This window comes from Pleurodeles waltl, chromosome 9, assembly GCF_031143425.1.
Source record: "Pleurodeles waltl isolate 20211129_DDA chromosome 9, aPleWal1.hap1.20221129, whole genome shotgun sequence".
NCBI classification, from domain to species: domain Eukaryota; kingdom Metazoa; phylum Chordata; class Amphibia; order Caudata; family Salamandridae; genus Pleurodeles; species Pleurodeles waltl.
The window spans coordinates 311,744,700-311,888,878 of NC_090448.1; the positions used below are offsets into that span (position 1 = coordinate 311,744,700).

At 43.9% G+C, this 144,179-nt stretch overlaps 3 protein-coding genes across 4 annotated transcripts in view; 2 read left to right on the forward strand and 1 right to left on the reverse strand.

Moving 5' to 3' along the window:
* Positions 1 to 3,683: 3,683 nt before the first annotated feature.
* On the forward strand, positions 3,684 to 55,158 carry NAA80 (N-alpha-acetyltransferase 80, NatH catalytic subunit). Its single transcript, XM_069206811.1, has 2 exons — positions 3,684 to 3,783; positions 53,274 to 55,158. Exon 2 carries the CDS (start codon positions 53,281 to 53,283, stop codon positions 54,349 to 54,351), a length of 1,071 nt encoding a protein of 356 aa, XP_069062912.1. The 5' UTR covers positions 3,684 to 3,783; positions 53,274 to 53,280; the 3' UTR covers positions 54,352 to 55,158.
* HYAL3 (hyaluronidase 3) lies at positions 4,231 to 102,154 on the forward strand. 2 transcript variants are annotated; one of them, XM_069206810.1, is made up of 4 exons: positions 4,231 to 4,343; positions 79,487 to 80,485; positions 86,884 to 86,973; positions 100,543 to 102,154. In XM_069206810.1, the coding sequence occupies exons 2-4, from the start codon at positions 79,562 to 79,564 to the stop codon at positions 100,867 to 100,869; spliced, it is 1,341 nt and encodes a 446-aa protein (XP_069062911.1). In that variant the 5' UTR covers positions 4,231 to 4,343; positions 79,487 to 79,561; the 3' UTR covers positions 100,870 to 102,154. The 2 variants fall into 2 exon arrangements, with proteins under 2 accessions (XP_069062911.1, XP_069062910.1); XM_069206809.1 differs by lacking the exon at positions 4,231 to 4,343 and adding an exon at positions 10,654 to 10,696.
* A 39,105-nt stretch (positions 102,155 to 141,259) lies between these two features.
* The window catches only part of LOC138259225 (uncharacterized), a 24,545-nt gene continuing 21,625 nt past the window's right edge, over positions 141,260 to 144,179 (reverse strand). The window contains exon 2 of the mRNA XM_069206812.1: positions 141,260 to 142,483. Coding sequence (XP_069062913.1) covers positions 141,723 to 142,483 — 761 coding nt within the window. The 3' untranslated portion in view covers positions 141,260 to 141,722. The remainder of the gene's footprint in view (positions 142,484 to 144,179) is intronic.

Consider the following 144,179-nt stretch of genomic DNA (forward strand, 5'->3'; position numbering starts at 1 on the left):
CGTGCGTTGTTGGAGGGCATCTGGGATAACAAGGCGACTGCCTCGTAGAAGGCAGTCCTCCGACGATACCGCCAGCTCATGTCGAACACGGAATAATGCCTGTAGCGCCACACCTGCATCCTCAGTTCTTCGTGCCAAGTTTTGTTTCAACATATGCCACTTCCCATCCTGAACACATGACATGGCCAACTGTAACACTTCATCCCGTTGAGTTGCTTCCTGAATTTCTTTCAGCGACATCGGCAGTGGTTTGGACCTTTCTACCACTAGTCGCACGTACTCCTCAACGTTCTCTGCTTCCTCCTTTTCTGCATCTGAGGCCGGTCTTGCATGACGTGACAAATAGTCAGCCGGGTTTTGGGTTCCCGGCCGATAGACCACCGAGAATTGATACTCTTGAAGTTGTAATATCCACTTCTCTATTCGTGGGGGTGGTTGAGACGCTGTTTTGTTAAACAAAGGGATCAGAGGTTTATGATCAGTGTAGACAAGGAATGGATGGCCATATAGGTATAAGTGGTAGTGGCGGCATCCCCAACTTACGGCTAATGCCTCTTTCTCTATATGAGAGTATCTTTGTTCCGTCACCGTCAGAGCTCTGCTGGCATAGGCCACTGGGGCCCACTCACCATCTTTGCCTCTTTGGGATAACACAGCCCCCAGACCGACGGGGCTGGCATCTACTGATAGTTCAGTGTCTCTTGCCGGGTCAAAGTACATTAACGTTGTTTCTGAGGACAGTGCCTGCTTTGTCACCTGAAACGCTGCCTCATGTGTTTGAGTCCATTCCCAGGGGGTGTTTGTCTTCGTAAGCTCTCTTAGTGGGGCTGTGAGTGAAGCTAGGTTCTTCATGAACCTTCCGCAGTAAGTCGCCATTCCCAAAAAACTTCGGACTGCGGTGACAGATGTGGGAGCAGGCGCAGCCTTTATGTCCGCTACTTTCTCAGGGTCAGGTCGGACACCGTGTTCTGAAAAATGGTACCCAAAGAATGCAATGTCCTGTCTTAGAAACTCACACTTTTCTCGATGTAGGGTCAGCCCACTCACTTGTAGTCGTTGAAACACCGCCCGGAGTCTTTTTAGATGTATTTCTATTGTGGGGGCATGTACTAAAATGTCATCACTAACATTGATTACTCCTTCCAGCCCGGCTAGTATCCCTCGTATGGTATCCTGGAATACTTCCGCCGCACTGGCAATTCCAAAACTTAGGCGTTTGTACCGCCTCAGCCCCACATGTGTTGAGAATGTTGTTATTGCCCGAGATTCCGGGGCTAACATGATCTGATGATATCCGGCCCTCAAATCCATTTTTGAGAACCATTTTGATCCACTGACCTCTGTCACGATGTCATCGACTGTGGGGGTGAGATGGCGTTCTCTCCTAATGGCCACATTGGGTAGGCGCATGTCCACGCATATGCGCACCTCTCCTGGCTGTTTCGGTTTTGTGGTGACTACGATGGGAGAGACCCATGGTGTGGGCCCCTCCACCTTTTCGATAATACCTGCGTCTTCCAATTTCTTGAGTTCAGCCTCCACTTGCGGCCTGAGATGAAACGCTATCCTTCGGTGTTTTAGGGCCACTGGCTCTATCGATTTGTCGATGTGCAGTTTCACTTGCCTTCCTTTCAGGCACCCAATCCCTCTGAACAGACCACTATATTCTTCCTGAAGGTTATCCAGCGCTCCTAGATGTATGCTGAATGCAAAGGTTACCAATTGTAATTCTTCCGCTGTGCGGCAGCTGAGTAGCATCCCCGCTCCTATCTTGGCAACATACACCTTGGCTTGGATCGTGTGTTCTTCATGACTGATGTTTGTTGTAAATACCCCTGCCAGCGGAAGCGGCGTGGTGGATCCAAAAGCAAATACTTGCACAGCTGTGCGGCGAAGTAGGGGAGTTGGTTGCAACTGTCTAAACACCGATTGTGCTAGGATGTTGATTGAGGCCCCTGTGTCAATTAGCGCTGTCACTTGGTGGCCCGCTATTTTCACTTTGCATTTCGGGGCTCTTTTTCTTGTGCGGCTGCCAGGTTCTGTGGCGTGTATTACGTATACTGTCCCCTCCGGTTCATCATCATCATCCATGTCTGGAATTACGTCTGATTGTTGAATGGTTTTCGCTGCATGATTCCCTCTTTGTCTCTCTACCTTCGGTTTTGTCGCAGAACGACATACTTTCGCGAAGTGATTTGTTTTTTGACAGTTTGAGCATTGTTTTCCTAATGCCGGACATCTTCCTTGATGTGGGAACGTCCCCCCACACATGTAGCATTGCCGTGGGTTGGTCGCCAACCTTGGTTTGTCTTTCCGTTTTGTGGTGGATCCCGAGTTGATACTGTTCACTGGCTCTGTTTTAATCCCTTGCATGAGCGCTGACTCCATGTGTGCTGCTCTCACTTTGGAAAGTTCTTTTGATCTGCCCATTGTTAACATGTCAGCCATTGCCATGCCAGGTACTTGCAGAATGTGTTCCCTTAGTTTTGTGGAGTAACATCCTTGGATGAATTGGGCTCTGATTTCATCCTCCGGATCTTGTAATGTGCATGTGCTGGCTAATTCCCGTAGTCTGGCATAATAGGTGTCTACTGACTCCTCCGCTTGTTGTTTGGCCTGGCGGAGAAGGAATCGTTCATAGTCTGGGTTTGCCATGGGTTCAAAATAGGCTGTGATTGCCCTTTTTAGAGTTCGGTAGTTGAACGGGGGTCCCTCCTCCACTACTGTTTTGCTAATTCTATGTATCATGGCTCCCCCCATGTGCAGGAGCATCGGTCTCTGCCTGTCTATTTTGCAGCAATGGCGCTGGACCCAGTTTTCCAGGCGCTCCACCCACGACTTCCACTTAGCTGCCTGAGCTGATGGAGGCCCTTCCACTACGAACAGCTCTAATGCTGGGAATGTGGCCATTGTACTGGTGAAATTATTATTTTTTTTTTTTTGTGTCCTTTATAGAGGCTCCTCAGTTAGTAGTGTGTGCTCTTATACAATGTCCTCGGGCCTGCCCTCCTTTTGGGATCCCTCCTTTTGAACAACCACGCCCCCTTCTCTCACCGTGTATGATGCCGCCTCGTGGTGCTGTTTATTTGCTTTGTGGGCTTGTCGGAGTGCGGGCGCCACGTGGTTTCATTTGTTCCGCCTCCGCTCTTCGTGCCGCTTCGTGACTGTGCTGGGGTTATTTATTATTTTTTTTTCTGCCGCTCCCGGCGCTCGTCCCCTGAAGAGTCTCCCGACCTGCCCGGCCGCCGCGCTCCGTCGCTTCTCCCCCGTCGCTCCGTGCACACGGAGGGAAGAGCGGTGAGTGATCCCACCTCGTCGCCAATTTGTTATGTGCCCTGTAAACAGTGCACGTTTACTTTGTACCACCGGCCTGGGACACCAGCGGTGCGATTGGGAGCAGCGTTCGCGCAGCAAATAATTCACCCGTACACCGTGCTCATAGTTTCAACCTGCCGGCGCCAAACTGCCCGGCTCTCTTTATTTCCTCTGAGCCCTGACGTCAGGACCCTACCATTTGATCCACCAACAGAGGGTCCCTGCTCTCATCACCATATCGGTGCGAGTCACCCCTCGTCAGGGCTCCTGGTACACTCCAGGGCCGGACATAACATGCCTGACCAGCAAAAGCCTGTGATGTGCCCTCCGGTCCAGCAGGAGGAGCCCCAGTTCTGATGCTCTGAATGAGCCTAGTTCACCTGCTAAAGAGCTGAGGCACCACGGGCGCAGCCCAGAGAACTAAATATAAACAGAGTCGGCCGCTGAGCGGATCGCAATACCAGCCATGTAAGTATATTTATTTAAGGGAATTAAAATCTCCTCCCTCCATAACCAGCGATGTCATGGCTCAAAACGCTACTGGGGCACTGCTCCTTGGTCCGTGCTTTTTCCTCCTCCGTCTCGTTAACCTCGCTTTTAATATTGACGCCCTTCCAGTCTAATAATCCTTGCTAGAGTTTCTTATTCCTAAAAATAGACCGCGTTTGCGCGAAGGAACACTTCTTACATGGAGGAGCTTACTAACGCCCCACTCACGGCCTCTCTTCCCCAACAAAATGAATACGACTTACAATGTCAGCTGCTGAAAGTTTGAAGTAAAAAAAAAAAGTATTTCTTCGACTTTATTCAGCGAGCAGAGCACCGCAAGCTATTGCGTAATAACCGGTAAGGCGTGGCGTACCCTACGTCATCTTCGTGCGACGCCTGACAACACAGGCTGTCAGCTATGAGAATACCACGTCCATTATGTTTCCGATCCCCCGATTTTGGAATTGGGAAAAAAATACTCCGGGGACCCTACATTGGGGGACAAGATGTGGCAGAAGAAAGGGGGTGGAGTTTGAGACGTAGGTCCTGACAAATCAACGTGTGCTTTTACTTAAAAAAAATGTGATGCAAAGACTTTGGCAACAGGCATTTGCAATGCAACGCGTCTCGCATTTCTCTGAGTTAGAGCTGTTAGCAGTAAAACTCCCAACCGGACTTTTCTTGCCTCATTAAATGGAGAAGAAAACAAACGAGCGTGATCGTGCTGCTAAATAAGAGAAAAAGTAGTATGTTTTCAGTACTTGATCGCGGAGGGGTAACCACCGGAAAAGGCATGACATATGCATGCCTTCCACTAATGAAAGCAAGCGGGGCTTGCTCCGAGCCCCTTTCAAACTACAACAGCGCCTCGCAAGCGATACGCAGGCTCGACCCTAACAAAGACAAACCTGACAGTAAATCTGTTCTATGATTGATTTTCAAGAGACTGAATTTTCAAATAACTTACATGGTTAAGACACCTGCTGCAGATATCATTGTGTGACCAGCATTTTGAGGGGATTAGAATAGCCACAAAATAACTCTAGAGGTTGATAGAGTTTTACGAGAGTCCTGTTTTATCCAAACACAGTTTTGCATTATAAAGGTACATAGAGGATTAATGCGCCTGCTGCAGAGCACATCTTGTAAAATAAAAAAGGTGCCATTCACATCAATATTTTCATAATTAGTCATCAGGCACATATATCTTGCATTCGTACAGTGGAAGCATACCTTTTAAATAGGGAGTTGAACAAAGTTAAAAACCTGCCTCTAAATCATGTTATCAATTCATATTTACTGTGCATCCTTATTTTCTTCCACTGCTTTGGCATCTAGGTGTTAGACTCCACATAGTTCCCATCCAGTATTATGCCCAAGGAAAAGGAGGGCGGATAGTCCTTTAAATAGGCATTTGTTTTTGCCCCAGCAGGAAGTGTGAATAAAAAAGCCCCCTGCATGTTGCAGTTGTGAACGGAATGCTGAAAAACATGTGGGCTCTATTGAAATGTGACCTGGTGTCAGAAGATGACACCTGATCAAATTTAGCAGAAATAGCTGTCAGAACCGGGAGCTGGTGCCTTCCTCCTAATTTCCAGCACTGGATACCATCAACAGCGTTGGAATGCCCATACTACGTTGCAGATGGCTTACCTCTCGGCAACACAATGTTGTAAACATTGTAGAGCAAGGAGTGTAATATTCTGTTTACACATTGTGCTACAGTGTTAGCAGTACATAGGGCTATTGATGACATAAATTTAGCTTCATGAAATTTCCTTTAAAAGAAGCAAATAATTTTGGTAATTGTAGTGTTATGTAGGCTCAATGGAACCAACTAACATGAAGATAATTAAAAGAAACCTATACTTGGGAAATGAGTGACAAGGAGTCAACTGGTAGTTCAGCAGAGTGACTCAAAACAACTAAATGTAAAGTGAGCAAACTCGATCCCTAACTTTTCTTCAAGCTATCAAGCACTGCGAACCAAGACAATATCAGAGCTGCATTCTTGTCAATCATACACTACCCCAGAATGCTTCCCACTGCACAGTGCTTCCAAAAAGTTGTACAGACCTCCCTCACACGTCATACACATACTATCCTATATAGACTAACTACAAGCAACTCTCTTCAATCTACATACCTGTGTTTATTTTAGGTCAGTGTGTGACTAGTTAGGCCAGTTAAATTTTTTACTTATAGTTGTGAAACTTGTGGTCTTATTTAACCCATAAGAAAGCCAGGACTATAAGTCTCACGATTCTAAGGAAAAAAGGACACTGAACTGCCTAGTCACGCATGGACCTTGGAAATTTGGTAGCTATGCAGCTTCAGACTCTGAAGGGTGCCCTGGAACCTGATAACTGTCAGAGCGCTCCATGACTTCACCAGGGGTTTGAAGTCCTATGTAAATAATGCAACCAGAGCCCTCAGAAAAGGTTTTTGTGGTTAACAAGTATGAAGGAAATCGACATATGGAAGATATGTATAAAATCTCCCTCCTTGCGGTACAGTAGACACTCCAGTGGAGTATAGGTTTACCTTTCTGATAATGCTGTTTGGCGCCTTGTCAGGGGTGTAAAGCACTGCATACAAATGCAAATAGGGACAGTGCCTATAAAGTACGGCAGAAAGTATCCATTGAAAGAAACAGTGCAACAATAAATTTCTTTGGGTATGCGTATAAATCAATGTAGGACCATCTTGTAAGTATCTGCTTCAACAAGTCCAAACACTGAGGACAAATAATTGGTTGCCATATCTGGGTATTGTTGTTGGCGGGGGTTGTTGGAGGTCAGCGTCATTTCAGTTTGTCTAGTGTTACCTACTGACTTCCAGTCACAGAGGCACAACTTTTCCAGTCCTAGAATTATCTTTTGCAGATTATTTTTTCATACATGATAGTTCACTTGCTGAGGAAGTGTGGTCCCTTTGCTAAGTTGTTTTTTGCAACAAGGAATTCATTTTCCACCCCTTTCATTTTGGCAGCCACTACCGAGCCACAAACACAACGTGATGGCATTTCCTTACACAGGCTTTGCAAAATCTACTCTCCCACTCAATATGGCAAGTCATATTTTATCAGGTCGAGCTATTTTTAGGACCTACTCGCTCTTTGTGGCAGCTGACAAAAACTGTTGTTCTGTTCAGTCAGAACATGAAGGAGCAACACTAGAAGCATTTAAATCTTGTTATCTTGACACATTTGCTCTGTTTTCAGAAACAGAGGTCAAAAATCAGTTTGTCTTCTTACAATTAATTTTCCTTCTGACTGCAGAGTTCCTGGATTTTGTAAGATGAACTGTCTGACCTGGTCTACAAAGAGTGTGAAATCAAAGGCTGTAGGTTGTCAGATTTTTCCTAATACAACATTTAAATAACTAAGTCAAGTGTACAAACATTGCAAAAATGCATTTTTTGTACTTCTGTGCAATGAAAACAATATTTTAATTGGATGAAAACAAAGCACAATACTTTACCTGGTAATGTGCAAAGGGTAAATATGTTTTCTGAAACCCAATTTTTACAGAATATTCTTAATACACTATATAGTTCAGAGATGTGAAATTCTTTTGTCCGATGCCCTGGACACATTGTTCAGGGTCAGGGGCAACATGTTTTCATGTTTATTTTGTTCTTGGGACAAGTAGGTCCAACCCCCTTGCAACACACACCCTTTGTCAGTTTACAAAGAAGGGAACTGTCTGAAGTTGAGGTAATATGTGTGCCCATATGGTAATGCTGTTCAAACTTCTATGTAGTGTTCATTAAAGCAAAGCCTTCATTATTAGGGTGAGAGCTGTAAGTGAACATTTTAAGGTCACACTGCCCTACTGAAAGTGGTTCCGTACAAAAACAAATTGTACACACGTTTGAAAAGTTTAACAATATGGGGCTTATTATAATGGTCCCAGAATGCTCTCTTATTAGATGCATATGTGTGCAGAATATTGTAAGCAAGAGTGATGATTATTTGCTTTCAAAATAAAATGTTCAGAAAAAAATGCAAGTAGGGAAAAAATGTTTTGTTCAAACATTTTTAGGTGGTATTTCTTTGAAGTGTCATTTAGTAAAATGTGTTGATATACGCAAAGCAAGCCGGGTAGTGGTGGCAAGTAAGATGCACTTCCCAAATGTGGTATCAGTATAAATGTAGCATACTAGGTAGAAAGCTGTGGCTTTTCAAACGTGTTTACAATTTTTTTTTGGTGGGGAACCACTGTCAGTAGTGCAGTGTGTCCTTAAAATGTTTATTTACAGCTCTCACGCTTTACTCCAAGAAAATATTTGTGAACTGTATCTTAGCACGAGCAGATATGCATGTGTAGATTTGCTCATGTGAAAATCTATTGAGCGTTTACAAGTCCAACCACTCTTTTTCCCCAACCCCGGAAGAACTTCTACTTCTGCTATTGTGAGGAGTAAATTTCAAACCTTTCTAACTATGGGAAAGATTAGGGAAGAGCTGATGAAAAACATGCAAGTTAGTAGGTTTGCAAACTCAAAGGCATTCCAATCCTGGAATCTTTGCTTACTGCTTCCTGGAGCCCCAGAATGTATATCTGCGGAAAGGTGGCAAAATAAGGAAATAGCTATAGTAGGGATTGAAATTACAAGTGTTGAAACCCTGCTATAGTAGTAGCCGTGGCATTATCAGAGAGGCAATTATCGTTGCCGCACTATATAGCACCAAAGAGACAAGTATATTTTGTTTACAGGACAAATAGATTTAAGAAGCAACCCGTCCAATGGAAAATTAGATATTGTATTATATTCCACACCCCTGATATTTTTATCTGCAAAGCAGCAAGTTAGTTCTTAGAAATGTACTCTCTGTAAAGTAGTAGGTCGAGTAGATTATTCAGGTTACTTGACCTGAAGGGCTAATAACATATAATGAATTTTCAAGGCCTGTTACAACAGCCAGCACTTTTTGTTGTAGGATTTCTAGTGGCCGGGGTTGTATGTGGTGCAGATGTTTCTTGCGGTACATCATATAAATTGCACATTTCAAGCCACCAGAACCAGGAAGGAACAAAAAAAGCAGTTGAACTTGTAATTCAAGCCCTACATTGTACCAGAAAAAAGAGAGGGTTTCTGCCTCTGTATTGCTACACGAAAGTTGGAGAGTGATTCCTCCCAAAATCAAATTTGGAAAAATAAATAAATAAAATGGGGCCCAGCACTGCATGTTTCTATCAGGGTAAGCCAGCATACTTAGGAACGTTAATCTTCTGCAACAGCAAGCCGGGCCTATGTAATATAAGCCTACCTGACAATCTTCTTTCATTCATGAATGTATCAACCTGGAGACTGGTTGCCCAATATAAGGGTACAGCATATGGTCTAAATGTATATTGACCTCTTAATCTATTGGTCTATCAGTTATTGTGGCAAGAATTTGAAATTGGTGTAACCATGTTTGAATTTAAATGTGACTCCTCAGACCCGGTATATCTGTAGTACCTGCCAAAAGCCCTGATGTAATGTCTTTGCATGTGGATGTGAGCAACAGAAGACTATGCCACCTTACTACTGCAAAGCAATAAATGGTGCTGAATTTGTGAAAAAAATAACAAACAAAAGGAGTTTTTTTTTTTATTTGAACCCGCCCCATCACTTCTGAAAGCTGAGGTTACTGAATACCAACGCTGCTATATCTTGATTCCACTTCATGCATCTTTCCTCCACCACCCTACACTACCTGTCATTTCATTGCACTTTTGTATTTTTTTTAAATCTCTCTTTTCTCCTTTTTACTGTTTCCCCATATTAGTTTTCTCTCTACCCTGTACAAGTTTGGCTTTCCTTTCTCTTAGTTTGGGTCAAAGTCTCATGGTGATAAATAAGTTCAGGTCCCCAAAAATGAGAATTGTGCCCACCTCTTGCAAACACCAGCACACATTGCTTTCTCACTGGTCATTACTGGGGCTATGAAGTCATTCATTGTGAGACGGATATGTAATGTAAGCCCCAGGTGGTATCCTGATTTTCCTTTATGTTGAAGAATAGCAACATAACTGGGGTCTCTGAGTGTGGGCATCAAGATGATCCTTATCAGCAGTGCTTAATTTGTCGAAGAATAGCCGCTGGGGATCAGCATGTTGCTCAGAAGCCCCAAGTCAACACTGATGATTATCAGGGTGCCTATACTTAAGACCACCTCATGGCTGTTGAATCCACCGTCAGACCATAACCTGCTTCTTTATCTCACTCTTGGAGATTTGTTTACTTCCCTGCTTTCTCTATTTGTCAATGTTTTTCTTTGACTTGCTCTTTCTATTCTCCTTTCTGTGTTCTTTCGTCTCTTGCTCTGGATCAAAGTCTGTTAAATTAAAATAAGTGCTGGCCCCTTCGAATAAGTGCAGGTGGGTCTCACAAGCAATCGCCGGCTCCGTGGACACAAGCCGCATAAGCGGAAACGTCCATAAATGGGAACTAAAGATTTATGAGAGGAGCCTGTGTCTCTAGCTCATCAGTAGGACTTTTTTTAGATAGGATCCTGGTTGTTAAAGTGGGAAGATTGCAAGAGGCTTCTCGTGTGGAGTTCAGGTAAAAAAGTGGGAAGAAGTTTCTTTCTGACTTGACCCTTGGCATTTGTTGCTGAATTTGAATTATCTTGCTAGCTCACTCTTCCCATTAGCTTCTGTAGGCACACGCCTTGCCATGGAGTCTTATGGCTTTGAGGGGGACTGCGGACCTCCTTGGTCTGGAAAATAAAACGGTGCATAGACTTTAGAGATTTTTCGAGGTTGTGCAGTCTGGGCTGCGACAAGAAGGACGTTGGTGAACTTCCTCTTCCAGCAATACTTAAGCTTCAGCTCAGTGTTAGACTCTTGCATTCTGGCTGCGGGCAGCTCAGTGAGGACCTGAGAGAGAGAGGCGCGAGGTATGTCACAACCCTTTATCGACCAAATAACTGTCATTTCGGCGACTTCCTTCTGCTCTCAGGCCTGCAATGCTCTCCTACTGTTAATAGTTGTGCTTGTGTCGGTGAATGTCTGATATATTCTTTGGTCCTTAATAACACAAAGAAGTTCGTGGTAATTTCAGTTTTTTGGCACGGCCCCTGAATGTGCTTAATGCCACCCTGCTCCCTTGGTTCACCTTGTGATGGGGGTGCCTTTGTCAAGTGTTTTAACTTGTAATCAGATAAGTGCACTGGTGTAAAGTTTTCCCTGTGAGCCCACCAATGGGGCTAATAAATCCTCCGCTTGTAGAATGCCAAGCATGCATAGTGTTGATTCCACAGCAAAACTCGTTCGTAGCCCTCACTTCCTGTGGTTTTTTTTTTCAAATTCTTGCAGGTTCATATTTATTATTTCTTTCTTCCATTGCACTGTTTCCTATGTGTTTGCCCCTTCTTTCCACCTTTTCTGCCTTTTGCTGCCTTGCCTCTTATGAAAATCTGATGAGGAAATATAGTTCCCCCTCGCCAAAAATGAGTGCCAATGCGCATCATGTGCAGCCACCGGCGTACACGAAGCACTGTCTTTGTTTTACCCACTCTCACTGAAAATTGAACCAAAAGCTCACCAGATGTTGGGGCATTAAATAATTATTCTTGTGTCATGCTGAATCCGCATTACTTAGAAAGTGCTGTGCACAGACTTGGTTTTGCACGAGCATTTCCCATTGTGCGGCAGTATATGCACTCCATGGTCCGGACACTGCCCCTGTGGGGGTGAAGCCCCCTGAATTTTGCAAGGTTTGACGCCCCCTGATTTTCCCAGGGTTGACGTCTACTACAAATGTAAATACAACTGAGAACATACATGGATGTGGGCAATACAAATTTGAACTTTCTAGTTGTTGGTTGTACCTTAGTCAGAGTGTCAAGTGATTGTCTCTTTTCTACAGGAAATGTCCCCATATTTTGTTAAAACAAGAAAGTAAATTTAATGAATGCAATCATGTGCGAAATAGTGCACAAGAAAGTTCTCAGTTAAGTAAGACTTTTTATAACACACGTTCAGCTGTCACTTTGACATTTCAGTGCCCTAAAGGTCCTGGAGGTCCGGTAAGTCTTACAGCTATTTTGAAAGTTACACCATAGTCTGTGCGAGTTATGTGTGTGATATTGGTAGTGTATTTGTGCTTCTGCAATAGGTGTTTGAATAATATATCACTGAATTTCAGAGTTAAATGGATGTGGCTGGAAATCTTATAAAGGGTTTAGTTGATACCTGAGTTAATTGGCTGGTACTTTGCCTCACATGTAGTTTTAGGAGCATGTTAAAAGAAGTTAGTAGCTGCGTTGTCGATCTAAGATATGGATATGCAGACACATCTGGGCTGCAACTGTTGAAATTAAGACGTCATTTAAGCATGGTCTGTTGATTGCTTTGTTTGTGAAGCATCAGATAGGGTTCATGTTGCGAGCACGTTGATACTGACGCTTCTAGCGTATTTGAGTTGTGTTAAATGTGTGTAGAGTGTTCTGCCTAACACGTTGTGCTGTGATTTGTGTGTATGTTTTTCAATGGTTAGTGCAGTTGTGGTCACGTTGATACACACACCAAAGGCATATCAGTGCAGTGTTGTGTATCTGCACAGGACCAGGGGGATTTGTTCTGCCTACTATCCTGCGTTGCATTATTTCTTGCATGTTTTTTTCAGTGAAAGGTGCTTTCTGAGTGCTTTGATATCCAGTTATATGGAGTATCAGAACTTGGATTGACGTTTGTTCTGCCTAACATGCCTAATAGGAAGTTACGTTGGGGTTGAGGCCCAATGTGAAGCTGTTTGGGGTTGAATGCTTTTGGGGGCATCAAGATCTGCTTTAATGGATGCATATGAAGTGTCCTGTTAAAAGGGCGTGTTGGTTCCTGGACCATTGGGCAAGTAATGTATGCCTTACTGTCATGGGTGAAAAGAGCACAACAGACATTTTTTATAGTAAACGTTGAGTTCGTAAGAGGGAACTTTACAGTCCTTTACAATGAGAAATGGGCTGATCAGATGACTTTGATGTCCCTGCACACACTCCGATATGGTTCTGTCAAGTCTCTGCAATCTCTTTGTCATGAGCTTTCAGATTGGAGCGTGTGGTCAATACGAAGCGCAGGTCGTGTGGGACGTTCTGCTTGTCTCTTTGTGGTGGAGGGATGACTAGGAGGCTTCATGGACCTGGTAAACTAATTGCCCGAGACCCCGTTGACCTGGTAGTTTGTGGGGTGCTGATTTGAGCGTGTATAATTCTTGGCAATGAACTCATCTACAGCATAACCTTAGTGAGTCAGAACTACACGTTAATTTGGAGTGGATTAGTGGCACAAATTCTTATTCCTTATGCTACATACCCATTTTACATTCTTTGTTCTCGTATGTTACTGAAAAGTTATTTATTGAAAAGCATCCCTAAACAATTATTTTTACTTTTCTAATTCCTAAAAACTAACAGTGACCTCAAAATCCCAGGTTTGAATCACTCCAAAGCAACAGTTCTCCTGCCTAATTTCCCTTTCTACTGCAGAAGTTTAATCCAACCTGTCAAACACCAAGCCATCAATATAGGTTTTGACCTGCATACAAAACAAGTTGTAGTTTAATGCCTGGCGTGGCTTGGTGAGTAAGACTGGGGGAGGGGAGGCATGGGGAGAGGTGAGTTTCAGATTTTCCAACAATCAGGCTGGCATACAATGTCAAAATACATTATACGATAAGCAGATGCATGAGAGAGGCTTATGGGGCAGTGGAAAGGTATGAGTACCAAGTGAGAGAAAACATAATATTTTGTAAAATAACTAACACTTTTTATGACTTTCAAATCAGATAGAGGGAAAGTGTGTGCGGTTTTTTGTCTGTGTATATGTAATAATTTCTTGTGAAATCCGAGAGACCTCCACCATAACCGAATGAAAGCCCCTGCACCCAACTATTTATCAGAAAATACATTTATTAGGGGGGTGAAACCTCCCAAACACCCTCCTTGAACCCCCCCTTGTTTAGGACTCCAGCTTTTAGGTGAGGATCTGGACGCATGTACAGCAGATGAAACTATAATGGTTTCACAATGCAAGATGTTATTCCACCGACAGTAGGTTTATAAATGGCCATTCATACATGTGTGGAGTTAAGAACATTTTGCATTGCCCAAGTAAAAACTCAAACTACAGGCCATATCGTTGAATTCAGGTGAGGTTCTATTAACAAGGACAAAAGCCAATATTATATTTCCAATATATTACCTGGGTGATAGTGTCTGCGGAGGCAGTGACAAGCCGACTGTTAGAGATACGTTTTTAGGTCTGGCATCCAAGACTTTTTGATTTGACCAAAATGACCCTTATAATATACTTCAAGGGCCTTTGACCCTGACCCCTTCTTCTATTTGTCAGTTATTGGATCATTCACATTTTTCCATCCACTTCAGAATATAGCATGGGGCAGTGGGTCAGCCAACTTCACCCTTTGGGTAACTTCACTATAAAGTATGGTACTTTCCCCATTTAGAAGGAGCACATCCATACCCAAAGTGGTTGTCTTTAATGCTAGGGACTAAAAGGCCAGTATGTGGTTTTTGATAACAAAGGATATGTTTGATTTTCCCATTTTCTTTCTGTGGTTCACCAGTTTTTTGTGCTTCATTTGAACTTCGAGCAGCAGAGGAAGTAGCATACAGTGCATGCCTAACATGGCGGTAACTATCTGCCAAGATCCATAGTTTTATATTTGATTTGGACATTGTTTTTCAAGCTGAGAAGCGGAATAATACCAGAGGCAGAAATTAATGAAACTTACGGGCATGGACATGTTATTTACTGTAGGGAATTATACTGCAGTCATGTGTCTGTAAATCCTCACTGCGTTAGCATAACTGGGGGAAGGGGACAGAGAGGGGTGTCACATCTTTAACAAGCATAAGCCAATAGGTTTCGCCCAAACAAGAGCTATTGGTTTTGCCAATGTCTTTTAGCCATATTGTACAGCAGTGTGGAGTGGACTAGAGTGGAGTGAAAAAGCATGGCATAGAGTTGTGTGAAGTGGTGTACAGTAAAGTGAAGTAGAGTGGCTTGAAATGGTGTAGATGAAGAGGGGTGACATAGAGTAGAGTGGTGTACAGTGGAGTGATGTGGCATAGAGTTGAGTGATGTAAAGTGGACTGGTGTACAGTAGAGTGCAGTGGAATAGAGTGAATTGGCATAGAGTGGAGTAGGGGTAGAATAGAGTGGAATGGCATAGTGGAGTGGCTTTGTGTAGAGTGGAGCAGAGCAGCTTGGAGTGGGGTACAGTAGAGTGGTGTAGACTAGATGGCATAATAGAGTAGAGTGGTATTGTGAGGAATGGGGTAGAGGGGCCTAGAGTGGCACTGTGAAGTGGCGTAGCTTAGGGTGAAGTGGCATGGAGCGGTATAGAGTGGCGTGGAGTGGGGTATAATAGAGTGGACTGGCATTAAGTGTAGTAGCATTCAATACAGTGGCGTAAAGTGGTGCAGAGTTGAGTGCAGTTGCATAGTGTAAAGTACAGTGGTGTAGAATAGAGTGGCGTAGAGTGCAGTGGCAAAAAGTAAAGTGCAAAGTAGAGTAGAGTGGCATGGAGTGCAGTGGCATAGAGTGCAGTGGCATACAGTAGAGTGGAGTGGCATAGAGTGCTGTATAGTAAAATGGTGTAGAGTGGAGAGGCATAGTCTAAGGTGGCGTAGAATGGAGTGGCATGGAGTGGTGTAGGTTCAAGTGGCATGGGGTACAGTGGTATGGGGTTGAGTAGAGCAGTGTAGAGTGGCTTGGAGTGGGATGTAGGAGAGTAGAGTGGTATTATGTGGGGTAGGGTGGCACAGTGTGGAGTGGCATAGAGTTTGGTGGACTGGCGTAAAGTAGAACTGGTGTAGAGTGTAGTGGCATAGAATGCAGTGCAGTAGAGTGGTGTAGAGCAGAGTGGATTGAGTGTAGTGGCATAGAGTGGTGTTCAGTGACGTAGAGTGGCCTAGAGTAGAGAGCAATGGTGGAGGGTGAAGTGGTGTACAGTAGAGTGGAGTGGCATAGAGTGGATTGTCTTATAGTGGAGTGGACTGGCGTAGAGTGGTTTGGCAAGAGTAGAGTGGCATGGAGGGTGGTGCTATAGAACATAGTGGAGTACAGTGGAGTAGAGTAGAGTGGCTTAGAGTGCAGTTGAATAGAGTGGCACAGAGTGTAATGGCAAAGAGGAGAGTGGTGTACACTAGAGTGGTGTGGAGTGCAGAAGAGAAGAGTGGTGTAAAGTGGCACAGAGTGCAGTGGTGCAGAATAGATTGAAGTAGAGTGCAGTGCCAAGGATTGGTGCAGAGTAGAGTGCAGTGGCTTAGAGATGTGCAGAGCAGAGTGCAGTGGCGTGGAGTGGTGCATAGTAGAGTATCCTAGGTTGCGATGGCATAGAGTGGTGGCGATGAGAGTGCGGCGGCATAGAGTAGAGGGGATGCAGAGTAGATTAGGGTGGCATAGAGTGCAGTGGTGTAGAGTGGTAGAGAGAGCAGTGATGCAAAGCAGAGTTGTGCAGAGTAGAGTACAGTGACAAGGAGTAGAGTGGTGCAAAATAGGGTGTTGTCTACTGCAGTGATGTAGAGTTCAGTGGCCTAGAGTAGAGTGCTGTGGTGTAGAGTAGACTGTGTTGTGGGGTGCAGTGACAGAGTGGTGCACTGTGCAGTAGAGTGGTGTAGAATGCAGTGGTGCAGGGAAGAGCAGAGTGGCATAGAGTGAAGTGGCGTAGCGTGTTGCAGAGTAGAGTGCTGTTTTGTAGAGTCTAGTGCTGCAGAGAAGAGGAGAGTGGTGTAGAACAGAGTGGCATAGAGTGATGTTGCATTGAGTAGAATGCCATAGAGTGCAGTGGCGTATATTGCAGACGTGCACAGTAGAGTAATATAGAGTGCAGTGGCATGCAGTAGAATGGTGTAGAATAGAGTGCAGTGGTGTAGGGGAGAGTGGTGCAGAGTAGAGTGGCATAGAATGCACTAGTGATGAGTTGTGCAGAGTAGAGTGCAGTCGCTTACAGTGGTGCAAAGTAGAGTGCAGTGGCATAGAGTGGTGCACAATAGAGTGCAGTGGCATAGAGTAGAGGGATGCAGAGTAGGTTAGAGTGGCTTAGAGTTCAGTGGTGTAAACCAGTGGTTCCCAACCTGTGGTGCGGGGACCCCTGGGGGGCCGCGAAACCTTTTCAGGGGGTCCACGACTGCTAAGAAAATTACAAAATATTAACAAATATTGACAAATTAGGTCCCCAGCTTCCAGCAATGACTCAGGCGGGGTCCCCGGATTCCAATGATGATTGAGTGGGGGTCCCTGGGTTCCATTAATGTTAAAGTGGGGGTCCACAGAAATCAAAAGGTTGGGAACCACTGGTGTAAACTAAAGTGTGCAGAGTGCAGTGGTGCAGAGTAGAGTAGCAGAGAGTGCAGTTGCAGAATAGAGTGGTATAAAGTGCAGTTGCATAGAGTGCAGTGGAGCAGAGTGGCACAAAGTGCAGTGGCGCAGGGCAGGGTACAGTGCAGTTTCGTAGAGTGGTGTGGTGCAGAGAAGATATGAAACGTATAGTGCAGAGGTGTAGAGTAGAATGGTGTGGAATGTAGAGTCGTAGAGTGGTGCAGAGTAGAGTGCAGTTTTGTAGAGTGCAGTGGTGCACAGTAGAGTACAGTGATGTACAGTACAGATTAGGGGGTGGGAGAGAAAAGAAGCAACATGGAAGGGGGACCGGTGGGAGGGAATGCAAACTACATGGATAGGGATATGGGGGAAAGACTGAAAGCATGAGCACACATACGGAGTGCTTGAACACAAAGAAAAACGTAGTTCCAAAAAAGGGAGCAGAGGATGGACAGAAGTACTTGGTCCCTTATTCAGGGGAGGGCCAAACACAAGAAGAGGACAGAATGCCTGCATGACAAACGGGTGCAAAGGAAATTAGAGTGATGCTGACACTAACAAATGGTAAGCTATGGGCGGGCTGTAAGCTTACTGTATGTAATCATGTTTTGCAGTGCCAATGCAAGCAGTGTCTAGTCGAAACCTAAAAGTGGTGGCGACTACTTGACCTTTTTAGTTGTACATTGTACTTCTACTAGAAGCACTGTGCAGCGTTGGAAAGCAATTTCCGTGGCCCCGGAGTCACATTTTTAGGCAGCACAGGTGTCTGGCTGTAAAAATCGAACTGTCAGCCTACCAACAATTTACAGGGGGCTTAAAGCCTGCCCACTGCTTCCAATTAATTGGCTTTGTGGCACTATAATTTGTTTGCTTGCTTATTGATGGGTTGCCGCATTCTTCATGTGTTCGTCCCTCCGATCGGTACTTGTGTCTTTCCAATGTTCAATTTTAGAAAAGTACTTTTTACTTTTTTTGCTTAAGCACTTTACTAGAGAGTGCATGTGTTTTCCAGTTGTCTCCCTTATGTGCTTGCCTCACACAGTCCATGTTCTCCGAATTCCCTGCGCTTTCTTCCCACACGCTGTGTGTTCTCTAGCATTCACGTGCTTCCATCCCTCGGTGCTCCGTGTTGCCCGTGTTATTCCACACTGTGTTGTTCTACATGCCTTCCAGCTGATCTGTAAAAGCGCAGCAGCAGGGATATTTTTTATAGTGACTTGATGGAGAGCAGACTTTGAGAGTAATCTCCTGTATCTCACACATTATAGCAGATGTTTTGTGCTTTGAAAGCTGTTCTGAGTTCGGTTTTTGAGTTCCCGACGTTCCAGTCTATGGAAACGCTGCCCGGGTCCCTCTGCAAGAAGCCCTACCGCAAGGATTGTGCACCTCTTCAGGCAAGCTGGGGTCCGGGTTCGGTCCTTACCGATGCTTCCTCTTCTGCGTCACCTCCCTCCCACCTTCTGCCCTGAGGGCTTCGATGCTTTAACTGGTTTAAATCTTTATAGCAATAATTCATTAGTCAAATACACTATCTTCACGCATAATTGGGAGAAACCCCTCGCTACTTGTGAGGATAATTATGAAGCAGATTCTCTATTAAACCTTGGCTTTATTCGTGAGGGGAGTTCTCTATTCCTACACTGCTGGCACATCGGCGAGCACACTTAACTGGCTTCCCTCTGATTGAGATCTGTGAAATATTTGGGCAGCATCCAGTGATTCTACACTTTTCTGACGGGAGCAGCTACATGGTTTCTACTTCGACAGACTTACAGGTATTGAACTGGTTCATGACTTTCAATTTCAGATCTGCATGTAGATGCTTTGTTGGTTTATTTAACTTTCCCTGGGACAAGAGGCCACACCTGTAGCCCCAACACAGCCCATTCCTCCTGGTCCTGTGCAGTGCATTTAACTCCCTGTGACATAAACATGTATTTTGCAACTCACGACCCCGATCATCAGTTAATGAGGTCCACCCAGCCTCGTGTTCTCATATTAGGTAAACTGGTCTACAAGTAGAACTAAATACTGTAACCTCCCAGGGTAGCATGCAGCATCTAGCTCTGGTGGCTATACACCCCTCCATCAGGCTATGGAAAGAGTAAAATCCAGCTCGGCCTTTGGAAATCATGTTCTGCCACAGACATTGGTGTGGTGGAGTTTCTTTTGGACAAAGCCTTTTAACTCCAACTTTTTCTTTTAGGCTAAATCTCCCACCAGGCTCACATCCATGTTGTCCACATGCCAGACAGGACAGCGGACAAGAACAAACACTGTTCCCTGTTGTACTCCTCTGCAGTTAGTACTTACAGGTGCTGACACTGTCGGTACCATTTAAAGTCATGACCTTCAATTCAGCTACTTCCCACCCTCCAGTGTAATGTCACTGAGGGCAGTGGGTGTCTTATCTTTAGAGCTGTGCAACCCTCACAGCTGATAAGATGTGCTACCTCTGCAACTGCAAGGATGTTCCCTTTACTGTGAAATTGTGTAAGGCAGTGTTATCTGCAACTCCTGCTTCTTATCAAAGAACTTCCCCAAATGCTCATGGTTGTGTTGAAACTTGGGTCACGTATTCAAGGGGTTCAGGAGGAAGTGGGGGTAGTTGATGCTCAGTCAGAATTTCGTACCGTCTCGTAAGGGAATCTGCCAGCCCGGCCACATGAGTGCAGACTTTTATTGGTGAAACATAAGTTATCATAGCTTAATTTGGCTTCCATGTGTTCTTATTGCCTTTTAGTATACTTAGCTCTCATTGACAAGCCCTCCCTCTAGAGGTAAGGACATATGGTATTGCCTCGCTGGCACTACCATAGTTAATACCATGAAACACTACACAGTCACAGAACAGTACACGCTAAAGATATTCAGCACAGCTTAGAAGTTCCTCTGTCCCAGCAGAACACACCAGACCTATGATGTAACGATAAATGATGCGGCCTCCATGCTGAATGTCTTTGGCCCCCGAGACTCCCGTTTCTCACATACTTTACTCAGCTTTATGTTGAGTGGGGTCCCTTCTGGGCTGCAGGGACCTAAACTATATCCCTCCGTAATCTGCCTCACCCAGTGACCCTCAAGCTCACAACACAGGAACAATATTGTGTGATTGCTATAGCTACCTTAGTCACCACAGCAGTATACGTCTTAAAACCATTGAAAGCAATTTACCGAAATATACTGCAACTTCACGCGCACGACATTGCACCAAAGTTAAATAATTGGGTAGCAATACTAATTTGCGAAGACAGGGCAATGAACAAGCTTACCCTATTGAAAATAAATAAACGGCAAAGCTCTTCGCCACAGTCATCCATTCACATAGTACACTCAGATTTCAGTGCCGGCTCAGTTACATTAAAAAAAAAAAATCTGATACAGTGCGTACATGGCCGAGAGGACCTTAGGGACAGATGTACGTACCTTCAGAATAATGATTTTGAAGTAGCAATGTTTTCTGAATCGCTATTTGATAATCTGTATTCTAAAGGTATGAATTGTGATTTCCAGTGGGTCGCAAATCGACCTACATCATGAATATTAATGAGGTAAGTAAAGAAAAAGGAATAAAACACAACGTCAGTCTAGGGTTAGTAAGTAAACTATTGGTGTACTTGTTGATTGGGTATAATATGAGAGAATCTTTTACTCCCAGCGACAAAGCGCACCATTGCATGAAGGCTGCCTTCAGAGTTTTAAGGTGCAGTTTCTCTATGCCTGTTGTAAGGGGTGGGGGTGGGGGGGAATGTCTGGTCCCATACAGGAGTCTGAATTGGAATTCAGTCCTTTTTGCCAGGGCATTTATGTGGGATTGGACATTTGGGGCCTGATTCACAAAGCCACTTTTGGTAAACTTAAATTTATGGCCAAATATAGCACCATTTACTACTGATGCCATGAGAACGTACAATGCAACAGTGGGCAATTAGGCAGTAGTACATCTAACTGTAGGGGTGAGGGTGGAAGTTTGAAGGTGTGTTTTGCTTTGAAACTTGTTAGCTTTGAGTACTCACAAACTACTCTTCGACCCCTTACCTACAGGAAAACGTTTAGCTACTTTCTCCAGCAAACCTATTCGCCCAGGTTGGGAAAACTGGTGGCTTAGAGGAAGGAGGCCGTCCACAAGGAAAATAATTTCCTGGTGGAGTAAAAAAGAAATTTAGAAATAAATTTGCATTTATATATCTGTCAACCTTTCCCTTTTCAGAGTTATACCATGCATACGAGTACATCTAGGGGTTAAATGTACACTTTTTTGTTTATTTTTTTACGAATCAGTCCCTTAAACTTTTGTTAAGTGTAGTGCCTAAATATGTTGTGCTTTCAGTGATTAAATATGTTGTGCTTTAAGTGATTAAGGAGTTACAGTCAAGAATATTACACAAGTCTATCCAGAATTGATTAGGGACGTTGGAATGAATATGAGTGAATGTATTCTGTTTTAGAGGATCATGCTTCAGGTGATGTACAGATATCTAGTCTTGAATGGTTTCAAGGGTCTTAGGTAGGTGTGAAATATTGTCAGGTGAGAAAGCAAAGAGTTGTCAGTGTATTGATGCTACACAATGCATGAATTCTCAAGAATGTCTCAAGGGGCGTTTTTTCCAGCACCCTGAAAGATTTTCTCTTTTTATGCTGTCTCTTAGCACCACTGTGCAGACGGATTGATTATCAACAATTTCTTTTTTAGTGGATCTAAGTCATCTTACAGTTAATCAATTCACTTCTCATAGTTAGTTAAAATGGAGTTACCATTCACACCTGTGGAGACTGGGGAAGACAGTTTAAAGAGTTCAGTGTTTATATTTTTAATATGAAACTAGGATGACGATTGTTGAAACAGCTAGAAAAAGGACCATTGAAATGGTCAGACCAATTAATGGGAATAGGGTCTACAACAGTCAGAAGATTTTTTATGCTAATAGATTAGGGATAGAGCTCCTTTTGTTTCTCCTGTAAGCAATGTACAGTGAAGCAGTAAGTTTTTCTGGTGCTCTGAATTCAGGGTTGTGTACTTGTAATTTAATGGGGTGTCGCATAAGCCACAGAGTTATTATAATTACACAGTTGCAGGTTTGGGATCTCAACGAGGACATTTATATCAGAGAGATAATTTGATTTATGAAATGTTTAGTTATTTCTTCTATAGATGTCAGCATATCTTCCGATGGGTGATAAATTACATTTAATCTGGAGAGTTTGTGGATTTGATTTCCGGGAGCAGCTATTGAAAGTAAGAGTAGGTGTCATTAAGTTCGATCTTACTTTGTATTGAGCTCCGGTGTGTTAGTAGGACCACCATGTTAGTATGACTACCAGCGATGTCTTCAGAATGACATTGACTAATGGAATAACATGCAGATATTAGAAGATCAGTGCTATTCTGTGAGGAATCATCAAGCCATGTTTTGGCCAAAATTAAGAGCTAGAGTCCGAAATTTCCAATCCGGTTATAATGCAGATGTGCTGTCTTGTGAGACGCAACAAGTAAATGATTTAATAATTCTATTGAAGGGCCTTATTAGGTAGCAGGATGGCTCAGGGAGCAGAATACTCGCCACTGGTATGGGCATTCGCCTGTCGGTCACAAGTGCAAATGCCAGTAAGGCCAACGCAGCCTCACATCCTTCCGAAGCTAGTAGAGTGAGTACCATAATTTGGACAACAGTAATGTCTGTGTTTACAGCACTTAGGAAAGGCAGATGTGTGGTACAAAGCATTATATAAAAACAAATTGTTTTATTGTTTATTATTTAGTGATGTGGAACTTGGACAAGGTTATTGTGCACTACCGCACTACCTTCTTCAATGGGCTTAGAATGGGCTTTGGTCTGTGTCATGGGGCAGTGGCTATTGGCGAAGAGGAGAGAGGATGGTAAGGAAAACAATTAAGGGAGGATGTTAGTGAGTCATAGCTATAATGTGATGCAAGTTTGCCCTTGGTGGAAAGGTCAGAGGTCCATGTATTGGGATGATGCGTTCAGTTGTTTCTAGGAGCAGTCTGTATATTTTTTAGCTCTATGGAATATAATCCAGTGATGTCAGAAGGTTGATGAGACATGATTTGTTAAATTATATATTAATTCAACACTGTATAAAAGATGGCCATTAAAGTGTTAATATCTTCAGGTGGGCAACAGGATTACCACACATTTTCCAATGAATCCGGACTACTGTGCTGGTTTTAATGAGGCTTCCAGCGTGGTAACAGAGGTGTCTCCAGAAGTATGTGTGCGATAAATGGTGTTGGTGTGAATCAGTTCTTCTATAGCTCATCAGCACTTCTTTATTTTCTGTTTCCAAAATGATTCTGACACCTCGGAATTTGGGTGTAAACGTACGATGCCCATCTACAGTCACCTGTACTGATCTCTTCTAGTTTTCTTGGTTCATTACAAAGTGAATGCAAAATAAAGTTAGAAAAGTTCATTAAAATCTTAAATTTAGTCCATCAGTTCTACCCTACCAAGAAGTACATTGTAGAAATAGAGCCCCAGTGTCCTCACATTTGTAAACGACTACTCACATGATACTCTAAATGCTGTATTTATTTCTTTTTAAATAACAGTTCTTGTAAGAGATGCATATGTTGTGTTTAAAATAACAAACATTAAAGTAATAATCTGGAGGAAGCCGATCGGAAGCGAGAAACCCAAATACGAACTTCTTAAAATAGTTTATTCCTACTGTTTTTTACATTCTAAGTATGTATATATCAATAATTCTATAATGCATATCTAGCTTTGACGCAATGGAGGGATGAAAAGGCAGACAAGGGTCCAAGTGGTACATTTCAAATTCAGGTTATTTACAAGAGATACCTAGCATAGGTGTGTTTGTTTGCAAGTTGCGCGAGGGGATTGTATAATGCTTGTAAAGAGGAGTTTTTAGTTTCTTTCTAAATTACATTAGGTTTGGATTGGTTACGATGTGATGGGAATATATTGTTTTAGATCTTTGGTGTGTAGATGTAGAAAACCTGCCTTTTCTGCCTTCTGCTGTTTTTGTTTTCCTCATGCTTTTTCTCCAGTCAGGAGATCTTGTGGCTCCTGGTTAGGCAGCTGTGATGGATAGTTTCTCGGGTAAGATTTATACTACTGGTCTTGGAGATGATACAGGCCTGCGGTTGGAGCTAGTGTAGTTTCTTAAAGTTGGAGAGATCTTGTTGAACTTTAAGTCCTTGATGAGGCGTACTGTGGTATTAAAGGAGTACCTTCTTTGATCTTGATTGCCTTGAAGTGTAGTTGCTTCGACTAGTATCTTTGTTGATTTCATTTCCCCCTGCAGACAAAACTAGGTGCCTGATTTAGAACTCGTCAGACGGGTTACCCCATCACAATGGTGACGGATATCCCATACGCCGAAATCTAAATTCCATAGGCTATAATGGGATTTATATTTCTGCGAACTCAAGTGGTAATGCTCTTTATCCTACACTCAGTTTGCGCCAGTGGCTAGAGGCAATTCAGTTCGCGGTGTGTACTGTACAACAGTTTTTACTGCAGTCCGTGGTCCTTCCACAGCTTGTGTCCACTCCTTTTTGCTCAAAGAAATGATGAAAAATACAGTTCTAAGTAGAAAGATTGTTTGCTGTGGAGCTTACCGTCACCCATAAACAGTTATGTTAAAATAAAGCAGTGTCCAGAGAGTCACATGAAACAAAGTGAGCATTGCATACCACTGCCTACATGCTGGATATCAGGGCTGTCCCCCTTATGGCTCATGAGTTACTCCTGGTGACTCTCTAAGAATAATACAGCAAGGCTATCTGTGTAGCCAACTGTTCCTTGCTGTGGACACATCTAGGAAAGGTTCAGCTTTTGGTCTGAGAGTCCTTTGACCGTGGACTCTTCTTAAGTGCTGCAAGCAGAGTTCGGGTTTGGACAAGGTCACTTGTGGAAATTGAGCTCATTTTAGCTGGAGTTTGGGTCTTACTGGTATCTTTTGCTCAAGTTGATATTTTTCCTCTCTCTTCCTCTGCTCATTTTAAAGAAGTGATAGGGTGTACACACAAAGTATACTGCCGACATATCAGTTCACTGAGAATCTTGGTACCAGAATTATTTTTAAGACGTCTGCAGCCTTGAACGGTGCAGATGTGCAAATATTTGGAATTATCCAAGTGCTCCATTTGTATTCCTGGAGACCTGCAATAGTCGTACTGTTAAAGAGTTTTGTGAATCCACAAGTGGAAAAGTGTTTTCGAAGGGGATAACCCCCTCGCTGTACATTTGCCTAGTTTTGGGAGTGCGCTTTTCCCATGGTCACTGTGTGAACCGATTTACTCCTGCCCGTCACAGCAGTACATTTTAGACTGTTTCCAGGGTTTTCAAGTGCGAGGGGAGAAGTTTTTGATTACACAGAACTTTCATGAATTTGAGGGTAAATAGTATACTATAAGTACATCACTTTAATAGTGCAAATTCATGTTTTGTGAATTTCAACTGTAGATTACATCTCATTAATCAAACCGTGTGTGCGTTTATGTTCAGCCTACACTCAAATAACTTTGTGAATTAGGCTAGTGGTCGTTGTCGTAGCAGGGTAAAAACATGTATGAAACGAGCACAGGCAAAGCTGAGAGTTCAGGATTTGACTGACAGCCTTTGGGCTGTGTCAGTGCCTGTTTTGTTTTTGTTGCGGATTTTGCAAAACGTTATTATTGGGGAAGCTGAATAGCCTTTGTAAATTGAAAGAAAAAATGCCTAAAAACTCTCCAGGTTTTCACTTATTTTAGTTTGTTATGTCTCTCTAATGTGTTTTGTTTTCTTTTGTATATTTAAACGTAAATAGTACTTATCCGTCAGCTAAATAAGTCTTCAGCTTTCTAAAAAGAAAACTCATCCCATTTGAGCATGTGTGATTAATATGTGTGGGTCCTTGGTTTAAAGTATTTTAAAATATGTGGTTGTCTTATGTCAACCATCCTATTATTCATTTTACTCCACAATTTTCTACATTTCGAAAATACTCTTCTCCAGTCATATTAATTGTCTAAATTGTTCCATGAGGTACTTTAGGGAGCATTTGCTCTTGAAAGTAGATGCAGTAAGAAAAAATACAACGATGCCTTTTTCATTATTCATCACAGTTGGTTAGTTGACAAATATTTTAAATCGAAATATTGAGCCACGGTGTAACTTGAAACACTACTGATTATCACGTTTTCAGTGCATATACCTTCCACTGCTGGGCTAATAGGTTTTAGGGCTTCTCGGGGCAGGCGTGTCTGAATGAATAACTAAATTATGGAATGCTCTGTGGTGAAGGGATGTTAGTATGTACACTAAGTACATCGAACTAGAAAATTGTTGCAAAGGAATGGTTGGGTGATGCATGGTCGAACATGCAGATTAAGTTCGGCATCACTTAATGGAGCTTTGAGTAGATAGGATATATAGGTGATATCGGGTATGTGTAAGCTCTGAGTAGAAGGAAGGCTGATAAATGTAGGGATACGTGGATGGTTAGTAGATGGAAAGCGTGGATAAATAAACAGATGTATGTATACACAAGTAGATAGATCTGTGTGGCAACCACTTTCGAGGAGGGACAGGACATAAGTTATTTTTCTCAGAGGGTGATAAGAAGTTTCTTTTCCTGCCAACTAAGCGCTAATCCCTGCCACAATCTAACCTAGGTTGCACACTCCTGTTGAAACATCTTGTGGCCACTTCTAGCATCTAATGCTGAGGCAAAAAGCTGATTACAGTAGAGAAAATGGGAAGTGCTGGTATAAGGCCTGATGCCTATACATGACCCAAACTTAAAACCTTGTATCTACGCCAGAAGCTCGGTGTAAACCATGTCTTATATTTTAGAGAAACTATTTTTCGACCGCTTACGTTAGCTCTAAGTAAATTCACTCAGGCCCCAACCTATTCCCACCTGATATGGACAATCAAAATCAATGTTTACACTAGTATTTCCTTCTGATTTACCGTAATATTTTGATATGTGCACTTTTCCTCTTCATATTAATTTTAGCAGATGAAACACATGTGCTTTTTACATTCATCATTTAATATGCTCCTTGAGCGAGGGAGAGTTCCAACTGCTTTGTGGTGCTCGTGGATTCCCCGTCACTGCAGCCAAGTCACAGTCTGGGCTCTTTAGATGCTTTTTACCGCAAACTTTCACAGCAGTATAGAAATATCGTATTGGCCAAATGAGTTGCCACAGCTGTGTTCATGTGAGTGTCTGAAGTGTAGTTGTTTTCACATTAGGGATAAAAGGCCCATTTTATGGGGAGAGCTAAGTAAAAGAAATATTAAAAGCAAGCAATACACACAACAGAAGAACAAGCATTGGCAAAGCAAGGAGGTTTTGACTTGCATTATGAATCCTGGTAAATTACAAAAAAAAAACAATGCCTGCTGCAGAGAAAGAAATATTTGTTTAGGTAAACAGTGCAATATTTAGATACAAAATTTAATGTGTGAGGGTTTGGTGCACCTCTGGGATGTAAAATTGTCCTTCATGCATTAGAATGTAAGCACTCAGAAGGGTCTTTAAAGTCAAAAAGTATGGACCTACGTGGAAGATAATGTGGAGTGTGGGCGTGACAAGATTTTAGACCTTTTTTGAGTGTCCTCGAAAGAAAAGTTCTGGGTGATTTGCAGGCCTGTGCAACCATTTAGTCCACAATAACCCATTGGGAATTTTAAACATGGGAGTACATTTTTTATGTTGATAAAATGAGCAGTTTTGTGCACAAATGATAGGTGCTATTGTTACCGTACTAAATAAACGTAACTTATTTTATTGACCTCATCAAGATGGAGCTTGCCGCACTGGGATTCATTAATGCTGTTTTAAGTTATTGGCTGAAATGGTTTCTCTAGGCCCTCCTGGAAAACCTTTGTGTAGTACAGAGGCCAGAAGGAAGTAATTCTAGTTTTTTTTTCCAGGCGTCATGCTGACTCTTGAAACTACCTGACTAAGAGGTTGCCATAGCCCTTAATCACATATTGAACTGCAGCACATAGACACCAGCTGTCCCATGAACTTTGCAAATGAACCACAGTTATCTACAAATCTCAAATTACTGAAAATTCATAAGGTCTGGGTTTGCCTGAATTAGTTTGTAGAGGCCCAGCGATCCCAGTCTCACATATTTGGTTCCCTTTCAAATGTTATCTTTATTAAGCCTGGAGAGTGCCTGAAACCACTTGAGAGTGCCCACGGTAGGCCGGGGGACAAGCCTTTCTTCAAGCCTCATCCACACCCCTAAAAGATAGATGACAAGGGTAGATCTAGTAGTTTTGCAGAGTAAATTCAAGCCCAGTACAAAAACACAACAGCAACCCACAGTGCCTTATTCGACATTACCATGACAGAGTTCTTGATATCGAGATGCTTGATATGTTCATGAACTTCACTTTTTCGGTCGAGCGTAAGCGTTTGACCTCGTGTATACCTTTAGTATACTTCTTATGGCTTAAAGAGATTTAGTTTGTTGGTCGCAGTGGCCTTTAAAAATTCTTGCTTACTAGTGGTCAGTTCTGGCTTTTTCTCCCTCCTTTTTTTGTTTCAAAGCAGTGACCAACTACTGTATTATTCCACTTTGGTTTCTCTATCCTTGCTGTGACGGACTATTTTTTTAACTTCTTTGGTGCTCCCCTTTCACTGTTGGTGTTTTAGGCTGGTAGCTGCCTGCGTTTATTGCAGCATTCTCTTCCTCCCATATCCTCCCATGTCGCTGACATTTGTTATATTTCAATGCTGTCCTCGTTTACCTCTGCCTCCTAAAATAAGCTTATTTTACACCCGGTCATTTAGCTCACTGCTCACGAAAACCACAATATGCCCTTTCTGGTAGAATGTAGCTAAACCTAGAAGCAATGATTTAAAACTTGCTTAGCTTCATATCGCATCTTGAGCCTCTCTCTCCAGGGCCCCTCCCTGATAGCTCTCATGACATCACACACAGGACATTGCTTATCTCCTTTATTGGGGCCATAATCTTCTCAGGCTGCTCTGCTCGTTGAATGCGAGGAAAGAATGCCTGCAAGACTTTCCATTCTATTAAAATAAAAATAAAATACTTATTTTTTCCATTTTCAGTTCAGACGTTTACATAATGCGAGGTATTGCAGTCATCTTCACGTCCCTCCACGAGGGCTTGTGATTTCTGATGTCAGTAGCTGCCAGTGACCACCAAAACATGTCAGGAAAAGACGATCTATTATGAGATAGGGTTGACCAATTTATGTGGCAGGAAAAGTCCAGTTCTGAATTTACAATCTCAATAGTTCTAACTCAAGAAAATGTGAGACCTAGTGCATTGCAAATGCTTGTTTTATGAAAGGTATTTCAGGTCAAAGTTCTCACTGCTTTCTTGTGTTGTAGGCCGGGTTTTTGCTTGGGTTTTATTTTTTAGTTATCATTGGTATTTTTATCCTGAGCACTTCCACTCAATGACTGCAAAGATGTAAACTTTGATAACTGTAATTGTAAATTGTATTAATATAGCTCTTACTATCCCTGACGAGATGTTGATTTGGTGCAGAATTTCTGTGTAGCAGTCTTCCTGGCTTTTGCACTAAACTCTTGAGCACGCTGCATCTTGTTTTCACAGCAAGCTGTCACTACTGGCTGGGGGTTTCTCAAGAGTAGAGTTTCTTGTGTTACTCGTGCACTAAAGATAAATGCGTTACTTTTCACAAGGGCAGGCAGTTTCTACTATGGGCGTTAGAGGAAAATGTGTTTCTACCCATCTTTCAGCAAAGTAAAATTTTGCACAGGAAGATGAGTGTGAAAAGGAACCAAAAGGCATGAAGTTAGAGGTGTCGTTCTGCTGCACTCTAACCCTGTTCTTTGAAGCTAGGATGATTGTTACAACCAAAGGCTATGAGGCTATGTTCCAATGTGTTATGAGCTTGTAGGTATATTTTGTGAGACCTGATGTCAATGTAATGATGAGTCTGGAGGTCCTCCCTAGAGCACCCCACATTTTATGCATGATGGTAGCATTGTGGGGCATGTCATCAACTGCAGGTCAAATTCCGCTGCATGGAGTTTTGGTATCAAGGAACCGCCACCCAGATTGTGCGAAGAGATGTGCATCCTGGGACACATCGAATGGGTTCGAATGTGATGTGGTCCAGTAGATAGTTTTGGTTATCATTGTTGAGTTCCAGTAAATAGTGGCCTGACTGGTGGGTAAGCCCATCAATGATTTTTCCAGTGCAGTTAAAGGAAATGTGTCATGTGAAAACTTCAAGTCTATAAAGGTCTGGTTCTAGCTAGACGTAGCTAACTAGGTCAGGAAGCATGTAAACGTGGCTTGGAAGGCTGCCACATCCATTACGGTTGAGTACATTACTGAAATATACTGCAAAACTGCCAAGTCTTGTTAAAATCTGTTTTTATTCAGATAGTACCTACGAGCCTGGTAAAATACTTTTATGCCGCCTTGGAACTTGACATTTCCTGGAAGCTTTCGAGCTTATTTCGGGTTGGGCTCACACAAGACCTGCTGCACGAATCTGATAAGTGAGTTGAAACCAGTTAAAACTGAATTACCCCTTAGTAAACTGCTGCCCTCATGGATGCCAAGTACTTTTGCGACATGGTTTTGGAGACTAGTATGTGCAATGAGATCTGTTTTCCATAAGATGCCAAGTCCAATTAGATACAGCATGATGACTTAAAGCTTTGAAGTAAGGCTCAAGTGAAAGAGACCTGCGCTACCGGTTCATCCGTGCTTTGAAATCTAGTCCTAAGTAAAATGTTTACTGGAAGGCTGCACCGAGGGCAGGTTCCATTGAGATGTAACTTTTGAGTCGGCTACATTTATTGATGTCACGTTCCAGCAAGAAACATCCTGCTAATTGACACGTCCATTGAGAGGCTGCATTAAGATAGGAGGAGTGGTTGACTGGTAAGCGAGTTTGTTAATGTTATTAACATCTGACCACCGAATGGTTGCTCCTTTATATTAGGGAGTAAATTCATATAACAGGCATCATATTTAAATAAATGTCCCAAGTAGCCATTCAAGAAAAGGCTAATTTCGGAGAAACTAGGGAGTGCATATTGTGTACATTTTGCATAGGTCTCTGCAGCACGTTCTTGCATCACAAGTTTTTTTTTATCTAGCCAAAAAGTCTCGAGAACATAAATCACTAAAGATGGAAGTTATACCATCTGCTTTGTGCTCCAGCCGACCACCACAGAAGCCCCAAGTTGCTGTTCCAACATGTTTGGGTCTTTAAGAGGATTTCTGTTTGAAGTCAGGAACCTTTTTATTTGTGACTCCCACCACTTCGCTTCAAAGTTTAAGATTATCCCCGGTGTTGTATAAAATATTGGAGGTACCCCTCGCTTGGTACAGTAATGTTCTGGGGGAAAACATACAAGCATACAAAATGTTTTTTGAAACCTTGTGACTTGAGCACAGTACAACTGACATCTCACAGAGTAATAATAGGAAAGTCACCTTACAAGCAATGGAAATAGAGACAAGGGATTTGAGGACATTGTGATGCAAAGAGTACTTATGCAGGTATTTAACAGTAAAGTGAGCACAGCAATACAAGATGGTGGAGCAGTACTAAACATGAGCAGACGAGCAAGATCTGGACCTTATGTTTTAAGTCACATGATTTGCCAATGCAGATATCTTGGTGCTGAAGCAGCGTGTAACCGGTGATTAAGCCCAGGAACACAAGAACTGCGGCACTGCAGCATTAGTCAATAATATGGGCACACCTGTAGTGCTGTATAGAGTTGTGGAAGCTAAACCTCACGAGAGTCTTTGGCAGAGAAAAATAATCCTGCAGAGGCCTACCAATATGGTGGTTTTTATTTTGGTGCCACAAACCCTTAAATAGAGAAGAGGATTGCTTACATATAACCTATGGAAAAGAATGGGTAAGTGTTGGAATCCTATAACTCAAAAGTATAAGTTGTGTTAAAGAGGCAAGTGTTTTTTGGTTGAAAAGAGGATCTAAGATAGTGAGCCACTGTCTGAGACAGATAAGTCATTCATGGGTAATAGGACTAACTTTATTTACAGAAAGGTGTGACCAGTACCCAACAGGACTACAGCCATGAAAACCATATTCATGGTTTTGGTTAACCCAAGCACTTCCTTCATTTGTCTTCACTGACTTTGTCACAGGGGCAAAGCATAGACACATACATAAAATCACCTATAATCTTAGAACCTATAGTATTTGGATTAACCCCTTCGCTGCCACACCTTTTCCCCCTCCTGTGCTGAGCCTTTTTTTGGCTATTTGGAGCAGTTCGCGCTTAGGCCCTAATAACTTTTTGTTCACATAAGCTACCCACGCCAAATTTGCGTCCTTTTTTTCCAACATCCTAGGGATTCTAGAGGTACCCAGACTTTGTGGGTTCTCCAGAAGGAGGCCAAGAAATGAGCCAAAATACATTGAAAATTTCGTTTTTTTCAAAAAAATGGGAAAAAGGGGCTGCAGAAGAAGGCTTGTGGTTTTTTCCCTGAAAAGGGCATCAACAAAGGGTTTGCGGTGCTAAAATCACCAGCTTCCCAGCTTTCAGGAACAGGCAGACTTGAATCAGAAAACCCAATTTTTCAACACAATTTTGGCATTTTACTGGGACATACCCCCTTTTTACGATTTTTTGTGCTTTCAGCCTCCTTCCAGTCAGTGACAGAAATGGGCATGAAACCAATGCTGGATCCCAGAAACCGCAACATTTCTGAAAATTAGACAAAATTCTGAATTCAGCAAGGGGTAATTTGTGTAGATCCTACAAGGGTTTCCTACAGAAAATAACAACTGAAAAAGAAAAATATTGAAATTGAGGTGAAAAAAACATCAATTGTTCTCTACGTTTTACTCTGTAACTTTTTCCTGCAATGTCAGATTATCGAAAGCAATATACCGTTACGTCTGCTGGACTCTTCTGGTTGCGGGGATATATAGGGCTTGTAGGTTCATCAAGAACTCTAGGTACCCAGAGCCAATAAATGACCTGCACCCTGCAGTGGGTTTTCATTCTATGCCGGGTATACAGCAATTAATTTGCTGAAATATAAAGAGTAAAAAATAGCTATCAAGAAAACCTTTGTATTTCCAAAATGGGCACAAGATAAGGTGTTGAGAAGCAGTGGTTATTTGCACATCTCTGAATTCCGGGGTGCCCATACTAGCATGTGAATTACAGGGCATTTCTCAAATAGATGTCTTTTTTACACACTATCTTACATTTGGAAGGGAAAAATGTAGAGAAAGACAAGGGGCAATAACACTTGTTTTGCTATTCTATGTTCCCCCAAGTCTCCCGATAAAAATGATACCTCACTTGTGTGGGTAGGCCTAGCGCCCGCGACAGGATATGCCCTAAAACACAACGTGGACACATCACAGAAAACAGAGCTGTTTTTAGCAAAGTGCCTACCTGTAGATTTTGGCCTGTAGCTCAGCCGCCACCTAGGGAAACCTACCAAACCTGTGAATTTCTGAAAACTAGAGACCTAGGGGAATCCAAGATGGGGTGACTTGTTTGGCTCGGACCAGGTTCTGTTACCCAGAATCCTTTGCAAACCTCAAAATTTGGCTAAAAAAACACATGTTCCTCACATTTCTGTGGCAGAAAGTTCTGGAATCTGAGAGGAGCCACAAATTTCCTTCCACCCAGCGTTCCCCCACGTCTCCTGATAAAAATGATACCTCACTTGTGTGGGTAGGCCTAGCGCCCTCGACAGGAAACGCCCCAAAGCGCAACGTGGACACATCCAAATTTTTGAAGGAAAACAGAGGTGTTTTTTGCAAAGTGCCTACCTGTAGATTTTGGCCTGTAGCTCAGCTGCCACCTAGGGAAACCTACTAAACCTGTGCATTTCTGACAACTAAAGACCTAGGGGAATCCAAAATGGGGTGACTTGTGTGGCTCGGACCAGGTTCTGTTACCCAGAATCCTTTGCAAACCTCAAAATTTGGCTAAAAAAACACATGTTCCTCACATTTCTGTGGCAGAAAGTTCTGGAATCTGAGAGGAGCCACAAATGTCCTTCCACCCAGCGTTCCCCCACGTCTCCCGATAAAAATGATACCTCACTTGTGTGGGTAGGCCTAGCGCCCGCGACAGGAAACGCCCCAAAGCGCAACATGGACACATCCAAATTTTTGAAGGAAAACAGAGGTGTTTTTTGCAAAGTGCCTACCTGTAGATTTTGGCCTGTAGCTCAGCCGCCACCTAGGGAAACCTACCAAACCTGTGCATTTCTGAAAACTAGAGACCTAGGGGAATCCAAGATGGGGTGACTTGTGTGGCTCGGACCAGGTTCTGTTACCCAGAATCCTTTGCAAACCTCAAAATTTGGCTAAAAAAACACATGTTCCTCACATTTCTGTGGCAGAAAGTTCTGGAATCTGAGAGGAGCCACAAATTTCCTTCCACCCAGCGTTCCCCCACGTCTCCCGATAAAAATGATACCTCACTTGTGTGGGTAGGCCTAGCGCCCTCGACAGGAAACACCCCAAAGCGCAACGTGTACACATCCAAATTTTTGAAGGAAAACAGAGGTGTTTTTTGCAAAGTGCCTACCTGTAGATTTTGGCCTGTAGCTCAGCCGCCACCTAGGGAAACCTACCAAAACTGTGCATTTCTGAAAACTAGAGACCTAGGGGAATCCAAGATGGGGTGACTTGTGTGGCTCGGACCAGGTTCTCTTACCCAGAATCCTTTGCAAACCTCAACATTTGGCTAAAAAAACACATGTTCCTCACATTTCTGTGGCAGAAAGTTCTGGAATCTGAGAGGAGCCACAAATTTCCTTCCACCCAGCGTTCCCCCACGTCTCCCGATAAAAATGATACCTCACTTGTGTGGGTAGGCCTAGCGCCCGCGACAGGAAACGCCCCAAAGCGCAACGTGGACACATCCAAATTTTTGAAGGAAAACAGAGGTGTTTTTTGCAAAGTGCCTACCTGTAGATTTTGGCCTGTAGCTCAGCCGCCACCTAGGGAAACCTACCAAACATGTGAATTTCTGAAAACTAGAGACCTAGGGGAATCCAAGATGGGGTGACTTGTGTGGCTCGGACCAGGTTCTGTTACCCAGAATCCTTTGCAAACCTCAAAATTTGGCTAAAAAAACACATGTTCCTCACATTTCTGTGGCAGAAAGTTCTGGAATCTGAGAGGAGCCACAAATTTCCTTCCACCCAGCATTCCCCCACGTCTCCCGATAAAAATGATACCTCACTTGTGCGGGTAGGCTTAGCGCCCGCGACAGGAGACGCCCCAAAACACAACGTGGACACATCACATTTTTTCATTGAAAACAGTGCCTACCTGTAGATTGTGGCCCCTAGCTCAGCCAGCACCTAGGGAAACCTACCAAACCTGTGCATTTTTGAAAACTAGAGACCTAGGGGAATCCAAGATGGGGTGACTTGCGGGGCTCTGACCAGGTTCTGTTACCCAGAATCCTTTGCAAACCTCAAATTTTGGCTAAAAAAAACGCATTTTCCACACATTTCGGTGACAGAAAGTTCTGGAATCTGAGTGGAGCCACAAATTTCCTTCCACCCAGCGTTCCCCCAAGTCTCCCGATAAAAATGATACCTCACTTGTGTGGGTGGGCCAGGTGCCTGCAACAGAATAAGGCCCAAAACTCGTAGAGATAGAGGGGATAACACAGCGAGTTTATAAGGACATATTCTTTTATACATCTTTAGACTGACTCTGCTTTGGGGACCCACATAAGTGACGTGTCATTTTACTTGGGAGACTGAGGGGAACACTGGGGAGTAGGAATTTTGTGCTGGAGTGGTGATCCTACGAGGAAAAGTCAGGAAAATATGCTTTTTCAAGCAAATTTTGAGGTTTACAGAGGAGTCTGGGTAAGAAAATGTTGGGGGATCCACGCAAGCCACACCTCCCTGGACTCCTTGGGGTGTCTAGTTTTAAAAAATGTCTGGGTTTGGTAGGTTTCCCTAGATGAAGGCCGCACACAGGACCAAAAACATAGGTGCCCTCTCCCCCCCAAACACAGGTAGTTTTGTAATATATCGTCTTGATGTGCCCACATACGTCCGTGATGTGCCAAACACTAAAATTTTGAAAAGAAACACACTTAGATTATGTGAAAAAGACCCCTCACCCACCAACCAAGTTGGTGGCATGCTTCATCATCGGGGTCCCACCTGAGGCACCTAGCGTGTCACAGGTGTGCTGCGACGCCTGATTACAGCGGAGAAGGTTTTGTCATTTTTACCACACATACTGGTTGGATTTGGCACGAGGGTGAGTGATGGTTCAGTGGATCAAATTTTACTAACAAGAGCTTTCACAAAAATGAAATGCACTGTTAGTAACTGAAAGGCAAAAAACTGAACCAATGAGACACAGCTCGTGAGCTGTAAAGCCGCGACAAGGCACCAACCGCTTTACAGTCCATTCACACAACTTTCATACATGACACACACAAGGCCATTCACACCGCCAGCCACGGGCCCAGCACATTACAACACTCACATCGACAGACAGCGCCACTCAAGGGCCCATCACTTACATACGCCCACATGCCTGATACAACAATCACACCAGCTGATGGGAGTGTGTGGACTGGTGTTTGGCTGGCAGTGTGTTGCAGTAGCCAACAGCAAGTCAATATGTACACTCTGAGCCAAGCCCCACTCCACACACAATGGCATATTTTTTTTTTTTTTTAAACAGAGGAACCCCTAACTAAGTAGAAAGAATTACAAAACTACGAACACAAAAGCTCTAACTAAGAACATGACAGAAATGCTAACCATGAAACTAAACACATGAAAATACAAAACAGACATGAGTTTACACTCATGGTTGTTCCCAGAAATTCTTCTGGGTGTGTTAATTCTTAAAACAACCACCGACACACAGCCCAGGCTTTGAAGGACAATCTGGGCAGTACATTCGAGTCTCCCTCCGGATACCTCTTCGAAAACACACTCTACATTTCTTAGCTGGAAAGTCTTTTTTGGGTGTGGGAGGAATGTGCTCAGCAAAGTGGCGATCTTTCAATCTAGCCACATCCTCCACCACTGCTTCTCTAGGAACTCTGGCCTGTTCAACCACAATAAGGCTCTGTATCACTGACTCCTGAAATTTCACAAATGTCATCTTTGACTCTGGAGACCTATCCCTAAACACAATAAAAGCATTGAAGGTTGCTAAGTGGAAGAGGTGAAGTGCTAACTTCTTATACCAAACGTAAGACTTACGAATAGCAGTATAAGGTTCCAACCTCTGGTCAACTCTATCTACACCTCCCATGTGCTTATTATAATCTAAAATGCACACAGGTTTGCGCACTTCAGCAACCTGGCCCCAAACAGTCACAGGGGAAGTACTCTCATCATGGATGGTACTTAGCATGTAGACATCCCTCTTGTCTGAAAATTTCAAAGCTAGCAGCTCCTCGTTCCGCAAGGCACAGCACTGTCCCCTCTCAAGTTTTTTACAGACAAGCTCCCTTGGATAGCCTTTCCGGTTAGAACGGATTGTGCCACAAGCAACTGTGTCCACTCTAAACAATTCCTTGAACAACTGCACACCAGTGTAGAAGTTATCTACATACAAATGGTGACCTTTGTTGAACAGTCGTCTACCAAGATCCCACACAATTTTCTCAGTAACTCCAAAAGTGGGAGGACAACCAGGGGGGTCAATATTGGAATCCCTACCAGTGTACACACGGAAACTATACACATATCCTGTCCTACTTTCAGACAGCATATACAATTTAATTCCATATCGTGCCCTTTTGCTAGGAATGTACTGCCTAAAAACCAAACGACCCTTGAAGAGGACCAAAGACTCGCCAACACTTAACTCTTTGCCTGGAACATAGACCTCCGAAAACCGATCTACAAAATGATCAAGGACAGGCCTAATCTTAAAAAGACGGTCAGAATCTGGGTGGTCTTGTGGCAAGGCTAATGCATTGTCAACAAAATGCAGCATCCTAAGAAGAAGCAAATACCGATTACGACTCATGGTCGCTGGAAATATAGCTGTTGCCATCAAGGGACTAGTAGACCAATAAGAAGCCAGTGACGGCTTCCTTATCAACCCCATCAAAAAAGTCAAACCCAAAAACTTTTTTATCTCCTCAAAATTTGTGGGAATCCACTGGGCAGCTCTAGAGTGTGGCCTAAGTCTAGCAGCGTTGTCCCTCAAATGCTGCTCCGCATACAAATTAGTCTGCTCAACAATCTCTTCCAAAAACATATCATCCATGAATAACTCAAAGAAATTGATAGGCAAAAAGTTCTCTGTATTGGCGTTACACCCCGGGAGACCAGTAAAGGCAGGCAACTCTGGCTGCTCCATGTTTGGGGCAACCCAGACATCAGGTCTTATAACGGGAAACCTTTCAGCCCCAGGTTGCTGCACTATTGGCACATCAATGTCCTCCTCTAAAACAGGCCCTTCATCTGCACTGAGTGTGGCTTCATCATCAGAAGATTCCCCTCCAACAGAAACATCACTGCCAGAATCTCTGACTTCCTCCTCTGCCTCAGATGCAGAGTCCGTCTCATAGTCATGATCAGACTGTGACTCAAAAAGCATACCAACCACCAGCTGAGCGGTCATCCTGCGGCTAGCCATGATCTCTCCTGCTAAAATTAACTGGACAAATTCACCACCAACAACCAGCACTGTGTAAGACAAGTAACAAAGTGTAGCTTTGTTAGTAAGAGTTATAAACTCAAAAACTATTCTGCTCACTTGCCTGAAAAAGGTTGATTCACCAGCAACTACACAGCAACCACCAATGATATCCCACTAAAAATAAAGAAAGAAAGGCAAATTAGAAATAAGACAAAACAAATATCATTGTGCACAAACCTAAGGACAATTTCACACACAATCCTGCATTTAGTACACCCCCTACAAACATGTCATTCATGCATGGCAACAATACTCCTTTGGAGGAAATAGTTTTTACTTACCTAAAACATGCAACTGTGCAAACTGCAGGTCAACCACCGCCAAAACCGCAAGGAGCCACAGCAAATAAAGCAAAAGCTTTGAACTAGAACAAAAAGGAGGAAAACATTTTTTATCACAAATGCAAAGACTTCTTCAGTTGACAAACACCCCACCATCAAACATTTAGAAATTGGTGCATAAGTGGATTCTGCCATAGGGGCAGATGGGCCTACTAAAAAAATAGGCCTGTCTGCCCCAAGGAAGCCAGAAAATACCTTTAGTAGTGTGTCCCCATGGAGAGCGACCCTTGCCAAAGGGGACAGCCCTCAAACAAAAAAACACAAAAAAACACACACAACACTATCCCTGGTGCCTAAGTGGCTTCTGCCCCCCTTGGGGGCAGGTGGGCCTAAGAAAATAGGCCCATCTGCCCCCAGGGGGTGCAGAAATGGCCAACAGGTCAATGCCCCCATTGGGGGGGCGTCCCGTGACCAAGGGGACGCCCCCTCACAAAAATAAACAAATACTAAAAATCCCTGGCGTTCTAGTGGTTTCTGCCATCAACCTAAAAATAATAGGCTGATCTGTCTCCAAGGGGTGCAGAAATGGCCTGGGTACATGTGCCCCCAAAGTGGGGGGCGACCCTTGCCCAAGGCCCCCCCCATCCACTAACACACACACACACTATCCCTGGTGTCTAAGTGGCTTCTGCCCCCCTTGGGGGCAGGTGGGCCTACAAAAATAGGCCCATCTGCCCCCAGGGGGTGCAGAAATGGCCAACAGGTCAATGCCCCCCTTGGGGGGGCGCCCTGTGACCAAGGGGACGCCCCCCCCCCCAAAAAAAAAAAATATATAAAAAATCCCTGGCGTTCTAGTGGTTTCTGCCCCCCTTGGGGGCATATCAGCCTAAAAATAATAGGCTGATCTGTCTCCAAGTGGTGCAGAAATGGCCTGGGTATATGTGCCCCCAAAGTGGGGGATGACCCTTGCCCAAGGCCCCCCCCCTATCCACTAACACACACACACACACACACACTATCCCTGGTGTCTAAGTGGCTTCTGCCCCCCTTGGGGGCAGGTGGTCCTAAAAAAATAGGCCCATCTGCCCCCAGGGGGTGCAGAAATGGCCAACAGGTCAATGCCCCCCTTGGGGGGGCGCCCCGTGACCAAGGGGACGCCCCCCCACAAAAATAAACAAATAAAAAAAATCCCTGGCGTTCTAGTGGTTTCTGCCCCCTTTGGGGGCAGATCAGCCTAAAAATAATAGGCTGATCTGTCTCCAAGTGGTGCAGAAATGGCCTGGGTACATGTGCCCCCAAAGTGGGGGGCGACCCTTGCCCAAGGCCCCCCCCCATCCACTAACACACACACACACACACACTATCCCTGGTGTCTAAGTGGCTTCTGCCCCCCTTGGGGGCAGGTGGGCCTAACAAAATAGGCCCATCTGCCCCCAGGGGGTGCAGAAATGGCCAACAGGTCAATGCCCCCCTTGGGGGGGCGCCCCGTGACCAAGGGGACGCCCCCCCACAAAAATAAACAAATACAAAAAATCCCTGGCGTTCTAGTGGTTTCTGCCCCCCTTGGGAGCAGATCAGCCTAAAAATAATAGGCTGATCTGTCTCCAAGGGGTGCAGAAATGGCCCTAAAAGACATGCCCCCCAAAGGGGAGCGACCCTTGCCCAAGGGGGCGCCCCCCCCATCCACTACACACACAATCCCTGGTGCCTAAGTGGCTTCTGCCCCCCTTGGGGGCAGATGGACCTAAAAAAAAATAGGCCGATCTGCCCCCAAGGGGGGCAGAAAAGGCCAACAGTTCTCTGCCCCCTTGGGGGGGACGCCCCTTGCCCAAGGGGGCACCCCCCCCACATAAATACACATAAAAATAAAAAGCCCTGGTGATCTAGTGTTTTCTGCCCCCCTTGGGGGCAGATCTGGCTAAAAAGTAGGCCAATCTGCCCCCAAGGTGGGCAGAAATGACCGTAAATGATTGCCCCCTAAAGGGGAGCGACCCTTGCTCAAGGGGCCGCTCCCGCGTGCCAGACAGAGTACATAAATACAGACAAATAAAATCTCTGGTGTCTAGTGGGCATTCCTGCTGCCCGATCGCAATGCGATCGGGCAGCAGGAATGCTCAAAGAGACACCGGGGGAAAGGAAAAGCCTTTCCTTTCCCCCGGTGCCTCTTTAGCCGAAACCCCCCACCCACCGGGAAGAGGAACTCACTTCTTCTCTCAACGCCGCACAGGAAGCAAATGGTTTCCTGTGTGGCGATATCCCCATAATGAAGTCAGCGCGCGATCCCGCGCTGACGTCATTATGGGGGGGTGGGGGGTGGAAGGGGAAGGGCTTCCCCTTCCATCCCTGACTTTGGGGGGTGGGGGGAAGCACACAGAGGGAGCGAGAGCGCTCCCTCTGGGCTGTGTGCCGAGGACGTAGTGGTTACGTCCTCGGCACAGCAGCACTGTGCCGAAGGACGTAACCACTACGTCCTCGGCACAGAAGGGGTTAAAAAGAATTACTAACGCTGGTCTGTTTACCAACACATGTACAGCCACAGCAAAAGAACTGCGTGCCTTATTTACAGTTTGGCGGAGGGAATGGTCTGTCACAATTATTGCTGACATCTTGGCTGCCGTATTATAATTGCCTTAGGCTATTGTTGGGGGCCACTGGAATTATGCTGCAAGGTAGGACCAAATTATACAGCATTGTTTACTGAATTATGTGGCAAGAAAATGCAAATTATGCATTATAATGTGGCACTTTTTATGATAATATTTCATTATTTTGTCATTTTTAGGGTCAAGCCTCCAATACCGTGCACTAGCGCATGCATATCGCTAGCAAGACACTGTTGTAGTTAGAAAAGGGCTTGGGGCCCACCTGTGGCTTACCATTTGTTGGCTTGCATGGCACTCTTTACAGCCTTATAAATCGTCACTGGAAGCACATCATCATTTCCGTTCTCATCCATGGAGTAGGGACCAAGCACTGATTAATTCAACTTAATCAGTGCCGTCCGCTGCTCCTGATGTGATTGAGGTCTATTTTCTTCTTTTAACTTCTAGTACCCTGCAAACTGAAGACCACATGACTAGCAAAAACGTGCCAAGGAGGACAAACAAAATTGCGAAGTGGTATCTTCTACAGTTAACTTTTTATTTTATTTTGCCAAATCTTCTTTTCTCACTTTGCACTCATGTTTTGTTTTTGCTCATGGGCGCTGTCCTAAAAAAATGTCTTGTTCTAAATATTGGAATGCAACATTGTTTCTTTCTTGTATGTAATTTTAAAAATGATAGTTTAACATATAATCATGCAGTACGCCCCAATCCGCCCTACTCCAATCCAGCTCCCCCAACTCCAATCCAAACCACTCACCCCAATCCATTTCTGTCCACCACACTCCAGTCTGCCCCACTCCAATAAAAAAAAACGTCCCCACTCCAATACAGCAATCCAAAACAGTCTGCCCCTCTCCAATCCAGAAAAATCAGCCCCAATCCAATCTAAAACAATCTTCCCCACTTCAACGTGTCCCACAATCTGCCCCACCCCAATCTACCCCACTCCAGTACAAAACAATCTGCACCAATTCAACCCTAAACCATGTGCCCGCTTCATTGTGCCCCACCCCAATTCAAAACAATTTGCCCACTCCAAAACAATCTGCCCCACTCCAGTCTGGCACACTTCCCTCTGATCGGCCCCACTCTAGTCTAATCTGCCACACGCCAGTCCAGTCAACCACACTCAAGTCCAATCTGCCACACTTCAGTCCAATTGGCCACACTCTACTGTAATCCGCTACACTACACTCCAGTGCAATCCACACCACTCCACACCACACCTCCACACCCCAGAGGTGTTCAACTCCAGACCGGAGGACCGCAAATTCGTAATTTGGCGGTCTTCACCACTGACCTGTGGGTGGTAAGACTTGTGATCTTAAAACCGCCAGACTCGTAGTGAGGGCCATAGTTTTGGCTTGATTTGGGGTAGACTGAAGTGGGGCAGATTGTTTTGGATTAGAGGGGGGCAGACTGTAGAGTGGTGGAGTGTGGTGAGGTGAACTGAACTGGAGTGGAGCGGAGTAGGGCGGATTGGATTGGAGTGGAGTGGGGCAGACTGTTTTGGATTGGAGTAGGCAGAATGTTTTGAATTGGAGTGGGGCAGATTGAAGTGGGGCAGATTTTTTGTATTGGAGTAGGGCAGATTGTTTTGGACTGGACTGGGGTGGAGCTGATTGTTGTGGATAGGTGTGGGGCAGATTGGAGTGGGTACACTGCTTTGGATTGGAGTGGACCGACTGTTTTGGATTAGAGTGGGACAGATTCTTTTGAATTGGAGTGAGGCTAACTGATTTGTCTTGGAGTGGGGCACATTGGAGTGGGATGGATTGCTTTGGATTGCAGTGGCAGATTGTTTTGGACTGGAGTGGGACCGGTTGGAGTGGATCTAATTGCTTTGGTTTGTACTGGGACAGATTGGAGCAGAGCAGATTGTTTTGGATTGTAGTGGAGCAAATTATTCGGGCTGGATTGTGGCAGACTGGAGTGGGGCACATTGTTTTGGATTGGAGTGAGGAAGATGGTTATGGTTTGAAGTGGGGAAGACTGTTTTGAAATGGAGTAGGGCAGAATGTTTTGAATTGGAGTGGGGCAGAGGGTTTTAGATTGGAGTGTGGCCGACTGGAGTAGGGTGGATTGAGGTGGAGTGGATTGGAGTGGGGTGGACTGGGGTTAGGTGGATTGGACTGGAGTGGGGCAAACTGGGGCAGACTGTTTTGGATTGGGGCAGGTTGGAGTGGGGCTAATTGTTTTGGATTGGAGTGGGCATAATGTTTTGGATTTGAGTGGAGAAGAATGTTTTGGTTTGTACTGGGACATACTGGAGTGGGGCAGATTGTTTTGTATTGCAGTGGGGAAGATTGGTTTGGATTGTAGTGGGGCAGACTGGAATGGGGCATATTGTTTTAGATTGGAGTTTTCAGACTGTTTTCGATTGGAGTGGGGCAGCTTGTTTTGGACTGGAGTGGGGCAGATTGTTTTGGACTGGAGTGGGGCAGATTGTTCTGGAATAGGGAGGGGCAGACTGGAGTGAGGTGGATTGTGGTAAGGTAAACTGAATGGATGTGGGGTGGATTTGAGTGGGGCAGATTAGACTGGAGTGGGGGGACTAGAATGGGGCAGACAGTTTTGTATTGGATTAGGCAGATTGTTTTGGACTGGAGTGGGAGGGATCGTTTTGGGTTGGAGTGGGGCTGACTGTTTTGGATTGGAGTGGGGCAAATTATTTTGGATTGGGGTGGGGAAAAGTGTTGCGGACTGGAGTGGGACAGATTGTGTTGGATTGCTCTATTGGAGTGAGACGTATTGTTTTGGATTGAAGGGGTAAAATTGGAGTGGGTAGGTTGGGAGTATCACCAGAAAAAGCAGGCTGTCTTGTATTGCGGCGACAATAATCTGCATTCCTGTCGCCGGGATACTCCTGCACACATGTTCACATACCCGCACAGATGCCCACTCACCACGCACTCACGTCATACACCCCCATTCACCCTAACATACATACACAAACACCGCACTCACGCATGCATTCACTCCTCCCTCCCCCAGCGCATACATACATTCACGCATCCCACTGCACTGCATACACGCACTCCCCTGCTCTCCCCGTCCACTGACACACATGCACTCGGTCTCCCCTCTCCACTCCCACAAACACTCACTCCCTTCCCCCATCCACTAACATACACATGCACACGCATACACACACTCACCCCTTCCATCCGCTCAACCGCACTCAATCGCTCAGTACCGCACACACGCAGTCAACCCCATCGACAAACACTCACCCCAACACCATCCACAAACACTCACAATCCCCCACCCCAATCCACAAACACTCACACCCCCCTCACCCCGTCCACAATCACTCGCACATGCAGACATGCACCCACAAACACCCCCCGCAATCACGACATTCAAACACACACACACACACACACACACACACACCCTCCCTTGTCGGACGATCCACTTACCTTGTCCATCGAGGAGGATGTGCGGGAGGTGACGGGTCCCGGCACTTCCACTGCTGACAGCGCACCCCCCAATCAGGACACTGTCACACCGTATTACGCGTCCTTTTGGCATGGCGTTGCCGGCGGTGGAACTGCCTCTTCATCGTCGACCCCCAGCACGACTGGTGTCGGAATTCTGCCCGATTTCAGGCAGAGTTACGAAATCAGTCGTAATGAGACGGGAGACGGTCTTAAGATCGCTAGCACTGGTGGGCTTTCTGAGCCCGCGGCTTCGACGGTATTACAAAAAGACCACCGAAGTCCCAATGAGGGCCTATCAGTCCCTTACTCCAATCCAAAACAATATGCCCCACTCCAATTTGCCCCAATCCAATCCAAAAAATCTTCCCTACTGCAATCCAAAGCAATCTGCCCCTCTACAGTCTGTCCCATTAAAAACTAAAATAATCTGCCCCACTCCAAGCCAAAACAATCTTCCCACTAAACTCCAAAACAATCTTCCCCATTCCAACCTGCTCTACCCCAATCCAAATAAATCCCCCAATTCCAATCTGCCCCAATCAAAACAATTTGCCCCACTCCAATTCAAAACGAATTACCCTTCTCTAAACCAAAACAGTCTGCCCCACTCCAATCCAAAACAGTCTTCCCCACTCCAATCCAAAACAGTCTGCCCCACTCCAGTCCAGTCTGCCACAGTCCAGTCCAGTCTACCCCAGTCTAATCCAGTCGTCCCCACTACAATCCAGTCCACCTCACCCTTCTTAAATCTGCCCACTCCAACCAACCCCACTCCACTCCAAAACAATCTGCCCCACTCCAATCCAAAACAATCTGTCCCACTCCAATACAAAACAATCTGCCCATTCTATTAAAAAACATCTGCCTCACTTCAGTCCAAAACCGTCTGCCCCACTCCAATTCAAAACAGTCTGCCCCACTCCAGTCTGCCCCGCTACAGACTAAAAACAATTGCCACTACAATCCAAAACAATCTGCCCTGCTCCAGTCTGTTACAGTGCAAACCAAAACAATCTGCCCCACTCCAATCCAAAACAAGCTGTCACTGAAATCCAGAGCAATCTGCTTCACTCCAATCTGCCCCACTAACATACACAACAATCTGCCCCACTACAGTACAAACAATCTGCTCCAATTAAAAAAAAACTGCCCACATCACCCCAATCCACCCCACTCCATCTCAGTTCACCCCACTTCACCCAGTTCACCCCACTCCACCACAACCCAGACCAGTCCAATCCACCCCACTCCAATCTATCCCACTCCAATCTACCCCACGCCAATCCACCACATTCCAATTCACCACAACCCACCCCACTACAGTCCAACCCACCCTACTCCACACCAGTCCAACCCACTCCAAACACCCCACTCCAATCCAACCCACACCACTCCAATCCAACCAATTTCAATCCAACCCACACCGCTCACGCCCACCCCAATCCAATCTACCCCAATCCACCCACTCCAATCGACCCACTTCACCTCAGTCCATCCCACTCCAATACACTTTAATACTCCCAGGTCTAATCCAGTTCACCTTAATTCACCTGTAGGAAGTTGGCTCTGTACATACTATCTCAAAGTGAGAGAGATAGTGTGCACAGAGTCCAAAGGTTCCCCTTAGAGGTTGATAGTGGCAAAATTCGATAATTCTAATGCTCTATTTTGTGATAGTGTGGTCGAGCAGTAGGCTTATCAGAGGGTAGTGTTAAGCATTTGATTTGCACACACAGGCAATAAATGAGGAACACACACTCAAAGACTTAACTCCAGGCCAATAGTTTTTATATAGAAAAATAACTTTTCTTAATTTATTTTAGAACCACAAGATTTGAGGTAAGTACATAAAATGCAAGGTACTTCACACAGGTAGGTATAGAACTTTGATTCAAAGCAGTACGACACACAGTTTTAGTTAAAATGGCAATAAGCTATTTTAAAAGTAGACACTACAAAAATCAACAGTTCCTGGGGGTGGTAAGTTTGGTTACGTTTTTCAGGTAAGTAAAGCACTTACACAGTCTCCTGGGCATAGGCAGCCCACCGTTGGGGGTTCAAGGCAACCCCAAAGTCACTGCACCAGCAACACAGGGCCGGTCAGGTGCAGAGGCCAAAGGAGGGCCCAAAACACATAGGCGCCTATGGGGAACAGGGGTCACTTCGGCGATGCAGGCAGGGCACAGGAGGGCTTCTCGGGCCAGCCACCGACTGGGCTAGGAAGAGGGACGCCTGCTGATCACTCCTGCACTGGTGGGTGGTTCCTCTCGGTCCTGTGGACTGCGGGTGCAGTGCTTGGTCCAGGCGTCAGTTTCCTTGTTACCGGGCAGTCACGGTCAGGGGGAGCCTGTGGATCCTCTCTGCAGGTGTCGCTGTGGAGGTCGACTCCGGTTACCCACGTCTTTATAGTCGCCTGGGAGTCATCTCTGCTGTGTAAGTACTCTGGAGCTTGAGCCGGGGGCGTCGGGTGCAGAGAAGTCTCACGCTTCTGGCGGGAAGAGAGAGTTCTTTAGAAGTTGCTTCTTTGTTGCTAAGTTGTTGCTGGTTTTCATCAGTGCTGCTGTTGTCAGTAGTGTCTTGGTCCTTCGGGTTCAGGGCAGTCCTCTGAGTCCTCAGAGGTCGCTGGTCCCTGTCGAATGTGTCGCTGTGCAGGTTCTTTGAGTCTGGAGACAGGCCGGTAGGGCTGGGGCCAAGTCAGTTGGTGTCTCCGTCGTCTCTGCGGGGCTTTCAGGTCAGCAGTCCTTCTTCTTTTTCAGGTTGCAGGAATCTGATTTCCTGGGTCCAGGGTCGCCCCTAAATACTAATTTTAGGTGTGTGTTTAGGTCTGGGGGGGAGTAGCCAATGGCCACTGTCCTACAGGGTGGATACACCCTCTTTGTGCCTCCTCCCTGAGGGGAGGGGGGCACATCCCTATTCCTATTGGAGGAATCCTCTAATCTCAAAATGGAGGATTTCTAAAGGCAGGAGTCACCTCAGCTCAGGGCACCTTAGGGGCTGTCCTGACTGGTGGGTGGCTCCTCCTTGTTTTCCTCATTATCTCCTCCAGCCTTGCTGCCAAAAGTGGGGGCAGTGGCCGGAGGGGCGGGCATCTCCATTAGCTGGGATGCTCTGGGGTGCTGTAACAAAAGGCATGAGCCTTTGAGGCTTACCGCCAGGTGTTACAGTTCCTGCAGGGGGAGGTGAGAAGCACCTTCACCCAGTACAGGCTTTGTTCCTGGCCACAAACTGACAAAGGCACTCACCCCATGTGGCCAGAAACTCATCTGGTTGTGGCAGGCTGGCAGAAACCGGTCAGCCTAGCACTAGGAGTCGGACTGGTATTCAGGGGGAATCTCTAATATGCCCTCTGGGTGTATTTTACAATAAACCCTAGACTGACATCATTGTGCATTTATTGTGCTGAGAAGTTTGATACCAAACTTCCCAGATTTCAGTGTAGCCATTATGGAACTGTGGAGTTAGTGTTTGACAGACTCCCAGACCATATACTCTTAATGCTACCTTGCACTTACAATGTCTAAGGTTTTGCTTAGACACTGTAGGGGCATAGTGCTCATGCACATATGCTCTCACCTGTGGTATAGTGCACCCTGCCTTAGGGCTGTAAGGCATGCGAGAGCAGTGACTTACCTATGCCACAGGCAGTGAGAGGTGGGCATGGCACTCTGAGGGGAGTGCCATGTCGACTTAGTCATTTTCTCCCCACCAGCACACATGCTGTGAGGCAGTGTGCATGTGCTGAGTGAGGGGTCCCCAGGGTGGCATAAGACATGCTGCAGCCCTTAGAGTCCTTCCTTCCCCTGGCAACAGGGCCCTTGGTGCCAGGGGTACCATTTACAAGGGACTTATCTGTGTGCCAGGGCTGTGCCAATTGTGGTAACAAAGGTACAGTTTAGGGAAATAACACTGGTGCTGGGACTTTGTTAACAGGGTCCTAGCACACTTTCAATCATAGCTGGCATCAACAAAAGGCAAAAGGTGAGGAGGTAACAATGCCAAGGAAGGCATTTCCTTACAGCACCCCACTCCAATCCATCCCACATCACCTTAATCCACCCCACTCCAATGCAGTCCACCCAATTACACACCAATGTAATCCACCCCAGTCCAATCCACCCCAGTCCAATTCACTGCACCCCAGTCCAGTGCACCCCATACAGTACTGACCACCCCGGCCCAATCCAGTCCACCCCACTCAATCCAATCCACCTCACTCCATTCCTCTCCACTCCACTCCAATCCACTTCACCCCAGTCAATTCATTTCACCCAACTCAATCCATCTCACCCCAATCCAAACCATTCTTCCCCAGTGCATTCCACCTCATTCCAATCTACCTTCCACATCCAACCCACCCAACCCATTCCTCCCCTCTCCACCTCACTCACCACACTCTACTCCAATCCAACCCCACTCTACTTCAATCTACCCCACTCTACTCCATTCCACCCCTCTCCACACTACTTCACTCTACTCCAGCCTATCCCACTCTACTCCAATCAACCCCAAGTCCAATTCACCACCCCATTTCTGTCTACCCCACTGCAATCCAATCTACTACTGTCCATCCCACTCCAGTCCAATTCACCTTAACCCTCCCCACTCCTACCCAATACAATCCACCTTAATCCACCATACTCCTGTCCAATCCACCCCACTCCAAACCACCTTAATCGGATCCACACTAACCCAATCCATCCCACACCAATCCAATTCACTCTACTAAATCCACCTACTCCATTCCAATCCACCCCACCCCACTCCTACCCCCAATCCAATCCAACCCCCTCCAGTCCACCTCACCCCACCCCACCCCATTTCAGTCCAATCCACAATGCTCAAATCCAGTTCCCTCCAATCCACCCAGTCCTACCCCACTGCAGAAACATCCATTCCGCTCTTATCTACCGTACCCCAATTCAGTCCACCTCAATCCACTCACATCCACCCCAATCCAGCCCACCCCAATCAAGTCCAATCCATCCCACTCCATTCCAATGCACCCAACTCCAACCCATCCCACTCCAGTCTAATCCACTCCAGTCTAATCCACTCCAGTCCAATCCGCTCCAGTCCATCCCACTCCAGTCAAATTCCCCTCACTCCAATACCCCCAACCCACCCACCCCAATCCACCCCCACTCCAATACACCCTTCTTCAATCCAGTCCTCCCCACCCCAATTGAATCCAGTCTGCCACTCCAATCTACCCCACTTCACATCAATCCACCCCACTCCACTCTAGTCCATTCCACCTCACTGTGCCCAATCCAATCAACTCCGGTCCATCCACTCAACTCCAGTGCAAGCTACTCCACAGTCCACTCCAGGCCAATCCACCCCACTCTAGCTGAGTCCACCCCACTCCAATCAAATTAATCCAATCCACCCCACTCCACTCTAATCCTCCCCACTCCAGTCCAGTCTAATCCACCCCACTCCAATTCACCCCACTCAGAAGCACCCCAATCCAGTCCACCCTACCCTAGTCCTATCACTTCAGTCCAATCCGCCCACCTCCTTTCAATCTTATCACCCTAGACCAATCCAACTCATCACATTTCAATTCACCCCACTCCAATCTCACTCACTCCATCCAATCCACTCAGTCTACTCCAATTCAGTGTACCCTGCTCTATTCCAATCCACCCCACTGCTTCATTCCCCTCCAACTCACTCCACCCCATTACATCCCACACTACTCCACAACACTCTCTGTCACTGAACCATTGAACTCTACTATCCTCCACTCAACTCTACGACACTGTACTCCCCCTACTCAACTCTACAACAGTGTATCCCACCAATCCACTCTGTAACACTTCATTCCACTAACTGTTAGCCATGCTGGACAGCAGCCAAACTGTTGTACAGCCTGGCAAAAATGCATTGCTAAAGCCAACAGCCCCTGTATAGGTGAGACCTATTGGCTTTGCCAATGATTGTTACACAGGTTAACACTGTCTGGACAATGATTTCACCTTAATAGTACTAGTTCAACACGCAAATACAGCAATATGTAATTGAAAGTTGAACAGTCATCCTTTGTGAAGTGCTTTGTGCTGCACAGCAATACACGTCGCCACATTTTTAGTAACTTTTGATCCGTTTGATCTTGAAATTATTTTTTTTGTTAGGATCTACAGATTATGTGGCAGAAAATGGATTATGTGGCATATGCCGTAAGCCCATAATTACGTGGGAAAAGCAGCGGCAGCAGAATCGCATCAGTTCAGTGGCCCTGGATATAGTGCACTTGAATACGGTGGACAGGATATCTTATAGCCTTCTACTGAAGTATATCATCCACCAAACTCTAAATAAGACCTTCTGTCTTTTTTAATTAACCATAAAATGAAAAAAATATACAGTGGCATTTAAGTTTATGCTCCAGCCAGTACACACTTTGCGTATCTGCACAATTATGTGCCAATTTGTGAGTATTTGGCTGCGCATACAAGCACAATATGCAACACATGTACAGGAACAGAATCTGGGCATTGCACAGGATGTGTCAGCCTGTGCTGTACAAAACAGCACCTCCAGCCTCCTCCATGAATATATAGGTGTTAGATGCGCTCCTGACACTTAGTTCCTGTGTTTCTTGTTGCACCAGTAAAAGAACCTGTTGCTGATATCAGACCTCTCTTCCTCGGACCTTGTAGCCATAACTGATACATTAATGAAATTCACAGAATTGGTTAGTGGGTCACTTTTAGCTCTTGCCAGAAGTTATTTGTAAAGCTGAAAAAAGATGGTACATAGGCAAATAAGAAGTCGGTTAAGTTTCCTGACTTACTGTAAAGAAACTAATAGAGTCCAACCGGTGATTGTTGAATTAAATACTTTTCTCTCACAATAAGCGGATACCTCATTAAGTTAATTTGAGTGAGATTTAATGTAGAAAATGTTGTTAGAGGAATTACATCTGTTTGAAAAAACATTTCCCATTTTCCAGTTTCATTGCCTGTTGGGTTGCCTGTGCATAAGTTTGAGTCCTCATAACATCCATTCCTATAACCGAAAACCACTTCCCCTGGAAATTCCTGGACTCATTGAGCTACACAGATGTGTATAAGTCAAAAACTTTTCTCTTCTTAGTGGTCGGCATATCTTCTTACGCAGAGCTACTCCCAACACATTCAATTCAATACAATACTTTACAGGTCAGTGGCTTTTGTTACACATCCACTTCAGTTTCCCTCTCCCAAGGAGAAACGAGTGCCACCTTGCCATCTCTGACAAAACTGTGTCTAAGTGGTAGTGAACTTCCAGGAAGACCAGAAAAATAAAGTATGAGTTAGTTGTTGGAGGGTCTCCTTTCTAGGTACCATCTACTTCTGAAATCTCAAACGAAGGGGATCATATTGCGTTTCCTTCCACAAGATGTAAAGACGTGGCTGATGCTCCTTTCCTTCTGAAATATACATTCACTCAATATCTAAGGTACTGCAGATAAAGACAGCAACTACATATGTCATTGGAAATAACCATCAGGCTAATGCCTTTTAGAATACTTATCAAGGTTCGAGTCTGAACCAGAGCACCAAGCATTATATAGCAAGAAGATAAGCAATTGTCTGTGGTTCACGCCTTAGCCATCGTTGCTAAACTGAACTGGGATGTGAAATGTTGGTAACTGCAGAATGCTGGTAGGTACAGCCCAGCATGTAGCAATGATGAGTGTGTACAGGAGGAGCAGGACCAGCGTTCATGATCCTTATTGCATTGTGCACCGCATCTAATTGCATACATTCCTCATTAGGCATACCACATGCTCTGGCTTGGAAAGGACACTTGATGTGCAGATAATTCGTTTTACATGTAGTTTGAAAATATGCTTCTGTTTAAGTTCTTTCGTTTCTAATTAATGAAAAGAGATCTTCCATTAAAGAGGATACACAAATAGTTATGGTCTACATTGACACAGATGATCCGTTTAGATAGCTTGTTGCTATGTTTAATTTTATGCGCGAGAGCACTCTCTGATGTACTTTCCATGCTCTAGTTAAAAAAACACCTGTCATTTGCTTTTGCATGTGAGTGTGTACCCAAGTTGTTTTTTACATCCTGATGCATGTTGTTCATTGGAAGGAAGTTCGAATGTGATTTGTAAGGCTCTGCTGCTTCTTCTCCCTAGTGAAGCAATGGGTTCCACTCCTGAGGTCATTACAGTGGTTCCTATTCACCGGCGGCCTGATCTCATTGAAGCCTGTGCTGATCTCATCAATGAAGAATGGAAAAGAAGCCAAGCCTCTCGCATGCACTCTCTCCAGAAATCCTGTGATGATTTTCCAGTATGCCTAGTGCTTATCAAAACTCAAAAGGCAGCCCAAAGCTCTGACGAGGATGTAAAGGTTCAGAGTCAACTCTTGGGACACGCTAGGCTAGCTCGAGTTTTGGGCCAACCCAAAAGTCTGTTTGTCGAGTCAGTAGTGATCAGCAAACAATTCCGGGGCAAGGGTCATGGATGGAAGCTAATGGAAGCCACTGAGGGCTATGCCCGTTCTCGTGGTTTCAGGCAGCTTCATCTAACCACCCACGATAAACAGCACTTTTATGCCCATCTGGGGTATGCCTTATCTGAGCCAGTCCAGAATGTAGGAGCCATGACCTCTTTTGTATCTATGGAGTTTCTGGCGGTACTCTCTAGGCAGCCATCTGCTAGTACATGTGAATCAGGATCTAATGCAGCTCTTTCTGCATTGCCCAGTTTCAGTAATAGATCCTCAATAGAAACCCCACCACCACCGCTGCCTGCCTCCTTAAGCATTCTGGGTTGTCCATCATTGCAATCTTTGGCTTCCACACCTTTTACTGTTTGCCAAAATGGTCTACCTCCCCCACCACCACCATTGTCACCTATATTGTCATCTCCTCCTCCAGTATTCCTAGCGAACCCACCCCCTCCCCCACCTCCCCCTCTGCCTCTGCCTCTTCTCAATAGCAGAAATCCATATGGCTGTCCGATGAGTTCCCCACCTCCACCACCACCTTTACCACCTAGTATTTTAACAGCTTCCTCTCTGTGCCCTGCAGGAACCCAGCACAATTCTAAAGCCCCTGTTTTATCAGGAATAACTTCAAATAATTCCACAGAGGGTCCCCTTGACTCCAACAGTCAAGAAAGTCAAAAGAACATTCAACAGACTCTTTTGGAGACACCATACAGAGACCTTCGAGGACTTCCGATCTTCTGGATGAAGAAAAGCTTATGATGAAGAATCCAAATCGTCTATGAACTTCACCAAACCACTAAAATGATTTGGAACGATGAAAAACCCTTATATCAGTGTTGCTACCTATGAAATTTGAAGATTGTGATATTTCCATTGTGTTTCTTTATAGTTTAAAGACTCCAATTCAGATCCCATCCAACAACGCGTTAATGTTTTCCTTAGTAGGAATAGCACCCATATTTGCAAGATACATCATTCTCTCCACTAGAATAGTAATTATTTAATTAAGAGACTCTATGGACTAAATTAGGGTGGTTGCCTATTCTCCAGAAGTGTGAATGAGCACTGTGACTATTTGCGAATGGTTTTCCTGTGACCTTTAGTGGCTGATATCCCATTGAGAAAGCGGACACAGAGCAGCTGCATTTGGGCAATTTAGCTGGTTTGACTGAAGATGGTTGGTCTGATTGCCTTTGGTGGCCTGATCTCTCCTATCATTTGAGTGACTTCTTCGACTTGTGTACCTGTGGTGTATCTGTGTATGTCCAATCTTTTAAGTAAGTGCGCAGCTGCTCCACACTCTGAGTGCCTGCCTTCCTGCTGCTTAAGAGTGGTTTCATGCTCCCTTAGGGTAACAGCCCTGTAACCTGTGAGCAGTGATTTAATGTCAATGAATATGCATGGAAGATCAATAGGGATTAACGAATCATGATGTCTGAGTAACTCCTTGTCCAGATTACAAAAAAAAGACTTAGGATGCAGGAAACAAAGATTTTGGTGGTCTGGTTAATATGACTGGGCACTAGGATGGAAGCTTTCCACACAAGTAAATTGAAATCCCAAAAATCAATAATCTTGAATGCTTTCTTTTCATGGTGTGACAAAACCAAACTGAAGACGCACTGCATAGTAGGGTCTCCCCCGAAGAGAAAGTATTATTGTGCTATTAAAACGGATTGAAGACTTCATTGTTGAAGGGAAAGGGTAATTTTAGCTGTTGCCATGGGCCATAATTATGTGATAAATTGTACATATATCCACCTGAATACCTGACTTACATAAGTGTTTGTCGAATTTAATGGTTTCGTTTGTTTTGGCATTTTATATTTTTTCTGTCACATGGATCATCATTCCCAAGGGCAGTGCAGAGTTCACCCAATATTATCGAGGTGAAGCCTGGTAGATCCCCTTGACCCCAAAATGAAATACTTAGTTTTTGAGAAAGTGAAACTGGCAGGTGTCTTGCACTTCCCCTATAGTGAGTTATGCCTTGCTAGGGGGTTAGATAAATCTATCAAAGAATTTTGTATCTGCGTGTGATTTTGGAATGTAGCCCACCTTTCATCCCGAAATCAGTACGCACACAGTGTTTGGCATTTTACAGTTATGCACATATTTATTAATCTGTATCTGTTTATAAATCATTACATCAGGTTGATTATGATTATTATTAACAACTCAGCAGATAATATGCAAATCAAGGTGAATGTTAGATATGCCCGATCATATATCTTCGAGGAACAGGTCTTTTGGTAACACATCATTATTGGATATTTTCTGTAACAAACATTGTTAGATATTAAATTTGGAAAATGCAAAGTCAATGAAAGGACAAAGCAATTTAAGACATTAACCATTTAAAGTGTGCAAACAGAAAAAAGAACTATATAACATTAGGCGCATAATAGATTATCATCCAATCTTACAATCTTTAAAAAATCCTTATTCCTTCAAAATCTCTTTTCTTTCTTTTTTTTCTCATTATGTGAGGGGTTCGGAAGGGTGTTAGACTCCGTGTCTTTAATGAAAATCAGATTCTCTTGGCGTTACAATTGGAGAATCGCTATTTCATTACCAGAACAGAGGCTGCCATTATGCTTGTTGGTAGCCCCTCAGTACCATTTCAGATGTGTTCAATTGGTTTAAAATAATGCTTCACAAAGGTAGAGGAGGTAAACCAGTCAGATGCTGTCAAAATGTCTTCCAATCTACCATCTTTGAAAGGGGCCTGGCTTTGCCATAGCCCACCCAGAGTGTGCTTGAAATTTTCCTAAGACTATTCCAGCAGATTGCATAATCCATTTAACCCATATGGCTAAGGTGGCAGTGGTAACTGCTTTGAAAGGTTTAACATAAGAAATTAAAAGTTGGTAACTCCATCTGGATGCAGTTCATATATTCTATTGTCATACTCTTTCATGTAATTCACCATGCAAAGTTTTTTACAAGTATAAAACCTTGCGTAAAAAAAATGTCAGTCATTGTTTTTGTTCTTTTAGTCACCTCAAAAGTGACTCCAAACCCATTATAGATTCTATTACTAGATTCTATTACTCACCTCCAATGCCTTAATATCAGACACTCCTCCGCAAGAAATCAAACAAAGTAAAGAAGCCAACTTCACAGAAAGTCTTTTCAAATCCAGAAACCTATTACAAAGCCACAAAGTAAACATAGAGAGGATTGCATTTACATTTCATAAATACTTGTATCTAGCTCTTGGAGGTCTCCTCAATCTAATGGTTTTGAGAACTTACAAACCAAAACATTCTTACCTATGACCTATGGAAATCACAGATCTGTAACAATTAATGGTGCTATAAGTAAGATCCTTATCAAATTGTTCTACGAGAAAATTAACAACTTCCACTATAGGCACCTGCATGGGATCCAGGTCCCTTTCCATACACCAACATACCCATGTCTTCCATATTCTTCTATACCTACCGTGGGTACCTGGTGCCCAGGATTCTTCCAGGAGTTCCTTAGTCCTGACACTTCTGCAGATCTACGCACACTGTCCAAGCAAGAAGATTCAAAGTTCCATTCAGAACCAGAGGATGTTTCTCCCCATCTACGTTTTGCAGTAGGCCTTCCTCTGCCAGAAGAAAGTAGGGGATGTCGGATGCTAGTTCCAATGTCATTGGGAACCATGCTTGGAACTCCAAAGCGGGATTAACAGAACAAGAGAGCATATTCCTCTATACCTACTGTGGGTACCTGGTGCCCAGGATTCATCCCAGAGTTCCTTAGCCCTTCTAGAAAGGCCTGCCACTTCTTCAGATCTCCGGACACTCTCCAAGCAAGAAGGTTCAAGTTCCATTCAGAACCAGAGGACGTTCTTCCCCATCTATGTTTTGAAGTAGGCCTTCCTCTGCCAGAAGAAAGTAGGGGCTGTTGTATGCTAGTTCTATTGTCATTCGGAACCATGCCTGCGAACTCCAAAACAGGGTTACCGGGACATAAGAGCATTTCTCCTGTCTGTTCTCCTGAAGAACTCTATGAATCATGGCAGAGGGAGGACAGGCATAAGCCCTTACTCCTTTCGATAATTGAAGAAACACATTTACCACTGGAGCACCGGGGTCTGGCATCCAACTGTAGAATGTCTTCTGTTGAGATGTCAACCGGCTCCCAAAGAGATCTATCTACAGAGGAATCCACATCTGAGCTAATTTTCTGGAGTAAAGACTGTTCAGTTTCCAGTCGCAGAAGTCTCGCAAAAACCTAGAATTCCAATCCGCAACAGTGTTAGCTTTCCCAGGTAAATACTCTTCTTTTGGAGAGATCTTGTGTTCTAGACAGAACAGCCAGAGCCTTTTTGCTAATTCAGATACGTTTAAGGATCTTGTTCCACCTAAACGATTTATATACGCTACCACAGAGACACTGTCCATCTTTAATAAAACTGTCCCGCCTTGTAAGCATTTTTTGGAACTCATAAGGGAATACAAACCTGCCGTCAATTCCAAACATTTTATGTGATTGAGCTTCTCTGAATGAGACCATCGGGCGAAAAGGGGGACAAACCACAGAAGCTCTTCTTAGGGGTAAAAGGCCGCTTTAATAGAACAGGTCTGGTATAAACAATAACCTTGCCTTTAAGCCTCACAAAACTAGAAAACCTCACTAAACAATATTTCCTCCTAACCCCTCCCACACCCTCTAAACTTGCCCCTCCCCAATATCTCTTTATCAATCCCTTCCCCATCTGTCCTGCTGCCCACCTTCTATAGTTCCCCTTGCCTTTCCTCCCATGTGACCCTTGCTAAAACCTCCCTGCCCTCAAATCTTTCTGCATCATCCCCTTCCGCCCCAAAGCCTTTATGTGCAAATCCCCCACCCCACCATACTGCCTACCAGCAGCATGAAGGATATCTAAGCAACATACTAAAGATAAAACCAACAAATTGCCGGATCACATACCTGTCCTATTTGAGCCTAATTAAGCCTACAAACAACAAAAAAGGAACTAAATTTCACCCCACTACAAACAACAAAACCAAAAATCTAAAACAAACAAAACATCAAAAAAATTGAAGGGGAGGCCCCAAAAAACAGTACCGCCTCCTGGGTGTGAACCACGGCCGAAGAGGCCGCCACACCCAGCCCTCCCATTATATACCCACCCCTAAGACCCACCCCATCCTGCAAAAAATAGCCAATGACTGCCCGATCCCCTCGTGGCTCATCCCATCGCCCGATCAGCCCAGGGGGAGACCGGGCAAGCCCTCTGCTCCCCCCAAACCCCCATCAGGCGAAAAGGGGGACAAACCACAGAAGCTTGTCTTAGGGGTAAAAGACCGCTTTAATAGAACAGGTCTGGTATAAACAATAACCTTGGCTTTAAGCCTCACAAAACTAGAGAACCTCACTAAACAATATTTCCTCCTAACCCCTCCCCCACCCTCTAAACTTACCCCTCCCCAATAGCCCTTTATCAATCCCTTCCCCATCTGTCCTGCTGCCCACCTTCTGTAGTTCCCCTTGCCTTTCCTCCCATGTGACCCTTGCTAAAACCTCCCTGTCCTCAAATCTTTCTGCATCATCCCCTTCCCCCCTAAAGCCTTTATGTGCAAATCCCCCGCCACACAGGAAAACCCGGCAGGCGTTTTTACTGCCCAACCAAAATCATGCTAACGATCCCAAAGCTTCTCACCCAGTAAATCTGCAATCATGATCCTAAGATCCAATAAATAGTACTCGTTCCCCATAAAAGACAAATGCACACCATCCTGCCGAAACAATTCCACATCCGACGCTACTAAATTCTCATGAAACAAAAATGAAAACCCTTGAACCTGACAAAAGTTCCTCATTTCCCTATTCACCTTTTTCCTTTGCTTCTCTATTCCAGAAAAAGAATCCGCTCCACTCCAAACCCTACGGGGAACCAAACCTGTCCATACTATGTGCCTCCCAACCCAAAGTTCCTTTATCCTCACCAAATCCATTTTCATCACTTTCAAAAGTCCCATACTGGAAAGAGACACCAAATCATTCTCCCCTAGGTGAATAACCAATAAATCTGGGCAAATTCCTCGCTCAAGCCTCCTAGAAAGAACCAACACCAACTCTCCCCACCTCATGCCACTCTTACCCACCCAACTGATCCTAATTTTTGCTCCGTCCAAACCCAATTGCTTTCCAAAATGCCTGGATGCCGCCTGCTTCTCTGCCCACCGCACGAACGAGTGCCCAACTATCCATACGGAACAGCTTCCATCAGGGCCCCCGACACAACCTATGAGAAAACAGCAAAAAACGCATGAAAAAGAAAGATTCTCATTTAACAGTGTAATCAAATAATAAACCAAGAAAATAACAAGAAGTGGTAGAAAAAAGGAAAGTGAGGATAAGAAAAAAGGTCAAAACCTCCCAAAACATAGCCTCATAATCAAACAACTAAATTATCAAAGCTAACCCAGCAAACCATACCATAATTTGAAAAAACGAACATAGCGCTTAAAACATTGTGATTTCCACCTCCCCTTACCCATAATTAATCTATCAGATTTACCCATAAGTTTGGCCTCCGTGGCAGCTCCAATCCGAAAGGAATGTGTCCCATAGTATCGGGGATCAAAACACAACAAACCCCTAGACCTTTTCAAAACAACAAGTACTTGATGAGCCCTTAACAATGAACCATCCTGGTGAATAAATACAAACCTTGAGGACCCTGTCAAACTTCTCGCAAAGGACAACCACAACCTAACAGGACAGATGCAAGACCCAGAGCCCTGCAACACCACCTCTTGACCCCTCCCCAACTGGTCCATCTTAGATGCCCATAGCCAAAGAACTACATTCCCATTCCTTACCTGCACATCTGAATGTAGCAAGCATTCATGCCCTTTAGCTCCCAAAAGTTCTGAAACCCGAAAAGCTCAGTGAAACAGCCATGACATACAAAGCGATATTAATTTGATCTCCCAATCTGAAAAACAAACTCTAACCAAAACACCCAATATCTCCTGCAATAATTGCGACGTTATAGGACGCCTACGGTCCATCCGCGCCCCCCCTTCCCTAGCCCAACTGGAAATCAATCTTCTACAAAGTTCACCTTCAACTGGGTCATAACCCCAGAAATACTTCCCATAAAAAGAAATACCAGATAACGTACCTGATATGGTAACAGCAGATAAACCCATCTCTGTTTGCTGCATAATAAATTGGACCGCATCCTCTCTCCTATTTGCAAACACTTCAAAACCCCCCTCCCGTTTAACAGCACCTGAATTTAAAAACTCCAACCAGGCCTGAGCATAACTCTTCCGAGTGGACGGAGCTATGGACGAGCTCCAACATCCTTACTCTCCTAATTCCCATAACTCCCTGGGAACCGCCGTCTTCAGCATATCTGCTCCCGGTGCCAGCCCACGGAATCTCTGCCACTGTAAACGAGACAGGAACCCCAGGAATATATTTTGCCTTAAAACTCACATTAAATGTCAAACATTTCAACAAAAAGACTCTCAGAAGCTTGAGAACCCTCTCGTCTCTTGCTCTCTGCAAATTCACCAAATTGACCACGGAATGATTGTCCACATTGAAAACAACATTCCTATTTGCAAAGGTGGGACCCAAATAGACAATGCTACAACAAGCGGAACAAACTCCAAAAAGGCAATGCTGTGCTTAGCCTTCTTCCAACTCAAAGGCCATCTCTCTGCCACCCAATGGCCATCCCAGAAAAGACCAAAACCATGTGCTCCAGAAGCATCCGAAAAAAGTTGAATCTGCCAAAGCCAGTCAGAATCATCCACAAACATGGATGTGTCCCTATTAAACTCCTGCAAAGATCCAATCCACATCCTCAAATCCTCTCTGACACTTGCCCGAAGCCGAATGTGATGATGAGGTAAAACCGCTCCCCGCATCGCAAAACCCAGGCGCCTACAAAAGGCTCTGCCAACACAAACCACTTTGCAAGCAAAATTCAAATGACCAAGGAGACTCTGAGCATGACGCAACTCCAATTTTGGCTTTGTGACCGCTTCCTCCAATAAAAGGACCAACTGCTGCACCTTCTTAGATGGCAACCTCACTTCCATCTTCAACGAATCAAACTCGATACCCAAAAAACTCAAGCATGTCGAAGGCCCTTCAGTCTTTTCCCGAGCCAAAGGAACCCCAAAATTAGCCATCTCCTGCTCAAAAGCCGCCAAAGCTGCACCACATTCACCAGACCGAGGTCTACCCACAAATAGAAAGTCATCCAAGTAGTGAGTGACAAACTTGGAACCACACTGAGATTGAACAAACCACTGTAAAAAAGTACTAAACATCTCAAACAGAGAACAAGATACCAAACAGCCCATTGGTAACATCCTGTCAACATAAATGGCATCCTCAAACTGCATGCCCAACAAAGAAAAGTCTTCTGGATGAACAGGTAAAAGCCGAAAGGCAGACTGAATATCTGATTTTGCCATTTCAGCTCCACGCCCGCATCTTCTCACCAAGGAAATTGCAAAATCCACTGATGCATAATGGACCACCGAATCTTCAGGGGCAATAAAATCATTAACAGACACTCCCGCTGGCCAAGATAAATGGTGAATAAGGCGAAATTCGCCTTGCTGTTTCTTAGGTACCACTCCCAGGGGTGAAATAGTCAAATTAGGTAATGGCCAGCTCTGAAAAGGACCCACAATTCTACTCAAATCCAGCTCCTTCTGGAGTTTAGCCCTCACCACTTCTGGGAACTGTCTTGCTGATTTCAAATTATTGGCCCATCTCCTCAACCTCGGACTTTGATAGCACAATTTAAAACCTTATTGAAATCCCCTGAGCAAAATTTTAGGTTCATCCAGCCGAGGATAAAATTGTAACCAATAACTAACGACCTCCAACTTAATAGGAGTAGGGTCCTTTACCTGCTAGCTGCTGCCCATGCACCCTGCCTCTATCTGCTCATCTGCCCTGCACCCCTTGCCCAGCCCAATTGAACCCTCCAAAACATTGATATGCTGGGTGCCTGACCCCACAATTGGAACAATGGTGCCTAAATTTACATTTCTGCCTACTGCACAGTCCGCTATTAAATGACCAGCATGTTCCATTATGCGGGAACTGGCCCCTCTGACTGAAACCCACCCCAAATTGGGTGGGACGCCCCTGAAAGGGCTTACACTGAACCGGTAAACCGCTTGCTGTGTGTGTCGTCGGTGCATTCCTGGCAGTTCTCAACCACTGCATCCATAACTCATTATCAATCTCCCCCCAAACCTTCTCCGGATACATAGCCTTACGGGCTCAAAATTCCTCATCGTAGCGAAACCAGCCAAATCCTCCATAATCCATCTGAGCCCTTCTCACCACATCCATATACTTAAGCACAGCCACACAACTATCCGGAAAACGCTCGCATAAAACACTCGCATAGATCAAAAATGCCGAAGTCCAATTCTCAATTGTCGTTGGAACCTTAGGCCTGCGAGCCAACTCCCATTCCTCCTCCTTAGAACCTTCCTTAGTCTGCACCTCTCTATGCAGAAGTTTACAAACATCAATGAATTCATCTCTCTATATCTTTTCTTTCAAACTTTGAGTGAGATGCGCCCCAAGAGGCATCAACACTCCCATAAATGTCAGTTTTTTGGCTTTAGAGCCACCATGAGTAGCCTCCCCCCGACACAGAACCAGACTGCCCGTACTTACCTGGGCCAATTCCTGCTTACCTGTAACCAAATCCATAGCACCCTGAGAACTTTCCAACTTACCCGCCTGTGCCCCCCCGCAGCTTCAACTTGAAAAGCCACATCCACATTCCTCGTATTATTCAATACCACCCCTTTATTACCAAAACTTGCCCCAACCAAGCCCGACTCATTAGGAACCTCACCTCTAAGCAAATTGCCAGACAAGTCTTTTTGGCTGCCTGCAAGACGATCGCCCTGGACCGCCCGCCTGCTCGTAGTAGCCTTCGCGACTGCAACCGGCTGTGCCCCTTGATCCGTATCCTCTTCTTCATAGTCCAAAGCTTCCTCTTCGAAGGACAATCCCGACGTAGCACCCTGGCTAGCAGGAATTGACCGAATGCCACTCAAATTGGTATCCGAGTATCCGCCTTCACGAACCGAGACCTCCCTCGGGGTCAGGCGAACCGCTCCGGGTTGCGCCCCCTCTTCCACCCGGTGTCCTGGAGGTGCCCCGACCTCCACCAGTCCATCAAAGACAGCCGGCCGCCCAAGCCGCTGGTCTGCTTCAGCCGTCTCATGCCCACCTAAAACATGAGCATCATCACACCCAGGATGGTACGCCCTCTCGCCCTGCTGCCAAAAATCCAGCCTAACTTGCGCCATCCCTGACATACCATCATCCCTTGCCGCAACACAAATGGTGCCCCTAATAACTGTACCATGCTCATCAACAAATTCCACCAGTTCACCAGCCCTCAAAATCGACTGGTTGGACACCTCCCACTCCTGAACCCTATGCACCATGGGACTAACCTGCCTTGGAATCCACTGAATTTATCTGCCGCCCTGCGCAGACAAACTTACCGATGCTGGCATATCCTTACTACCCCCATCCCTATCGTAATCATTACCCCTCTCCACTTCGTCATCAGAATCTAGCACAACAATAATATCCTCACTATAATGGGCATCGCGATCTTCTCCACCAGCCTCCAAATCCATATCTTCACTGACAATCGAAATCATTGAAGGACCCGAGGGCGCCGCCATATTGGCTGCCCCTCCTAAGGTTCCTTCCTTTAATACAGGCTGCAGATCCACTTCGCTTTCTAAAGCGAGTGGGGCATGTAGCGCGCGACATCTCGCAGCGCGTCTTCATTTGGGAGCATGTCAGAGGTAGAGAGTACATCCTCCTCTATAAGGAAATCATCACCATCATGATCCTCTAGATCAAGGTCCAGAACATATTCATCCAAAGGGGAAACATCTTCAGGTTTTTCTTCACTGAAACTGGTAAGTAGAATGTCACTTAAGGCCTCAAACTCATTTGTGTGGCAATGGACATCCTCCATGACCGAGCCGGATTAGGATGCCCACTTTGTGAGAGGTGCTTAGACCTCCTGATCTTTTTGAGGTGCTTAGGCCTCCTTTTTGCGTCGAGGTGCTTGGACCTCCTAGTCTCTTTAAGGTGCTTAGACCTCCTGTTAATGTCAAGGTGCTTAGACCCCCTTTTTTTTTTAACTGGTGTAGCTCCTTTCTCAAGATGTTTGGATTTTTGTGTCCTTTTGCCTTCAAAATTTTCTCTTGACAAGACGTTCTGCATAATGGATCCTAGACGTTCATCCTTAGTTGAATCTCTCATGGACATAACCTGGTTAAGGATCTCCCACATACAGATGCGCATTTCCTGTTGAATCATTTTTTTGTTTGTCTCTTCATCCATTCTTATTTGAGACAATTCAGGCAGCTCACTGTCTCGGCTAGACATAACTGTTAAAATAATTAAGGAATTATAAATTAAAGCCCTTCTGCCAAAGAATATAGCAGTGGTAGGTATGGCAATAGTCGAACTGTTGTAAAAAAAAAAGGGCTAAAAAATATGAATACAATTATAAATACTAACAGTATTGATATTGAGTAATCAATCTTGAAAGAAAAAGTTGTTCCAATGGAGAGAAACAGCTGACCGGGACTAAAGAAACTGCCACTGTTACCAAGGAGATGCTTGCTGTTTCTGTGTAGTAGTCGATAACAGACAAGCAAGGGTGCTTGCTCACTGCTTTCTCAAATTTTGGCCGAGGCGTCACTAACCAAAATGGACGTGTCTGTCCTGTTGCATGGGAAAGATCGGCCGACTCTTCGACAGAGGGATGTTCCTGATCCAGTATCTGTGAACGTCAGGCTGCAGCCTCAGCTTTCACTCACATCAACAATGCGGAAATGGGCAGTTAAGGTACCGACTGCTACCTCGAAACAGGGACGGGAGCTCGGAATGTCTAGGCTCAAAACAGATTCCCTGACAGACTGAAGGGATCTAGGGTCTGCCATAGTCCGTCTATGCGTCAAAGCAGACCCCAGAGAAAAAAAAACACTTAGTGGGGTGAGTGGGTGTGCTTACTTTTGCCTTGTGTGTTTATCTGATTAAGGCTTTGATTGTAGGCTTTCACTTTGCAACCAGCTTCAATATCATCAGCGTAGTGTAGTGTGAATGGGAATGACAGAACCCTTTTGAAAGACTCCTTAAAATGATGATGTGGGTGTTAGTACATGGTGAAGTGAATACAGGTTTAGAATGTGGAGTTCGTGGTTACACGCAGATTAATAAAGACGTGTAGTACATACTCCATGTGTGGCATATTCCACAGTTCCCAGACTGGGGAGGAAGCTACAACTGGCGATGAGATAGATAGGGGATAAGTAACCCAAAGATCAACAGTGCTTTCCCACAGAGTTTACTGAGGTCGAAGCAAACTCTGTGTGCCACGTGTGTCTTTGTCAAAGTGCAGAATCAACTTTTGGTGTATGTGGAGTCAAAGCACAACTCCAGCCACTGTCGGTGTGAACTGTTTGAAGATAAAGAAAGCTTCACTGAGAAGTCTACGCATCATTGACCAAGGAACTAAGAGTAAGGCCATACTGAAAGGCACCGCACTACTACACAAGATGAAGCTATACAATATATGAAGGGCTACTGCTGAAGGCGTATACAACCAGGTTTTGAAAGTGCAGCAAATAACAACTGAAAATTACACAACAATGCTGCGATCAGAAGTGCTGCGAGGCAGTGATATCTAGGTGTCAAAAGCGCAAAAGAATGCCTGAAAATGCAGCAATTCAGATACAAGGAAAGTTAATCTGCTTACTAGAACTGATTAAAGAGAGTCATCATTCTGTTGCTGGAAGAGGTCCAAGAGAAGTGCCCAGGGTTGTATTATGGAGCCGTCCAAACTTGACAAGAGGCTGTGCAAAATGGAGACCAAGAAAGAGGCCACATTTCCCACAAGCAGAAAAGATGACTTAAGGCCAATATGTCATAGGGCCAAGCTGATGGTATGAATGGAGCAGATCCTGATAGATGGCAGATGGAGTCGGAGAGAGCTCCAGTCACAGTGCAAGCCACTCCCATGAACAGTTATAATGCTCCTGCCTTCCTAAAACCACCACCACCCCCACCGTTCAATTCCACCAAAATGCAAAATATCTGTGATAGATGGACTGCCTGGATAGAGACATTCGATGATTTCATTGACGCCCTTGAAGAAACAGATGACAAAAAGATTATCAAATACCTGAAGAATTTTACTGGTAATGGTGTAAAACAAGTCTTAAAGCAAATACCGCGAGCTGATGAAGTTACATACTGTCAAATTAAAGAAGCCTTGAATCTCAAGTTCAGTCAAACGCTGAACGTAGATTACAAAAGGTACATTTTCAGTCAAGAGCAACAAAGAGAAACCAGAGACACATTTGCTGAGAGACTGGATACACTCATCAAACAATGCAGAATCGATTATTTTAATGACAAAGAAGAAATGTGTCTCGGATTTAATGTCGGATGACTGTCATATTCATTCAGACAATGAATGCTGAGAGAAACTCATTGGGAGTCATTACGACTTTGGTGAGGGGAAAAGGGCCCCCGCCAGACTCACGCAGTCAAGTTGCCACCAGTGCGGCTGCCTTCCCGAGGCCCCATTACAAGTTCCCCACTGGCCCAGCAGGAAAAAGTCCACAACATTGAGCCGGTGGCAGTGTTGCGGTGCGTGGGGTGCAACAGCACACGTCACACTTTTCACTGCAATGCAGACAGTGAAAAGCATGACAGGGCGGTCCATGAGGGCCCCTGCACTGCCCATGCCACTGCAGTGCAACTACCATGTAAAAGCTGGCGGGGATCGTAATCCCTAGTGCGGCACTGCATGGAGCGCTACCCTGGCGTATTAGGCTGCCAGTCCCTCCAGTGGAGGAAAATTGGCAGTGCTGGCGGTCCAACCATGGCCCAATCGACAGGGTCGTAATTAGGGCCTTAGTCTGGAGCAAGTTCTCATGGCTTCCAGAGCTGACGAGCGTGCTGATCGACAAGCTGCTGTTGTGGAGGCTGGAGGTGCCCATAGTGAGTCAGTCATGAGCATGAAAAGGAAGCCGAAAAACAAAGCTGAAGGACAGAGGGTGATGTCTCCACAGAAAAAGAAGTTGTATTTTAGATCTGGATCATTGTTTCCACACAAAGGTAAATGTCCCGCCACTGGACAGATATGCAAAGACTGTAGTAAAGAGAAACATTGTGTAACGGTTTGCAATTTGAAAGAAAAAGTAAGTGTGTCACAGCGAGAGGACAAAAAGTCCAACTGAATGTTCCAGAAGCAATGCTTGATGCATGCCCACAAGGCCAAGCGTCAGCATCAGTTGCCACAAATCGACACCAAACAAAGTCGATCGTCATCTGAACCATTGTCGAAAAGCTTGTCAATACCAAGTGAAAGTGAAGAAAATTATTGTGCAATGTCAATGTTTACCTCAGAAAAACATGCACATGTTGGACAGGCTGCATGTGAAGGAGAGTTACAGTCAAAGAAAAGTCAACATGAAAAAGCACCCAATTCATTAAAATATTATCCAAAGATTACACTGAAGATAAATTGTTGTTCAATACCTTTTATCATTAACAGTGAAGCATCGATAAACATTATGGCCCTCATTACGAACTTGGCGGGGAAATCCCACGAGTTCGGTGCTGGGGGTCGAAACAATGACCGCCAGCAAATTGAAGACCCCTCTGGCCCAATAAACAACATTCAGCTGGGCCGGCTGGCGGAAACAGTGTTTCCGCCAGCCAGACCAGCGGAATGCTGGGCCTGTACATTGCCGATGGCTCCACATGGGCACGTGACATGCGCGATGGGGGTGTGCACATGGGCTGCAGCAACACTCTTGAAAAGTAAAGGTTCATCGTAGTGACTATGAAATGCAAGAAAAGAAAAGTCAAAGCACTTATTCCCGTACTTCATGGTACAGCATCAAGTGTCTATTTACTCAATTTCAGCACAGCTGCTGATCTGGGACTGATCTCAGTGAACTACAGTATAAATGTGCATCACATATTAGTTTTCAGAGCTACACAGAAGGAAGACAATAAACCTTTTAGGCAAGTATGTTGATTGCTTATTGATGCAGGTTTAACATTACATACTGAAAAATGTGAATTCAGTAAGACAAAGCTAAAATTCTTTGGCCATATCTTTTCTGATGGAGGCATAACACCAGACAGAGAGGCTAAAGTACAAGTGTTGTCAACTTACATTTCCCCAGAAGATTTTTCCATCTTACGAAAATTCCTTGGCCTGACCAGTTATTGTTCTATATACTTATGAGACTTTGCTGCTGTGAGTGCTCCATTGAGAGAGCTAACAAAATTGAATGTTTCATTTCACTTGTCATATAAATTTGAGCATAATTTGAAGAGAATCAAGCAAGCTATTGATACAAAGTTACACACAGAAGTTGTTGACGCTAGCCCAGTCAGGTTAGGTGAAATCCTTCCACAGCACAAATGACCAAATGCTTAAAGACATATTGTGGAGTATGAAAGCTAAAGTGTGTCCCAGGCTGAAAGTGCTTATTCACAGCCTGAAAAAGACATTTAAGCAGTGATGTGGGCTTGTGAATATTTCTATGTGTTCCTACATGGAAAACCTTTCACGCTTGAAACAGATCATGAAGCATTGCTGACCACCTTTGGCAATCAAAAGGCCAAATTGCCTCCACGCATTGAATGTTGGGATCTATTACAAGAGTACAACTACACAATTGTGCATCATCCAGAGAAAGATCAAAACTGCTGATTACTTCTCCAGAGTGCCTAAACAGTGTCCAAGTACCCCATCTAAGACAGCTGAGGCCTACATAAACTTTGTGAAATCAAACACACCAGCTGCCATTTCATTGGAGCAAATTGTCATGGCCATGAGTCAAGATAGTGACATGGTAAAACTGAAAGACATTATTACACCTCAGTTCTGGAACCAGCATACTCAGTGTTAGAAATGGGGTCTCTAGTTGGCAAAGGTATACACCCTTGTCCAAGTAGGGACCACAATCCTATCAGGGTAAGTCACAACACAATCCAAATTATCCTGTGTGCCCCCCACACTCTCCTTCTGGTAGCTTGGCACTGAGCAGTCAGGCTTAACTTAGAAGGCAATTTGGAAAGTATTTGTGCAGAACTTATACCATAACACAGTGAAAACACCACAAAAAGACACCACACAGATTTAGAAAAAATAGAGAATATTTATCTGAATAAAATACTGTTGAAACGTTATGAATTTTTAAAGATGAAATCCACCTAAAGTGGCTAGAAACACAGTAGCTCCGACTGGGGCTATCACTGTGCCATTGACTGAGTTGTTCCCAACAATCCAACACCACTGGTGCCAGTCACAGAGTCACACGGACCCCTAGGTTCAGTACCTTTTGAAAACGAAGAACAAGAACATTACACAGATTTGGAAAGAGACGTCGCTGGAGTTGGTGCGGCGTCAGTCCCTTACAGCACCCGAGGAAAGAGGCGTTGGTTCTGCGCTGTGAAGCAGGTGGAGGTGAGGCGTGAGTTCCGTCTGGATGCAAGGGGAGATGATGCGTCATCGTCCGCGATGTGTCGATTCCTTGTGACCTGGCGGGGACGCTGCTTCTGGACCATCAGGACATGACGTGTCGACTTCACAGTGTTGCGATGACCCTGAGTGATGTCAGCGTAGTTGGGGCAACGTCAGACTTGTTTTGCAGGTCCCTGTCATTGCGTGCAGCGAGGTCCACAGAGCGGCAGCAGGCTGCGGCATCGCTGGCATTACTGAAGTCGTTCTGGATCTGCAGGAGTCGGATTTTAGCAAAAAGCCAGTAGTTGAAGTCTTTGCTGTCCCTGAGACTTCAGAATAGGAGGCAAGCTCAATCCAAGCCCTTGGAGAGCACTTTTGGGGGAAGGCAGAGTCGTCCAGCACAGTCAGAGAACAGCAGGGCAGCCTTCCTTCTCAGTAAAGCAGTCCAGAGAGTCCTGTGGGCAACCAGGTAGGTCTTCTGACAGAGTTCAGGTGCAGGTCCAGAAGTGTCTGAGTTGGTGGGGTCAGAGACCCAGTTTATATACCCAAAAGTGCCTTTGAAGTGGGGAAGACTTCAAAGAGTGGTTTTCAAGTTCACAAGTTCCCCTTTCAGCCCAGTCCTGTCTACCAGGGTCCCGGTGGGGGTTATCAGTCCTTTGTGTAGGGGCAGGCTACTGGCCTTTGAAATGTAAGTGTCCGACCCACCATCCTTCCAGCCCAGGAAGACCCATTCAGTAGGCATATCAATGCAGATGTGACTGAGTGTCCTGTGTGTGTGGTTGCCTGGGTGAAATGCACAAGGGAGCTCTCAACCAGCACAGAGCAGATGTTGATTGGAGACAGGCTCTAAGGCACAGATGGTTTTAAATGCAGAGAAATGCTCACTTTCTAAAAGTGACATTTCTAAAATAGTAATATAAAATCCAACCTCACCGATAAGCAGGATTTTTTTACCACCATTCTGGCCATACTAAATATGACCTGGTTATCCTTTTCATATCAGAGCCTACCACTCAAAAAGTATATGAGCGCAGGCCTAATGCTAGTCTATGAAAGGAGCAGGCCTCACAGTAGTGGAAAACGAATTTAGGAATTTTTCACTACCAGGGCATATAAAACACACATGTACATGTCCTGCCTTTTACCTACATAGCACCCTGCCCTATGGGTTACTTAGGGTTGACTTATATGTAGAAAAAGGCGAGTTTAAGGCTTGGCAAGTAATTTTGGATGGCAAGACGAAGTGGCAGTTAAACTGCACACACAGGCCTTGCAATGGCAGGCCTGAGACCTGGTTAAGTTAAGGGGCTACTTATGTGGGTGGCACAATCGGTACTGCAGGCCCACTACTAGCATTTAATTTACAGGCCCTGGGCACATGTAGTGCACTTTACTAGGGACTTATAAGTAAATCAGATATTGCTAATTGGGGATGAACCAATGTTACTATGTTTAAGGGAGAGATCATATGCACTTTAGCACTGTTTAGCAGTGGTAAAGTGGGCAGAGTCCTAAAGCCAGCAAAAACAGTGTCAGAAAAGTGGAGGGAGACAGGCAAAAAGTTGGGGGATGACCATTGAAGGCTGTAGGGTCTAACATTCAACCTCTTACCAGTAAAAGAGAGTACAAGAAGTTTAAAAATGGCAAAGATGAACTGTCCGTGACATAAGAAAGCATTATCCTGAAAAGTTTGAGATTTGTCATTCCTGAGAGTTTGCAAGAACAGAAAAATGAAGTAGCCCATGAAGGACATCGTGGAATCATTGCCACAAAACAGGTTCTACAAGATGAAGTCTGGTTCCCTCATCTTGATGAAAGAGAGTTAAAGGCCTGTCATCTATGCAACTGCTTGTCATTGACAACTACTCAACACTCCTTAAATATGTTAGAGCTGCCAAATCATGCATGAGAAAGAATTGCTTTTGAATGTTTCGGTCTACTTGACAATAGGCGTCACCTGATGGTGACTGTGTATGAATACGCTCACTTTCCATCAATCGAAGATCTCTCATCTATCACTGAGGAAACAGTCATCAAGAGATTACATGGCATCTTTGCTATGTGGGCATTCCTGCAATTTTGAAATCTGACAATGACCCACCGTTTAATAATTGAGAATTCCGAGACTTCTCAACCTGCTTAATGTGAATCATCAGAAGAGAACACCTCTTGGGCCACCTCTTGGGCTGTACATTAGTGTACATGAGTACACTAATGAAAGATATTCAGCGTGCTTAGTTGGAAAATCTTGACCTCAAAACTGTGTTGAATTCTACCCGACAATCTTACTGTTTGACTCCTCACCCGACCCTAGGTGAAAGCCCTGCAACAGTGATGATCGGGAGAGCAACGAACCAAGTTACCTCAGTGGAGCAACTCAAGATAAAGAACTGATAAAGAGACCCATACAAAAGACTAGGTTCATAAAAAAAAAAGGAAGGCCTATGCCAACAAGAGATGACATGCAAAAGACATTGTTTTCACAAGAGAAGATATAGTGCTTGTTTGTCAGCCGAGAAAACGTAAATCTGATGCTCCATTTGATGCCATGCTATTACATGTTTTAACCAGCAAAGGACACATGGTGATTGCCCAACATCCTGGGCAGTCCATCAGACGAGACTCCTTGCGTTTCAGACGTGGCTCGTCAGATGCTGATGTCAACACAAAGACTAGTTCAGAAAAGACAATTGCAAAACCACAGACATCTGTTGCTCCTGCAATGCCAACGCAGATTATGGACATTCCTGTTGCTGATTCCCAGTTTCCGGAGACACAATCAGCGCGAGTCATCAAAGCACCAACAAAGCTTATTGAAGAGCTATGATTGTGCATAAGTTTGTTAAAAAAATTGAAATTTTTTATTTCACAAAGGGGGAGATGTAGTGTTGTGCGAGTCTGAATGACAGAACCCTTTTGGCTCCTGAAAGACTCCTTAGAATGATGTAGTGGGTGTTAGAAGAGGATGGTGAAGTGAATGCAGGTTTAGAATGTTGAGTTTGTGGTTACACACATAAAGACGTCTAATACATAGCTCCATATGTGGTGTATTAATTGGTGGGTACCCCGGCCCGGGAAGGTGCTACTACCACCAACAGCTTTAATTAGTACCTAGGTGACTGGAAGATGAGGAGAAGGGAGTTGAGAGTGGCTTGGAGGAGGCCAGGGCCACTCCCTTTTGGTTTTATCACCTTCTACTTGCATACTTCTGTCCATGTGCTGCAGACTGTTCTAGCCTTTAACTGTACTTGCTCTATTGGTTCTTTTGCATTATCTGCCAAATCGTTCTTCCACTTTGATGCATCCAAGATCCTATAGCTCAGTTTATAATTTACCTTTTACAAAGAGCCTAATCCACAAGTGCATGTAGGGCATCCTGCCAGTGCTTCATGGGCAGTCACAGAGCAGTGGGCATTGGTGTGGAAACATCCATTCCTTAATTTCAGAACTGCTGTTAAACCCTCAGGAATCAAAGACAGCAATACTATCTACATGGAAGTGAGAACCATTAGAGAAATACAAGTAGTTACCGAAAGAAACAACAAAAGAAACTCAAAACAACACTAGAAAAATGATCAAGACGTCCACTTAGAATCTGACTCCTGTTTTAAACTGGGGAAAAATAGCACAAAATAATCATTGTGATCACCAGTGCTAACTAAGGGCCAGATGTATTAAGGACTGGTCATAAAGTACTGGTCGCAATGTGCGACCAGTATTTTTGCAACCAGTGTGTTAATTTGCAAACTGACCTATCTACTAATAGGTCAGTTTGCAAATTACTTATTCCTAGTGGGTTGCAATTTAAACTACCTTTTGAATATTAATGAAGTAGGTCGCAAATTGCGACCCACTAAGGATCTCAGCCATCAAAGGGATTGTTTTGAAAAAAATTGGGATTGTTTTTTAAATGCACTCCATTTTCCCTAAAATACAACAGGATAGATTTGAACAGAATTTTTTTTAGATGTAAAGTTAATTTCTTAAAAGTAGGCGGTGGTCCACTGGATCACTGTCTATTCTTGAAAAATGCTTGTGAACATTCACAAAGGGGTGACCTTATTTGGGAATGGTTTGCCTCCTCCTTTCAGGTGGTAAAGATTAATGTTTTGCCACTGGATTTCGGTGGCAAAATATTAATACATACCAATCCGATTCGGTATTTCAAAGGGATACCCTAAAAACGCCCCTTCCAAATACTAAATCGATATTTGGTTGCAAACCAAAATTGCGATTCCGTAACCTGATTGTGCAAATCAAACCTTTTCTGGCCACATAAAGGCTTTGTACTTCTGGCCCTAAGCGACTAACCCTAAACCTTATTTAACTCTATGAAACGAAGTCTTAGCACTGCAAATGTAAGCATTAGTTTCTGGCCATCACTAGACTTAATACACAAAATTACTTAAAAGAATGAAGCTTTGTAAAGGCCAAAGACTTGCCTAACCCAACTGGGGAATCTGATTAGAATTTAGCGAATCATTGGAAACATCAAACAAACATCTGTGGCATTACAAAAAGTACTTTGTCTGATGCCCTGCCATTTACTATTGGCCTGCTTGGTATTTTCTTTCGCATAGTAATTTAAATTTGTTCTATAGGAAACATATAGGACAATGACTGGGTCAGTCAGCCCATAATGTCCTTGTTGCATGTGCCCTCTTAGTTGCCATAAACTTTAAAGATCTGCCAAAATTGTTTTATTTTTTATATGTACTTTTCATTAAAACTCCTAAATCTTACAAAAAGTTTTAGTTTCATTTTATGTAAATATTACTACTTTTTCATTCACCGCAGGTTGACTATTTTGAATGTGTTTATGTAGAGACTATACTCTTAGGGCCAGAGGTAGCAAGCAGTTTTGCCCATTCTGTGTTTATGGGAAAATGTGTTCGTACATATGGCCCTTAGTACCTTGAAACCTAATACCAAAAAGATCAGCTATCCACTTTATAGAGGGTGCGCACATACGGACATTTATTTGGTATGCAGTACACCTGACGAAGATCTTGCTATAAGATCATAGAAGTTGTTGGGACGTGTTCCCTGCTGGTATGGTGACTTAGGTCCTCAAGATAGCATCTCCTTAGAGAGAAAAGGGCAGCTTTTTTTAAGTCTGCTCCTGTGAAAACTCTCAAAAGATCATTCATGATAACCTTTATGAGAGTATCTGAGTTTCTTTCGTGGAGTAATGCAGTAATCCTAGATGCAGTGTTGTAACAAATTTGACTGATCTCGCCCAAAAAGGTGAAGCAGTTCATTTCATACATTTACCTTGATATCAAAGTTCAGAGAGTCCTTTGGGGCACTGCTGGAACAGCTGTCAAGGCTAAAGGAGGACACATGCCTATAGCAATAAAGCACACTTCGCAGGGCAAAAGTATCAGGCCTGTCTGCAAGCACGAAGTACATCTTTCAGAAATTAGTACTACTGGTCAGAACAAGCGTAGTCTCATTGCTATTTGAGAATGCCTGTTGTGAGCATGCTACTTTATTGGATAGACTTGATATGATGATATGAATTACATCAATACACAGTCAGCTTCAGTATGCAAACTACAGTTCATTGTTTTTATAAAACACAGTTTCCTACATGAATGACCACCCACACACAAACCCTGCTTCGCTCCTCAAAAAATGACAGCAGCCATGTTTCAGGTGATCACTCTTTAGGATGGAGCAGCTGGCTTCTCTGTCAGGTGATACTCAAGTAATGGTGCTCTAATATGAAACTTACAGATCTCAAAATCAATTTATTATCTCCACTTTTCTCTGTGTTACCAGATATCTGAAAGTATCCCCCATTGAGAACCTTCCTCTTGCTTTAATCAAAGTATTTCCATACTTAATAATTAGGACATATGGAATCAAATCTTTTAGTCCCTGATTCAGAGTTTGTCGGAATCACAGTGCTATTTATTGCACCTCATACATAATAATCCTGCAGAGACCATCATTTATCAGATGCGATAAATAACACCTGCCACCATTTTTTAGGGAATAACATGCGAATTTTGGTGCCTAGCGCACCTAAATCCACGTGGTACTGTAAATACTGTCGACTTTTCTCCTGTTAATTTCTGGCAAGCTTGACCTGCAGAAATGAAAGAAACAGTGAGCTATTTAACACACCCAGTGATTACTGGGTATGTTAAATCACTCAACTTGGAATTCCGACCAGTACACCAACAGAAGTTTGCACAAGGTTGAAAACACCGACCTAAATGTGTAGGTCCCCATGACCTATGCTCTGGACACTGATGCTAATTAGTCTTTCAAGTATGAGACACTCGTGTACATCTTTTCATCCCAAGATTCTTCATTATAAATCCTGGATTTGAAAATTGTAGGTCCTTTCTAAAATTGCTGCTCTAAGAGGTAGTATGTTACAGAAGCATTCAACTCTATCTGGTTTCATTAATGAAATCTACAAGGCCGAATGAGGGAATCAATTGAGAGTGAAAACTTAGACACACTACCAGAATCTTTTCATTACAAATGGACCTTGAAGGCATTGGTTATTTTTGTATCATCGGATTTTTTTAGATTCTTGCTACTCAGCCTCACACTACACCCAACGAGGTAAACTGGATGTGGGGTGTTTTTAGCACCAGTCCTCTGGTTATGCTAAGCTTTTTTACAGGAGTTTGAATATTTTTCTTTGATATGTCTTGTATCTGTTGTACAAGATGTCATGCTTCTGCAAAGAACTGGTTTAAAAATAAGTAATGGAAAAGGACTATTAAACCTAAGAATAGTGAATGTTGGAAATCAAATTGTAATCTGTTAAGGCTGCATCATAGATGTGAATTCTGATAGATCTTCCAGAAGGTCTACACGGACTTACAGCTAAAATGGAAAGGGATCAATGTATCGTTATTTGTAGCGTGGCTAAAGGCTTTCCATATAATAATGAATGTTGTGCAATAGGATAGTTAATTAAATATAGAATGTAAAGGTTCAAACCTAGTTAGAAGATTACAAATTTGAAAGATAACAGGACACGTATAAGCAGGAATTCTAATGCAAGAATCATAAGACAGGAAAACAGATTGGAGTTATTTTAGGTTAAAATAAATGAATTCAGCACCAGCAAAACTCACAAAGATGAAGCTGCTCATTTGTTTTTGGCACTAACACGCCACAGTGATACCCTTTTAGTTTTTAAAAGATTTGTTCAGGAACAAGTTCTACTCAGTTGCTGTGAAACTTCCCACCTTCATATAAACACACAGTGCAGATGGATTTAGCTTAAATTATTTGGAGGTTCTTCGTTTAGTTACACACAACTGCATGTCGCTTTATTTTAGGAACTAACCTGAGGAATGTAATCTAGGCCCCTTCTTACAATCAATACACACGTGGAAAGTACCACATGTCTCTTTATGTTTATCCTAATGCTCCCCTGAGACAGTGCAGCTTTGCTCCAAACCTCATGGATTGTATCCACCTTCTTCCCACTAGGCCAAATCACTGCCTACATCCTATTAATGTACACCAGATGAACCAAGGGCTGAGCCTCATGCGACCACGTTTGGGTTACAGAGCCCCATATAAATGATAAATATGGAGAAGCAGCTTACTCAATAATCAAAAAAAGAAATCACAAGGGGTACAGACATCTCTATATCAATACCAATATAATAGCATTTATTTTTCTGCTGCACAAATCCAGATATGCTAAAAACTAATGACTATGATTGCAGAAGAATCATGGACCAAACATAGCAAATTATCACTGAGGAGGAAACGGAATGACTGAAAACTTAGAGCAGAGTGGAAAGAGGAAGGTGCTTTCTAGTGTGTATAATCAATCCCTGAAAATGATTGGAGTTGGGATTTAACATAGGGCGATCTGGGAAGTACAAGTTGAGTTTGAGAGGTAGAACATAATCCAGAAAGAGACTCGATAGTGGAGATCACAGGAGAAAGGGAGCCACAAGAAAATGGCAAAAAAAAGTTGCAGACATGTTCCTTAAGCGGGTGACAGAAAAGAAAACAAGTAGACATATTTACTATTGATTGGGGAATGGAAAGAGATTTGATCAGAGTGCTAACTAGAGGACATAGTAAACAACATCGTTAATAATAATAATATTCATCGGACTATCAACGATTATTGTAAGAAACATAATTAAAGGAACTTAGTTGAATAGAGCTTACTAGAATGTGACCAAACCTTGGGATCACCCAGTCGTAACAAAGAAAAGACGTACATTTACACCTGCTGGTGTATTCCTGCACAAGAGCTTAAGTGTACGTGTGAGAATTCACAAACTCTCCCAGTAGAGCACAAGGAAAGCTATACCAGTCACAGCTCACCAGTTCTAATCCTGGGAATGTCAGGTGACGTTTGTTATTCCTCCAGTGCGGAGTTATAAGCAGGCTATAACCAAGCCTTGGGGAAATGCAGCCCAATGCGTTTCGTGTTATTTTCCCGTGGGGAAAACATTTGTTTCAGAGGAGAAGCTCCTTCCCTTCCACTAGACCCCCACGAAGTTTAGGGCTGCTTGTTCCACTTCTCATCTTGGAGGAGGAGTTACAACAACCCTTTCTGGAATAAATATCCGACCATTTTCAGGGTGGTCAAGAGTTGGAGAAGCTCTTGTGAGTGTCAGCAGCACACGTTTGTAGGTATTATTAAACTCTGTAGGCAAACCCTGCCTTGAATCTCCCATTCCCAACCCTTTTTAAGGGGTTTACTTCTGCGTAATTGTACATAGTCATAGGATACAATTATACAGTATGAAAAAATACATTTATGCATGAGGGGTTTCCATTTGTGGATACCTAGCAGGCTAAGTGGAGCCATTTTCAGCATGATCATAGGTTTGTGTGGGAATTGCACCAGTTGTGATCAGTGACTAGCTGAGGACACATTTGTATGAAACCAGTGACAACTACAGAGGCGCAAAGAACGAGGTAGGGGTCAGCCAGGACACTAGCTAAATGAAACTGCAAACTACCGGTGAAAGGTACCTGGATATAGCAAGCTGCCTCGGTTTCGTAAAGATGAAGTGGACCATCCAGGACGCAGCATGGAAAGTGCATTGTAATCTGCTTCTATATAGATGTGCTTGTAACCATTACATGGAAATAGTCGCATCAGAGAGCAGCAGTGAGTTATCAAGCAAATGTCTGTTTTTAAGAAAGATAGAATGAAAAAACAATAAGAGTGAGCATGGCCTTCACAAAGGTACACTGCATCAGAATGCCAGGCAATGAAAGCACTCTTTGGCAGAGTATAGGACAGTGTGACAATGTGACATGCCTTCCACCCCTAAGCCTTACTCTAGAATCACAAAAAGTTGTTATTTCATACTCTGTGTGACTTTGTATGTTCTGACCTGTGCTTCTGTTTTCTTCTAGGTTGCCCGTGGCAAGAGGACGTGATGCTAGGGCTGGGAAGCTTCCTGGAATAGAACCACTTTTTATTGACCCACCATGAATTTAGCTTACCTTTTATGGGTCAGTTTTTGGCTCTGCTCTATCCAGCTCAGGGAAACTGTGGTCTGGGGGAAGTCATCTTCCAGTCCTGTTGCTCATCACAAGCCTTTTATTGTTGTATGGAACATGGCGACTGCTGGGTGTGCGAAACAGTATGGCGTAGAACTTCCGCTCGGAGTCTTTGACATTGTGGAAAACAGAAATCACCACTTTCAGGGTCAGAATATGACAATTTTCTACAAGAACAAGCTTGGTTTCTACCCCTACATTGCCCCAAATGGCCGATGGATCAATGGTGGCTTACCTCAGAATACAAACTTGAAGCGGCACCTTGCAAAGATCTCCACAGACACTAGCCACTTCTTGGAATTAGACTTCAAGGGGTTGGCAGTGGTTGACTGGGAGGAATGGCGTCCCTTGTGGAACCAGAATTGGGGTTCTAAGAAAATCTATCAGCGGGCATCCAAGGAGTGGGTCTTAAGGAAGTTCCCTAACGTACCCAGTGAGAAGGCAGGGCACCTGGCCAAGCTAGAGTTTGAGAAAGCAGCACATTCTATCATATTGAAGACATTAAGGGCTGTTGAACGGCTGAGACCAATGGGTCTGTGGGGTTTCTATGGGTTTCCTGAATGCTTCAACTATGCTTATAAGAACGAGGCGATCAAGTATGATGGTCATTGCCAACCTGCGACTATTTACAAGAATAACCAACTGAAGTGGCTTTGGGAAGAGTCCAAGGCCATCTATCCAAGCATTTATATGCCGGAGAAGTTGATGGAATCTGAGCAGGGTGCTCTCTACGTCCACCACCGAGTGAAAGAGGCCTTGCGGGTGGCCGAGTTCAGCCTCAACATTTCCACCCCCCCAGTGTTACCATATTCTAGGGTATCATACAAGCATTCATTTAGATTCCTGACAGAGGTAATAGCAGATGCCTTTTTTTCCAAATGGTAATCACATTTCCTCACTTGAAATACCCATCAAGAAGTTAACATATTTTTAATAAGAGTCTTCGTAGCTATTAGCATCATTTTTACCTGCTGTAAATCATGTGAACGCATTCACACTTGAAGCAGTAATTGAGTTTATAACTGAAAGTGACATCATTAAAATAAGCTGACAGTTAACTTTGTTAGCATATTTAAATGTGTACTTTACACTATCGCCGAACACAAAGGAGGAAATGTGGCCTAACAGCCAGACCTCCCGACTTTGGGACTGAAACCTGGAGCTAGGCTCGAGTCCCTAGATCGCCTCAACATTTTGTGATTCTGGGGAAACCACTTAATCGCCATGTGCCTAAAAAATTTAGGGGGTCATTCCAACCCTGGCGGTCATCGACCGCCAGGGTGGAGGACCACGGAAGCACCGGCAACAGGCTGGCGGTGCTTCCTTGCCCATTCTGACCGCGGCGGTAAAGCCGCGGTCAGAAAAGGGGATCCGGCGGTTTGCCGCCGGATTTCCCCTGTCTGGGCTGTCTGGGCTGAATCTCCATGGCGGCGCTGCAAGCGGGAACGGGTGTTGTGGGGCCCCTGGGGGCCCCTGCACTGCCCATGCCACTGGCATGGGCAGTACAGGGGCCCCCTAACAGGGCCCCAGCATGATTTTCACTGTCTGCATAGCAGACAGTGAAAATTGCGACGGGTGCAACTGCACCCGTCGCACCCCTGCAACACCGCCGGCTCCATTCGGAGCCGGCTTCTATGTTGCAGGGCCTTTCCCGCTGGGCCGGCGGGCGCTCCTTTGGCGGGCGCCCGCCGGCCCAGCGGGAAAGCCAGAATGGCCTCGGTGACCGCATGGTGGGCGGCTACCGCCGCCCGCCGCGGTCAGCATGACCGCCATAATCTGATTTTGTGTAATGCAAACTGGTGCTCATGTAAAGTGCTCTTATTCCCTTGGCCCAAATTCGTGATCTGTAAAATTGCAAAAAATATATAACGTAGTGCTTGCATTTTCGAAATGACTGGTCAAAGTCAGGAATGTCGCGGAAAACCATTGGCCCTTTAAAAAACACACACAAAAAGTGCATTTGATTTACTTAGTGACAGCATGCTGAATGCTGCTAGTGAGGGACATATGTGACTCACTTGCAGCTTTCGGCGTGCTGATCACTTGCAGTTTTGTATAGCGTGATCTCAACTATAAGGTACTGGAGCCCTTTACTGGAGCCCCAGTCACATTACACAAGGTCACTTATTTTTTACAAGGAGATTCAGTGATATGCCCACAATCACAGAATGTCGAGCTGACGCCGAGACTCGAACCTGGTTTCTCAGTTCTAAAGTTGATAGCTCTGGCTGTAAAGATACGATATCACTTTATACTGCACTTATGCTGGTTGTAAGCGCTATATATGCACATGGCATCACTATTTCCCATTTTAATGAGCAGAAGTAACACTGAATTAAATATTTAAAGGTGTTCAATCAGCACTGGACACAAGTGAAAATGAGCTTACAGGGGGTCAGACTCCCTTCTTTGTAGAATCGGAAATCTGTGCACCCTGACATGCAGGGATAATAGGGAGCTGCACACTTCTGCATCATGATGAAGTTTTAAGAGCGTCACCAAGGTTGGTATATTTAGTTCCATGCTGCTGCTGTGGCAGATTTACAGACTTGCCCTGGATGCATCCCTGCTCCCTAGAGAGTGGTCAGTCGCAACCTGGTGGCACCTAAACGAAAGACCTTGCACCAGGAGGGAATGCCAACATCTGGCAGCTGCTTTCAAACTGCAACAAACACAGCTTTCTATTAATGTAGGATAAACACCCATCGATGCCAGTTAAAGGGATTTTACCTGTGTGGACGAAGTTTGGCACACATTTCACCTGGTAACACACAATTTAAATGTCTAGCCTTACCCATCACTCGTAAGAACCCAAAGACTCTTGAGAAACCCCCTGCACAGCAGCAGCACCAGCACCAGCCATAGCAATAGTCAGTGATATCCTGGCACCAAAGTAATGGTTATGGGATGAAATGATTTCCTTACATGGAAGAATTCTGCTCCCACCCCCTTTACTTGTGCCACCCCAAGCAAAATCTGGGAGTGCCACATCATAAGGCGGGCGCGTATTTAATCCAGGAGTGAGGTTAATTGTAAAACTTCAGTTGATGTTACAGTCATAACCTAAAATGTTTTAAAAAACGGACATTTTCTTATTATGGTGACATAAACTAACTTGGCAGTGTACTGCTCATGACCTCAGACATGACTTCATCTATGACCTTTCGGATGACAATTCACTGTGTCATCTCCTGTTCCCACCGCCCCTTTCCACAATGAATGGGCACGTTCTCCTTTGACGAATCAGTACACAACTTTCCAAGATCAGCTCACAGGCAAACATTCTTAAACATGTGCACATGTGTGAAACACTCCAAAGTTGTTGTGGACCAAAAAAAATGTATTGGACACTAAGTTAAACGTAAGTCACTGAACATCTATCACTCGCACCCTGGCATTATCCCTAATATTGTCCTAGCTTTCAATATTTAAATATTTTGGAGAATGATATGCAGGAATCTGTGTTTCTGTGCTGATTCCTGCCTCTTTTCATACAGAAATCTTTGTGTGTCTCTACAGTGAAAGTCTTTGTGTGAACAAGAATAACTTGTAATTCTGATGGGCAAAGTAATTAACTCCCCCTACAGTCAGAATTTACAAGCCATTTGTATTTAGGGCCAAACTCACAATCGTCCACCCTGTGTAAGAGTGAACGAAACATAACTCTCTATCCACCACCCCCCACCCATCTGTCTGTTTCTCGCTATCAGATATAAATAACCAAGTGGTGGTTGTAACTGGGGAATTATAGTTTAGAAGGTGTTTCCTTAGGAAATGGCTTTTTTGGTTTGACAATAACTGCTGCCCTTTGACAATTCTTCACAAAACTTTCCCAAAAAGTAATTTTTTTTCTTTGCTCCTTAATGGAAAGTTTCGAGGCGATCCATCAAGTGTGGGCCGAGAAAAAGAGGGAGGCCCAAGATGCAAAATCCCCATTCCATTTCCATATGGATTTTTGGAACAAGCTACACCAAATATGTCAGAAAACTAGATTTTGGACCAGAAAGCGTACTGTTTAAGATTTGGGGAAAATCCATTCAGTATGTTTTGAGTAATAAAGGTTGAAAAATATTTGTATACCTGGATGGTTGGGCGCAATTTAAAAAAATAAAAAAAATAGAGGTTTCTGTTTGACCAAGGGTCTTTTTTTACCCCTTGGGCCACCTTGCCCCTGTAGGAGTGAGGATCCTACTGGAGTGAATGCCCTAATTGTCTGGCCGTATCACAAAAGCATATTTTGTGGTGGCCATTAGAGGACTCAGGACTTAGACCCCTGTCATGAGTGTTTTTAAAAAAACAATATAGGGGAGAACGGTAGGGATGTCCTGCCCCCAGCCCATGTGGGTGGGTCCCAAAGGGACACATCCTGGGGCCAAAATAAAATGGCAGTTGCCATTAATTTTTTAAAGTAAAATGACCCTGGGGGAGCCTACCCCTGGTATATTGGTTCCCTGTCTGGGGCGCACAGGCAGGAAAGAAGTGCATGCTCCCAGGCAGCAGGAACTGCACTGCAGATTACCCCCCATATGACATCACTGCAACATATAAACTTATATAATTGATTACAACACTGTGCATGGTGAGGGACCAAATTATAGTCACTTTAGGGAATTAATTAAAGTTACTTGGGATGACTACAAACGGTGAATTTCAGTGGTTTTGTTAGTTTAAAATGGTATGTTTTAACTAACATTTTCACCTAACTATAACGCTCCACCACTATCAAAGTGTTGAGCGCTTGCTAGAATGAAAAGTGCCAGGCTCTTGCTACTTTGAAAATTGTGTGTGTGTGAACATGTTCTTATGCTGTTGATAAATTTAAATGTAGTCAGTCTTTTGCTAGAGTGAAATGTGTCTTGGCTCTTGCTCGAGTAAATTGTGACCTGGCTCTGATTATAGTGACATATTGACAGGTTCTTGATACAGTAAATCGTAATCTGACTCTTGATACTGAGAAATGTGGTCCAACTCTTACTAGCCTGAAATGAAACCACGTGGCACAAGCTGTCACTAGACTGAAATGTGGCCCGTCTCCAGACTGAAGAGTGAAATGTGGCCCGGCTCCAGACTGAAGAGTGAAATGTGGCCCGGCTCTTTCCAGAGGGAAATGTGGCCCTGCTTTTGATGCAGTGAAATGTAGGCAGAATATCAGTCAGTGGTGGGTTGACTAATGCTCTACATAGATAACCTAGCAACTGTTGTCAGGGGAAATGCAAGGAGGGTAATGAAAACAGAGATATTTGATATTGTATCCTTTTGTCATAATGTTGATATCAGGACAGTGCTGCCAAAATTTCATATCAACTGTAACCTGCCACACTAGTTCTACAGTGCATAAACTTCATTTAAACTGCACACAGAAGAGATCAGGACTTTGAGACTCAGGCACGGAGTGGGCTGGATAGATGGATGAGCCACAGATAAGCTGCGAACCGAGGGGCAGCAGGTGGTTTAGAGATCAGTAGGGATGGTGAGACACAGCTATATTGGGAGCAGCCTGTGAAACTAATGAGCTGTGGAAGTTCTGAGCAGTTACCTGCTTCCCTATTTATGGTAGTTTGTGGTTTTGCTATTTTTGTTCATCTTTGTGCTTAGCGTAGAAACTCTCCCTAGTACACTTGTTGTGTGATCGAAGGAGGGGGTCCCAGCTCTTTTTAACATTGCATCTTGAATTAATGGGGCCTCCACTGTAACGTTGAAAAAGGGGCCCAACCCTAGTGATTGACAGTGAGCCAGTGAACCTCACTCGTAGAGCCAGGTGGACATAGCAGAGGTTGATCAAGCTAGAGTTATGAATGTTTGGCAGGGCTTTTAGGGCCTGATTTAGAGTTTGCAGGACTTTGGTGAACGGTTGTCAAAACTAATGGTGGGCGTCCACCATACCTTTGGTACCTTGGATGGATGGCGGTTCAGTTAAAAATGCAGAAATGACTTCTAAGCCAGCAGTCATGTCTAAATTTGGCAGACAATGATGGATGTAGGGTGATGGAGGTTATGTTTACCGCCACTCTGATGGACAGAGTACCACCCGCCCTAGTCTAAATCAGGCCCTTACTAAGGAATGATAGACAGATCTAGCAGTTGCAGCTTATGTCGCATAACACAATTAGTGTAGTGTAACAACCAGGAGCAGCCGACTCATTGGGCCCTGTATGGGAGATCCCCAGCACTTTTCACAATCAGCACTTGCACAATAAGTACACTGATGACCCATACTCAATCAACACCACCACGTTGGTCACTGCATGGTCATCCTGGTAGCCATAGTTTGTATGGAGGTCACATAAATCTGCAGCCCTCCTTCTATACGTACATTAGGCATGTAAGTGAGGGTGAGCAGTTTTACCTCTACTGAGTGATCTCAGTATGTACAACCTCATCTTGGACAAAGCCGATTAGGATTTGGCCATATGTCAAAATGTAAAGAATTCTATATCTGAGCAATCCTGGTTGAACTAGGCAACCAAGAGGTAAGATGACTTCACTGCAAGTGCACCCGATCCACCAGAAAACAATATGTCAGCTGCCTAATCTGTGTCTTCCATTGTAAGTGTTTTTTAAAGAAATTAAACACAGTTTGAAAGTGAGCTGAGACCCAGTGAAAATTAGTTAGGATGGAATGATCACATTTCTGATAACTACTTATTTATCAGGGCAGCAATGTGCAACAGGATTGAAAATTGAAAAAGAATGGAGCATGGAGTTTTTCCTTTGTCAAGTCTGGATTAACACAGACCTTGAAAAACAGGTCAAGATGTTAAAGATAAGATTTTGTCAACTGGTCAATTTGCAGTTTAAACAAACAGGAAGTGAAGAATAAAACCAAACGATTAATAGTGGAAGTGAGTGAGGGAGTGATATCAACTGTTGGTAATGGAGACAACCGCTTTTTAAAAGGGAGAAGTGATGTGTGTGACATTATAATTAACTCAGCCTCACCAGGATCTATGTTTACAAGGTGATGAAGCATGCAGTAGCAAAGGTTTTGTAGCTTAGCATGTATTTTCCCGACAGGTATAAGTAAAGGTTGTTCATACAATTCTGGATGAAGCACTAATGTGGGTTTAGCAGTGTGAATGCAATCTTGAAGGAAGGGTGTCAGTACAGTTGTTGGGTTAGAATGGTAAAGTGAGGAAAGGAGAGAAGAAAGTAATATAGAAAATATGGATATAGGAAAGGGCCAGTGGTGAAGAAGAAGAGACAAGAAAAAATAAATTCTAATAATGATTTACTTTGGGTTCCAACCCTAGGTGGACTTGGTACACACCATCGGTGAGAGCGCTGCCATGGGGGCTGCCGGAGTGGTGCTTTGGGGTGGCGACTCCTTTGCCAATTCTGATGTAAGTATGCTGTCACTTGACCGCTTGATTTGGAGAGGACCAGATGTGAGGGTTGAAGACGAGAGGAAATATCTATGACTGGAAAGGTTAAAAGATTGGACAAGGTGTGAGAGATACTTTCATCTCTAGGCCACTGGTTCAGAATTGGCCAAGGCTACCAGCAACCAGGCCATTTACATACAGTGGCTTTTCCACTGTAGTAAATTAGTTTAGGTTCTTGGAGCAGATCCTGGTGTGCCCATTGCAACTCCCTCAAAGCAGGCCTTTCTGCCTGCTGTCCATAAGGTAATAGATGGGATGGCGCCTACTGAGAAGCGAGTAAGGGGGAAAGACACAGACACTTGCACTCACATAGACATCACACTCCTTCTCAATCTTTCTCTTCCTCTCTCTCTTTCAACTTTGAAAAAACTCAGTATACCTGGGTCCCCAGATTGATGTGTAAATGGGGGTTCTGGAAAATTAGATCTATGTTAAATGCGTGTCTTAACACTTACATCAAAAAGCAACTTCTTTGGTATGCAGTAGTTGAGTACCCAGAGTCTATTGGATAGATGTGGGGAAGTCACATTTTGAAAGAGGGCTGGAGTTGAAGTGTAGTCAAATACTTTCAGTGGCAGAACAAATAAGGTAATTCAACTCAGTTTTGTTGCAAGACCATACAGAATTGAAGGCATTGTAAAAGAGTGGTTGGTACGACCTGGTGAGAGTGACAAGATATTTTAGAAACTGTACATGACCTCCAACAAATCCCACATCCATTGTATTGTATTGTATTGTATTGGTTTATTTATAAAGCATATTCCGGCAAGATGCATCGAAGCGCTAATCTGGACGAGAGCACAGGGAAAACCACAGGCTGCCGACCAGGAGCACCTATTGTGAGAAGAGCTAAGTTTTCAGACTTTTCCTAAAGGTAGAGTGAGTAGCAGTTTGTCGGAGCGCAAAAGGCAGGGAGTTCCAAAGCCTTGCAGCTTCCACCGTAAAAGCACGGTCTCCCCACCTAGCCTTATTACAGCGAGGAACTGCGATCATATGTTTAGAAGAAGATCTCAAATTTCTGGTCGGTTGGTAAAATTGCAAGGTAGACTTCAAATAATCACAGCCCTCCGACTGTAAGGCTCTATGAGTCAGACAGAGAGTTTTGAAAATAATTCTCTTATTAATAGGTAACCAATTGAGAGATTTCAGACTGCTACAAACCGAAGCAGACTGGGGAAGATTCAGAATAAGGTGCGCTGCAGTATCCTGGATGGACTGAAGTTTATCAAGAGAAGTTTTGTTAACATTTAACAGAAGGGCATTACAATAGTCAAGTCTTGAGGTGACTAGCGCCAGCACAACCGGCAACCTTAAGTCCTCCTCAAGAAGATGCAGAATTTTCTTAAGAGTTTTTAAGATCCAGAAACAGACCTTAACCGTATGATTAATCTGTAACTTAAAGGAGAGGAAAGTATCAAATATAATACCTAGATATTTTGAAGAGGGGCAAGGAAAAGGACAGCCCCCGCAGGCCATAAGCCACCAAATGTTATTCCAAGGAATGTTGTTACGACCAAAACACATAATCACAGTCTTGTCCCCGTTAAGTTTAAGCCAATTTCTGGCCATCCAATTATTGATTGCTGTCATGCAGAGTTGGAATTTCTCCTTTGAATCCTCCCAGTTGTGGGAGACAGGCACAATCACCTGCATGTCATCTGCATAAGAAACAATCTGGAAGCCAAAGGAGCGTACCAGGCTTGCCAGAGGCGCCATGTATAAATTGAAAAGCGTAGGACTGAGAGATGACCCCTGTGGCACTCCGCACGGGAGTTGAAAGGGAGAGGCACGATGCTCACCACAGGCCACTGTGATCCTATCCGTAAGAAAAGAGCTAAGTAACTTCCAAGCCTTCCCCCTCACTCCAGCCTGGGATAAGTGACGAAGCAGAATAGTAGGAGTGATAGTATGAAATGCTGCCGACAGATCTAGAAGAACTAGAACGTACCTTCTCCCAAGTCCCCTCTTCGGCGAATAATGTCTGAAGTAGAAATTAGTGCCATTTCCGTGCTGTGTGCAGTGCGGAAACCGTGCTGGGAAGGGTCCAACCTACTGTTTCCTTGAAGAAATTCAGCAGGCTCCTGATTGAGATGTTTTTTTAACATTTTTGCAAGACAAGGCAGTAAAGAGATAGGGCGAAGATTAGTAAGATCAGATGCATCTTTTCCAGGTTTTTTAATAAGTGGAATAACCGTAGACGGTTTCCAATTAACAGGGAAACTACCTTCCAGAAGGATTTCGGCAAACACTGGCTCCAGAGCAGAGGCAACCAGAGAAGGGGCTAACTTTAAAGTGCGGGGCGGGCAAAGATCCGTGGGTGAGCTGGATTTCACCGCCATTAGTAAGTCTATGATTCTATTGGCAGAGAGGGGTTGGAAGCATTGTAACAAATTGGCTAACTCAGCGTATGAAAGGGGCACTTCACCCTTCACCATCCATGACATTCATTTGCACACAAAGACAAACCAAAAGTCTCTTTGAAGTAGTCTTCTGTCTCACCAGTCATAGTGCAGTCTTGGCTCCAAAGGCTTAACTACATCAAAGGTGCTTGGGGTAGCAGAAAACAAAAAGCATACTTACTATCACTGTAAAAGCTAAGTGTAGAAATAATTATTAATGAAAAAGATATGTAACTGACTTTAGCAAAATAATGAATAAATGCAAATGCACATATAATAATATGCTTTTCTGTGATGCATATTCTTAGTTTACAGTGGTTTTGCATGACTTAGGGGGTTAAAAAAAGTAAAAAGTCCACAGAAACACAAACAGGTGAAAGAGAAAGGCAGTTACTCTGTTGGTGCGGTATCTTAGGGAGTCTGCAGCTGGTACAGGTAATAGTCTGAAAGTACTAAACCTTCCCAAGCTCATTCTCATTCTCATTCTGGGGAAGCATTTGCACCAAAAGTTCAAGAGAACAAGAAGAAACCAGTGAACAAGGAGCGAACACAAACAAATCTGGCACTTCATATTGAAGCTCTTTGTGTCACTCAGATTCTCCAAGCATAATCCCAACTGAGCACAGGACATGGACATTCAGCCACTGATTGGGCAATGTGGTACAGAATGTACATCCTAATTTCCAGCAGGGCAATTTCAATAAAGTCTTAATTTTCTCAGAAACCAAGTGCATTTAGCTTTGTTGGGGACTGGTCCTGGTAAGCGACTTACATACATTGGCCTTGAGGGCCCAGGGAAACCAGTCTCAGCCTAATTTGACTTCAGCTCAGGACCTATCTCTGTACATAACCTCAAATGTTTCATGTTATGTGTTAAAACGTTACAACAGCAACTGCTAATTGTGACGACTGCCCATGGTCGATAGCCCCGCTAAAATGATATGCTAGGTTATCTCTAGTCATTTGTCATGGTGACCATACAAACTGCATGAATGTAGTACCCCATAAAGACTTCCAGTTTGTCTGACCGAAGACCCACTCACTCTAAAATCTATGGTGAGATCACACTGGATTTACCATTTTGTCATGATGTCCACTATTAACATGGCAAATGAGTGCAAGACTAGCTTCCCTCAGAAAGTCACTCTGCTACCACAATATTTATTATTTTTTACGATCTTGTGGCCTGCATATCCACTTCCATCATTTTCTTCTGGCAGTGGAAAAGCAGACTTTTGGGGATGCCTTAACCTACCATTATACCAAAAGCCATGATAATGTTTAGCTTGGGGAAATTTATACAGCTGCAGTGGCCATGATCACTACAAAATATGTAACAAAAATATGAACTCACCTTCTTTAACCCCTCAGGTCCCCGGTACGAATGGTCTCGAATGGTCTCGTCCTCAGCCACGTTCGCCGTGTGCAGAGGATGAAACCAGGGAGTCCTGCACCCGGCCCACAAGGGGAGCGCTAGCGCTCCTCCCATGGGCCTCCCACCCCCTTCTCCCGGTCATGGATGGAAGAGGACTTGCTTCCCCTTTCACCCTCAAACCCCCTTAGTCCCCCCCTAGTGATGTCTGATGAGGTCAGCACGCTCATCAGAGGTTGCCTCCCAACCTGTTGGAAGCTCAGCTTCCAGTACGATCGGAAGAAAAATGCAAAGCATATCTATAGTTTATTCAAATAGGTGTCCTTTTTCACAGATACTGGAAGGAAACCTATTGTGGAGTGACCAGTTCTTGGATTCTCATCGGCAATGCATGAGATGGCACAGATGCTCTACAGTTAACTTTCTGAAATAAAGTGCCCTATGTCTTGCAGATATTGAATCACCCAAGAATGTGAGAAGCCATGCTGAATCACTGCTTCAATTTCCAGTGGCATCATACAATCAGGGTGATATCAGAGTATAGTAAACAGGAAGTGGACACACAAACACAGTCACTTTAAGACTAGAAACCTGAACAAACCAGGTATCCAGTAATAACAAAACATTACCAAGCTGCACTATTACAAAACAATGCCTTCTTGGAGCTGTTTTGGTTATATAGTAAATAGGTTTTACTCTTGTAATATGTAAAACATGATTGTAGAAGACACATTTCAGCTCCCATCATGACATCTGTGTATTTCTCTGCATTTTACCCTGAGCTATGTCCTGCCTGCATTACTGGCTCATGCCTGAAAGGCACCGACTCAAGGAGCTTGGATTGCCGTGCTCAACGTCAAGGAGGTATGGGGTAGATGAGTACTACGGGGAGATCCAATTAAAGACTCTTTCAAGCAACAAAGTTGACTTAGAGGCAGTGTGTGGTATCTCGTTGATTCTGATCTACGCGCTGTGTGTGCGCCGTGCGCAGCTCGCAGCGTGTGGAGCAGAACAGAGAGAGGAATAGAGAGTGCGTTGGGGACAGCGGCCGTTGGGAGTCTCCCTTCCGTTTTTTTTCCTACAATAAATCTTGCTTCAAAGTACCCCGGTGAGCCTCCTCTAATCATTTCACTGGCGACGAGGGTGTGTGGCTCTGCTGACCGGGAGGAGAGACGAGAAGAGTCATGCTGATTTATTGACGCAATCTTCCGGTGAGGCAACGGCTGTGTAATCTTTTCATCAGCTGTTTTTAAAGGAGACTCTGAACAGCTGTTTATTCAAGTTCACAAGGAAAATCAATATCTTCCCAGTGAGAGACTGTTATATTCGTCGTGTGGGAGTGTTGCTTAGCAACAGTATCGAGTTTCTTTTGAAGACTTCATTAACAGCAAATGGTGGTGTGCTTGTTGTCTAGCAACTGTGGGAAGCTTACTTTGATGTTTTCAAGCCTGTGTTAATGGGTTTGCAACAAAAAATACTATAACTTTGGTGTTTCTATATTTTGGGACAATTATTATATAAGAAAATAATATATATATATATATATTTTTTTTTTGGAAAACAGTAATAATAACAATGGAAGGTTTTACAGCGCCAAATTTTGTTTTTTTAACACGCCTGGGGAACTTGTCATATCCTGGGAAGACTGGAAAGAGGGTTTTGAAGCGTATGTCTTGGCTGTGGGTGGAGATATATTCACTGCATCCAGAAAACTGGCCATGTTGAAACACTGTTTGGGGGCAGAAGGAAGGCGCATTTTGAGACATTTACCATATCCTTATGAGGATGAAGACCAGAATGAGGATGAGTACGAGGTTGCCATGGAACAGTTGAATTCCAATTTTGGGAAAAAGAAAAATGTTGTTGTGGAGCGTTTTAAATTTTTAAAAAGAAGCCAATTGCCTGGAGAGTCGGTTGAAAGCTATGTGGCAAGTTTGAGAATTTTGGCTGCAACTTGCAACTATGGTCATTTTCAGGATGAAATGCTGAGAGACCAACTGGTTTTGAAAGTTAATGATAAAAGAACTCAAGAAAAATTGTTAAATACAGAAGATTTGACTTTACAAAAAGCCATTGACTTCATCAAAAGAATTGAAATAACGAGTGATGGCTTAAAGGAACTATCTACCGCGTCGGGAGCTGTGAATGCGGTTATTGGAAGAGACTATAAGTTCAAAAAAGGGGATTTAATTGGAACTTCAGCGAAGATGGAGGGAAGAAGAGATACTATTTGTTATAAATGTGGCTTCAAGGGACACATAGCGTCTGATGTTTGCTGTCCTGCTGCTGGCCAAGTGTGCAGGAAGTGCAAGTGCAAAGGACATTTCGCGAGAGTGTGCAAAGGGAAGCAAATGAGCGCAATGGGCGCAAGGAGGGATAGAGGTGCAATCAATTCTGTGGGTAGCGATAGTGAAGATATTGACTCTCAACAATTTATTTTGCAGGTGGTGGATATTGGGAGTGTGAATTCAAATGGTCCGCACTGTGTAATTAACATTGATGGAGTCGATGTACACGTGATGGCTGACTCAGGGGCGAGATATACTTTTATTGGAAAAGAAAATATGTCTAGTTTTCCTGCGCATGATATTAAACCTCCAGATGTGCGTTTGCTAGCGTATGGTAACAAACCTATTGAGCTTGTGGGGTATATGGATGCCTCTTTAGAATTTCAAGGGACAGTAATCAAATCAAAGGTATATTTTGTGGAGGAAGGTACCAATTTGTTAGGTTGGCCGCAGCAAAAGGACCTTGGCATAATTCTTGATCCTAATCACCCCGATCAAGTGTTGGGGTCGAGGTCCAGCGTACACGTGGTGCAAAAGGCCAATTTTGTAGAAGAATTTCCCCAAGTGTTTAACAATAAGTTAGGAAAGTTAAAGGGGTTCATGCATAGAATTATCGTGAAACGGGATGCTGTACCAAAGGCGCATAAACCCCGTCCTGTGCCTATTGCAATGAGGGAACAATTAAGACGAGAATTATCTAAGTTGTCTGAGCAAGATGTGATAGAAGAAATCGAGGCATCGGAATGGTTGGCGCCAGTGGTGATTGCTAAGAAGGCTAATGGAGACATGCGTTTGTGTGTGGATTTGCGTGATCTTAATCCTGCTATATGGGTGGATAGACATCATCTTCCCAATATTGGTGAAATGCTATCCACAATGAAAGGGGCAAGTGTATTTTCTACCTTGGATTTATCATCAGCGTATCACCAAATTGAGTTACATCCTGAGTCACGTGCATTAACCTCTTTCATCACTCCAGAGGGGGCGTACAGATTTAAGCGCATGCCTTTTGGTTTGGCGTCAGCGTCATCAGTATTTCAACGGGCAATGCATCATTTACTTAAAGATGTATCTGGCGTTACTTATTTTCAAGATGATATCTTGGTGTTTAGCGGAGACCAGAATGAACATGATGGTGCCATGAGAAAGGTGTTGAGAGTTTTAAGAGATAGTGGGCTGACGATCAAATTGGAGAAATGCAGGTTGAGTGTGCCTGAAGTGGACTATTTGGGTCACTCTATTAACAAAGAGGGTATTTCGCCTAAATTGAATTTAGTAGAGGCAATTGAAGGCGCGCCTTCTCCCGCGTGTAAGGATCAATTGAGATCATTTCTAGGTCTTGCGGAGTACTATTCTAAATTTATCTCCAAATTTGCCGACAAGACGGTAAACATGAGGAGGTTATTGTGCGTGAAGGAACAATTTGTATGGTGTGAGAATTGTGAGAGAGAGTTTTGTTTGTTGAAGAAACAAATTGCTTCAGCTCCAGCTCTTAAACCGTTTGACACTAGGGATGAGATCATAATTAAATACTGACGCCAGCTCCATGGGACTGGGAGCCGTATTAATGCAAAGAAGAGCTGGAAAGGAAGTAACAATAGCGTATGCTTCTAGACCGTTGAGTTCATCGGAAATGAATTATTCCACCATCGAAAAGGAAGCATTGGCATGTTGGTGGGGTGTTAATCATTTCCGTAAGTTTATATGGGGTTTGAAATTTGAGATTCGTACTGATCATCGTCCGTTAGTAGAAGTATTTTCAACCAAGGGTGTGGGCAAGGCCACACCTAGAATAGCTCGTTGGGTGGCCCGAATGTTGGAGTACAACTATGAGTTGGTGTATTTTCCCAGAAAAAAAAATGTGTTGGCTGATTGTCTATCAAGGCTTCCAGTAAAGTCTGTGTTGGGTGGTATGTGTGAATCTGAACCTGATGAACTTATAGCCTCAGTGGACGTGGATGTAGGATGTGTGACAGAAGGCAGGATCTCACATGAAGAGTGGGTGACTGAAGTTCAAAATGATGGCGTGTTACAAGAAGTGATGGGTTATTGTCGTCAAGGATGGCCATATAGAGGGAGTGCTTCTTGCGAGGCTGAGTATTTTCGACAAGTGGGGGTAGAGTTGTGTATGGAGAACGGAGTTGTGTTCAGGGGTGAGCAGTTGGTTGTTCCAACTGTTTTGCGGGAACGGGTGTTAAAATTGGCTCACGAGGGTCATCTTGGGATGAGCGCCACTAAAAGGCGGGTCAGATCTGAGTATTGGTGGCCAGGCCTGGATAGGGAGGTGGAACATCATGTGAGGGAGAGCGTGTTGTGTGCGTGGAGCGACAAATCTCAAAAGTTGGTGAAAAGTGATCTTGTGGTGTCTGATAAATCGGACGGGCCGTGGAAGAAAATAGCCATTGACATTATGGGTCCGTTTAACATTTTAGGAAGTGTGCCTAAATATGCTTTGGTGGTTGTGGACTATTTTTCCAGGTGGCCGGTTGTGAAATTTGAAGAAAATATAAACACAATGTGTGTTGTGGAGTTCTTGGTGGATTTATTTGACTCAGAAGGGATTCCTAAGACAATAGTTTCTGATAATGGTGTGCAATTCGTATCGAGTGTCATGAAGGATTTTTTATGTAAATTTGACATAGAGCACATCAGAGCGTCTGTTTACTACCCACAGAGTAATGGTTTGGTGGAGAGATGGAACAGGACGCTGAAAGAGGGGTTGCAATTAGCGATTTATAATGGTGTGAATTGGCGTAAGGCGGTGAAGGATCTGGTTTGGTCTTACCGTACTACTCCCCATAGTTTGACGGGAAAGTCACCTTTCGAGGTCATGAGAGGTAGAAAACCGAGAGCATTGTTGTCAAAGGGGGTGGGGAGAAAGAAATTTGAGATGAGTGAAATACCTGGTGATTACAATGTTGGAGATTGGGTGCGAGTGGTGAAGGGTGCATGGACAGCTAAAGGGGAATCTACATTTTCAGAGCCTTTGGAGGTGAGGAAAGTGTACAAGTATACCTTGTTGCTGAGCGATGGGAATGTGTGGAACCGGGGAAAAATTATAAAGGTTCCCGCACAGTTTAATCAGGAAAAGTTGTGGAAGGTGGAAAACAGTTTGGGAAACAAAGTTGGTAAGGGTACTACCAATACTAATGAAACACGTTTGAATAAGAGTGGGCGTGTAGGTGTGAAGGTGAGAGACAAGTCGATGTTGAGAAAGCCTAAGAGGTTTGTTGTCTTTGTCTCTGCTTAAAGTAAACTTTGTAGTATCATTAATATGTTGTGCTACATACGGAAATGCTTCTCATTCATGTTCATTGTACTGATGCATTATACAAATTAATTACATAATTATTCTTATTAGATTGTGTTAATGTATTCTATGATGTGATGTTTACTTTGTGTATTAATCACACATATATTCGTTTTAAGTGATGTTGATGCATTTTATGGTTGTTGTTCATTTTATTTGAAGGAAGGGGGATGTGTGGTATCTCGTTGATTCTGATCCACGCGCTGTGTGTGCGCCATGCGCAGCTCGCAGCGCGTGGAGCAGAACAGAGAGAGGAATAGAGAGTGCGTTGGGGACAGCGGCCGTTGGGAGTCTCCCTCCCGGTTTTTTTCCTACAATAAATCTTGCTTCAAAGTACCCCGGTGAGCCTCCTCTAATCATTTCACAGTGTCTGCTGGATGCTTGGAGATCTGCTTTTTGCGGGACTTGGTGGCATTTTATATTTGCGGTTAAGAAAACTGTAGTTTTTTGGAGTCCAGTACTGAAGATTTTGAAAGTAGTGGTGTTGTAGGTTTGGAAGCCAGCAGAGGACTTGTCAATGGTGAAGAAAGCAAAAAAAACACAGTGCTTAACTGTAGGAAGTTGGCTCTGTATGTGCTATTTCAAAGTAAGGAATAGCATGCACAGAGTCCAAGGGTTCCCCTTAGAGGTAAAATAGTGGTAAAAATAGATAATACTAATGCTCTATTTTGTGGTAGTGTGGTCGAGCAGTAGGCTTATCCAAGGAGTAGTGTTAAGCATTTGTTGTACATACACATAGACAATAAATGAGGTACACACACTCAGAGACAAATCCAGCCAATAGGTTTTGTTATAGAAAAATATCTTTTCTTAGTTTATTTTAAGAACCACAGGTTCAAATTTAACATGTAATATCTTGTTTGAAAGGTATTGCAGGTAAGTACATTAGGAACTTTGAATCATTTCAATTGCATGTATACTTTTCAAGTTATTCACAAATAGCTATTTTAAAAGTGGACACAGTGCAATTTTCACAGTTCCTGGGGGAGGTAAGTTTTTGTTAGTTTTACCAGGTAAGTAAGACACTTACAGGGTTCAGTTCTTGGTCCAAGGTAGCCCACCGTTGGGGGTTCAGAGCAACCCCAAAGTTACCACACCAGCAGCTCAGGGCCGGTCAGGTGCAGAGTTCAAAGTGGTGCCCAAAACGCATAGGCTTCAATGGAGAGAAGGGGGTGCCCCGGTTCCGGTCTGCTTGCAGGTAAGTACCCGCGTCTTCGGAGGGCAGACCAGGGGGGTTTTGTAGGGCACCGGGGGGGACACAAGCCCACACAGAAATTTCACCCTCAGCGGCGCGGGGGCGGCCGGGTGCAGTGTTAGAACAAGCGTTGGGTTCGCAATGTAAGTCAATGAGAGATCAAGGGATCTCTTCAGCGCTGCAGGCAGGCAAGGGGGGGCTTCCTCGGGGAAACCTCCACTTGGGCAAGGGAGAGGGACTCCTGGGGGTCACTTCTGCAGTGAAAGTCCGGTCCTTCAGGTCCTGGGGGCTGCGGGTGCAGGGTCTTTTCCAGGCGTCGGGACTTAGGTTTCAGAGAGTCGCGGTCAGGGGAAGCCTCGGGATTCCCTCTGCAGGCGGCGCTGTGGGGGCTCAGGGGGGACAGGTTTTGGTACTCACAGTCGAAGAGTAGTCCGGGGGTCCTCCCTGAGGTGTTGGTTCTCCACCAGCCGAGTCGGGGTCGCCGGGTGCAGTGTTGCAAGTCTCACGCTTCTTGCGGGGAGTTGCAGAGTTCTTTAAAGCTGCTTCTTGAAACAAAGTTGCAGTCTTTTTGGAGCAGGTCCGCTGTCCTCGGGAGTTTCTTGTCGTCGTCGAAGCAGGGCAGTCCTCAGAGGATTCAGAGGTCGCTGGTCCCTTTGGAAGGCGTCGCTGGAGCAGAGTTCTTTGGAAGGCAGGAGACAGGCCGGTGAGTTTCTGGAGCCAAGGCAGTTGTTGTCTTCTGGTCTTCCTCTGCAGGGGTTTTCAGCTAGGCAGTCCTTCTTCTTGTTGTTGCAGGAATCTAATTTTCTAGGGTTCAGGGTAGCCCTTAAATACTAGATTTAAGGGCGTGTTTAGGTCTGGGGGGTTAGTAGCCAATGGCTACTAGCCCTGAGGGTGGGTACACCCTCTTTGTGCCTCCTCCCAAGGGGAGGGGGTCACAATCCTAACCCTATTGGGGGAATCCTCCATCTGCAAGATGGAGGATTTCTAAAAGTTAGAGTCACCTCAGCTCAGGACACCTTAGGGGCTGTCCTGACTGGCCAGTGACTCCTCCTTATTGCTTTCTTTGTTCCCTCCAGCCTTGCCGCCAAAAGTGGGGGCCGTGGCCGGAGGGGGCGGGCAACTCCACTAGGCTGGAGTGCCCTGCTGGGCTGTGACAAAGGGGTGAGCCTTTGAGGCTCACCGCCAGGTGTTACAGCTCCTGCCTGGGGGAGGTGTTAGCATCTCCACCCAGTGCAGGCTTTGTTACTGGCCTCAGAGTGACAAAGGCACTCTCCCCATGGGGCCAGCAACATGTCTCTAGTGTGGCAGGCTGCTGGAACTAGTCAGCCTACACAGACAGTCGGTTAAGTTTCAGGGGGCACCTCTAAGGTGCCCTCTGTGGTGTATTTTACAATAAAATGTACACTGGCATCAGTGTGCATTTATTGTGCTGAGAAGTTTGATACCAAACTTCCCAGTTTTCAGTGTAGCCATTATGGTGCTGTGGAGTTCGTGTTTGACAAACTCCCAGACCATATACTCTTATGGCTACCCTGCACTTACAATGTCTAAGGTTTTGTTTAGACACTGTAGGGGTACCATGCTCATGCACTGGTACCCTCACCTATGGTATAGTGCACCCTGCCTTAGGGCTGTAAGGCCTGCTAGAGGGGTGACTGACCTATACTTGCATAGGCAGTGAGAGGCTGGCATGGCACCCTGAGGGGAGTGCCATGTCGACTTACTCGTTTTGTTCTCACTAGCACACACAAGCTGGCAAGCAGTGTGTCTGTGCTGAGTGAGAGGTCTCCAGGGTGGCATAAGACATGCTGCAGCCCTTAGAGACCTTCCTTGGCATCAGGGCCCTTGGTACTAGAAGTACCAGTTACAAGGGACTTATCTGGATGCCAGGGTCTGCCAATTGTGGATACAAAAGTACAGGTTAGGGAAAGAACACTGGTGCTGGGGCCTGGTTAGCAGGCCTCAGCACACTTTCAATTGTAAACATAGCATCAGCAAAGGCAAAAAGTCAGGGGGCAACCATGCCAAGGAGGCATTTCCTTACATTAACATTTTGGACTGCGTTATTATATGTGCATCTGCATTTATTCATTATTTTGCTAAAAGCACTTTGTGGAAGTCCTTCCTCTATCCCGACGTAGAAATAAAATCACAGTAATTTATCAATATCAACATTACTTGCTATCTGATACTGACCATCAGTAGCTGCTATAAAAATTATCTTGAGAAATTGACTTTATTTTACTTCTACATTTCTGAAAAAAAAACTTTGATTAACCTGATTCCTTTATTCATAAAGTTTTAAAACAACATATAAAAACATTTCATCCAAACAGTGCTCTCTTTATTGAGTGGGAAGGGTGGATCAGCCTTTAGCTTGCTGTTTTGTCACAACCTTACTGAAAATGCTAACAGTACCACTATGACTTTATACTTGTCCAAGCAGTATAGTAGCAATGCCAAGCCTTACTGTTATCGGTTTAACAGTTGGGCCGATATCATGGAACATCAGCACTTCTGGCATTATAATTAAGCCACTCACAGCGACCGTGCATGTTCAGGTATATTTTAAACATGGAAAATGTATAGCTACATTGGACAGAAAATAACTTTTTCAGGTAATAGGCCAAAGAGCAGGAACCTAAAAAGGACCTCTATTGAGCATTAATAAAACAGAGGATGTTACTGGTGGATCAGATTAATCCCAATTTCAGATTTACATCAAACCTTGATAAAAAATGGAAAGAAACTTCTAATATTATTGTAAAGTGACTTACAAATGTTAAGGTCCTCAAATATAAAATACTTTCTCTGGCAGCACTTCTAAATACATCACAGGGGATGGGACATTGTGTAATGTTGTAGTCTGTGTGCAAATTACTCTATCTCCACGAAAAGGCATTTTAATCAAGCAGTTGGGCTTGATGACTCATAGCACCTCTTTTCTTTTCCCCTTTGCACAGCGACGCTGTAAGAACCTTCGTCATAATCTAATGAGCTCTTTGGGTCCATACGTGCTGAATGTGACCAAGGCGGCAGATGCCTGCAGTAAGCAGTTGTGTGGGCACAAAGGTCGCTGCATCCGAAGGGACCCTGAAGACTTTAATGCCTTCCTCCACCTCAACCCACAGAACGTTCACATCACCCCAGGAGATCCAGAGAAAGGAGGGGAGCCAGAGGTTGAAGGGGAGCTCAGTGCAGGGGATCTAGATAAGATGTGGAAGTCTTTTAAGTGTTCCTGTTACACTGGTTGGGTGGGGTCACAGTGTCAAAAAAGACAAGGAAGTTGATGATAAAATTGGCTAAAGCTATACCCATGTGTGCCCTCTTTTTGGTCTTATTTAGTCCTTTTCAAAGCTCTTGCCAATAGCTCTGATCTATTACACCTTTGCAAGGCATTTCCTGTCATTTCTTTTCTGCCTCTCATGGGCCTGTGTTCTATTTACTCCGCACCCAGCTCACTTCTTCATTCCAATGTATTGTTTCATCCAATTCTCTTGCCTCCCTAAGCAACCCCAACTATTTACACCTCTCTAACCATCTTATACTCCTCAAATGACTCTCTACTGTCTGTTGAATGTTTCCCCCACCCCGTGGAGGGCCCTCTTCTTAAACCTTCAAATCCTCCTTAATCTCCTGTCAGAGGCCTTGCATCTTCTTATCCAGCTCTCCATGTTTGGAGTCCTCTTTATCGTGCTCCTTCCATCCAACTCTGTTCTCTCTTGGGATGCCTATTTCCTTATTTCAGTTCTCATCTATTTGGGGCATTCCTCAAATAACCAATATACACAGTAGAGCGTTGATGTAAGAGGTTCCTTTATTTATAGGAGAAGATCTCATCCACGAGAGATGAAGGTCAGTATTCCAGCCATGACATTGCACATACATACATGTGGTGATGCTAAGGGGTTGAGCGAATGTCCGCCAACCATGCTGGAGAACAGTGCGCAGAGGGAGACGTGGCTTCAAAGAAGCAGATGTTCCACACCACTCCCAGGTGAGGCATGCGCGTGAATTTGGCTGAGCTCACGCTTGCAGGTGATGAACATTTATATGTGCGCAGTGAGAAAATCTCTGCTCCATACGCACGAAACTTTCAAATATCACAGGCCTGAAACATGTGATCTGGGCAAACACAAACTAAGCACAGGAAAGATACAATAAATTAACTGTCACAACAAATCTCTCTGTGCTCCTCACTAAATGAGCAAACTGTCACCACCCTTCAAAGACAAATGTGGGAGATCACAGCCCTTCACCAGAAGCAGTTTGTGGTCCAAGAAAAGTGTATGCTATAGCAACTCAAAACAAAACCCACTGGCCTCACCAATCACCGGAGGGTTAATTTTCAGATCCTCTACAGCTGTTATGACATTTAACCACAAACTCTCTCAGCAGGTTTTTTCCATGTGAGTTGAGATCTTCCTCATTCTGCCGACTGTGCCAGTGTGGTATTCCTCAAATAACCAAAATATATAGTAGAGCATTGATGTAAGAGATTCCTTTATTTATAGAGAAAGATCTCATCCATCCATCTTCCAGCTTCCCCTGGAGCAACTGTCAACCTTCCCCAAAACCCTCATCACATTCATTGTGACATGGTGTGACATAGCAGATGACATCTATAGCGTTCCATCGGTAGATAGCTAGTTACCACACAAAAGTGCTGCCTGCAGTGACACATATGTGACATAAAAACTTATTTTTGCTAATTTACCTCCAGTGACTTGAACACTTTATGGCATACATTGTTCAGTGATTAGCACGCCCTACTCAGTATTTGGCCCGTTTTGTTATTAACTTTGTGACTTTGTCAATCATTTCTGAGTTTGGCACACTTTATTGTTCAAGTTTAAACATTAGTTGTGTGTGTTGTGCTGGAATATGAGCATGCAGAACGTTACAGCTCGACCCTTCGTTCTCATAAGTCCAGGTAACCATCCATGAAATAGCAAAAGTGGAAGAAGTTATTTGAAAGATATGCTAAGGTGTGTGAGACATCTCTGGTACAGAAAAGAAAACATCTCTCCTCCTTCATTACCTGGGCTCAGAGGGGCAGAAAGTATTTGATCAACTCCCAAAAATTCCTGATTGTGAATCAGAAGATTTGAAAGAGTTAAGACAATAATTTCTCACCAAACATGAGCAACATTTTAGTAAGATTTCACTTTGGTAGAAGGATTCAAAAGGAAGGAGAGTCAGTTGAATGTTCTGTAACTGAGCTAAGAAGACTTGCTTCCTACTGTAAATTTGCTGGATTATAAAGTGAACAAATCCGAGATAAGTTTATGTTAGGATGCAATATTGGAAAAGTGAGGGAAGAGTTGTGGTTGAGAGATGAACTTATATTTGAAGAAGTTCTACTGGTTGCTGAGAGAATAGAACATTCTATGAAATGTGTTGAAGTTATAAAGAGAGAGAAAGAGAAGGGACAACGTGTTCATGTGGTGAGGGATATGTTCAAGAAAGTTAACATTAAGAATGAAGATGAAAGTGTGAAAAGTACATTTATGGTACGTAAATGTTACAGGTGTGATTAAACTGGTCATTTTGTGAATGATAAAATGTGTCATGATCTGAAAGCCTGTTGTGTAAAAAGGCAAACAGTGCCATTTTGCAGCAGTGTGCAAAAAGAAAAACATCAAACTGAATGTCAGGAGGGTATAAGTGGAAGATGATAAAGAAAGTAACAGCATTGTTTTTGAGTGTGGTCAAATTGTGTTAAAGGTAGGCGACAAAGCAAGATCTAGTACTGTGTACACAATCTTAGTTGAAGGGGATGGTACTAAAGTCTTGTTTGACCCAGGAACAAAAATCACCATAATCTCGAATTAGTTCCATTGGAACAAGTAGGAAAGTAAGATCACTCTATTTAAACCTGATATCAAGCCCTGTGCCTATGGGGTGAACCCACAAAGTTGCATGGTTACTTCAAAGGATTAATCAAATACAAGCAATGTTTGGTGTAAGGTAGAAGATGTATCAAAAAAAGGGACAGTATCATTAGTTGGATACATCAAGGTGATCTAGGTGTAATGTTGGATCCTAAGAATGATCCACGAATATGTCTAAAAGAGAAGGTAACTCTAATCAGTGTGCATAGATTGCCTGATGGGAAATTTTTGGAAGAAATTAAAAGTTATTGTCCTAACATTTTTAGAGAGAGTCTAGGATGATTGAAAAACTAAAAACAATAAATACACTTAGTTCCAGTTGCACAACTGGTATGTTGTAAGGTAAGGAATATACCCATAGCTGTCAAAGATGAAATGGAAGCGGAGATTAAGAAATTGAAAAACAATGGGATAAAAGAAGAAGTTGAGGGGACGAATGGCTAGCGCCGGTTGTGGCATCTAGGAAAGCTAATGGGAGTCTATGTTTATAAGTGGACTTGAGACGACAGATATCCCCTTCCAAACATTTCAGAGTTATTAATGTTGCATGGAGGGGCAAACGTGTTTAGTACTATAGATCTCACTTCAGCCTACCATCAGGTTGAGTTGGAGGACACCTCAAGAGATTTCACTGCCTTCGTGACACCTCTTGGAACCTTTAGATATGTTATGCTTCCTTTCGGATTAGTTTCTGTGGCATTTTGGTTCCAGCGAGTCATGGAAATAGTTTTGAAAGGGGGCTAAATGTGTTTATGTTTACCAAGATGATATCCTGGTGTTTTGCTGGGCAACTGAAGAACATAATACTTGTGTCATAGAGGTTTTAAGGAGGTTAGATGGCTGTACTTGCACTATAAAACTAGGGAAATTCAAATTTAGTACAAAGACCATTGATTATTTAGGTCATACAATTATTGGGGAGGGAGTCATGCCCAAAACCGATTTGGCTGATACCATCCAGCACATGAGCTTGCCCTCATCACGAGAGGAGATGGTGAAGTCTTAAGGTATGGTTGAATACTACAGTAAGTGTGTTCAAACTTTGCAAAGCTAAGTGTCAATATGAGACATCTGTTGAGAAAAGGTCTTGAATTTGTATGGGATGCGGTTTGCAAGAGTAAACTTCTATTACTGAAAAAATAACTCAGTGAAGCGTTTAAACTAAAGACTTTTGACTACAAAAAGACATCTGTGATCACAACATATGCCAGCATAAAGGATTAGGGGCTGTGTTGGAACAAAATGGAGAGGATGCTGAATCAAGATAATCATTGAAAGGGAAGCTTGTGCTGTATACTGGGTAGTAAAAAAATTGAAGACATTTTTACGGGGAGCCAACTTCAAAATCAGGACTGAACACAAGCCTCTTTGTGAAATATTTAAAAAGAAAAGTGTTGAGTTAGTGTCAGGGAGGATAACCAAATGGGTTATTGCTTTGCAGGAATACAATTTTGAGATAAAATACATCACAGGAGTAGAAATTGAGTAGCTGATATTCTTTCCAGATTGGTTCCTAAAGGATGTAGTGAAAAGGAAAAGCATGACCAAGTTGATGAGGAAACTGAATTTGGGTGTGAGGTGGAATGTAGTATTATTTTGTAAGAAAGATGGCGTAAGGAGTTGCAATCTGACACAATACTTGATAAAGTGATGTGGTTAGTATGAAAGGAGTGGAATAACAAAAAACAAGGGTCAGATGGCTGTAAGGTATTTTGGTACATAAGGCAATCTACATGGAATGATCTCCTGTTTAGGGGAACTAGGTGTATACCACCTTCCCAATCTCAGAGACAACTTAATAGCTAGAGCTCATGAGTCCCATTAAGGTATGTCAAAAACAAAGGAAAGATTGTGATCATCATATTGGTAGCCAGGGATGGACATACAAGTTGAAAGGGTTGTACAAGACTGTCTACCATGTGTGTTTAGTGAAAAGTAAAAAACTAGGGTGCAGCCTATGATAGTCAGAGAGCATCCAACGGGTCTATCATGTGAATTGCTTTAGACATGTTAGGCCTGATTCATGGGGAGGGCCAATAACTAAATGTGATGGTGGTGATTGATGTGTTTTATAACTGTCTAGAAATATGCTTAACAAGTACAATAGAAACTAGACATGTAACTACATTTTTAGGAGAACTTATGGCATGAGAAGGATATCCAGACACATTACTCACAGATGATGGGCTTCAACTACTGTCTAAACAAATGGAGGAATTTCTTAAGACAAATAGGAATAAAACACAAGAAATATGCTCTCTATCACCCAGAGATGAATGGTATGGTTGAGAGGGTGAATAAAGTACTCAGGGACACCATCACTTTTAGCAAAGACAATTGTTTTGAATTGGAAGGAGGAGGTTTGAGAAAGAAAGTTGAAATGTATAGATTCACACCTCGTAGCACAAAGGGGAAAACTTATTTTGAACAGTTTTGGGGAAGTTATCCCAACACCTCTGTAGAACCCTCTTTGGCTAATATTTATGAGCCTGATTTAAGAAAGGGTAAACTTAAGAAAGATTGTGGGAGAGAGAAGAATATGAAATAAGAAACAGATTTTTTTATTGAAGAACCCCTCTAAAGAAAATAGAGGTTTCTGTGAGTGAGTTTGTAATGACTAATCGACCCCAAAGGAGTGGTCAATGTGCTAAATTCTCTAAGCTGATCCAAGTCATTAAGACTTTTAACAACGCTGTCAAAACTCAGGACCATCGTATATGGAACCTTAAAATCATTGTGTTGTATAAAGGGAAATTGAATTTTCCAAACAATGAGGAGATGAGTGAAGAAAACTGAAAAGAGTGTTATAACAAGGAAATCGTATAGAACTGTAAAGTACCAGATATTTAAAGGACTATTTTCAGTGATATTACATGTTTGTAAGGTTCTTTATAACCAAGGGTATTCTTATGAAGTTTAGGTTATTGTATATGTGTTTTTAAGTTTCTTATTCTTGTTTTGCTAAGGAGTGGAAGTGTGTGGTAGTTGGTTAGCTATGTACTGTTTGAACGCCATAGATGTCATCTGCTATGTCATACCATGTCATAAAGAATGTGATGAGGGTTTCGGGGAAGGTTGATCATTGCTCCAGGGGAAGCTGGGAGATGAATTAATTAGATCTTCTTCTATAAATAAAGGAACCTCCTACATCAACGTTCAGTGGTATTACATGTTAGTAAAGTTCTTTATTACCAAGGTTATTCTTATGAAGTTTAGATTATTGTACACATGTCTTTAAATTGTTTGTTTTTGTTTTGTTAAGGAAATGGGGTGGTAGCTGGTTTGCTATATACTGTTGAAACGCCATGGATGTCATCTGCGGTGTCATACCAAGTCATAAAGAAAGTAATGAGGGTTTCGGAGAAAGTGGACAGTTGCTCCAGGGGAAGCTGGGAGATGGATGGGTGGGATCTTCTTCTATAAATAAAGGAACCTCTTACATCAATGCTCCACTGTGTATCTTGGTTATTTGAGGAATGCCACAATGGCGACGTCAGCAGGATAAGGAAGATTTCAACACACCCAGAAGAAACCTGCTGAGAGTGTTTGTGGTTACACATATCGTAACGGCTGCAGAGGATCTGAGATTTAAACCTCCAGTGATTGATGAGGCTAGTGGGTTTTGTTTTGAGTTGCTATAGCAACTATTCTTGGGACGCGATCTGCTGATGGGCCTCTTTTCTTATTACCCAGAATCCAGCTCACTTCTCCTTTTATTCCAATGTCCTGTTTCATACAGTTCTCTTTCCTCCCTAAGTGGCCCCCACTATTTACACCTTTCTAACCATCTTAAACTCCTTGAACAAGTCTCTACTGTCTATTGAATGTTTTGCCCACCAGGGAGCCCTCTCTTTAAACCTTCATCCCCTTCTTAATCTCCTGTCAGAGGCTTTGCATCTTCTTATCCAGCTCTCCATGTTCAGAGTCCACCTCTGTTCTCCCTCCGATTCCCATTTCCTTACTCCAGTTCTCACCTGTTCTTTACCTTACAAGCTCCACTCACCCCTCCTTCAGTGCTTTATGTGTTGATTTGAATGACATTTCCCTAATTTTGCCATCCTAGTTCTAAGCTGTTTGAGTGTGCCGCAAACCCTGTGCCTGTGCCCCAACACTGCCTCTTTATTCCTTGGAGCTTCAGTCAGCACTGCTCTTTGAGTGTTCTAAGCATATGATGGGTGCTTTACATGTCTCTGCTATACTTTTTATTATTAAGGCTTCAGCCACAGCATTGATTTATTTCAATACATGATGTCCTGGATATTGGGATCCATCAACCAAAGTGTATTGATATGTATTTGCAGCATTCAGTAACCCAATTCATGTGCAATTCTTGCGTGTTTTGAAGGCTTTGTGAAACGAGCAAATTCATTCCTCAACATCGGCATTGTTGCAATTCAGAGTTAGAGAGTCATACTTGACATTTTATGGTTTACCTGCTGGTGCCTTCCACCAAGACTTCCCTTCAAGTGCACTGTCCATGTCTGAAGACCAACCAGGATGCATTTTCGCTGATGATTGTGGCTGCTCCAACTAACTGGATTCTGCCCCTATCTACCCCTCTCTGACCACTGGCAGGCCCAACCATAGCTTCATATTCGTTGTCACTGAATCTGCCCGAGTCTAAGAACACTGGAGAGGCAACAGAGTTGGCAAGTTGATTTAAGTTTAACCGTCAGAGTTTCAAATCCCATGTTTTATGAGAAATATGTCATACCCTTGAGTCCAATATCCTTTTAGTAGATCATTAGTCTCTGAGCATTATGATGTATTTAGATAATAAAGCCACCTAGTCACAGTACTGAGTTTCACCATTGCTCTTTGCTTAATCAGAATCCTCTTCATCCTAGGTAAACAAACCCTGAGTTTTCTAATTGAAATCAGAGACATTATTAGCCTAACTTTAAAGGAAGCAACTAGCACAACCTCTCCCTTATACATATTGAATGTGCTTCTTAGTATAGTAAATGATGTCTTTGTTAAAACACCAACTTCTGTTATGCAAGATATTGCCAATAGGTAAAACAATGCACATGAATGTTTCCTCCTTTTTTTATTTGAAACACCAAACTGTTGTAAAATTGTTTTCAATAAAAACAATTCTGTTCAAATGAAGGATGCTTTTGTTCTTGCTAACTCAACATAAACCCATATATTATAAAAGAATGCATAATTGATAAAATGTTTTATAGTCCAGTAATGTAATCTCAGACATCTGGTGACATTTGTAAACAATAGGACCTACTGCCTTGTGATCTGAGTCAACTGAACCCCTTGATTGCACAGTATTAATGGCCCATAATACATTGACTCTCTTTGTATCCTCTCTATATGTGTATGTGCAGTATTGTCCTAAGCCATGGTAGTTGATACGCTGCAGCTGTTAGTTGCTTATGCACTGGAAATTCTGATTTTATACCAAGCATGTAGACAAATTGCACATTTGTCTGTGCAGCAGTGGTTGTGAATAACCTTTCACAAATCAATTTTCCAGTGACTGTAATATACAGAGATTCCATTAGAGCTGTAGAGAGAGCATGGCTAAAAAGATTTGGAAGCTTGGATATCAGTGAGACTAGAATGACAACAGCCATGACTTAAGGAGTTTCCTGAATTATAAATGATCAGGGTCGACATAAGAATGGAAAAGCAGACTGCCCCAAGTTCTGGCACCTTGAACATGAAAGGCTCTATATCCCCATTTGTTGCATTTATACTTAGGAATGTGAAATAGAAGTTGAGGGCCAGATCTTAAATTTCATATAGGAACATGTTTAACAAATTTCTTGGGAAGGAATACAGGACTTAAGCCATAGAATATTTTGTGCAAAATGCAGGAGCTTTTCAAGGTGATCTCAGAGTGATCGAGTGAGACTACACATCCTGAGATCAGCTAATAAATCACTGGCAGTGATTCCTAGAGTGTGGAAAACGAGAACTAGTGGCAAGTCCACAGACTTTCTAGGGGCGATGTCCTGGAATAAGCTCCCGCTGGCACTGCAGACCATGTCTTGTCAATCAGCTTTTAAGAAACAGTTGAAAACACTTCTCTTTAATCCGTGTTAACTGTCGGTGATCCTCCTGAGCTTTTGGCTTGTGCGCCAGGACACTCTATTGAGTAGCCGTGCACAGTATAAGTCTCTATACATCATCATCATTTTCATCGTTGTGCTGAAATATGTGTCCATTTTTTTAATCTCAACAAACTCCTTGCATCTGTGTTTTGGATCATCTCAAGACAGCAAATATTTGTAAAAGGATCAATGTCTGACTGGACAAAAGCATTGATGGTGGTAACACGATGAGGGAATAGTAAGAATTTAAAAATGCTGTTTAGTAGACGATGATGATTAAAAACGGATCTAGACATGGAAGATGGAAGTTTGTCAAAACATAAATTAGAATCAACCAGGAGTCCGAGAATTCTGTTTGGTTTGGTATTAAAGGGTTGCCCGTGGTGGAAGATCAAAACCTAATATCATGATCAACATGTTGTTTCCTCAATTCCATCCAAAAATGAGTATCTTCCAAAGGTCGTAATAAGGTATTTTGGTCACTATTATCAAGCTTCTGAAGATTTAGGAGTATAATGAATTAGCAGCATATATATATATATATATATATATATATATATATATATATATATATTTATGTTGTATTCATGTAGCAGCTGAGCAAGGGGAAGAACATAGAGGTGTCAGAGTAGGCGTGAAATTGCTGAACATTAAGGAGCACTATGTTAAACAACTTTATCCATTTATTTAAATGGACCCAAATGAACAATCTGGGTACATTTGGACAGGAAGGGCTTTATCCAAGCAAGCGCTTGGGTGTTTGGTTGATGATTCGGCATGGAAATAAACTCTTAGAGAGAATGCCTTGGTCAACAGTGTTGAAGGCGGGTGAAAGATAGACTAAGATTCAGTAGAAAATTATTTTCACATTCCAATTTCCATCTCACTAACTACATGAGTCTGTAAGCTTGACAACGGCGTTAAAAATGAAAAAAGCAGAACACACCATTGTCCTTTGTTTAACCATTGCTCCTTTATTAAATCAACACTATTCCAGGAAAAGGTTACACAGGATCTAAACCATCATGCTGAATTAATTTGCACCTTAATTGAAAATTTCATAATGAAGCTGTATAACTCTCTCATGCACAGCCCAAATGGACAGCTCGGGGAGGAAACCGTGGTCACTGAAACCCCATTGTCTGTCTAACATAAATTAAACATTCTTTACTCTTCTCACTATAGACAACAGTAATACAGTGTTAAACATAATAATGGTGATTGTAAAGAAATGGCTCTTTTTGCACTATCACCCCAGAGTTTTGGACTGATGCTGCTTGTTTTTCGACTTTGACAGTGCATTGAGTCCTGCCAGACAAGCCTCAGTGCCAGTGCTCTGACCATTAAAATGTGTCTGGCTCATCCACATTTGGCATAGGTTAATTTACTTATCAGTCCCTAATATATGCTACCATGGGTACTCAGGACCTGTACTTTAAAGTGTCCCTCATACGCTGGAACACTTACTGCGCCACTACGTGTGTGCCAAAGCAAAGCACAACTCACAGTCTGCCATTGCTTCCTTGCAGAACAGTTTTCTCACCATTTAAAGTGCTGACAAAGTCCAGACTTTTCTTTTTAATATAAGGCATGGTACTGTATATTAAACATCGAGAGCCACGTTATTTTAACATGTCCTAATAGTAAAACCCCCATTATTGTTTTTGCTGTAGAAGTGCGAGTAGCCCCATTGGCAAGTACAGAGTTACAGGCTGACCACTCAGCAATGTTAACTTTTGAATTGCACTACTAGTGTTGGTATTTCAAGGTATCAAAAGAATCTTTGCATTAAACCCAACTTGATGCCTAACTCAAATTTATTGTGCCTTTTCAGCACATGGCAACTATAGAACGTTGCCACTTTCTTGCCCAATGTTTTTCAGTGACCATTTATGACTGCTGGATAATAGACAGCCTTCTGCTGGAAGTGACTCTCAGGAAGGAACACAATGGGCCTGCCACTGGAAGAGGTGTTACTACTCCCTGGCAGGAAGGCCAAACGGTGTGAGCCCTAACGGTGAGCTTTAAAGTGTAAGTCACCTTTGAAGGACAGATGGTGGACACACACAAGGGGCTGCTCCATTGTTCCTGTAGAAAGGTGGGTATCCGGGACAGAGAGGGGAAAACAGTTGCCAAACTGGTTTTGTCATGGGCATGTAGCCCTTAGGTAGCCACAAGTCTGGGGTGAGCTAGGAAGCTCCACACACGAAGAGAGGGTTTCTGCCTTCTTAGGATTGGGCAGAATGGTGCATTCTGGGATAGCTAGATGCCACACTTCACAGGAGGTTGTCATCAAATGGGAAGGGACCTTGTAGCCCATTGGCTAGTAGTTGCCACATCAGAGAGCACAAACTGCATAAATGCGGCACCTCTGGTACCCAGACATCAGATCACATCTGCACTTAAAAGTGGACAGAAGAAGGACTGCCCAGCTGCTCCCTGGACCCAGCAAAGTGAGGTTGCAACAAGGCTGGACTGCACCAGCTGCGCTTTGGCTTAACAAAGAGAGGACTGTGCCTGTTGTACCCTCCTTGAGGAAAAGTTGTCCACGAGGCGCAGACAGAAAAGGTGACTCCAAAAGTAATCTGGCTAACTTCCTGCTATAGTCACAGGGCCTCAAAGGTGAAGAAGCCTGTCTTGGTGAGTTGATAACTAAGATTGCTTGAGTGCCACTGACTTCTGAAGTGCAGCCCAGGAGGCTGAGTCCTAAACTTCGAAAGTTGCACTGGAGTTTGCTGGACCCAGAAGAGTCATTGGAGTGCAGTTTGGTCGCTCAGGATGGAAGTTATCTCCAGTTAAAGGGAACGTCTGTGCTCGGCTTATCTAGGCACCGGTAGAGAGGTGGCAACTGGTTTTTGGCTGGACTTAAACCGGACTTTGAGGGTCATCGACCACCTGTGGCCAAAGCCCCAAGAAGACACACTATCACCGGATCTGCATTTTCAGCACTTTTCAGCCTCCTGTATCCTTTGAATCAGGACCACTTCATTGAAGTCTATGCATAGAACCCAGAACTGGACTGGAGACTGCTTTAACTGTGAGATAACTTTCCAACCAAGCCCCACTGTCCCCTGTGACTCACTACCTGCTTGAATTGGTCGCCCAAAGTTTCCAAAGTGAAGCGCTGCCCACAGTAGTCACCAATGCTTATTTGTGTTTCGAGTGATTTAATTTTTGGTTAATAATTTGTAACCCCAAATCACTCTGGTGGATTTTGTTTGTTTTGGTGTCTCAAAGAATAGATACAAATAAGACCTATTTATATAACTTGGTGTTGGATTCTCTTAGTGCCATGTTGCTTTCTTTTTCAACTGTTTTGGTACTTCTTAATGATTTGCGCTTATTCCCTTGGACAAAACCTGGCTGCTCGTAGCCACAGTTACCCAGCGTTCAGCTAAGGTTTTGTAAGCAGTCCTGACTGGACCCAAGATCGGTTTGTGAGTTTATTACATGGTGAAGTTGCACAGTCACTCCAGTGCTTAATTGGGGTGGTGGGCATGACTCCTGTCTTCCCTAAGACAGGAGTCATGTTTTTGGCGGTTGTGTGCCAGAAAATGGCGCTAGTCTGGTTAGAGGCATTTTTTTGCCTCTAACCAGGCTAGTGACATTTTCTGATGCACAACTCCCTTCTTCCCTACCACCACCCCGACCCGGCTAGCATATCCTTCTTAGATACTAGCCCAAGTTTAGCGCCGATTTGCGCCATTCAATAAATACAGCGCCCGGCTGGTGTTGTTAAATGACGCAAGCTGGCGCTAAACATTTTGCTGCAAAACTGAGTTAGCGCAGTTTTGCAGCAAAAAGCATAAACATGGGCATTGGTGTTTTTGAAATAAATCTAAATTTTTAAAAACTCCAAATTGCCATTAAAATTTATATTTTTGCATCTTTGTTTTGTTTGTGGATTAAATAGAATTTCATAATTTGTACATTTGTTTCTGAATTTGTGTGCATTGTTTTAAGGATCAAATCAAGGATATTGCTTGGGCAGGGGTACTCTGCTTCCAGTAGTGATTCTTTGGGGACCACAGGAGTAATAAGGTTAAGAACTACTAGTCTGTAGTGACAGGATTAAGCAGCCTGAGTATTTTCAACCATTGGTTATTGTATTTTTAACTTAATTGGCATCAGCAGGTTCTCGCATTAAATCTACCTACATTTCAACCATCAAGTGCTGCCTCAAAGACAGATAGCTTTCACTTGTTTGACTGACAGAATAATGTCATGCTCTTTTAGCTCTAGAGTCATTCCAGGGATATAAACTGCAATCCATTTCTATTCAGTTTATATCTTGGCATATTTCACGGATTTTATTCATGAAATGCAGACAGTTACTGAAGTACTTACGTTCCTGCAGCTGGATGCCATACTGTTTCTCCACGGAGAGAAAGTTGCACAGGACTTGTGGAAATTTCATAATTCTCTGGTATACTTTTGGGTCTTTGCCAAGTAACTGCATGAGGTATTGCAGCCCAATTACAGCTAACCTTGTTTCTGACACAAAGACCTCGAGTTACCACCTAAGGGATGGCAACCTGGTGCAGTAAAGGATTGTGTCTGACTCCAGGAACATCTACTACAGACGTAAGATACTGCAGCCTTCTACAGAAAAGGATTTGTTTCTGATACCAGCAAGATAGTTGGCCAATGCATGTTCATAGATACTGACACATGCATTTGCATACATTTGACAAAAGCATTTGCAATGTTGCAAACTACTGACTTAGCAAATGCTTGATTTTTTCAACAGTCTTAGCCTGGCCATGACTTTGCCCTCCACCACTGAACTTGGCTTTTGTTAAATCTAAGTATGAGTGTATTGAGTGCGCATGCAGTATCAATGAATAGTACCAACTGTTTTATAATCTTTATGGCGTACTGATTCTGCAGTTATGGTCATCATTTGAACTGCAGTTTTGGGTGTCAGACACACCCTGATCACCACTGTTGTGTTTTTTTCACTGTTTGAGCCCAATAAGATTACTACAGATAGGGACAGATGTCCAAAGGCATTTTGAGTTCTTAAAGGATCTGATTTGCAAAATATGACTGTAACCACAAAATAGTCCTTTGGTATGTACCAAACCAAAATTGTGATTCAGTAACATGTTACAGAATCGCAATTTATGTTTACCATTACTTACTAGTCAGTATTTGGAGGGGACATGTTTAGGATCTCCCTTCCATATTGCAGTTCAGATTGGAATATATTAATATTTTGCAACCAAAATCTGGTCGCAAATCATTAATATTTTACCAACTATACAAAGGTAGTAGTAACCCGTTCACAAACAAGAAAGGGATCTGATGTAACCTATTCCCCTTTGTGAATGTAGATAAACATTTCTAAGAGTAGGCATTGGTTCCATGGATCACTACCTAATTAAAAAATGTTCAATTCCAGGAAAGCAAGCTTTACTTTTAAAAAACGACTATTTAATAGCAGTCACAGACACAGTGGTCTGCTGACCTCATAGGCCTTTTCCCTGAAATGGCTTGGAATTGTAGTGGGTCACAATTTGCTACATACCTCATTAATATTCATGAGGTAGGTTGAATTGAAGTGCACTATGATTCAGTATTTCTCCAACCAACCTACTAGTACATAGTGGTTAGTACACCTGGCCCGTTGTTCTTTTCTGTTCTATAATGATTTACTGAGAACTTCCAATCAAAGTTATGAATTAAAATCATGTCCCTCCCTGAACACCTAGATTGAAAGTACAGTGTTATTTTAAGGATTTTGGGGGCCCTGGGCATGACATATTTTGGTGGCCCCTCTTCAGAACAAGTTTCAGTTTATTACCAATTTCCCAATAATTTAAACCTGCATTATGCCAAACAGTAATGAATTTTATTTTAAGCTTTCAGAAGCTGGTGACAAAAAGCAGTTTAAATAAGCTTTAGCCCAGGACCCAAAAACCCTTAAGGTGACACTGGGTAGGTAAATTGATTCGGTGTCAGGTGTAAAGGTAGGAAGAGAGAGAGTGAGAGAGGTTTAGATAGACAAGGGTCAAATAGAGAGAATATTCACTTTCTCAGGGAGGCCTTGTAAAAGATGGGGGCCCTCGACAATTGCAGACACCTTTAAAAGTCTATGGGTACTATCCAGGGATCATATTATGGAAACTTTGCACTGATGCAGAAAATAGGGGACACACGTTTGCACTGATTAGCCACTTGAGTGATTCAAAATAAAGCAAACAAATTCTAACCAATTTCATACTAAAGAAATGCATCTGCTCTGGGTCAAAAAAGGGGAAATGCATCTTGGAATGATTGTTTTCTGCGTTGCCTCTAAATCATTTTGGGTGTGTAAAAGAGTTTTAACAAAGGAATGTTAGCCTGGATGTATCTCTTTAAAGCTAATGTATAGAAATTATTTTTCTGATTTTATGTTTTATGTCTTACAAAAGGAAGGGACTGGTTTTCCTCAATTTTATTCACAATGTTCATATTTGAAAATGTAGTTCATCCATTTCAAATTTCATACTATAAACATGGCACATGTAATGTGAAATCATTCTCTATGGTTTTCCATTATGCAAATTCTACTTTCCCAATTCCCGGTTGTTCTACTGAATATCAACCTCCAGAACATCATTGCACTAGAATATCGAAGGCAGAATAGCAAGGGACAAAATATTGAAAAGCAAGTGCATATAGAGAAGTATAGATGTACTATTCCCACTCCACTTCTGCATGCTTTGAATATATATCTTGCCAAGGTACATATACATGGAGTTAGGTATAGACATTTTGGTTTCAATAACTTTAGGGGGGACTGCTTGAGTATAAACTTTAGTAGGCCATTTGCTGCTGGGAGAGTCATTGTTTCTATCGGCCATTCTAACACCAGGGCTCTTTAACCTCCATCTTAGCACGCCCTCTTGGCTTCTTTTATAAACCTAACGTTGTGGCCCACTTCCCTCAGAATCCTCATCTGTAAAATCTAAGGTTGCAACAGCAAGCCCAGGAGTGGGTTGGCCAGGTAACTGGCTCTTGTCAGGTGGTATTCTCCAATAGATATGCCCCACTGGCCTCTCTTGATGCTCGTGATTGACTGGATGGTTTGGACCTCCTGGGTAGTATTACAGAGGCAGCGGACGTGCGGTGTTTTTGAGAGTCCAAGTCTGATTAACCCCAAGGTGTTAAACCTGACTAGTTTGAACATTGCTGGGCTTGTGGCCAAGTTCAAGGACCCTATTTGGCTGGAGTTCATTAGAGGACTAGAAGTAATCTGTTAACAAGAAACCTGGGCCCCCACAAATTGTTATTTTCTTGAGAGATATAAGACTTTCTATGTTCCCGCTACTGAGTCCTGGGCAGGCAGGCCTAAAGGAGGCTTGATTGTCTTTGTTTCCTTGGTGGCAAAAGGACGGATGGAAGTAATCCCCTCGGAACCCTCAACCCTTCAGGCACTGTCACTTTCTATGCCCAGTACTTCAAACGTTTTTGATGCTGAACTTTTATAGTGCTAAGTCTCCCTCACCTGATGTCTGTAACATATAAATGCTGGGTTCTTTCTTGAGAAGCTTGAATGGGGCCAAATGGTCCATTGCTAATATCATCGTGGCAGGACAGTTTAATGTTCATCTATGCGGGGATCACAGGGTGGAGGGGGTCTACGCTTATGGGTGTTTGTGGCAACCTGGCCTGCATATGGAGCATTCCCGCCTGGGTTCACCTTTAACCCCTTCTCTACCAGGCCTTCCCCCCCCCACCAAGCCTTTTTAATTACTATTTTGGGTACCTTATAATTGAATTCCCATATTAAGAAACATGTACCACCTAGCAGACAATTGGATGCCTCTTTTAACCCCTTCGCTGCCAGGCCTTTTCACCCTCAGATGCAAGCCCTTTTTGGCTATTTGGGGCAGCTCGCACTTAAGCCTTTATAACGTTTTGTCCACATAACCTATCCACGCCAAAATTGCGTCCTCTTTAACAAAATCCTAGGGATTCTAAAGGTACCCAGAGTACCCCTGGAGGAGACCAAGAAATTAGCCATAATAAAGCTAAAATTTGTTTTTGGGGGGAACAATGGGAAAAAGGTGATGCAGAAAAAAAACGTTTTTTTTTTCCTGCAAATGGCATCAACAAAGTGTTTGTCGTACTACAATCCCCATCTTCCCAGCTTTCAGGAAGAGGCAGACTTGAATCAGAAAAACACATTTTTCAACACATTTTTGACATTTTACTGGGACATACCCAATTTTTACTATTTTTTTGTGCTATCAGCCTCCTTCCAGCTAAACATTTCTGAAAAGTAGACAAAATTCTGAATTCAGCAAGGGGTCATTTGTGTTACTCCTTCAAGGTTTTTCCTCCAGAAAGTAACAGCTGAAATAAACAAATATTGGAATTGAGCTGAAAGAAACAGCCATTTCTGTCTATGTTTTCTTCTGTAACTTTTTCCAGCTATGGCAGATGTTTTAAAGTAATATACCGTTACGTCTGCTGGACTTTTGTGGTTGCGGGGCTTGTAGGTTCATCAAGAACCTTAGGTACCCAGAGCCAATAAATGAGCTGCACCTTGCAATGGGTTTTCATTGTACAGTGGGTATACAGCAATTCATTTGGTAAAATATAAAGAGTGAAAAGTAGGTATCAAGGAATCCTTTGTATTTCCAAAATGGGCACAAGATAAGGTGTTGAGAGCAGTGGTTATTTGCACATCTCTGAATTCGGGGATCCCCATACTAGCATGTGAATTACAGGGGCATTTCTCAAATAGACTTATTTCTTACACACTGTCTTACATTTGGAAGGAAAAAAAATGTAGAGAAAGACAAGGGCAATAATACTTGTTCTTCTATTCTGTATTCCCCAAGTCTCCCAATAAAAATGGTACCTCACTTGTGTAAGTAGGCCTAGTTCCCGCGACAGGAAACGCAACATGGTCACATCACATTTTTACATTGAAATCTCATGTGTTTTTTGGAAAGTGCCTAGCTGTGGATTTTGGCCTCTATCTCAGCTGGCACCTAGGGAAACCTAGCAAACCAGTGCATTTCTGAAAACTAGACACCTAGGGGAATCCAGGATTGGGTGACTTGTGGGGCTCTCACCAGGTTCTGTTACCCAGAATCCTTTGCAAACCTCAAAATTTGGATAGAAAAAAACACTTTTCCCTCACATTTCGGTGATGGAAAGTTCTAAAATATGAAGGGGGCTACAAACTTCCTTCCACCCAGCATTTACCCAAGTCTACCAGTACAAATGGTACCTCACTTGTGTGGGTAGGCCTAGTGCCCACGACAGGAAATGCCCCAAAACACAACGTGGACACATCACATTTTTCTAATGAAAACTGACCTATTTTTTGCAAAGTGCCTAGATGTGGATTTTGGCCTCTAGCTCAGCTAGGGAAAAATAGCAAACCTATACAATTTTGAAAACTATACGCCTAGGGGAATTCATAATGGGGTGACTTGTGGGGCTCTCACCAGGTTCTGGCATCCAGGATCCTTTGCAAACCTCAAAATTAGTCTAAAAAAAACCCTTTACCTTACATTTTGGTGCTGCAAAGTTCTAGAATCTGAGAGGAGCCACACACTTTCATCCACCCAGGATTCTCCTTAGTCTCCCGATAAAAATGGTACCTCACTTGTGTGGGTAGGCCTAGTGCCCGCGACAGGAAATGCCCCAAAACACAGCATGGACACTTCACATTTTTCTAATGAAAACTGATGTGTTTTTTGGAAAGAGCCTAGCTGTGGATTTCGTCCTCTAGCTCTGCCGGCACCTATGAAAACCTACCAAACCTGTGCATTTTTTAAAACTAGACACCTAGGAGAACCCAGGATGGGGTAACTTGTGGCTCTCGCATCAGGTTCTGTTACACAGAATCCTTTGCAAACCTCAACATTTGGCAAAAAAAAAAAAAATCCTCACATTTTGGTGATGGAAAGTTCTGGAATTTGACAGGAGCCACATATTTCCTTCCACTCAGTACTCCCCCAAGTCTCCTGATAAAAATGGTACCTCACTTGTGTGGGTAGGCCTCGGTCCCGTGACGTGAAATGCCCCAAACACAACATGGACACATCAAAATTATCTACAACAAAACTACCTGTTTTTGCAAGGGGGGCACCTGCGTTTTTGGTCCTGGGCTCAGCAGCCATCCAGGGAAACCTACCAAACCCAGACATTTCTGAAAACTAGACACCCAAGGGAGTCCAGGGAGGTGTGATGTGCGTGAATCCCCCAGTATTTTCTTACCCAGAATCCTCAGCAAACCTCTAATTTAGCTAAAAAAAATCACAATTTCCCCTCATTTCTCTGTGGGATCACCTCACTGGCACACATTTCCTACCACCCAACATTCCCCTCAGTCTCCCGATAAAAATGATACCTCACTTGTTTAGGTGGGCCAAGTGCCTTTTACGGGGAGGGGCCAAAAACATGTTGAAATTGAGCGGAACCAAAACAGGTCCAAAAGGGCAGTTTGAAAAAAAAGTTTTTAGGCTGACGAGTAGAGCAGAAGTTTTATCGGTAAAGATGTGACTATGTTGGGTGGAAGGAATTTTGTGGACTCCAGCGGATCCCGGAAGGTTCCATCACAAAAATGTAGGGAAAGTGCGTGATTTCAAGCAAAGTTGGAGGTTTGCAGGGCATTCTGGGTAAGAAAATGGTGTGGGGTGCATGTGAAGCACACCACCCTGGACTCACCCAGATGTTTAGTTTTCAGGTGTGTGTAGGCCTGGTAGATTTTTCTAGGTGGCAGCGTCCCAAAGTCCAAAAAGTGCAGCTGCTCACCATTCCAAGTGGGACGATATTGAGAGTTAGACAAGCTCTCATGGCCCAAATGTAAAACCAAAACCCAAAATAATCAAATGTCCTCTTGCTTGCCATTGGGATAAGATCCTTTAGTTTTCAGAGGGGGCTGGACGACTGTTACCCCCTTCAGTTCGGGTGGGGGGCATAACCATGCCCATACTGGTTGGCTGCCCCCACCTCTCTATTTTGTTTAATTCTCTGGCATCTAGTAGGCTTTCTGCCCCACCCGGGGAGTAGATCGGGGTTAATCGCCCCATCTGTCCACCGATGGGCAGAACAACTTTGTCCCCATTTATTTGGGTTGGGGGTATGGCCATACCCACACCCTCTTTTTAAAAAAAAGAAATCTTCTCTGGTGTGTAGTGGCTTATACGCAGAAATGGCCAAAAGTAATGTTCCCCCATGTGGAGTGGCCCTTCCCCAAGGGGCCGCCCACCAAACAGAACACACACACAGAACAATCCCTGGTGCCTAAGTGGTTCCTGCCCCCCTTGGGGCAGATGGGCCTAATAGAAATTGACCGATCTGCCACCAAGGGAGGCAGAAATGGCCTAATATAATATGCTCCCCCTGGGGAGCAACCCTTTAGGCAAGGGTCGCTCCCCTTATGTAAAATGTAAACAAAAATCATCCCTGGTGTCTAGTGGTTTCCGCCCCCCTTGGGGCAGTTTGGCCTAATAAAAGTAGGCCAATCTGCCGCAAGGTTGGGGCAGAAATGGCCTAATATAATATGCTCCCCCTGGGAAGCGACCCTTGCCTAAGGGGTCACTCCCCTTATGTAAAATGTAAAATAAACAAATTCCTGGTGTCTAGTGGTTTCTGTCCCCCCCCCGGGGGCATCTTTGCCTAATAAAAATTGGCCAATCTGCCCCCAAGGGGGGCGGAAATGGCCTAACATAATATTGGCCCCCAGGGGAGCGACCCTTTAGGCAAGGGTCGCTCCCCTTATGTAAAATGTAAACAAAAATCATCCCTGGTGTCTAGTGGTTTCTGCCCCCCTTGGGGCAGTTTGGCCTAATAAAAGTAGGCCAATCTGCTGCAAGGTTGGGGCAGAAATGGCCTAATATAATATGCTCCCCCTGGGAAACGACCCTTGCCTATGGGGTCACTCCCCTTATGTAAAATGTAAAATAAACAAATTCCTGGTGTCTAGTGGTTTCTGCCCCCCTTGGGGGCAGATTTGCCTAATAATTACAGGCCAATCTGCCCCCAAGGGGGGCAGAAATGGCCTAAAATAATATTGGCCCCCAGGGAAGCTACCCTTGCTGCCCCCCCCCCCCCCTGTAAACAAAAAAAGAAAAAAATATCCCTGGTGTCTAGTGGTTTCTGCCCCCCTTGGAGGCAGATGGGTCTAATTAACATAGGCTGATCTGCCCCAATGACCTAGAAGAAAATGAGCCCCTTGGGGAGCAACCCTTGCCCAAGGGGCCGCTCCCCTTATTTGTTTACCTAAGGTAAACAATAATCCCTGGTGTCTAGTAGTATTCCTTCGGGAATGCTTAGAGACATTGAAGAAAAGGAAAAGCCTTTCCTTTCCTCCGATGTCTCTCTGACCTGCCCACTTCCCCGTCTAGTTTCTCTTCTGCTTCCAGTGTGATGGGGGCGACCTCTGATGAGGTCAGCGCGTGATCGCATGCTGACATCACTGGGGGGGGGGGGATTTCGGGGTGGCATAGGAAGTGCTTCCCCTGCCAGCCCTGCCCGGGTAAGCCTATTTCCTCTTAAGTCAGGGTTATTAACCCCACGTTAATTGAGAGGGGAGGCAAGTCATGTATTGATTTTATTTTTGTTTCTGCCCCTCTTTTATGTTACGTTTTACAGTCTGGGAAAGACCCCTGAGCCTGTCAGTGATCATAACCCTGTATGCCTATTGCTAAGTTGGTATCTACTGATACACAAGCCTTTATCAGGTGAAAGCAGGATTACAAAGGCTGTTAGCCAGGGAAGAAGACTAAGGTGGTCCCAGGTGGTTCCCGACAGCCTTTGTTAGACCCATTATTCCAGCTGTGAAAAGGAGTTTAGTATTTGTAGATTCAACAATTCTAGACCTTGTGATGTCCTAGGGGTCTTCATAGCAATGTCCTCCACGGTTTCTGCTCTGTTAGAGGTACCAATGTCTCAGAGGAACCTAAGTGGTTTCGAAAAAGGTTGTTCCCTGGCGCTAAAGATCCTTAACCAAGCCTTGAGCAGTAACCCACGTGATATAGCTGTTGTTAAGTTCAACCATAACCACTATAAATTGGAAATAGTGAGGCACAAGGATACCTTAAGGAATACTACCTGTGAAAACCAACTAGATAAGAGCATGTTGAAATGTAGTTCTAAATTTTGGGGTACAGGGACAATCCTTGATGTTATATGCCCATATCCTTACTTGACTTGGTTGTGAAAGTAGTGGGGCAGGTTATTCTGGGCAGACTGGAAACGTGGGTTGAGGAACACAATGTCCTATCTGATGTGCAGTATAAGGCAGATCAACAGTGGACAAGTGTTTGAACTTATATATGGTTCTCAGTAAATATACAACCTCCCAGTCTGTTCCAACCATTTGGCTTTTAAGAATCTTACCTCAGCATTTGACCGGGTAAATAGGGATAAACTTTGGTACATAATGTCATTGATGTGGGTGGACTGGCACATTGTTCTTTTTTTAAGCGACTTACAGTTGAATACTGTGGCATCGCCGCACTACTCTAAAGACTTCAAATGCACACATTGCTTTAACATTCATAGGGGAGGATGACAGGGCTGCATTTTGGTCCCCTCTGTGTTTACTCTTTATGTTAATCAACTAGAGCTGGCCCTGATTTCCACCAACGCAGATTGTCCCCAGGTGGGGTTGCGCTGCCTTCCAGTGCTCCTATATGCAGACTAGGCTGTTATATTGGCAAGACTGCTAGGGGTCTGCAGTTCTTGTTTGACTCCGTTGTCTCTTTTATGGATGACTTGGACCTATCAGTTAATGTCAAAAAATATTTTGTGATGGTTGTTGGTCCTGGATCTGCCAAAACAAAAGCATTTCATCTGGATCCTAGTGTACTACAGAAAGCTAGGGTGTTTTCATATTTGGGTATACTATTTGACTCCTCCTTGAGTTGGTTCCCTCTGGTGAATAAGAAGAATGAGGACTTTGTATGCGCTAATGCAGCAATGTTTAACTTTGCCTCTCAGCTAGGCAAAGAACCCATTAGGGCCCTTTTACAGGTTTATATAGCCAAATGTGTTTCTAAGGTAGTCTATGGGAGCGGGGTATGGGGATATGCCAAGCAGACCTTAATGCAGACAGTGGAAAACACTTTTCTTAGACATCTTTACAGTCCATGAAGAACTGGGACCTGGCTATATAAGCGACATCACTGCATTCTGCCCCTTTTACCTTTGGATGGACATCAGGAGTAGGGCTAAGGCAAAGCTGAACAAGGATAGTCTAAAAGATTGTTTGTCGCTTGGTTATTGCCACCATATTCTGTTGCTCTAGTATGCAAATGAAACATTGCAGAGCCTAGGCAGGGCTGAACTATTCCAGTTCCCAGAGAGAATAGTTAAGGTTGATCAGTTAAGGTTCAAAGAACATTTTCCGCAGCAGAGATCAGTGGCTAGGGATCATGCATAGGCAGTTTCTGTTGAAATCAGTCCCTGCCAGGGAACCTTAGCCTTCAATTGTACTGAGCACTTATGATCAATTTTTACTCACAGGTTTAGGCAGTACCTGCTGCATTGTCTGTTAGCGTTTCCCTGGGGCAGAAATGTGAGTCAGATAACTGAGCTCTGCGACTGTGACAACTTATCTCCTCAGAATACTCTACACCAGTGGTTCCCAACCTGTGGTCCGGGTCCCCTGGGGGTCCGCGAAGCCTTCTCAGGGGGTCCGCGAGAGCCTAGAAAATTAAAAAAGATTAACAAATCTTGACAAATTAGGTCCCCAGCTTCCAGTAATGACTCAGGCTGGGGTCCCCGGATTCCCATGATGATTCCGTGGGGGTCCCTGGGTTCCATTAATGTTAAAGTGGGGGTCCACAGAAACCAAAAGGTTGGGAACCACTGCTCTACACCTTACCATGTTTTATACATTTTATGAGGTCCCCAGAAAGGCTTTTCTTATCCTGCTTTTAAAACAGGAAAACTTCTCCCAAGTTCCGCTGCTTGTATGTATCTTCATATGCTTCTGGGAGAGAAATGTAGACAGTTTTTTAAAGCTGTTGTGTGCCTGAGAAATAGCTGCGATCAGTAACCTATCTTGTTTGATGGTATCCTTGCCTCTTTTTTACTTGGTTGATGTTTTAAAGATGGACTTTTTACATGCTTTAATGTTTTTTTAATGAATATATGTCTTTTTATCTCTGTTTTTAATCTGTCTTCGGGACTGTTGTGTCTTTGCTCCGTCCTGCAGATCTTGTTAAGTTTTTAAATATGTATGTGAACTTTGTTGCTGCATAACCAAATAAAGCTTATTTTGATTTGATTTTAGTTTCATTTATTTTGACCTTCATATTCTGTGCTAGCAATATTGTGGTTTCAATAGTCAGAATGCATATCCCATATCACTATTACACAAACAGTAACAATGGTGCAAATGGATTTGCTTGTTTTTCAGAGCAGTGGTTCTGCAATAAAAGTTGTAGTTCTGATGCTAGGGGAACATATTTGTGAGTGAATGTTGCAATAGAGCAATATTGCAGTGTGGCCTGGGGTCTCTGGGCCAGATGAATGAAATTCCTATTTTGCATTTCCTAAATAGCAAATCCTAAGAAATCGCTATTTAGGAAATAGCAAATAGGAAATCCCTATTTGCAATTCCTTGTTGGCCTTTGTACATCTGAAAAGGCAATTTAGCATTTCATAACAGACTGAAATTGTGATTGGGTCTGCTAAAAAATGCTAAATCCTTTCATACATCCGGCCCTCTGCTAGAGCACCACTGGGAAATCTGAACCATGACTAGCTAATTTTAAGGCCCATTCAACTGAAGCATCTCCATAAAGGGATCAGGAATGAAATCGTACCCTTTCCACCACTGTCCCTAACACGTAGGCATATTTGCTCCCTTCTAAAATTCAAAAGGTGTCCACTTAAAGAAAGGTGGTGACTATCTTGTTTCCTCACTCTGGGGACAGAGGCTATAAACCAGCAGAGTGTCACTGAACAGTTAGATTAATCACTAATAAGGTTGGCGTCAGGAGGTTTGGACTTTCCTTTATTAAGGATACCAATAACAATATACAAGTACCAGTACTAGCTAAAGAGTGCAAAAGGAGGGACCTATAATGAAGCATGAATGCATGTGGTTCAAAGAAATTCAGAAGGGTAGGGTAAAGAGATGGAGGCAAAGGATAAAGCACGTTTACACCGTCTTTTGTTGGGTAAGTAACTCAGAAAGAAGTGTACAGCCTACAGTAGACATTACTTGACTGATCAGAGAAAGAGACCCCAACCTACTTGCAGTCATAGCTGAGACATTGGTTTGTGAAAAGTGTTGTTCAGAAGAAGCCGGAACCTCATAGCAATAAACCAAATGCCGGTAAGAGTTTCCAGCAGCATGGCCAGAAGCCTTATAGGAACGTTCATAGTAAGATATTTTTCTTTTCCTCCCAGAACATGGGAATATTCACGTATGGCAAAGAGGGCTACACTAAGAGTTTTTGGTAGATGAAGGAGTCCACACTTGCTGCTCCTTAAATAGTCTCCTCTCTATTACTGAGGGAACTAAGGTCACCAAGGATGTTTGGGAACCTGGTCTAGCAGGCACTGAAATGTGAGAATTCCACTTCATTATGTTTTATTTAGGTGGCCCACGTTGATAGTCAGGAGTTTTGTGACAATTCAGGATGCAGCTGCCTATGGAGCAATGGTAGAATTAGCCTATCTAAATATTTTCCAATAGCAGATTCTCAGCTATTGTGACTACTGGAGATAACATGGAACAACCCATCAGTAGAACAGAAGTGGAAGACAAGGGCAAAATTGCCACAGTGGACATTAGCGTAAGGAAAAGAAACAGGGCACTAATCTTATTGCTCCATGGGTATTGTCTGTTGTCTTCACTCTAACACAGCCTGCTAAGCAACCACCCCTCCTGATTAGGTACTTCCTGAACTGGCAATCTAAAAAGAGTAAGGATCATGATCAATCCAACACAGACTCGACACCAACACTGCGTTATGGCCATCTCCTGCTGTAGACAGAAGATAGGACAAGCACTCTGAAGCAAACAGGATGTTTTAGCATGGTTTCCCTTCAAGAGCTGCAAGAATTATTAATTGCTAAGAGCCACCCAAGGATACATTTGGACTTGCCCAGACCAAATTTGCCACGCTGGTTGGCCCCAGGCATCTGGTTGAGGACCTGTCCACTAAAGGAGTAGTAGACATGTTCAGTGTTGCTTGTGAGGATGACCTCCTGTACAGTGAGTGCTGACATTTAACCAGGCATTAGCCAAAGGCTAGTAGTTTCCCAAGCTCTCATGAATTTCCAGATGCAGGTAGCCGATCGGGTACTTCTTAGCTGGACACTCCAGCACAATCAAAAGAAAGAAGAGGTCAAAAGAAAAGAAGAGGCTGACAGATTTCTGCGATTGGCCTAGTAATGGGACAAGGTGGGTAAGGTTCAGTACTACATGCAGAACTTGCCGGATGGGTGACAATTCAGATAGCTAGACCAGAGCCAGTGGTAGGAATACTCTGTAAAGCAGCGCTAGATAGATAGATAGATAAATAGATAGATAGATAGATAGATAGATAGATAGATAGATAGATAGATAGATAGATAGATAGTTATACCTTTATTGCATAATTAATAAAAATCCTTGCAGTCAGCAATATACATAAAAAGGTAAAATTGGGAACCCAGAGATGACCCACTGGGTTTCTAACTCACACAGAGTAAAAACAATGGTACCTAGCCAAGGTATTGGAAGTCCACTACAAAAGGATGTCTGTTTCATCACAGGAGATGATTATTTGAACTGTCCTCTCAAACGTCATGCTGTCCATAATGTTCTGAATCTAGGCTGTGCGTGAGAGTATTAAAAAGTATGTTTGTTTAGTCATAAGCTGAATATCTCCCTCAGCTTTCAAAGTTTGTTAACGCATGCATTAACAGGAGATCTGCTTTTAATATGGATATTGCTACACATGCCATGCGCTGAGGTGTCTGTCCTTTAAAGCAAAATAGGATAGCTTGTCAGCATGATCTAATGCCGTTTGAGTCGACCATGTTTTTGAGGTACAGTGTGCACCAGGGTGACAGTGCAGGGCATATGCATAGAAGGTGTAGAAAGTCTTCCTGAAAATTTGCACATAGCCTGCATTTTCCGTTTTGTGAGGGTTTGACCCATTTTGGGACCATATCCAGTGAGGGGAGTAGACCCAATCTGGCGTGCAGCACCTTTATTTTTAGAAATGTATTTTGTGTTTCTCCCAGGTATGCCTGTGCTGTCAGCGCCTTGTACGTGTTGATAGTCATCGATTAGTGGGAACGTGACCTGAACTTGTCTTAGTCTTTACTCCACAATAACTGTTTGATTTGCTTATTTGTTTGTTTCTTAAAAGGTTTATTCGGTAAGGACTTTTGCCACATCTCTTCTGCATGAAGTTGCTTGATTGCTATGGCAATTTTGTCAGACCATGAATTTGAGTCACCCTGCGAGTTCAGGCCTGATTCCTCCCAGATTAGTGCTTTTGGTGTTTTTGGGGGTGCCTGTCTAAATAGAGAGGCATATTTGAGGATTGCTCCGTTCTGTACCAGGGCTTGGTCTTGTAGCCCGAATTCCAGTCTGATTTGTGCTGGTGAAGAACTGTGTGGTAGGCGGAAGAGAAATCGGAAAACGTTACTTTGGAGATGTTCAAGAAATCATTAAACTTGCCGGCATAACTTTCTAAGCTGTATATCAGGGAGGGCAGGAACTTTGCTTTGATCACTGTGAGGAGGGGCCTCCAGGCTGGACTTTTCAGATGCGTGGATAGATTTTGAAGGGCTGCAAGTTGTGATGCCACTCTGGCTTTCAAGGTGTTTAAATGCAGTTGGTGAGACCACCTTTCCTGTAACCAGACTCCCAAATATTTATAGCTACTACTTCTGCCCACTAGCTGATTTCCACAAAGCCACTGCTTTTTCTTTATTATGCGCTTGAAGAAGATGGCTATCTTGGTTTTCTCCAGTTTTAACAGCAGCATGTTGGATTTGCAAAACTGATCAGGAATATTTAGCAGTTTTTGCAGCCCTGTGCCTGAAAGGTTCAAAAGTCCATGTCATCTGCATAATGAAGTGCTGTTAGAAGTTGGTGGCCCAGTTTAGGGGGACGGGAACTGGCAGAGTTCAAATGTGCACACAGGTCTGCAAGATATAGAATAACATCGCGGCTCGTATGCAGCCTTGCTTTACTCCTCTTCCTATCAGAATTTTTGCAGAGACTCTTCCATTGCTGACAACTTTTACCCTAGCCTAGTTGTCAGAATATAAGAGCTGAATTCTTTTTAGCATGTTTGGCGGAATATTGAGATCCACAAATTTTTTACACAATCTGCACCGTTCCACAGAGTTGAAAGCTTTTGAAAGGTCCACAAAACAGGTGTACAAGGCCATTTTCTTTTTTTTATACTTTTCCGCCAACATTGCTAGTGCTACCAAGTTGTCATTGGTGCTTGAAAAGGGACGGAAACCTGTTTGGTTCAGTGGGATTAGGCTCCATCTAGTCACCCAGTCCTTTATTTCCACTAGCAGGCACTCTGTGAATATTTTTGCATCAGAGTTGAGGAGGGCGATCAAGCAATAGCTGTTCCCATAGAGGCCTTTCTTGTAAATTGGGTGGAGAATTGCCCCTCTCCAGGAATCAGGGATTTTATTTTCTGTGACGTAAGAGGTGAACAGATTACTAAATTGGATGGACCAAAATTCCAGATCGTGTTTTAAGACCCCCGTGAGGAGGCCATTCGGGCCGGGGGCCCTGTTGGTTCTGCAGTGCCTAAGGTGTCCCTCGATCTTTTATACTTCGAAGGGTAGGTGATTTGGCTCGTAATTTAAGCACGAGTTGCGTTTTGCCACTTCCTGACAGCCGACTGTAAAGGAGTGGAATACAACAGTGTCAGATGCCAAGCACTTCAGATAATATAGAGTACATACTTGCAGAAATGGACTGTGCCGCCAGGTACCCAGAGATTGAACCTCTGGGAAGCACTTCAGGCCCCTTGGCTGTTAAAGCACATGTCTATATGGTTACATAAGTAAAAATTCCCAGAACTGTGGCTTCTGGCAGGTAAGAACATCATGTGAGAGTACATAAAATCTATGTGGGGTAAGTTTGGGTGTCCTACAATTTCTCTATATTTCACCCACCCAGACCAACAAGTTAGCTGAAATGTTTAATGAAGTCTTGATGAACATGACGGGTGCTTGCAAGAGTCCATCTGATCGTGCCCCCGCCTGGTAATGTCTTGGCCTACATGGATGTGACTCAGAAAGGGTTACCCTTTCTGATACCACCTTACTGTGGCTAAGAAAGCTAGAGAGGGCTACTCTAGGGCACCGATCCATGATGTGGTGGGCCTCTGTAAAAAGATGGCCCACTCACACATGACAACCCATGCTACCTAAAAGATCACAAATCTGTGGTATGGCCAGAAGGCTGCCCTTACTGGCTACCAAGAGAAGCAAGTAGACTGAATCATTAAGCCTATTTGTCATTATGCGCTTGAAGACAAGTGTAGCGGTCTGTACGAAGCTGTCAAAATCTGAACTTTTAACTATTTGGTCCACATGAGTGCTGCCCAGGGGCCTCAAATGATCTGCCATATGATTCAGTTGATATCAAGGCTGAAATTATACCTCTGAATGGAGTATTTGGTTGCCTGTGTCGATGATGGATAATCTTTCAGTGAATAAGAAGTCATACATGATATCTGTAAAATCCAGGAATGTTCTAAGTTGCCAAAATACTGGTCTTGAGAGTTGTTGAGCCCTCCTACAGTCCTTGGGCCAGGTTACTGAACTGGTGCTCCAGCAAGGGTCCGAGGACCTTTGCTTGTATGTGGACTGCTACGATCTCAACACCATCACCAGAATGATACCCATCTTATCTCCCATGGTGAAGAGTTAGCAAAAACGTTGGGCACAGCCAAGTAAGTACATTTGAACAGCCCACTGGCTACTAGTGATTGCCTTCAAAGCCAGCACCAAGGAGATGATCTAGTTCTCCATCCTATAGGCCTTCTAGTAATTTAATGTGGAACAATTTTGGTCTAAAGAGTGGCCTGCCAGCTTCTACATGTTGGGCAACCAGAATAAATTCCAAGTGATCTACCTGGATGACAATACTTAGTTAGCAGTGACTGGGACAGCCACATGAAGCACTTGGAGAAAGCACTGCCTGTGATGCAGGGGGTCAAGCGGATATTGCTCCACCAAGTTCCAAGCTACTCAGACAACCATAGGACCTATGACATCAGGTAGGCAGTGGGAAGATTCATCTCCTGGAGGTGAATGCCAAGTCATTCATCATTGGATGGTTCCTAATACCCAGACCAAGTATAAATCCTTCTCTGGTCATGCCTTCCTACTTACTGCCAGACATTGTGGCCAACTATGGGGCCACCGTTGATTCCCTGACTGCCCTTAAAGGAGCAGCAAGAAAGTGATTGGATATACAGAGCAATATCAATCCTTTGTTGATCTGAAGGATGCTCTATGCCATGCGCAGGTTATGAAGGCTTCCAAACACAGTCACCCATCATCATCAAGGCAGTACTGGACGTTCTTTCCTCACTCATAAAGAAGAATTTCAGAGGGTGAGGGTCTGGAATAGGATGAAGTACATGAATAGCATCCATTCCCTTGTTCTGATGCCATCATCCGCTTGGTGGCTCCTTTGTCCTAGAGAGGCTGAACCTCTCTTTTGAGGATGGACAAGTGGTCCTCCGAGAGTTACTGTGGTGTAAGTGGTGAATGAGGAGGTGTAGAGAAGAAGAAGGGTAGGGTGTAGCCATCTGAAGAACTTGATGCACCAATCTATCTGAAGTGATGCTTTGCTGTCCTTGGAGGTGGTAACTTATCCAGTCTTCTGACAGCGTGATAATGTGCTGCCAAAAAAAAACAAAGAGGTTTTGAAGGGGCAGCGGATTGGGTAGTGCGTTGCCCAGCGGCATCTCCTCCATTAGGGCGGAGGAGCGTCATCCCTCCCCATTCCCCCCCCAGCAGCTGCAAAACCTTTTCAAGAAAATGATAATAAACTATGGGGCATATTTATACTCCGTCGGCTCCGATTGTGCGTCAAAAATGTTGACGCACAATCAGCGCAAACGTTGCCCCGTATTTAAATTTTGACGCCCGAGCATGACAAAATTCCGCTGTGTGCGTCATTTTTTGGATGCGGCAACCCGCCTTGCGTTAATTATATGCAAGGTAGGCGTTCCCGTCCAAAAAATGGCGTAAACGGCCGTGCGTTGTATTTATGCTTTCGGGCAAAAGTGACGCACGGCCGGCAGTCGGAGCCAGAAAATGACGCACAGCCCGATTTGCGTCAAAAATTAACGCCTGGGTCAGGGCAGGCATTAAAATGGGGCAAACACACCTGTATTTAATCAGAACACACAGAACAAACAGCAGAGCAGCAACAGGGAGCCATGGAAGTCATTCTAATCCAGCATGCACGCAGACGCAGAGCGCAGCAACAACACCAGCAGGGACCCCAAAGGCAGCGCAGAAGGCAGGAGAGGATATTCCGCCCAAGAACAACCCTTCAGGGCCTCAGGAAACACGACATCATACAGAGGTACCGGTTGAACTGGCAGGCCATTCAGCAGCTGCTGCGAAACATTGAACAGCAGTTGGCCCCCACTTTGGTGACACCCCACACCATCCCAACAGAAACCAAGCTGCTTGCCGTACTTCATATGCTGGCAAGTGGCTCTTTTCAAACAACTGGTGCCCTGGTAGGCGGAATATCACAACCATCATTCTCCGCCTTTTTGCCCAAAGTACTGGACGCCATCATTCGACTGACACCCCGCCACATCTGCTTCCCTAACACACTGCCGAAGCAGCAGGAAACTAAACGGGTTCTACGCAATCAGTGGCTTCCCACACGTCCTTGGTGCAATCGACTGCAAACATGTACGCATTGTGCCACCTGCTGCAACTGAACACCTCTACCGCAACAGGAAGCACACACATTCCATCAACGTGCAGGCCATTGTCGATCACCAGGGATTGATCACCAACATCGTGGCTAAATATCCTGGGAGTGTACATGACTCATACATCTTCCGTCACTGCACCATCAATCAACACTTCCAGGATGGACGGTATGGCAATGGACTACTTGTTGGTAAGTACAAAAACCTACATATATATACTGCACAGCAACCCACTAGGACATACAACACATACACCACAACAGCAACATGTCAACAGGAACACACTGAGGTCGTGACATCGCTAGCCATGTTTCTTAACTCACCATTGAACCTGTCACACATCGGAATTTACTGTACAGCCTAATGTGAATACGTCAATGAGTGTGGTTGCCTAAATGTCACCTTGCAATTTGTAAGTGTCCCAATGACCTTTACATTAATACATTGCCTAAGTCTAAAGGTATGGGATGTCCAGGGTACTTTCATATGAACGTGCTAACACTTTCAATTTTAACTCTGCATGGAACTATCATCTCACCCCCAGTGAAGACACACGGACACCTGTATCACAAGTCACAATGCTAGGGAGGGCACACTGTACTGAAAATCCCAAAACATATTGCTGACAAACGGTTAGCAGACAAACACTTGTTCAGCCAAGGAAACAACACAATGCAGATGGTATAGCCTACAAGCATAGGATGTCACATTAGTACACAAAAGAGACACAGACAACACAAGACAACTACTGCCATTAAAGGTCTTTTCAATAGTGCCAGCTACATCAACATGATCCCATTCATTTTCTATTGCAGCTGATCAGGGGTATGGCATCCAGCCATGGATTATGACACCATTTGGCAACCCGAGTACAGCTGCAGAGCGTGCATACAACGAGGCCCATAGGAGGACACGCAGCATTGTCTAGCGGACCTTCGGCATCCTCAAGTCAAGGTTCCGCTGCCTCGACATCACTGGTGGTAGCCTCCTATATTCCCCCGAGATGGTCTGTAGGATCATCCTCACATGTGCAATATTGCACAACATTTGTGTCAGAAGAAACATTCCCCTCCTGGAACCAGAGCCACACATGCCTGAAGAGGAGGAAGAGGAGGATGATGGTCTGCAACAGGAGGGGGAACTACAGAACACAGCTGCTGGTATACGCAGGCGGCAACAGATTGTAAATAATTTCTTCTGAATATGATCACCTTCACCACTTTAGTTAACTATTTTAAATAAACACCTATTATAATCACCATATCATGGTCTGGCTATTCCTTTTTACACACCTTTATCTCTACTTATCAGAATAAGAGTGTTGCCTCATGGAGCATTGCTGAGATACTGAGTAGGACACGGAACATCCCAGAGCTTATGTGATGCCTAACATACAATGGTCACATACACACACACTCTTAATGACATATATCATGTACATATCTCCTTTGAAGGCCTATAGCAGAGGACCACAACTATTTCACACATACATTTTGAAAGCAAGGTCCAACGCAGCATTTGGCACACAACTATGACACCATCACTCAATAAGGGGAATTCAAGCCTCATACATGAGGCAGTCAATGTGATTTGGCATCACTAACAGGAATGTCTGACAAGACCCTTGACAGCAGTTAGTCCAACTGCATCCAATATTTGCAAGGAATATCTGTGACTAGAGTTCCATAGAAGCAGAACATAGACAGCACAAGTGCCACACATATGACATGCATTGCGCACATGACATTCCATGTACATGTCAGCCCATTTCCTAACTCATCACACACCCATGCACCTGGTCACAACCCACCTGTCGGAAGAGGTCCCTGGAATACTAAGATGTGTACCCTGATAATACCTCCTCTACAAACACAGACCAAGATTAGCAAAACAGTGTGCTACACTCTTTCCTAAGGTATGCCATTGTCAAAGAACATCTGACTGCATGGACGTCAGGTCAATTTATACACTGTCTCCTAGTTTCAAAGCCCTGTTAGCACATGTAGATTGCTTCCCCTTGTGAAAATGTCTGTTGGCCCTTAGAATGCAAGTCTCACCTACAGGACTGGTGAGAAATAGATGCAGCCCACACCTGTGAATACCTCCATGCACACCACCCATTACAAAAAGCACTGCCCCTGATGATGCCTGGAACAGCATAGTAGTAGCCATGATGCCGAATACATCGTCAACCATTTATAGTAATTAAGCAGTGTAACACAGCCACTGGGTTCATTTGTCACCTTCAAAAACACAGGACATACACAGATGGACATGTCAACTGTCTAGTTTGTCCTCCAAACAGTCTCAGTCAGACCACTGATTATGTAACTTGTCCAGTAGCTGGCTCCTGAATCATCTTGCATTCTGTCAGCCTGACTGGCAACTGTCAGTGCATCACACTAAAGTATCCCTATGTCTACATATGTACCACACTTGCGTTGTCAAACCTGCCATTCATCAGGGGGCATTGGGCATGGGCTTCTACCATGCATACACAAATACATTGTATAGCATCATCTGCCTTTTAACTGTACCATTTGAGTTCAATCCTCTTGGAAATGCAAAATTCATTGCCCATCCCTTTTCTGGGTTGCATTTATGCATGAATGACAAAGTGTGACAGTGTCCCAGGGTCATAGGCAGGGCTTGGGTACGGGGCTTTCAGCACAACCAGCAACCTCTGATAATGTACATGACTAATACACAAATGTCAGGACCATGACAGTTCACACACAGCATCACAGTGCGCACAACATAGTGATGGGCCGTGTGTGCTGAATAGCTGCGAGAATAAACAGCACAGAGGCTATGATGTTCCCAGATGCAGTGTGAAGTGCAGAGGCCAACCTGTGTAAAAATGTTGTATTGACACCTGCCGGAACATGACAATTGGGACATTATCTCACTCAGCACACCAAGGTTGCCCTGTTGACTGTCTCATTACACGTCTTTAGTGACAGGGTGGGACCATCCACATGTTGGTTCACATGTCCACATCTACTCTACTCACATTGATCAACAAAGGATACTCAGTAGTTACAGGAATAGCTGCCACTGACACATGATGAGTCCTGGTCCGAACTGTGACAAATTACATCCCAAAAAATCTACAGGATCATCATTGGACCACACACATGAACAAGACACCTATGTGCAATTGATCACTGGAAATATGTGGACACGTGCTGTCTTGTATGCTGGTCCACCACAGCCACTTGATAGTTGGGGCTTACTTCTATGGCCTCAACTGTGGTGTCATCATACATATGAGATTGACCCTTGTCTGTCTGTGCAAACAACATGGTACCCACTTCATCAATGCATGTGTATGACTCACTGTGGGATTCATCAACTAGTGCCTAGGAAGCTCTTACCAATACTCTAGGACATAGGATGTAGAAATTGTGGACCTTTGACATGAACATGTGTCTGCCATCCATCTGGTGCATGCTATGTCACATGTGGTGTCTACGTGACCCTAAAACTTGGAAGTATACTTTGTGGGTGTTGTTACATGTATGACTAACACATGCCCTTGCTCATTCCAATATTTACTTGCATCTTAGGGTTGGACACATGGACGTCACATTCATACAACCAAATGTACAATAATGCTTCATGTGATGTACACACACACCTGGTCAACCAACAAATTAGTTGTCAAAGCACACACTTTGAGCCAAAGGCAATTAGGTATTGTACATATCTGCGTCACATTGCTATCCTCTCCTTATGGCAAACATGCACAATTTGTGCCATACATATATGTGGGCCACACATATGACCATCTATGACGTCAGCCAACTGTAAACATACTGTGAAGGGTGTAGTGGATGATGTTCCGCTGCAGTATGATGTCACACATGTGAACATACACCATCAACACCATACTGTCTTCAATTAGCCAATCTCTGATGTGTTCCAAAAGTAAAATAACCAAAAAAATGTAAAAATGCCCCAAACCAGTTAATGCACTGTGATTTTGACGTCCCTAGCGGTGTGCGTCATTTTTTGTTGCACAAAACTGTTTTTGCGTCGTTTTTTTGGACGCACAGGAGTGAAATATAGCCCGCATCCAGATATTTGTACAGTCCATGTATCATTATATGGATGCGGGTTAATATTCACGTCTGTGCGTCAAAAAAAATGACACAAATACAGTTTTGTGCAACAAAAAATGACGCATAACGCGAAAAAGGCGGGACTTTACATTCAGGAAGTGATGTAATAGGATATCCTGTTTACAGATCATGTACAGTGGGTGTACTTTCACTTTCACTTTGCAGTCTAGGATCTTCTAGACTGTGTGGCTGTGTAGAGAGTGTTGTCTAGAGATTTTGTGCTGTATTTGTCCAGTGTGCTATCTGTAAAGTCCTTTTGTGAAATACATTTTGTTTGTGTATACTGTAGTACTGTGTTTTGTCTACATTTGTTCATTTATCTTGTAGATTTATTGTTTGTGGGAGTCTGTTGTGGGTAGTGTTAATTTGGGGATAGTTGGGCTCTTTTCGTGTTTAGCTTTACTTTTTTTCTGTCTTTTTACCCCTACTTTCACCCATTTCCCCTTTCTTTTTCTTTTACCCCTATTCCTTATCTTCTTCTATAAGTATGTCTGGTAGGCCACGTCTTGGCAGGATGGGGGAAGAGGAGTTGGGGGGCTTCATCTGGCTGGTTACACATTTCTTGCCGCTCATGATCCAGGCAGGGGGCAGGGTCATACAGGGCTACCCGACAGAGGCGCGCAGAATCCGGTGGGGAAAGGTGCTGCATCACCTGCAGCGTGTGTATGCCAGCCAGAGGAGCGACCACCAGCTGAAGCACCGGTGGGCTGACCTCATCACCAGGGAGCAGGATCTCTTGGACCACCTGTGAATCATGATTGGTGGCACTGTTTGGTGAGTACGACTGTTATTGTGCAAAAATGAATGCTCTGTTGTGACATCAGTGGATTAGTGCAATGTCTGCCACCTAACTTGATGACTGTGTGTAATTTTGGGGACATATGAGGGGATCATTGATGCACTATGGCAAGGATCACAATTGCTAGGTGTCAGGTAGCACGTGCTCAGCAAACTTACAGGTAACTTTACCATGAAGGAAATTGGTGCGTCCTTTCTGTCAGCACAGCTAACAAAATAGGAGCCAATCATGTCTATATAGGGTACTATTGAGAGAGAAGTACAGATGTACCAACATTTAGGCCAACTATGTTGATGCAATTGCTAGACTGACTTTAGAATCAATACATGATGCTGAAAATGAGTGCTGCCTTCACAACAATTTATAATAGCAAAGTGGCTCAAACATTGGTCTCATGTGAGTCTGGTGAGTGTGGAAGGAAAGCGTTCACAGAAGTACTATGAATGTGTGGGATTATTGTGTTTCTTAATCTTTTAGGATAAATGTCAGATGATGATTTGAATACATTGTGTAAAGGTGTAAGGTGCCCTCAGCTAACATCGTAAGATGTTTGTTGGAATTGGTTGAGCCACAATCCAAATATGGATGGCAGACCAAGTGTATGCACATGGCTTTACATCTCCATGGTTGGTGCAAATCACCATAGCTGGGCCACATCAATTGACTATACTGTAACAACAGGATGGCTTACATGAGTCCCCGCCCCTCCCTCTGTACATTGGGCCTATGTGCAATAAATGTGTCATGGCCACAAGGCATGTTTGACTGGTAATGCAGTCCTCAAGTAACCAGGCTTTGGATGTTTCTCTTGGATGCACATGATGAGACGATTACACTCCATATTTTTTAGTGCTCACCAATTATGGGGCAAGTTTGCAACCACATGATAGTTAGGGCCAATGTATGTGTGCAGATATGTGTGTAACTGTCCCAGGAGACCCATGCTATGTACAAGTTGGCCGTGATATATCAGATGCAGTACCATCATCTCTGAATGGCTGCCATTTACTTATTCAGCCTACACATTGTAAATGATACCGAAAATGTTGCACTGTGCACAGATTTTGAGCACATTTTTCCTTCCATACCTTACAGGTGGACCGGCGCCCTACACTGTGGGAGAGGTGGCGACATTTGAGGACCCCGACCAATACAGTAAGTGCTGATATGTCTGTTATGTGTTGTGTTTGCTGGTTATGGACTCGTGTGAGTTGGACGAATAGGAAGGTGTGATGCTGTGGTCAAGTTTTTCACTTGTTCCATGAGTGGGAATGCAGTTTTCACATGTTTTGAGTTAGCCAATGCGTATCCAATGGTATCATGTAGGGATTGTAGGACATCCCTGTAGGCCCCACTGTGAGTACAGGGGATAGTCATGTCTCTGACACTTGTATCACCAAGAGTCGCAATGGAAGTCAGCCCCTATTTAGTCAGCCTGTCAGACCTACATTCTCTAAGATTGGTGGAGCTAATAGCTTCCCAATAGACATCTGCTTCACTATTTACCTACGTAATTTTGAAACAGTAGGTAGAACCTCCTAGCAGCATGTACTTCCACAAGTAGTGCATCAAGTCTGTGGAACCTGAGTGTAATGGCCTAGGTGTGCATGCAATTCATGATCATGGGTGTTCAAGCAACTCTGTGTCTGATGTAAGACAGGCCTCACTGGAAGAATATGTTGTGTACTAAGTTCTGATTTTCCTGACATGTCTGACCCTATGAGTGCTCTAGGGTTTGCTGACTCCAAAATTTAGATAGACCTTACCTGTGGTGTGTCTGTAGAGACAAACATGTGTGGATTAGCCTATACACTCCTCGGTGTACATGTTGTTGGCAAATTATAGTTGTATATCCCCCGCCCCCCCCTCAAACACGGCCATGGGTTTGTGAATGGGGTACCTAGTATTGATGCTAACAGTATGTTACACATACCTGTGAATAAGTGACGGGTTGGTTGCATAGTAGTATACACACTCAGGTTTGGCACTTGGTACCATACTGGAAATTCCAGTTACAACTTGCAGACCATATGGCTTTAGTTTTGCTTTTCGTACACTGACATTTGTAGCTCAGCTCTTGGTGGAGGATATGCAGCATGATTCTTAGATGTTAACTGTCAGAACTCAGATTGCAAGTCAAGGCCAGTTGTTACCCATCTTGTGGGTTATGAATGTGCTTTGTGTGATGTGACCTTTGTTGTCTGGCCTGCCATGTACTTCCTCAGGGACATTCGATGCTCTGTATCGTGATATGAGCCGTTAGAAGTACAGTAGATGTATTGTCTGATTAACTTGCTGTGCTGTTTCACACAATGCAGTTACTAATGTGGCATATCTGCATTTGTCTTCACAGCAGCTAACATGACTCCAGACCAGGTCCGTGAATTTCAGCGTCGGGCCATGCGATACCAGCACATCCTGCTGGTGGAGTCGGGGTTCTAGAGGATGGCCCGGCGATATCGCCATGAAGGTGCCTCCGGGGCATGGCGAGCCTTCCCACAGGGTGGGCCTACTGTGCCCACCACAGCCAACACAGAAACAACCACCAATGAGAGCCGGGTGGCCCCACTCACAGCTGCTTCTGTAGAATCTACATCTGCAGGACTTCCTGGCCCCAGCATTGCCACCGGTGCAGGACAGCCCACACAGACCTCCCCCACCGGTACCCAGACTGCCACTGCTTCAGCTGTTGACCCTGCCGCCTTCAATAGAACGTGCGGCACATTAAACGGCGGGTCAAGGATATCAAGAGGACCCTCCAGAGGGCCAACCTCTAGACAGTTGGCTAGATGGATATGATACCCTCCCCTCCCTCCTCTTTCCTTGTTCTTATAGTTAGTGGGCTTAGGGGGCTTAGTGTTAGGTTAGTATAGGCTGTTAGTTTAGTCAGTGTTAGTGGGTGGGGGGTCCGGCTTGTTTCTTTTTTTACTTATTACATGTGTGGGTGGGGGGCTATGTTGGGGTTCTTGTGTGTAAAAAAACAAAAAACAAAAACAAACAAAAAAAAAACATAAAAAAACCATTTACCAAAAAAATATATATTTGTTTAGGATAGTATAGTATGTGTTTAGGTTAGTATGTGTTGTCCTCAATGTGTCCCGTCTCATAAGGGGGTTGGGGGGTAGATGTTTAGAACGTTTCGTTACATGTGATAAGTAAGTGTAGCTTAGGTTAGTTAGGGACAGTTGTGGGTAATGAGTAGTCAGGGTAGATTAGGGTAGGTAAGATTTTTCCCTCAGTTTCCTCATCTAAGGTTAGCTTTTAATAAATATTTGGTTACCCCTTAATAGTATGTGTTGAATGGTACGTGATCGTGGGTTTGGATTCCATGTACATCTCTTTTGTACTATAACATCTGTGTCCTATGCTACAAACAAATTCCAACTGAGCTGTACGATTGGCAGCTAACCCAGAGCTACCTTGCAAAGTGATTACCCTTTGTTGCAACCACCAATCACAGTTAATATGGATGACAATGTGTTTCTGTTGATAAGTGTGTTTTCAAAGTCACTAACAGTGCTTCCAGACTTGATATTGGGGAAACAATTTTAGGTCTGACTGCAGTGTGATGATCATGCACACCCTTTTAAGATGAGTTCTCATTGTCTATCTTGTATTCTTGTCTTCATGACCCTCATACGTCATTTGTGACACAGTTCGGCATGATTACCTATTTGTACGTTAACTCAGACACCTTCATTTCTGCAGTTTTTTTAGTGTTTACTTAGATTAGTGTGGCATGTTTATTGTGTTATTTTTGCACGTTGACAACATTTAGCGGGCACGATTTGATGACTTAGTTATCCCCTGAGGAAGCATTCTTCTGTCCAACACAGCATGGTGGTCTATGGTTTCTCACTTCATCAGATTATTCCCTCAGGATGGGCAGAGTATGATGCAATCATGGTCACTGTGCAGATTTCTCTAACTACATAATATCTGGACAGTTGTATTGAGAAGCTACGTTATTTGACAGTAGGGACATTTCAATTATCTACTGCGCAGTTGATATGTCACATTACCCAGAGACAGATTTGTTGTGTAAGTGCTATTTATTGAAGAGTGCTGTAGTGCTATCTGTACATTGTCCATGAATGTGAGTCCATTATAGTGATATCTTCCATTGTGATCCAACACAAGGATTTACCAAAATGCTTTTGTCATGCTGGGGTTGCTGTTTCAGACAGTGCAGAGGGACAGGATTTGGCAATGAGTAGGAGAGAGACAATCACTGGGCTGGGTGACAAGATATACAGTGGTTTGCAGAACAGTGCTTGAGTACAGTTGTTGCAAGACTGGCAAGTTACAAAGCGCAGGACCTTGGTAAATGTGGGCCATGTGGCAGGGACTAGTGCTTCCGGGTCATTTTCCTTGTGAATGTGATCTGTTCCATGTCTTCTTCTTCTGATGTGTGTGTTGGCTGCTTTGTCCTTGTTGTTGTTGGTTGTGAAGGGGCAACACACACCTCAGTGTTAGAAGACGTGGAGGCAGACATCCCGGTGGCTGCTCCCTGTGAAGGTCTTAAGGGCAGTACTGCAGCAAGGAGGATCTGCTGGTTCTTGAGAATAGTAGCCACATCACGATGGTAGGCAGCCAGGTCGGCCCTGAGGGGTTCAATGTTGCATTCGTGCACGCGTTGACAGGATTGCTGTTGTAGGTGTTGGGTCAACTGTATTACAGGTGTGCTGATTTCCTTCTGGGTTTTCTGCAGTTCCTGCAAGATAGATGTTAGGGCTTGCATAGCTGCTGCCTGATCTGCAGATGACATCATGCACGAACGCACCCCCTCTAGGCTGGCTACCATATTTTGCATCGCCACCCGCACCTCCTTGGCCAGCTCCCGCTGTACTCCAACTACAGTTCTCTCAAAGCTGGTGCCAGAGTCGTCAGAGTCCTCAGCTGTATTGGAGCTGGCAGGTCTTACAATTGGGGTGGTGGGTGGTTCCTCTGCGATGGCTGCTTGTTCTGTGCTCCTCCTTGTGACTGAAGGTGGGGTCTGGAGGGTTTCAAGGACCTTTTGGATAGTCTCCTGGGGAATGTTTATCGGCTCGTCATCCATGTCATCAGGGAAATCTGGGACAGGCATATCGGCAGGAGATCCATCTTCCTCTGCAATGAAACAGGGTACAATTAGTGTGTCTGTGTTGTGACAATTTTGACGTGACGTGCCTGCCTTTTGATGAATTCACTTTGTAATCTTGTTTTGTATTAATATCTGCAGTCCTTCAGATGGACATTGTTTCAGGCCTTTGTCCCACCTGTGTGTCACATGTATGTTATTGAGTTATCAGACTTGTCAGCCTCATTGCCTCTAGGTGTTGCTTTATGCCAAATAGAGAATTGCCACCTTTTAGTCCTACTCGACCCTCCGTGTATATCCATTCTCATGGTGAGACCTTTCACTGGCTGTGGGTGTTCTGATGGCCCTGGCAGCACACTTAACTATCAGGACCTGCCCCAATCCCTGATCGTTCACATCGACTTAATTGTAATTGACATGTTGCATATCCTATGCATGGCAATGTTATGGTCTGATATGGATGTTGACATTGTTAATGTGTCCTGCTGATGTTGGGTAATGTGTGTTACATTGGATTGCCCTGATAGTCGTATCAGTGTCCTATTTCGTCCTCTGACTGTGCAGGTGTATTTCAGTGACCAGTTACATGTGTCCCCTCCTCAATGCTGTTGTCTGAGCAGTATGACATTTGTGATGTTGCCTTGTTACCCAGGCACAGGATGGACCCTGACATATGCAGCATGGGTGTGTCCTTAGTGCTGTGTCGCTCCTATTGTTGTTTACATTGGCTGATGTTTGTGACAACTATGGGCATTGACATTTGAGTATACTGGGGCCTTTGTCTTGTTTCAGGAGATTGTTGCAGATGTCATCCTCACCCCCTAATTTAGGTGTGTATGTTCCATGGGGAGGTTACTGCCATTGGCTACTTGAGCGACAAAGCAAAAACAACAAGTGATGGACGGAATGCTGAATATTGTCAAACATTCACCCCCAGTACAGTGATCTGGGCCTAAATCCATCGTTTTTTTGCTGCCCATGTCATTCCAGTTTGGACCCAGCCATATGCAAATCAGTCTTGACCCTGTTCCCCATGGGAACAGTCCAGCCCGAACTGCTAGGCCAGGTCTTCCCTGGACTGGAAACAAGCATCCTGGGACCGGTTTCGGGGTTTCACCCCTCATCAGCCAGGCTAGCTTGAATCCAGTGGCATGGGAAGCACAGGACCCACGTCTGGGCATACCCTTCCCCCCCTTCCCACTTAGGGCGACAAAGCAAAAACAACAAGTGATGGACGGAATGCTGAACATTGTCAAACATTCACCCCCAGTACAGTGATCTGGGCCTAAATCCATCGTTTTTTTGCTGCCCATGCCATTCCAGTTTGGACCCAGCCATATGCAAATCAGTCTTGACCCTGTTCCCCATGGGAACAGTCCAGCCCGAACTGCTAGGCCAGGTCTTCCCTGGACTGGAAACAAGCATCTTGGGACCGGTTTCGGGGTTTCACCCCTCATCAGCCAGGCTAGCTTGAATCCAGTGGCATGGGAAGCACGGGACCCACGTCTGGGCATACCCTTCCCACTTAGGGCGACAAAGCAAAAACAACAAGTTATGGACGGAATGCTGAACATTGTCAAACATTCACCCCCAGTACAGTGATCTGGGCCTAAATCCATCGTTTTTTTGCTGCCCATGCCATTCCAGTTTGGACCCAGCCATATGCAAATCAGTCTTGACCCTGTTCCCCATGGGAACAGTCCAGCCCGAACTGCTAGGCCAGGT

Bases quoted from the DNA above. Each gene is read 5' to 3' on its own strand.
- NAA80 (XM_069206811.1), top strand. From the start codon at position 53,281: ATGGGTTCCACTCCTGAGGTCATTACAGTGGTTCCTATTCACCGGCGG.
- HYAL3 (XM_069206810.1), top strand. From the start codon at position 79,562: ATGAATTTAGCTTACCTTTTATGGGTCAGTTTTTGGCTCTGCTCTATC. The intron at 80,486-86,883 runs GTAATAGCAGAT...TTCCAACCCTAG, and splicing joins CATTTAGATTCCTGACAGAG to GTGGACTTGGTACACACCAT. The intron at 86,974-100,542 runs GTAAGTATGCTG...CCCTTTGCACAG, and splicing joins ACTCCTTTGCCAATTCTGAT to CGACGCTGTAAGAACCTTCG.